The sequence below is a fragment of the Pseudophryne corroboree genome, unplaced genomic scaffold, assembly GCF_028390025.1.
Source record: "Pseudophryne corroboree isolate aPseCor3 unplaced genomic scaffold, aPseCor3.hap2 scaffold_1466, whole genome shotgun sequence".
Classification (NCBI taxonomy): domain Eukaryota; kingdom Metazoa; phylum Chordata; class Amphibia; order Anura; family Myobatrachidae; genus Pseudophryne; species Pseudophryne corroboree.
In genome coordinates, this window is record NW_026968095.1 from 6,275 (window position 1) to 128,989 (window position 122,715).

At 55.7% G+C, this 122,715-nt stretch overlaps 2 protein-coding genes across 2 annotated transcripts; both read right to left on the bottom strand.

Annotated features, from left to right (window-relative positions):
- Positions 1-44,146: 44,146 nt before the first annotated feature.
- On the bottom strand, positions 44,147-52,104 carry LOC134997776 (kremen protein 2-like; the record flags this gene model as incomplete). Its single annotated transcript, XM_063951314.1, has 8 exons — positions 52,095-52,104; positions 51,846-52,014; positions 46,932-47,023; positions 46,588-46,712; positions 45,690-45,843; positions 45,279-45,611; positions 45,014-45,160; positions 44,147-44,210 (listed from the first exon to the last, which is right to left on the bottom strand). Coding segments are annotated over exons 1-8 (1,094 nt in total), but the record flags the coding sequence as incomplete, so codon positions are not given.
- A 9,088-nt stretch (positions 52,105-61,192) lies between these two features.
- Positions 61,193-121,477, bottom strand: PELO (pelota mRNA surveillance and ribosome rescue factor). The gene is made up of 12 exons (XM_063951313.1): positions 121,388-121,477; positions 109,482-109,632; positions 109,313-109,403; positions 104,885-105,048; positions 101,570-101,630; positions 101,308-101,469; positions 101,096-101,142; positions 99,746-99,819; positions 65,543-65,614; positions 65,391-65,465; positions 61,629-61,660; positions 61,193-61,466 (listed from the first exon to the last, which is right to left on the bottom strand). The coding sequence occupies exons 1-12, from the start codon at positions 121,444-121,446 to the stop codon at positions 61,378-61,380; spliced, it is 1,077 nt and encodes a 358-aa protein (XP_063807383.1). The 5' UTR covers positions 121,447-121,477; the 3' UTR covers positions 61,193-61,377.
- Between the last annotated feature and the right edge of the window lie 1,238 nt (positions 121,478-122,715).

Consider the following 122,715-nt stretch of genomic DNA (forward strand, 5'->3'; position numbering starts at 1 on the left):
CCTGCACCGACACTATTGCTCTGCTCTCAATGCACCGACACTATCGCCCTGCTCTCCCTGCACCGACACTATCACCCTGCTCTCCCTGTACCGACTATTGCCCTGCTCTCCCTGCACCGACACTATCTCCCTGCCCCCCCTGCACCGACACTATCACCCCTGCTCTCCCTGCACCAACACTATCGCCCTGCTCTCCCTGCACCGACACTATCGCTCTGCACCCCCTGCACCGACACTATCTCCCTGCACCGACACTATCGCCCTGCTCTCCCTGTACTGACACTATCGCCCTGCTCTCCCTGTACTGACACTATCGCCCTGCTCTCCCTGTACCGACACTATCGCCCTGCACCGACACTATCACCCTGCTCTCCCTGCACCAACACTTTCGCCCCTGCTCTCCCTGCACAGACACTATCGCCCTGCTCTCCCTGTACCGACAATATCGCCCTGCTCTCCCTGCACCGACATTATCTCCCTGCTCTCCCTGCACCGACATTATCGCTCTGCTCTCCCTGCAACGACAGTATCACCCCTGCTCTCCCTGCACCGACACTATCACCCTGCTCTCCCTGCACCGACTCTATCTCCCTGCCCCCCCTGCACCGACACTATCACCCCTGCTCTCCCTGCACCGACACTATCGCTCTGCACCCCCTGCACAGACACTATCACCCCTGCTCTCCCTGTACCGACACTATCGCTCTGCTCTCCCTGCACGACACTATCACCCTGCCTCCCTACACCGACACTATCGCCCTGCTCTCCCTGCACCGACTCTATTGCCCTGCTCTCCCTGCACCGACACTATTGCCCTGCTCTCCCTGCACCGACACTATCTCCCTGCCCCCCCTGCACCGATACTATCTCCCTGCCCCCCCTGCACCGACACTATCACCCCTGCTCTCCCTGCACCGACACCATCACCCCTGCTCTCCCTGCACCGACACTATCGCTCTGCACCCCCTGCACAGACACTATCACCCCTGCTCTCCCTGCACAGACACCATCACCCCTGCTCTCCCTGCACCGACACTATCGCTCTGCACCCCCTGCACAGACACTATCACCCCTGCTCTCCCTGCACAGACACTATCACCCCTGCTCTCCCTGCACCGACACTATCGCCCTGTTCTCACTGCACCGACACTATCGCCCTGCTCTCCCTGCACCGACACTATCACCCCTGCACGACACTATCACCCCTGCTCTCCCTGTACCGACACTATCGCCCTGCTCTCCCTGCACCGACACTATCACCCCTGCACGACACAATCACCCCTGCTCTCCCTGTACCGACACTATCGTCCTGCTCTCCCTGCACCGACACTATCGTCCTGCTCTCCCTGCACAGACACTATCACCCCTGTTCTCCCTGCACCGACACTATCGTCCTGCTCTCCCTGCACCGACACTATCGCCCTGCTCTCCCTGCACCGACACTATCGCCCTGCTCTCTCTGCACAGACACTATCGCCCTGCTCTCCCTGCACCGACACTATCGCCCTGCTCTCCCTGCACCGACACTATCACCCTGCTCTCCCTGCACCGACACTATCGCCCTGCTCTACGATTTCCCCTGCTCTCCCTGCACAGACACTATCGCCCTACCCACCCTGCACCGACACTATTGCTCTGCTCTCAATGCACCGACACTATTGCTCTGCTCTCAATGCACCGACACTATCACCCTGCTCTCCCTGCACCGACACAATCGCCCTGCTCTCCCTGCACAGACACTATTGCTCTGCTCTCAATGCACCGACACTATCACCCTGCTCTGCCTGCACCGACACTATCACCCTGCTCTCCCTGCACCGACACTATCGCTCTGCTCTACTATCTCCCCTGCTCTCCCTGCACAGACACTATCGCCCTGCTCTCCCTGCACCGACACTATCTCCCTGCACCCCCTGCACCGACACTATCTCCCTGCCCCCCCTGCACCGACACTATCACCCCTGCTCTCCCTGCACAGACACTATCACCCTGCTCTCCCTGCACCGACACTATCGCTCTGCACCCCCTGCACAGACACTATCACCCCTGCTCTCCCTGCACAGACACCATTACCCCTGCTCTCCCTGCACCGACACTATCGCCCTGCTCTCCCTGCACCAACACTATCGCCCTGCCTCCCCTACACCGACACTATCGCCCTGCTCTCCCTGCACGACACTATCACACTTGCTCTCCCTGCACCGACACTATCGCCCTGCTCTCCCTGCACCGACACTATCGCCCTGCTCTCCCTGCACCGACGCTATCGCCCTGCCCCCCCTACACCGACACTATCTCCCTGACCCCCTGCACCGACACTATCTCCCTGCTCTCCCTGCACCGACACTATCGCTCTGCACCCCCTGCACAGACACTATCACCCTGCTCTCCCCGCACAGACACTATCGTCCTGCTCTCCCTGCACCGACACTATCGTCCTGCTCTCCCTGCACCGACACTATCGCCCTGCTCTCCCTGCACCGACACTATCGTCCTGCTCTCCCTGCACCGACACTATCGTCCTGCTCTCCCTGCACCGACACTATCGCCCTGCTCTCCCTGCACCGACACTATCGCCCTGCTCTCTCTGCACCGACACTATCGCCCTGCTCTCCCTGCACCGACACTATTGCTCTGCTCTCAATGCACCGACACTATTGCTCTGCTCTCAATGCACCGACACTATCACCCTGCTCTGCCTGCACCGACACTATCACCCTGCACCGACACTATCACCCTGCTCTCCCTGCACCGACACTATCGCCCTGCTCTCCCTGCACCGACACTATCGCCCTGCTCTACGATTTCCCCTGCTCTCCCTGCACAGACACTATTGCTCTGCTCTCAATGCACCGACACTATCACCCTGCTCTCCCTGCACCGACACTATCGCCCCTGCTCTACGATTTCCCCTGCTCTCCCTGCACAGACACTATTGCTCTGCTCTCAATGCACCGACACTATCACCCTGCTCTCCCTGCACCGACACTATCACCCTGCACCGACACTATCACCCTGCTCTCCCTGCACCGACACTATCGCCCTGCTCTCCCTGCACCGACACTATCGCCCTGCTCTACTATCTCCCCTGCTCTCCATGCACCGACACTATCGCCCTGCTCTCCCTGCACCGACACTATCGCCCTGCCTCCCCTACACCGACACTATCACCCCTGCTCTCCCTGCACCGACACTATCGCTCTGCACCGACACTATCACCCCTGCTCTCCCTGCACGACACTATCACCCTGCTCTCCCTGCACCGACTCTATTGCCCTTCTCTCCCTGCACCAACACTATCTCCCTGCCCCCCCTGCACCGACACCATCACCCCTGCTCTCCCTGCACCGACACTATCGCCCTGCTCTCCCTGCACCGACACTATCGCCCTGCTCTCCCTGCACGACACTATCACCCTGCTCTCCCTGTACCGACACTATCACACCTGCTCTCCCTGTACCGACACTATTACCCCTGCTCTCCCTGCACCGACACCATCACCCTGCTCTCCCTGCACCGACACTATCACCCCTGCTCTCCCTGCACCGACACTATCACCCCAGCTCTCCCTGCACCGACACTATTACCCCTGCTCTCCCTGCACCAACACTATCGCCCTGCTCTCCCTGCACCGACACTATCGCTCTGCACCCCCTGCACAGACACTATCGCCCTGCTCTCCCTGTACCAACACTATCGCCCTGCTCTCCCTGTACCGACACTATCGCCCTGCTCTCCCTGCACCGACACTATTACCCCTGCTCTCCCTGCACCAACACTATCGCCCTGCTCTCCCTGTACTGACACTATCGCCCTGCTCTCCCTGTACCGACACTATCGCGCTGCTCTCCCTGCACCGACACTATCGCGCTGCTCTCCCTGCACCGACACTATTGCTCTGCTCTCAATGCACCGACACTATCACCCTGCTCTGCCTGCACCGACACTATCGCCCTGCTCTCCCTGCACCGACACTATCGCCCTGCTCTCCCTGCACCGACACTATCGCTCTGCTCTCCCTGCACCGACACTATCGCTCTGCTCTCCCTGCACCGACAGTATCGCCCTGCTCTCCCTGCACCAACACTATCTCCCTGCCCCCCCTGCACCGACACCATCACCCCTGCTCTCCCTGCACCGACACTATCGCCCTGCTCTCACTGCACCGACACTATCGCCCTGCTCTCCCTGCACCGACACTATCGGCCTGCGCCCCCTACTCCGACACTATCACCCTGCTCTCCTTGCACCGACACCATCGCCCTGCTCTCCCTGCACCGACACTATCACCCTGCTCTCCCTGCACCAACACTATCACCCCTGCTCTCCCTGCACCAACACTATCACCCCTGCTCTCCCTGCACCGACACTATCACCCTGCTCTCCCTGCACCGACACCATCACCCTGCTCTCCCTGCACCAACACAATCACCCTGCTCTCCCTGCACGACACTATCACCCTGCTCTCCCTGCACGACACTATCGCCCTGCTCTCCCTGCACCGACACTATCACCCTGCTCTCCCTGCACCGACACTATCACCCTGCTCTCCCTGCACGACACTATCACCCTGCTCTCCCTGCACCGACACTATCATCCTGCTCTCCCTGCACCGACACTATCACCCTGCTCTCCCTGCACCGACACTATCATCCTGCTCTCCCTGCACCGACACTATCACCCTGCTCTCCCTGCACCGACACTATCACCCTGCTCTCCCTGCACCGACACTATCACCCTGCTCTCCCTGCACCGACACTATCACCCTGCTCTCCCTGCACCGACACTATCACCCTGCTCTCCCTGCACGACACTATCTCCTTGCTCTCCCTGCACAGACACTATCTCCCTGCTCTCCCTGCACCGACACTATCACCCTGCTCTCCCTGCACCGACACTATCACCCTGCTCTCCCTGCACCGACACTATCACCCTGCTCTCCCTGCACGACACTATCTCCTTGCTCTCCCTGCACAGACACTATTACCCTGCCCCCCCTGCACCGACACTATCACCCCTGCTCTCCCTGCACCGACACTATCGCCCTGCTCTCCTATCTCCCCTTCTCTCCCTGCACCGACACTATCGCCCTGCTCTACTATCTCCCCTGCACCGACACTATCGCCCTGCTCTCCCTGCACAGACACTATCGCCCTGCTCTCCCTGCACCGACGCTATCGCCCTGCCCCCCCTACACCGACACTATCGCCCTGCCCTCTTTGCACGACACTATCACCCTTGCTCTCCCTGCACAGACACTATCGCCCCTGCTCTCCCTGCACCGACACTATCGCCCTGCTCTCCCTGCACAGACACTATCGTCCTGCTCTCCATGCACCGACACTATCGTCCTGCTTTCCCTGCACCGACACTATCGCCCTGCTCTCCCTGCACCGACACTATCGCCCTGCTCTCCCTGCACGACACTATCACCCTGCTCTCCCTGCACTGACACTATCGCCTGGCTCTCCCTGCACCGACACTATCGCCCTGCTCTCCCTGCACCAACACTATCGCCCTGCTCTACGATCTCCCCTGCTCTCCCTGCACCGACACTATCGCCCTGCTCTCCCTGCACCGACACTATTGCTCTGCTCTCAATGCACCGAAACCATCGCCCTGCTCTCCCTGCACCGACACTATCGCCCTGCTCTCCCTGCACGACACTATCACCCCTGCTCTCCCTGCACCAACACTATCAGCCTGCTCTCCCTGCACGACACTATCACCCTGCTCTCCCTGCACAGACACCATCACCCCTGCTCTCCCTGCACGACACTATCGCTCTGCTCTCCCTGCAATGACACTATCACCCCTGCTCTCCCTGTACCAACACTATCGCCCTGCTCTCCCTGCACCGACTCTATTGCCCTTCTCTCCCTGCACCGACACTATCTCCCTGCCCCCCCTGCACCGACACTATCACCCCTGCTCTCCCTGCACCGAAACTATCGCCCTGCTCTCACTGCACCGACACTATCGCCCTGCTCTCACTGCACCGACACTATCGCCCTGCTCTCCCTGCACCGACACTATCACCCCTGCACGACACTATCACCCCTGCTCTTCCTGTACCGACACTATCGCTCTGCTCTCCCTGCACCGACTCTATCTCCCTGGACCGACACTATCTCCCTGCCCCCCCTGCACCGACACTATCACCCCTGCTCTCCCTGCACCGAAACCATCACCCCTGCTCTCCCTGCACCGACACTATCGCCCTGCTCTCCCTGCACCAACACTATCGCCCTGTTCTCCCTGCACCAACACTATCGCCCTGCCTCCCCTACACCGACACTATCGCCCTGCTCTCCCTGCACGACACTATCACACTTGCTCTCCCTGCACCGACACTATCGCCCTGCCCCCCTGCACGACTATCACCCCAGCTCTCCCTGCACCGACACTATCGCCCTGCTCTACTATCTCCCCTTCACCGACACTATCGCCCTGCTCTCCCTGCACGACACTATCACACTTGCTCTCCCTGCACCGACACTATCGCCCTGCTCTCCCTGCACCGACACTATCGCCCTGCCCCCCCTACACCGACACTATCGCCCTGCTCTCCCTGCACCGACTCTATTGCCCTGCTCTCCCTGCACCGACACTATTGCCCTGCTCTCCCTGCACCGACACTATCGCTCTGCTCTCCCTGCACGACACTATCGCCCTGCTCTCCCTGCACCGACACTATCGCCCTGCTCTTCCTGCACCGACACTATCGCCCTGCTCTCCCTGCACCAACACTATCGCCCTGCTCTACGATCTCCCCTGCTCTCCCTGCACCGACACTATCGCCCTGCTCTCCCTGCACCGACACTATTGCTCTGCTCTCAATGCACCGACACCATCGCCCTGCTCTCCCTGCACCGACACTATCGCCCTGCACGACACTATCACCCCTGCTCTCCCTGCACCAACACTATCAGCCTGCTCTCCCTGCACAGACACCATCACCCCTGCTCTCCCTGTACCAACACTATCGCCCTGCTCTCCCTGCACCAACACTATCAGCCTGCTCTCCCTGCACGACACTATCACACTTGCTCTCCCTGCACCGACACTATCGCCCTGCTCTCCCTGCACCGACGCTATCGCCCTGCCCCCCCTGCACCGACACTATCGCCCCTGCTCTCCCTGCACCGACACTATCGCTCTGCACCCCCTGCACAGACACTATCACCCCTGCTCTCCCTGCACCGACACTATCACCCCAGCTCTCCCTGCACCGACACTATCGCTCTGCACCCCCTGCACAGACACTATCACCCCTGCTCTCCCTGCACCAACACTATCACCCCTGCTCTCCCTGCACCAACACTATCAGCCTGCTCTCCCTGCACGACACTATCACCCTGCTCTCCCTGCACAGACACCATCACCCCTGCTCTCCCTGCACGACACTATCGCTCTGCTCTCCCTGCACAGACACTATCGCCCTGCTCTCCCTGCACCGACACTATCGCCCTGCTCTCCCTGCACCGACACTATCGCCCTGCTCTCCCTGCACCGACACTATCGCCCTGTTCTCCCTGCACCGACACTATCGCCCTGCTCTACGATTTCCCCTGCTCTCCCTGCACAGACACTATCGCCCTGCCCACCCTGCACCGACACTATTGCTCTGCTCTCAATGCACCGACACTATCACCCCTGCTCTCCCTGCACAGACACCATTACCCCTGCTCTCCCTGCACCGACACTATCGCCCTGCTCTCCCTGCACCAACACTATCGCCCTGCCTCCCCTACACCGACACTATCGCCCTGCTCTCCCTGCACGACACTATCACACTTGCTCTCCCTGCACCGACACTATCGCCCTGCTCTCCCTGCACCGACACTATCGCCCTGCTCTCCCTGCACCGACGCTATCGCCCTGCCCCCCCTACACCGACACTATCTCCCTGACCCCCTGCACCGTCACTATCTCCCTGCTCTCCCTGCACCGACACTATCGCTCTGCACCCCCTGCACAGACACTATCACCCTGCTCTCCCCGCACAGACACTATCGTCCTGCTCTCCCTGCACCGACACTATCGTCCTGCTCTCCCTGCACCGACACTATCGCCCTGCTCTCCCTGCACCGACACTATCGTCCTGCTCTCCCTGCACCGACACTATCGTCCTGCTCTCCCTGCACCGACACTATCGCCCTGCTCTCCCTGCACCGACACTATCGCCCTGCTCTCTCTGCACCGACACTATCGCCCTGCTCTCCCTGCACCGACACTATTGCTCTGCTCTCAATGCACCGACACTATTGCTCTGCTCTCAATGCACCGACACTATCACCCTGCTCTGCCTGCACCGACACTATCACCCTGCACCGACACTATCACCCTGCTCTCCCTGCACCGACACTATCGCCCTGCTCTCCCTGCACCGACACTATCGCCCTGCTCTACGATTTCCCCTGCTCTCCCTGCACAGACACTATTGCTCTGCTCTCAATGCACCGACACTATCACCCTGCTCTCCCTGCACCGACACTATCGCCCCTGCTCTACGATTTCCCCTGCTCTCCCTGCACAGACACTATTGCTCTGCTCTCAATGCACCGACACTATCACCCTGCTCTCCCTGCACCGACACTATCACCCTGCACCGACACTATCACCCTGCTCTCCCTGCACCGACACTATCGCCCTGCTCTCCCTGCACCGACACTATCGCCCTGCTCTACTATCTCCCCTGCTCTCCATGCACCGACACTATCGCCCTGCTCTCCCTGCACCGACACTATCGCCCTGCCTCCCCTACACCGACACTATCACCCCTGCTCTCCCTGCACCGACACTATCGCTCTGCACCGACACTATCACCCCTGCTCTCCCTGCACGACACTATCACCCTGCTCTCCCTGCACCGACTCTATTGCCCTTCTCTCCCTGCACCAACACTATCTCCCTGCCCCCCCTGCACCGACACCATCACCCCTGCTCTCCCTGCACCGACACTATCGCCCTGCTCTCCCTGCACCGACACTATCGCCCTGCTCTCCCTGCACGACACTATCACCCTGCTCTCCCTGTACCGACACTATCACCCCTGCTCTCCCTGCACCGACACTATTACCCCTGCTCTCCCTGCACCAACACTATCGCCCTGCTCTCCCTGCACCGACACCATCACCCTGCTCTCCCTGCACCGACACTATCACCCCTGCTCTCCCTGCACCGACACTATCACCCCAGCTCTCCCTGCACCGACACTATTACCCCTGCTCTCCCTGCACCAACACTATCGCCCTGCTCTCCCTGCACCGACACTATCGCTCTGCACCCCCTGCACAGACACTATCGCCCTGCTCTCCCTGTACCAACACTATCGCCCTGCTCTCCCTGTACCGACACTATCGCCCTGCTCTCCCTGCACCGACACTATTACCCCTGCTCTCCCTGCACCAACACTATCGCCCTGCTCTCCCTGTACTGACACTATCGCCCTGCTCTCCCTGTACCGACACTATCGCGCTGCTCTCCCTGCACCGACACTATCGCGCTGCTCTCCCTGCACCGACACTATTGCTCTGCTCTCAATGCACCGACACTATCACCCTGCTCTGCCTGCACCGACACTATCGCCCTGCTCTCCCTGCACCGACACTATCACCCTGCTCTCCCTGCACCGACACTATCGCTCTGCTCTCCCTGCACCGACACTATCGCTCTGCTCTCCCTGCACCGACAGTATCGCCCTGCTCTCCCTGCACCAACACTATCTCCCTGCCCCCCCTGCACCGACACCATCACCCCTGCTCTCCCTGCACCGACACTATCGCCCTGCTCTCACTGCACCGACACTATCGCCCTGCTCTCCCTGCACCGACACTATCGGCCTGCGCCCCCTACTCCGACACTATCACCCTGCTCTCCTTGCACCGACACCATCGCCCTGCTCTCCCTGCACCGACACTATCACCCTGCTCTCCCTGCACCAACACTATCACCCCTGCTCTCCCTGCACCAACACTATCACCCCTGCTCTCCCTGCACCGACACTATCACCCTGCTCTCCCTGCACCGACACCATCACCCTGCTCTCCCTGCACCAACACAATCACCCTGCTCTCCCTGCACCGACACGATCACCCTGCTCTCCCTGCACGACACTATCGCCCTGCTCTCCCTGCACCGACACTATCACCCTGCTCTCCCTGCACCGACACTATCACCCTGCTCTCCCTGCACGACACTATCACCCTGCTCTCCCTGCACCGACACTATCATCCTGCTCTCCCTGCACCGACACTATCACCCTGCTCTCCCTGCACCGACACTATCATCCTGCTCTCCCTGCACCGACACTATCACCCTGCTCTCCCTGCACCGACACTATCACCCTGCTCTCCCTGCACCGACACTATCACCCTGCTCTCCCTGCACCGACACTATCACCCTGCTCTCCCTGCACCGACACTATCACCCTGCTCTCCCTGCACGACACTATCTCCTTGCTCTCCCTGCACAGACACTATCTCCCTGCTCTCCCTGCACCGACACTATCACCCTGCTCTCCCTGCACCGACACTATCACCCTGCTCTCCCTGCACCGACACTATCACCCTGCTCTCCCTGCACGACACTATCTCCTTGCTCTCCCTGCACAGACACTATTACCCTGCCCCCCCTGCACCGACACTATCACCCCTGCTCTCCCTGCACCGACACTATCGCCCTGCTCTCCTATCTCCCCTTCTCTCCCTGCACCGACACTATCGCCCTGCTCTACTATCTCCCCTGCACCGACACTATCGCCCTGCTCTCCCTGCACAGACACTATCGCCCTGCTCTCCCTGCACCGACGCTATCGCCCTGCCCCCCCTACACCGACACTATCGCCCTGCCCTCTTTGCACGACACTATCACCCTTGCTCTCCCTGCACAGACACTATCGCCCCTGCTCTCCCTGCACCGACACTATCGCCCTGCTCTCCCTGCACAGACACTATCGTCCTGCTCTCCATGCACCGACACTATCGTCCTGCTTTCCCTGCACCGACACTATCGCCCTGCTCTCCCTGCACCGACACTATCGCCCTGCTCTCCCTGCACGACACTATCACCCTGCTCTCCCTGCACTGACACTATCGCCCTGCTCTCCCTGCACCGACACTATCGCCCTGCTCTCCCTGCACCAACACTATCGCCCTGCTCTACGATCTCCCCTGCTCTCCCTGCACCGACACTATCGCCCTGCTCTCCCTGCACCGACACTATTGCTCTGCTCTCAATGCACCGAAACCATCGCCCTGCTCTCCCTGCACCGACACTATCGCCCTGCTCTCCCTGCACGACACTATCACCCCTGCTCTCCCTGCACCAACACTATCAGCCTGCTCTCCCTGCACGACACTATCACCCTGCTCTCCCTGCACAGACACCATCACCCCTGCTCTCCCTGCACGACACTATCGCTCTGCTCTCCCTGTACCAACACTATCGCCCTGCTCTCCCTGCACCGACTCTATTGCCCTTCTCTCCCTGCACCGACACTATCTCCCTGCCCCCCCTGCACCGACACTATCACCCCTGCTCTCCCTGCACCGAAACTATCGCCCTGCTCTCACTGCACCGACACTATCGCCCTGCTCTCCCTGCACCGACACTATCACCCCTGCACGACACTATCACCCCTGCTCTTCCTGTACCGACACTATCGCTCTGCTCTCCCTGCACCGACTCTATCTCCCTGGACCGACACTATCTCCCTGCCCCCCCTGCACCGACACTATCACCCCTGCTCTCCCTGCACCGAAACCATCACCCCTGCTCTCCCTGCACCGACACTATCGCCCTGCTCTTCCTGCACCAACACTATCGCCCTGTTCTCCCTGCACCAACACTATCGCCCTGCCTCAGCTACACCGACACTATCGCCCTGCTCTCCCTGCACGACACTATCACACTTGCTCTCCCTGCACCGACACTATCGCCCTGCCCCCCTGCACGACTATCACCCCAGCTCTCCCTGCACCGACACTATCGCCCTGCTCTACTATCTCCCCTTCACCGACACTATCGCCCTGCTCTCCCTGCACGACACTATCACACTTGCTCTCCCTGCACCGACACTATCGCCCTGCTCTCCCTGCACCGACACTATCGCCCTGCCCCCCCTACACCGACACTATCGCCCTGCTCTCCCTGCACCGACTCTATTGCCCTGCTCTCCCTGCACCGACACTATTGCCCTGCTCTCCCTGCACCGACACTATCGCTCTGCTCTCCCTGCACGACACTATCGCCCTGCTCTCCCTGCACCGACACTATCGCCCTGCTCTCCCTGCACCGACACTATCGCCCTGCTCTCCCTGCACCAACACTATCGCCCTGCTCTACGATCTCCCCTGCTCTCCCTGCACCGACACTATCGCCCTGCTCTCCCTGCACCGACACTATTGCTCTGCTCTCAATGCACCGACACCATCGCCCTGCTCTCCCTGCACCGACACTATCGCCCTGCACGACACTATCACCCCTGCTCTCCCTGCACCAACACTATCAGCCTGCTCTCCCTGCACAGACACCATCACCCCTGCTCTCCCTGTACCAACACTATCGCCCTGCTCTCCCTGCACCAACACTATCAGCCTGCTCTCCCTGCACGACACTATCACACTTGCTCTCCCTGCACCGACACTATCGCCCTGCTCTCCCTGCACCGACGCTATCGCCCTGCCCCCCCTGCACCGACACTATCGCCCCTGCTCTCCCTGCACCGACACTATCGCTCTGCACCCCCTGCACAGACACTATCACCCCTGCTCTCCCTGCACCGACACTATCACCCCTGCTCTCCCTGCACCGACACTATCGCTCTGCACCCCCTGCACAGACACTATCACCCCTGCTCTCCCTGCACCAACACTATCACCCCTGCTCTCCCTGCACCAACACTATCAGCCTGCTCTCCCTGCACGACACTATCACCCTGCTCTCCCTGCACAGACACCATCACCCCTGCTCTCCCTGCACGACACTATCGCTCTGCTCTCCCTGCACAGACACTATCGCCCTGCTCTCCCTGCACCGACACTATCGCCCTGCTCTCCCTGCACCGACACTATCGCCCTGCTCTCCCTGCACCGACACTATCGCCCTGTTCTCCCTGCACCGACACTATCGCCCTGCTCTACGATTTCCCCTGCTCTCCCTGCACAGACACTATCGCCCTGCCCACCCTGCACCGACACTATTGCTCTGCTCTCAATGCACCGACACTATCACCCTGCTCTCCCTGCACCGACACTATCACCCTGCACCGACACTATCACCCTGCTCTCCCTGCACCGAAACTATCGCCCTGCTCTACTATCTCCCCTGCTCTCCCTGCACCGACACTATCGCCCTGCTCTCCCTGCACCGACACTATCGCTCTGCTCTACTATCTCCCCTGCTCTCCCTGCACCGACACTATCACCCTGCTCTCCCCTGCACCGACACTATCGCCCTGCCTCCCCTACACCGACACTATCGCCCTGCTCTCCCTGCACGACACTATCACACTTGCTCTCCCTGCACCGACACTATCGCCCTGCTCTCCCTGCACCGACACTATCGCCCTGCTCTCCCTGCACCGACGCTATCGCCCTGCCCCCCCTACACCGACACTATCTCCCTGCCCCCACTGCACCGACACTATCACCCCTGCTCTCCCTGCACCGACACTATCACCCCTGCTATCCCTGCACCGACACTATCGCTCTGCACCCCCTGCACAGACACTATCGCTCTGCTCTACTATCTCCCCTGCTCTCCCTGCACCGACACTATCGCCCTGCTCTCCCCTGCACCGACACTATCGCCCTGCCTCCCCTACACCGACACTATCGCCCTGCTCTCCCTGCACGACACTATCACACTTGCTCTCCCTGCACCGACACTATCGCCCTGCTCTCCCTGCACCGACACTATCGCCCTGCTCTCCCTGCACCGACGCTATCGCCCTGCCCCCCCTACACCGACACTATCTCCCTGCCCCCACTGCACCGACACTATCACCCCTGCTCTCCCTGCACCGACACTATCACCCCTGCTATCCCTGCACCGACACTATCGCTCTGCACCCCCTGCACAGACACCATCACCCCTGCTCTCCCTGCACCAACACTATCGTCCTGCTCTCCCTGCACCGACACTATCGCCCTGCTCTCCCTGCACCGACACTATCGCCCTGCTCTCCCTGCACAGACACTATCGCCCTGCTCTCCCTGCATCGACACTATCGCCCTGCTTTCCCTGCACCGACACTATCGCCCTGCTCTCCCTGCACCGACACTATCGCCCTGCTCTCCCTGCACCGACACTATCGCCCTGCTCTCCCTGCACCGACACTATCGCCCTGATCTCCCTGCACGACACTATCACCATTGCTCTCCCTGCACCGACTCTATTGCCCTGCTCTCCCTGCACCGACACTATTGCCCTGCTCTCCCTGCACCGACACTATCGCCCTGCTCTCCCTGCACCGACACTATCGCCCTGCTCTCCCTGCACCGACACTATTGCTCTGCTCTCAATGCACCGACACTATCACCCTGCTCTCCCTGCACCGACACTATCGCCCTGCTCTCCCTGCACCGACACTATTGCTCTGCTCTCAATGCACCGACACTATCACCCTGCTCTCCCTGCACCGACACTATCACCCCTGCTCTCCCTGCACGGACACCATCGCCCTGCTCTCCCTGCACGACACTATCACCCCTGCTCTCCCTGCACGACACTATCGCCCTGCTCTCCCTGCACCGACACTATCACCCTGCTCTCCCTGCACCGACACTATCACCCTGCTCTCCCTGCACGACACTATCTCCTTGCTCTCCCTGCACAGACACTATTACCCTGCCCCCCCTGCACCGACACTATCACCCCTGCTCTCCCTGCACCGACACTATCGCCCTGCTCTCCCTGCACGACACTATCACCCCTGCTCTCCCTGCACGACACTATCGCTCTGCTCTCCCAGCAACGACACTATCACCCCTGCTCTCATTGTACCAACATTATCGCCCTGCTCTCCCTGCACCGACTCTATTGCCCGTCTCTCCCTGCACCGACACTATCGCCCTGCTCTCCCTGCACCGACACTATCACCCTGCTCTCCCTGCATCGACACTATCGCTCTGCTCTACTATCTCCCCTGCTCTCCCTGCACCGACACTATCGCCCTGCTCTCCCTGCACCGACACTATCGCCCTGCTCTCCCTGCACCAACACTATCGCCCTGCCTCCCCTACACCGACACTATCGCCCTGCTCTCCCTGCACCGACACTATCACACTTGCTCTCCCTGCACCGACACTATCGCCCTGCTCTCCCTGCACCGACACTATCGCCCTGCTCTCCCTGCACCGACGCTATCGCCCTGCCCCCCCTACACCGACACTATCGCCCTGCTCTCCCTGCACCGACTCTATTGCCCTGCTCTCCCTGCACCGACACTATTGCCCTGCTCTCCCTGCACCGACACTATCTCCCTGCCCCCCCTGCACCGACACTATCTCCCTGCCCCCCATGCACCGACACTATCTCCCTGCCCCCCCTGCACCGACACTATCACCCCTGCTCTCCCTGCACCGACACTATCGCTCTGCACCCCCTGCACAGACACTATCACCCCTGCTCTCTCTGCACAGACACCATCACCCCTGCTCTCCCTGCACGACACTATCGCTCTGCTCTCCCTGCAACGACACTATCACCCCTGCTCTCCCTGTACCAACACTATCGCCCTGCTCTCCCTGCACCGACTCTATTGCCCTTCTCTCCCTGCACCGACACTATCTCCCTGCCCCCCCTGCAACGACACTATCACCCCTGCTCTCCCTGCACCGACACTATCGCCCTGCTCTCACTGCACCGACACTATCGCCCTGCTCTCCCTGCACCGACACTATCACCCCTGCACGACACTATCACCCCTGCTCTCCCTGTACCGACACTATCGCTCTGCTCTCCCTGCACGACACTATCACCCTGCCTCCCTACACCGACACTATCGCCCTGCTCTCCCTGCACCGACTCTATTGCCCCGCTCTCCCTGCACCGACACTATTGCCCTGCTCTCCCTGCACCGACACTATCTCCCTGCCCCCCCTGCACCGACACTATCTCCCTGCCCCCCCTGCACCGACACTATCACCCCTGCTCTCCCTGCACCGACACTATCGCTCTGCACCCCCTGCACAGACACTATCACCCCTGCTCTCCCTGCACAGACACTATCACCCCTGCTCTCCCTGCACCGACACTATCGCCCTGTTCTCACTGCACCGACACTATCGCCCTGCTCTCCCTGCACCGACACTATCACCCCTGCACGACACTATCACCCCTGCTCTCCCTGTACCGACACTATCGCACTGCTCTCCCTGCACCGACACTATCGCCCTGCTCTCACTGCACCGACACTATCGCCCTGCTCTCCCTGCACCGACACTATCACCCCTGCACGACACAATCACCCCTGCTCTCCCTGTACCGACACTATCGCCCTGCTCTCCCTGCACCGACACTATCGCACTGCACCCCCTGCACAGACACTATCACCCCTGCTCTCCCTGCACCGACACTATCACCCCTGCTCTCCCTGCACCGACACTATCGTCCTGCTCTCCCTGCACCGACACTATCGTCCTGCTCTCCCTGCACCGACACTATCGCCCTGCTCTCTCTGCACAGACACTATCGCCCTGCTCTCCCTGCACCGACACTATCGCCCTGCTCTCCCTGCACCGACACTATCACCCTGCTCTCCCTGCACCGACACTATCGCCCTGCTCTACGATTTCCCCTGCTCTCCCTGCACAGACACTATCGCCCTGCCCACCCTGCACCGACACTATTGCTCTGCTCTCAATGCACCGACACTATTGCTCTGCTCTCAATGCACCGACACTATCACCCTGCTCTCCCTGCACCGACACTATCGCCCTGCTCTCCCTGCACAGACACTATTGCTCTGCTCTCAATGCACCGACACTATCACCCTGCTCTGCCTGCACCGACACTATCACCCTGCACCGACACTATCACCCTGCTCTCCCTGCACCGACACTATCGCTCTGCTCTACTATCTCCCCTGCTCTCCCTGCACAGACACTATCGCCCTGCTCTCCCTGCACCGACACTATCTCCCTGCACCCCCTGCACCGACACTATCTCCCTGCCCCCCCTGCACCGACACTATCACCCCTGCTCTCCCTGCACAGACACTATCACCCTGCTCTCCCTGCACCGACACTATCGCTCTGCACCCCCTGCACAGACACTATCACCCCTGCTCTCCCTGCACAGACACCATCACCCCTGCTCTCCCTGCACCGACACTATCGCCCTGCTCTCCCTGCACCAACACTATCGCCCTGCTCTCCCTGCACCAACACTATCGCCCTGCCTCCCCTACACCGACACTATCGCCCTGCTCTCCCTGCACGACACTATCACACTTGCTCTCCCTGCACCGACACTATCGCCCTGCTCTCCCTGCACCGACACTATTGCCCTGCTCTCCCTGCACCGACACTATCTCCCTGCCCCCCCTGCACCGACACTATCTCCCTGCCCCCCCTGCACCGACACTATCACCCCTGCTCTCCCTGCACCGACACTATCGCTCTGCACCCCCTGCACAGACACTATCACCCCTGCTCTCCCTGCACAGACACTATCACCCCTGCTCTCCCTGCACCGACACTATCGCCCTGTTCTCACTGCACCGACACTATCGCCCTGCTCTCCCTGCACCGACACTATCACCCCTGCACGACACTATCACCCCTGCTCTCCCTGTACCGACACTATCGCACTGCTCTCCCTGCACCGACACTATCGCCCTGCTCTCACTGCACCGACACTATCGCCCTGCTCTCCCTGCACCGACACTATCACCCCTGCACGACACAATCACCCCTGCTCTCCCTGTACCGACACTATCGCCCTGCTCTCCCTGCACCGACACTATCGCACTGCACCCCCTGCACAGACACTATCACCCCTGCTCTCCCTGCACCGACACTATCACCCCTGCTCTCCCTGCACCGACACTATCGTCCTGCTCTCCCTGCACCGACACTATCGTCCTGCTCTCCCTGCACCGACACTATCGCCCTGCTCTCTCTGCACAGACACTATCGCCCTGCTCTCCCTGCACCGACACTATCGCCCTGCTCTCCCTGCACCGACACTATCACCCTGCTCTCCCTGCACCGACACTATCGCCCTGCTCTACGATTTCCCCTGCTCTCCCTGCACAGACACTATCGCCCTGCCCACCCTGCACCGACACTATTGCTCTGCTCTCAATGCACCGACACTATTGCTCTGCTCTCAATGCACCGACACTATCACCCTGCTCTCCCTGCACCGACACTATCGCCCTGCTCTCCCTGCACAGACACTATTGCTCTGCTCTCAATGCACCGACACTATCACCCTGCTCTGCCTGCACCGACACTATCACCCTGCACCGACACTATCACCCTGCTCTCCCTGCACCGACACTATCGCTCTGCTCTACTATCTCCCCTGCTCTCCCTGCACAGACACTATCGCCCTGCTCTCCCTGCACCGACACTATCTCCCTGCACCCCCTGCACCGACACTATCTCCCTGCCCCCCCTGCACCGACACTATCACCCCTGCTCTCCCTGCACAGACACTATCACCCTGCTCTCCCTGCACCGACACTATCGCTCTGCACCCCCTGCACAGACACTATCACCCCTGCTCTCCCTGCACAGACACCATCACCCCTGCTCTCCCTGCACCGACACTATCGCCCTGCTCTCCCTGCACCAACACTATCGCCCTGCTCTCCCTGCACCAACACTATCGCCCTGCCTCCCCTACACCGACACTATCGCCCTGCTCTCCCTGCACGACACTATCACACTTGCTCTCCCTGCACCGACACTATCGCCCTGCTCTCCCTGCACCGACACTATCGCCCTGCTCTCCCTGCACCGACGCTATCGCCCTGCCCCCCCTACACCGACACTATCTCCCTGACCCCCTGCACCGACACTATCTCCCTGCTCTCCCTGCACCGACACTATCGCTCTGCACCCCCTGCACAGACACTATCACCCTGCTCTCCCTGCACCGACACTATCGCCCTGCTCTCCCTGCACCGACACTATTGCTCTGCTCTCAATGCACCGACACTATCACCCTGCTCTCCCTGCACCGACACCATCACCCCTGCTCTCCCTGCACGGACACCATCGCCCTGCTCTCCCTGCACGACACTATCACCCCTGCTCTCCCTGCACGACACTATCGCCCTGCTCTCCCTGCACCGACACTATCACCCTGCTCTCCCTGCACCGACACTATCACCCTGCTCTCCCTGCACGACACTATCTCCTTGCTCTCCCTGCACAGACACTATCTCCCTGCTCTCCCTGCACCGACACTATCACCCTGCTCTCCCTGCACCGACACTATCACCCTGCTCTCCCTGCACCGACACTATCACCCTGCTCTCCCTGCACGACACTATCTCCTTGCTCTCCCTGCACCGACACTATCGCCCTGCTCTCCCTGCACCGACACTATCGCCCTGCTCTCCCAGCACCGACACTATCGTCCTGCTCTCCCTGCACCGACACTATCGTCCTGCTCTCCCTGCACCGACATTATCGCCCTGCTCTCTCTGCACCGACACTATTGCTCTGCTCTCAATGCACCGACACTATTGCTCTGCTCTCAATGCACCGACACTATCACCCTGCTCTGCCTGCACCGACACTATCACCCTGCTCTCCCTGCACCGACACTATCGCCCTGCTCTCCCTGCACCGACACTATCGCCCTGCTCTACGATTTCCCCTGCTCTCCCTGCACAGACACTATTGCTCTGCTCTCAATGCACCGACACTATCACCCTGCTCTCCCTGCACCGACACTATCGCCCCTGCTCTACGATTTCCCCTGCTCTCCCTGCACAGACACTATTGCTCTGCTCTCAATGCACCGACACTATCACCCTGCTCTCCCTGCACCGACACTATCACCCTGCACCGACACTATCACCCTGCTCTCCCTGCACCGACACTATCGCCCTGCTCTCCCTGCACCGACACTATCGCCCTGCTCTACTATCTCCCCTGCTCTCCCTGCACCGACACTATCGCCCTGCCTCCCCTACACCGACACTATCACCCCTGCTCTCCCTGCACCGACACTATCGCTCTGCACCGACACTATCACCCCTGCTCTCCCTGCACGACACTATCACCCTGCTCTCCCTGCACCGACTCTATTGCCCTTCTCTCCCTGCACCAACACTATCTCCCTGCCCCCCCTGCACCGACACCATCACCCCTGCTCTCCCTGCACCGACACTATCGCCCTGCTCTCACTGCACCGACACTATCGCCCTGCTCTCCCTGCACCGACACTATCGCCCTGCTCTACGATCTCCCCTGCTCCGACACTATCACCCTGCTCTACTATCTCCCCTGCTCTCCCTGCACCGACACTATCGCCCTGCTCTCCCTGCACGACACTATCACCCTGCTCTCCCTGTACCGACACTATCACCCCTGCTCTCCCTGCACCGACACATTACCCCTGCTCTCCCTGCACCAACACTATCGCCCTGCTCTCCCTGCACCGACACCATCACCCTGCTCTCCCTGCACCGACACTATCACCCCTGCTCTCCCTGCACCGACACTATCACCCCTGCTCTCCCTGCACCGACACTATTACCCCTGCTCTCCCTGCACCAACACTATCGCCCTGCTCTCCCTGCACCGACACTATCGCTCTGCACCCCCTGCACAGACACTATCGCCCTGCTCTCCCTGTACCAACACTATCGCCCTGCTCTCGCTGTACCGACACTATCGCCCTGCTCTCCCTGCACCGACACTATTACCCCTGCTCTCCCTGCACCAACACTATCGCCCTGCTCTCCCTGTACTGACACTATCGCCCTGCTCTCCCTGTACCGACACTATCGCGCTGCTCTCCCAGCACCGACACTATCGCGCTGCTCTCCCTGCACCGACACTATTGCTCTGCTCTCAATGCACCGACACTATCACCCTGCTCTGCCTGCACCGACACTATCGCCCTGCTCTCCCTGCACCGACACTATCACCCTGCTCTCCCTGCACCGACACTATCGCTCTGCTCTCCCTGCACCGACACTATCGCTCTGCTCTCCCTGCACCGACAGTATCGCCCTGCTCTCCCTGCACCAACACTATCTCCCTGCCCCCCCTGCACCGACACCATCACCCCTGCTCTCCCTGCACCGACACTATCGCCCTGCTCTCACTGCACCGTCACTATCGCCCTGCTCTCCCTGCACCGACACTATCGGCCTGCGCCCCCTACTCCGACACTATCACCCTGCTCTCCTTGCACCGACACCATCGCCCTGCTCTCCCTGCACCGACACTATCACCCTGCTCTCCCTGCACGACACTATCACCCCTGCTCTCCCTGCACCGACACTATCACCCTGCTCTCCCTGCACCGACACTATCACCCTGCTCTCCCTGCACCAACACAATCACCCTGCTCTCCCTGCACCGACACTATCATCCTGCTCTCCCCTGCACCGACACTATCACCCTGCTCTCCCTGCACCGACACTATCATCATGCTCTCCCTGCACCGACACTATCACCCTGCTCTCCCTGCACCGACACTATCACCCTGCTCTCCCTGCACCGACACTATCACCCTGCTCTCCCTGCACCGACACTATCACCCTGCTCTCCCTGCACCGACACTATCACCCTGCTCTCCCTGCACCGACACTATCACCCTGCTCTCCCTGCACCGACACTATCACCCTGCTCTCCCTGCACGACACTATCTCCTTGCTCTCCCTGCACAGACACTATCTCCCTGCACCGACACTATCACCCTGCTCTCCCTGCACGACACTATCTCCTTGCTCTCCCTGCACAGACACTATTACCCTGCCCCCCCTGCACCGACATTATCACCCCTGCTCTCCCTGCACCGACACTATCGCCCTGCTCTCCTATCTCCCCTTCTCTCCCTGCACCAACACTATCTCCCTGCCCCCCTGCACCGACACTATCACCCCAGCTCTCCCTGCACCGACACTATCGCCCTGCTCTCCCTGCACCGACACCATCACCCTGCTCTCCCTGCACCGACACTATCACCCCTGCTCTCCCTGCACCAACACTATCGCCCTGCTCTCCCTGCACCGACACTATCGCTCTGCACCCCCTGCACAGACACTATCGCCCTGCTCTCCCTGTACCAACACTATCGCCCTGCTCTCCCTGTACCGACACTATCGCCCTGCTCTCCCTGAACCGACACTATTACCCCTGCTCTCCCTGCACCAACACTATCGCCCTGCTCTCCCTGTACTGACACTATCGCCCTGCTCTCCCTGTACCGACACTATCGCGCTGCTCTCCCTGCACCGACACTATCGCGCTGCTCTCCCTGCACCGACACTATTGCTCTGCTCTCAATGCACCGACACTATCACCCTGCTCTGCCTGCACCGACACTATCGCCCTGCTCTCCCTGCACCGACACTATCACCCTGCTCTCCCTGCACCGACACTATCGCTCTGCTCTCCCTGCACCGACACTATCGCTCTGCTCTCCCTGCACCGACAGTATCGCCCTGCTCTCCCTGCACCAACACTATCTCCCTGCCCCCCCTGCACCGACACCATCACCCCTGCTCTCCCTGCACCGACACTATCGCCCTGCTCTCACTGCACCGACACTATCGCCCTGCTCTCCCTGCACCGACACTATCGGCCTGCGCCCCCTACTCCGACACTATCACCCTGCTCTCCTTGCACCGACACCATCGCCCTGCTCTCCCTGCACCGACACTATCACCCTGCTCTCCCTGCACCAACACTATCACCCCTGCTCTCCCTGCACCGACACTATCACCCTGCTCTCCCTGCACCGACACTATCACCCTGCTCTCCCTGCACCGACACAATCACCCTGCTCTCCCTGCACCGACACTATCACCCTGCTCTCCCTGCACGACACTATCGCCCTGCTCTCCCTGCACCGACACTATCACCCTGCTCTCCCTGCACCGACACTATCACCCTGCTCTCCCTGCACGACACTATCACCCTGCTCTCCCTGCACCGACACTATCATCCTGCTCTCCCTGCACCGACACTATCACCCTGCTCTCCCTGCACCGACACTATCATCCTGCTCTCCCTGCACCGACACTATCACCCTGCTCTCCCTGCACCGACACTATCACCCTGCTCTCCCTGCACCGACACTATCACCCTGCTCTCCCTGCACCGACACTATCACCCTGCTCTCCCTGCACCGACACTATCACCCTGCTCTCCCTGCACGACACTATCTCCTTGCTCTCCCTGCACAGACACTATCTCCCTGCTCTCCCTGCACCGACACTATCACCCTGCTCTCCCTGCACGACACTATCTCCTTGCTCTCCCTGCACAGACACTATTACCCTGCCCCCCCTGCACCGACATTATCACCCCTGCTCTCCCTGCACCGACACTATCGCCCTGCTCTCCTATCTCCCCTTCTCTCCCTGCACCGACACTATCTCCCTGCCCCCCTGCACCGACACTATCACCCCAGCTCTCCCTGCACCGACACTATCGCCCTGCTCTACTATCTCCCCTGCACCGACACTATCGCCCCTGCTCTCCCTGCACAGACACTATCGCCCTGCTCTCCCTGCACCGACGCTATCGCCCTGCCCCCCCTACACCGACACTATCGCCCTGCCCTCTTTGCACGACACTATCACCCTTGCTCTCCCTGCACAGACACTATCGCCCCTGCTCTCCCTGCACCGACACTATCGCCCTGCTCTCCCTGCACAGACACTATCGTCCTGCTCTCCCTGCACCGACACTATCGCCCTGCTCTCCCTGCACAGACACCATCGCCCTGCTCTCCCTGCACCGACACTATCGTCCTGCTCTCCCTGCACCGACACTATCGCCCTGCTCTCCCTGCACCGACACTATCGCCCTGCTCTCCCTGCACAGACACTATCGCCCTGCTCTCCCTGCACCAACACTATCGCCCTGCTCTACGATCTCCCCTGCTCTCCCTGCACAGACACTATCGCCCTGCTCTCCCTGCACCGACACTATTGCTCTGCTCTCAATGCACCGAAACCATCGCCCTGCTCTCCCTGCACCGACACTATCGTCCTGCTCTCCCTGCACCGACACTATCGCCCTGCTCTCCCTGCACCGACACTATCGCCCTGCTCTCCCTGCACAGACACTATCGTCCTGCTCTCCCTGCACCGACACTATCGTCCTGCTCTCCCTGCACCGACACTATCGCCCTGCTCTCCCTGCACCGACACTATCGCCCTGCTCTCCCTGCACGACACTATCACCCTGCTCTCCCTGCACCGACACTATCGCCCTGCTCTCCCTGCACCGACACTATCGCCCTGCTCTCCCTGCACCAACACTATCGCCCTGCTCTACGATCTCCCCTGCTCTCCATGCACCGACACTATCTCCCTGCCCCCCCTGCACCGACACTATCGCCCTGCTCTCCCTGCACCGACACTATTGCTCTGCTCTCAATGCACCAAAACCATCGCCCTGCTCTCCCTGCACCGACACTATCGCCCTGCTCTCCCTGCACGACACTATCACCCCTGCTCTCCCTGCACCAACACTATCAGCCTGCTCTCCCTGCACGACACTATCACCCTGCTCTCCCTGCACAGACACCATCACCCCTGCTCTCCCTGCACGACACTATCGCTCTGCTCTCCCTGCAATGACACTATCACCCCTGCTCTCCCTGTACCAACACTATCGCCCTGCTCTCCCTGCACCGACTCTATTGCCCTTCTCTCCCTGCACCGACACTATCACCCCTGCTCTCCCTGCACCGAAACTATCGCCCTGCTCTCACTGCACCGACACTATCGCCCTGCTCTCCCTGCACCGACACTATCACCCCTGCACGACACTATCACCCCTGCTCTTCCTGTACCGACACTATCGCTCTGCTCTCCCTGCACCGACACTATCACCCCTGCTCTCCCTGCACCGACACTATCTCCCTGCCCCCCCTGCACCGACACTATCACCCCTGCTCTCCCTGCACCGACACTATCGCTCTGCACCCCCTGCACAGACACTATCACCCCTGCTCTCCCTGCACAGACACCATCACCCCTGCTCTCCCTGCACCGACACTATCGCCCTGCTCTCCCTGCACCAACACTATCGCCCTGTTCACCCTGCACCAACACTATCGCCCTGCCTCCCCTACACCGACACTATCGCCCTGCTCTCCCTGCACGACACTATCACACTTGCTCTCCCTGCACCGACACTATCGCCCTGCTCTCCCTGCACCGACGCTATCGCCCTGCCCCCCCTTAACCGACACTATCGCCCTGCTCTCCCTGCACCGACTCTATTGCCCTGCTCTCCCTGCACCGACACTATCGCCCTGCTCTCCCTGCACGACACTATCACACTTGCTCTCCCTGCACCGACACTATCGCCCTGCTCTCCCTGCACCGAAACTATCGCCCTGCTCTCCCTGCACCGACGCTATCGCCCTGCCCCCCCTACACCGACACTATCGCCCTGCTCTCCCTGCACCGACTCTATTGCCCTGCTCTCCCTGCACCGACACTATTGCCCTGCTCTCCCTGCACCGACACTATCGCTCTGCTCTCCCTGCACGACACTATCGCTCTGCTCTCCCTGCACGACACTATCGCCCTGCTCTCCCTGCACCGACACTATCGCCCTGCTCTCCCTGCACCGACACTATCGCCCTGCTCTCCCTGCACCAACACTATCGCCCTGCTCTACGATCTCCCCTGCTCTCCCTGCACCGACACTATCGCCCTGCTCTCCCTGCACCGACACTATTGCTCTGCTCTCAATGCACGGACACCATCGCCCTGCTCTCCCTGCACGACACTATCACCCCTGCTCTCCCTGCACGACACTATCGCTCTGCTCTCCCAGCAACGACACTATCACCCCTGCTCTCATTGTACCAACACTATCGCCCTGCTCTCCCTGCACCGACTCTATTGCCCGTCTCTCCCTGCACCGACACTATCGCCCTGCTCTCCCTGCACCGACACTATCACCCTGCTCTCCCTGCATCGACACTATCGCTCTGCTCTACTATCTCCCCTGCTCTCCCTGCACCGACACTATCGCCCTGCTCTCCCTGCACCGACACTATCGCCCTGCTCTCCCTGCACCAACACTATCGCCCTGCCTCCCCTACACCGACACTATCGCCCTGCTCTCCCTGCACCGACACTATCACACTTGCTCTCCCTGCACCGACACTATCGCCCTGCTCTCCCTGCACCGACACTATCGCCCTGCTCTCCCTGCACCGACACTATCGCCCTGCTCTCCCTGCACCGACGCTATCGCCCTGCCCCCCCTACACCGACACTATCGCCCTGCTCTCCCTGCACCGACTCTATTGCCCTGCTCTCCCTGCACCGACACTATTGCCCTGCTCTCCCTGCACCGACACTATCTCCCTGCCCCCCCTGCACCGACACTATCTCCCTGCCCCCCATGCACCGACACTATCTCCCTGCCCCCCCTGCACCGACACTATCACCTCTGCTCTCCCTGCACCGACACTATCGCTCTGCACCCCCTGCACAGACACTATCACCCCTGCTCTCTCTGCACAGACACCATCACCCCTGCTCTCCCTGCACGACACTATCGCTCTGCTCTCCCTGCAACGACACTATCACCCCTGCTCTCCCTGTACCAACACTATCGCCCTGCTCTCCCTGCACCGACTCTATTGCCCTTCTCTCCCTGCACCGACACTATCTCCCTGCCCCCCCTGCAACGACACTATCACCCCTGCTCTCCCTGCACCGACACTATCGCCCTGCTCTCACTGCACCGACACTATCGCCCTGCTCTCCCTGCACCGACACTATCACCCCTGCACGACACTATCACCCCTGCTCTCCCTGTACCGACACTATCGCTCTGCTCTCCCTGCACGACACTATCACCCTGCCTCCCTACACCGACACTATCGCCCTGCTCTCCCTGCACCGACTCTATTGCCCCGCTCTCCCTGCACCGACACTATTGCCCTGCTCTCCCTGCACCGACACTATCTCCCTGCCCCCCCTGCACCGACACTATCTCCCTGCCCCCCCTGCACCGACACTATCACCCCTGCTCTCCCTGCACCGACACTATCGCTCTGCACCCCCTGCACAGACACTATCACCCCTGCTCTCCCTGCACAGACACTATCACCCCTGCTCTCCCTGCACCGACACTATCGCCCTGTTCTCACTGCACCGACACTATCGCCCTGCTCTCCCTGCACCGACACGATCACCCCTGCACGACACTATCACCCCTGCTCTCCCTGTACCGACACTATCGCCCTGCTCTCCCTGCACAGACACTATCGCCCTGCTCTCACTGCACCGACACTATCGCCCTGCTCTCCCTGCACCGACACTATCACCCCTGCACGACACAATCACCCCTGCTCTCCCTGTACCGACACTATCGCCCTGCTCTCCCTGCACCGACACTATCGCACTGCACCCCCTGCACAGACACTATCACCCCTGCTCTCCCTGCACCGACACTATCACCCCTGCTCTCCCTGCACCGACACTATCGTCCTGCTCTCCCTGCACCGACACTATCGTCCTGCTCTCCCTGCACCGACACTATCGCCCTGCTCTCCCTGCACAGACACTATCACCCCTGCTCTCCCTGCACCGACACTATCGTCCTGCTCTCCCTGCACCGACACTATCGCCCTGCTCTCCCTGCACCGACACTATCGCCCTGCTCTCTCTGCACAGACACTATCGCCCTGCTCTCCCTGCACCGACACTATCGCCCTGCTCTCCCTGCACCGACACTATCACCCTGCTCTCCCTGCACCGACACTATCGCCCTGCTCTACGATTTCCCCTGCTCTCCCTGCACAGACACTATCGCCCTGCCCACCCTGCACCGACACTATTGCTCTGCTCTCAATGCACCGACACTATTGCTCTGCTCTCAATGCACCGACACTATCACCCTGCTCTCCCTGCACCGACACTATCGCCCTGCTCTCCCTGCACAGACACTATTGCTCTGCTCTCAATGCACCGACACTATCACCCTGCTCTGCCTGCACCGACACTATCACCCTGCACCGACACTATCACCCTGCTCTCCCTGCACCGACACTATCGCTCTGCTCTACTATCTCCCCTGCTCTCCCTGCACAGACACTATCGCCCTGCTCTCCCTGCACCGACACTATCTCCCTGCACCCCCTGCACCGACACTATCTCCCTGCCCCCCCTGCACCGACACTATCACCCCTGCTCTCCCTGCACAGACACTATCACCCTGCTCTCCCTGCACCGACACTATCGCTTTGCACCCCCTGCACAGACACTATCACCCCTGCTCTCCCTGCACAGACACCATCACCCCTGCTCTCCCTGCACCGACACTATCGCCCTGCTCTCCCTGCACCAACACTATCGCCCTGCTCTCCCTGCACCAACACTATCGCCCTGCCTCCCCTACACCGACACTATCGCCCTGCTCTCCCTGCACGACACTATCACACTTGCTCTCCCTGCACCGACACTATCGCCCTGCTCTCCCTGCACCGACACTATCGCCCTGCTCTCCCTGCACCGACACTATCGCCCTGCTCTCCCTGCACCGACGCTATCGCCCTGCCCCCCCTACACCGACACTATCTCCCTGACCCCCTGCACCGACACCATCGCCCTGCTCTCCCTGCACCAACACTATCGCCCTGCTCTCCCTGCACCAACACTATCGCCCTGCCTCCCCTACACCGACACTATCGCCCTGCTCTCCCTGCACGACACTATCACACTTGCTCTCCCTGCACCGACACTATCGCCCTGCTCTCCCTGCACCGACACTATCGCCCTGCTCTCCCTGCACCGACACTATCGCCCTGCTCTCCCTGCACCGACGCTATCGCCCTGCCCCCCCTACACCGACACTATCTCCCTGACCCCCTGCACCGACACTATCTCCCTGCTCTGCCTGCACCGACACTATCGCCCTGCTCTCCCTGCACCGACGCTATCGCCCTGCCCCCCCTACACCGACACTATCTCCCTGACCCCCTGCACCGACACTATCTCCCTGCTCTGCCTGCACCGACACTATCGCCCTGCTCTCCCTGCACCGACACTATCACCCTGCTCTCCCTGCACCGACACTATCGCTCTGCTCTCCCTGCACCGACACTATCGCTCTGCTCTCCCTGCACCGACAGTATCGCCCTGCTCTCCCTGCACCAACACTATCTCCCTGCCCCCCCTGCACCGACACCATCACCCCTGCTCTCCCTGCACCGACACTATCACCCTGCTCTCCCTGCACGACACTATCTCCTTGCTCTCCCTGCACAGACACTATCTCCCTGCTCTCACTGCACCGACACTATCACCCTGCTCTCCCTGCACGACACTATCTCCTTGCTCTCCCTGCACAGACACTATTACCCTGCCCCCCCTGCACCGACATTATCACCCCTGCTCTCCCTGCACCGACACTATCGCCCTGCTCTCCTATCTCCCCTTCTCTCCCTGCACCGACACTATCTCCCTGCCCCCCTGCACCGACACTATCACCCCAGCTCTCCCTGCACCGACACTATCGCCCTGCTCTACCTGCACCGACACCATCACCCTGCTCTCCCTGCACCGACACTATCACCCCTGCTCTCCCTGCACCGACACTATCACCCCTGCTCTCCCTGCACCGACACTATTACCCCTGCTCTCCCTGCACCAACACTATCGCCCTGCTCTCCCTGCACCGACACTATCGCTCTGCACCCCCTGCACAGACACTATCGCCCTGCTCTCCCTGTACCGACACTATCGCCCTGCTCTCCCTGCACCGACACTATTACCCCTGCTCTCCCTGCACCAACACTATCGCCCTGCTCTCCCTGTACTGACACTATCGCCCTGCTCTCCCTGTACCGACACTATCGCGCTGCTCTCCCTGCACCGACACTATCGCGCTGCTCTCCCTGCACCGACACTATTGCTCTGCTCTCAATGCACCGACACTATCACCCTGCTCTGCCTGCACCGACACTATCGCCCTGCTCTCCCTGCACCGACACTATCACCCTGCTCTCCCTGCACCGACACTATCGCTCTGCTCTCCCTGCACCGACACTATCGCTCTGCTCTCCCTGCACCGACAGTATCGCCCTGCTCTCCCTGCACCAACACTATCTCCCTGCCCCCCCTGCACCGACACCATCACCCCTGCTCTCCCTGCACCGACACTATCGCCCTGCTCTCACTGCACCGACACTATCGCCCTGCTCTCCCTGCACCGACACTATCGGCCGGCGCCCCCTACTCCGACACTATCACCCTGCTCTCCTTGCACCGACACCATCGCCCTGCTCTCCCTGCACCGACACTATCACCCTGCTCTCCCTGCACCAACACTATCACCCCTGCTCTCCCTGCACCGACACTATCACCCTGCTCTCCCTGCACCGACACTATCACCCTGCTCTCCCTGCACCGACACAATCACCCTGCTCTCCCTGCACCGACACTATCACCCTGCTCTCCCTGCACGACACTATCGCCCTGCTCTCCCTGCACCGACACTATCACCCTGCTCTCCCTGCACCGACACTATCACCCTGCTCTCCCTGCACGACACTATCACCCTGCTCTCCCTGCACCGACACTATCACCCTGCTCTCCCTGCACCGACACTATCACCCTGCTCTCCCTGCACCGACACTATCACCCTGCTCTCCCTGCACCGACACTATCACCCTGCTCTCCCTGCACGACACTATCTCCTTGCTCTCCCTGCACAGACACTATCTCCCTGCTCTCCCTGCACCGACACTATCACCCTGCTCTCCCTGCACGACACTATCTCCTTGCTCTCCCTGCACAGACACTATTACCCTGCCCCCCCTGCACCGACATTATCACCCCTGCTCTCCCTGCACCGACACTATCGCCCTGCTCTCCTATCTCCCCTTCTCTCCCTGCACCGACACTATCTCCCTGCCCCCCTGCACCGACACTATCACCCCAGCTCTCCCTGCACCGACACTATCGCCCTGCTCTACTATCTCCCCTGCACCGACACTATCGCCCCTGCTCTCCCTGCACAGACACTATCGCCCTGCTCTCCCTGCACCGACGCTATCGCCCTGCCCCCCCTACACCGACACTATCGCCCTGCCCTCTTTGCACGACACTATCACCCTTGCTCTCCCTGCACAGACACTATCGCCCCTGCTCTCCCTGCACCGACACTATCGCCCTGCTCTCCCTGCACAGACACTATCGCCCTGCTCTCCCTGCACCGACACTATCGTCCTGCTTTCCCTGCACCGACACTATCGCCCTGCTCTCCCTGCACCGACACTATCGCCCTGCTCTCCCTGCACCGACACCATCGCCCTGCTCTCCCTGCACGACACTATCACCCTGCTCTCCCTGCACCGACACTATCGCCCTGCTCTCCCTGCACCGACACTATCGCCCTGCTCTCCCTGCACCAACACTATCGCCCTGCTCTACGATCTCCCCTGCTCTCCCTGCACCGACACTATCGCCCTGCTCTCCCTGCACCGACACTATTGCTCTGCTCTCAATGCACCGAAACCATCGCCCTGCTCTCCCTGCACCGACACTATCGCCCTGCTCTCCCTGCACGACACTATCACCCCTGCTCTCCCTGCACCAACACTATCAGCCTGCTCTCCCTGCACGACACTATCACCCTGCTCTCCCTGCACAGACACCATCACCCCTGCTCTCCCTGCACGACACTATCGCTCTGCTCTCCCTGCAATGACACTATCACCCCTGCTCTCCCTGTACCAACACTATCGCCCTGCTCTCCCTGCACCGACTCTATTGCCCTTCTCTCCCTGCACCGACACTATCTCCCTGCCCCCCCTGCACCGACACTATCACCCCTGCTCTCCCTGCACCGAAACTATCGCCCTGCTCTCACTGCACCGACACTATCGCCCTGCTCTCCCTGCACCGACACTATCACCCCTGCACGACACTATCACCCCTGCTCTTCCTGTACCGACACTATCGCTCTGCTCTCCCTGCACCGACACTATCACCCCTGCTCTCCCTGCACCGACACTATCTCCCTGCCCCCCCTGCACCGACACTATCACCCCTGCTCTCCCTGCACCGACACTATCGCTCTGCACCCCCTGCACAGACACTATCACCCCTGCTCTCCCTGCACAGACACCATCACCCCTGCTCTCCCTGCACCGACACTATCGCCCTGCTCTCCCTGCACCAACACTATCGCCCTGTTCTCCCTGCACCAACACTATCGCCCTGCCTCCCCTACACCGACACTATCGCCCTGCTCTCCCTGCACGACACTATCACACTTGCTCTCCCTGCACCGACACTATCGCCCTGCTCTCCCCTGCACCGACGCTATCGCCCTGCCCCCCCTTAACCGACACTATCGCCCTGCTCTCCCTGCACCGACTCTATTGCCCTGCTCTCCCTGCACCGACACTATCGCCCTGCTCTCCCTGCACGACACTATCACACTTGCTCTCCCTGCACCGACACTATCGCCCTGCTCTCCCTGCACCGACACTATCGCCCTGCTCTCCCTGCACCGACGCTATCGCCCTGCCCCCCCTACACCGACACTATCGCCCTGCTCTCCCTGCATCGACTCTATTGCCCTGCTCTCCCTGCACCGACACTATCGCTCTGCTCTCCCTGCACGACACTATCGCCCTGCTCTCCCTGCACCGACACTATCGCCCTGCTCTCCCTGCACCGACACTATCGCCCTGCTCTCCCTGCACCAACACTATCGCCCTGCTCTACGATCTCCCCTGCTCTCCCTGCACCGACACTATCGCCCTGCTCTCCCTGCACCGACACTATTGCTCTGCTCTCAATGCACCGACACCATCGCCCTGCTCTCCCTGCACCGACACTATCACCCCTGCTCTCCCTGCACCAACACTATCAGCCTGCTCTCCATGCACAGACACCATCACCCCTGCTCTCCCTGTACCAACACTATCGCCCTGCTCTCCCTGCACCAACACTATCGCCCTGCCTCCCCTACACCGACACTATCGCCCTGCTCTCCCTGCACGACACTATCACACTTGCTCTCCCTGCACCGACACTATCGCCCTGCTCTCCCTGCACCGACGCTATCGCCCTGCCCCCCCTGCACCGACACTATCGCCTCTGCTCTCCCTGCACCGACACTATCGCTCTGCACCCCCTGCACAGACACTATCACCCCTGCTCTCCCTGCACCGACACTATCACCCCTGCTCTCCCTGCACCGACACTATCGCTCTGCACCCCCTGCATAGACACTATCACCCCTGCTCTCCCTGCACCAACACTATCACCCCTGCTCTCCCTGCACCAACACTATCAGCCCTGCTCTCCCTGCACGACACTATCACCCTGCTCTCCCTGCACAGACACCATCACCCCTGCTCTCCCTGCACGACACTATCGCTCTGCTCTCCCTGCACAGACACTATCGCCCTGCTCTCCCTGCACCGACACTATCGCCCTGCTCTCCCTGCACCGACACTATCGCCCTGCCCACCCTGCACCGACACTATTGCTCTGCTCTCAATGCACCGACACTATCACCCTGCTCTCCCTGCACCGACACTATCACCCTGCACCGACACTATCACCCTGCTCTCCCTGCACCGACACTATCGCCCTGCTCTCCCTGCACCGAAACTATCGCCCTGCTCTACTATCTCCCCAGCTCTCCCTGCACCGACACTATCGCCCTGCTCTCCCTGCACCGACACTATCGCTCTGCTCTACTATCTCCCCTGCTCTCCCTGCACCGACACTATCGCCCTGCTCTCCCCTGCACCGACACTATCGCCCCTGCCTCCCCTACACCGACACTATCGCCCTGCTCTCCCTGCACGACACTATCACACTTGCTCTCCCTGCACCGACACTATCGCCCTGCTCTCCCTGCACCGACACTATCGCCCTGCTCTCCCTGCACCGACGCTATCGCCCTGCCCCCCCTACACCGACACTATCTCCCTGCCCCCACTGCACCGACACTATCACCCCTGCTCTCCCTGCACCGACACTATCACCCCTGCTATCCCTGCACCGACACTATCGCTCTGCACCCCCTGCACAGACACCATCACCCCTGCTCTCCCTGCACCAACACTATCGTCCTGCTCTCCCTGCACCGACACTATCGCCCTGCTCTCCCTGCACAGACACTATCGCCCTGCTCTCCCTGCATCGACACTATCGCCCTGCTCTCCCTGCACCGACACTATCGCCCTGCTCTCCCTGCACCGACACTATCGCCCTGCTCTCCCTGCACCGACACTATCGCCCTGCTCTCCCTGCACCGACACTATCGCCCTGCTCTCCCTGCACCGACACTATCGCCCTGCACCAACACTATCGCCCTGCTCTCCCTGCACCGACACTATCACCCTGCTCTCCCTGCACCGACACTATCGCCCTGCTCTCCCTGCACCGACACTATCGCCCTGCTCTACTATCTCCCCTTCTCTCCCTGCACCGACACTATCTCCCTGCCCCCCTGCACGACTATCACCCCAGCTCTCCCTGCACCGACACTATCGCCCTGCTCTACTATCTCCCCTGCACCGACACTATCGCCCTGCTCTCCCTGCACCGACACTATCGCCCTGCCCTCTTTGCACGACACTATCACCCTTGCTCTCCCTGCACTGACTCTATTGCCCTGCTCTCCCTGAACCGACACTATCGCCCCTGCTCTCCCTGCACCGACAACATCGCCCTGCTCTCCCTGCACAGACACTATCGTCCTGCTCTCCCTGCACCGACACTATCGCCCTGCTCTCCCTGCACCGACACTATCGCCCTGCTCTCCCTGCACCAACATTATCGCCCTGCTCTCCCTGCACCGACGCTATCGCCCTGCTCTCCCTGCACCGACGCTATCGCCCTGCCCCCCCTACACCGACACTATCGCCCTGCTCTCCCTGCACGACACTATCACCATTGCTCTCCCTGCACCGACTCTATTGCCCTGCTCTCCCTGCACCGACACTATTGCCCTGCTCTCCCTGCACCGACACTATCGCCCTGCTCTCCCTGCACCGACACTATCGCTCTGCTCTCAATGCACCGACACTATCACCCTGCTCTCCCTGCACCGACACTATCACCCCTGCTCTCCCTGCACGGACACCATCGCCCTGCTCTCCCTGCACGACACTATCACCCCTGCTCTCCCTGCACGACACTATCGCTCTGCTCTCCCAGCAACGACACTATCACCCCTGCTCTCATTGTACCAACACTATCGCCCTGCTCTCCCTGCACCGACTCTATTGCCCGTCTCTCCCTGCACCGACACTATCGCCCTGCTCTCCCTGCACCGACACTATCACCCTGCTCTCCCTGCATCGACACTATCGCTCTGCTCTACTATCTCCCCTGCTCTCCCTGCACCGACACTATCGCCCTGCTCTCCCTGCACCGACACTATCGCCCTGCTCTCCCTGCACCAACACTATCGCCCTGCCTCCCCTACACCGACACTATCACCCTGCTCTCCCTGCACCGACACTATCACACTTGCTCTCCCTGCACCGACACTATCGCCCTGCTCTCCCTGCACCGACACTATCGCCCTGCTCTCCCTGCACCGACGCTATCGCCCTGCCCCCCCTACACCGACACTATCGCCCTGCTCTCCCTGCACCGATACTATTGCCCTGCTCTCCCTGCACCGACACTATCTCCCTGCCCCCCCTGCACCGACACTATCTCCCTGCCCCCCATGCACCGACACTATCTCCCTGCCCCCCCTGCACCGACACTATCACCCCTGCTCTCCCTGCACCGACACTATCGCTCTGCACCCCCTGCACAGACACTATCACCCCTGCTCTCCCTGCACCGACACTATCACCCCTGCTCTCCCTGCACCGACACTATCGCCCCTGCTCTCCCTGCACCGACACTATCGCCCCTGCTCTCCCTGCACCGACACTATCGTCCTGCTCTCCCTGCACCGACACTATCGTCCTGCTCTCCCTGCACCGACACTATCGTCCTGCTCTCCCTGCACCGACACTATCGCCCTGCTCTCCCTGCACCGACACTATCGCCCTGCTCTCCCTGCACCGACACTATCGCCCTGCTCTACGATTTCCCCTGCTCTCCCTGCACAGACACTATCGCCCTGCCCACCCTGCACCGACACTATTGCTCTGCTCTCAATGCACCGACACTATTGCTCTGCTCTCAATGCACCGACACTATCACCCTGCACCGACACTATCACCCTGCTCTCCCTGCACCGACACTATCGCGCTGCTCTACCTGCACCGACACTATCGCCCTGCTCTACTATCTCCCCTGCTCTCCCTGCACCGACACTATCGCCCTGCTCTCCCTGCACCGACACTATCGCTCTGCTCTACTATCTCCCCTGCTCTCCCTGCACCGACACTATCGCCCTGCTCTCCCTGCACGACACTATCACCATTGCTCTCCCTGCACCGACTCTATTGCCCTGCTCTCCCTGCACCGACACTATTGCCCTGCTCTCCCTGCACCGACACTATCGCTCTGCACCCCCTGCACAGACACTATCACCCCTGCTCTCCCTGCACCGACACTATCGCCCTGCTCTCCCTGCACCGACACTATCGTCCTGCTCTCCCTGCACCGACACTATCGTCCTGCTCTCCCTGCACCGACACTATCGTCCTGCTCTCCCTGCACCGACACTATCGTCCTGCTCTCCCTGCACCGACACTATCGCCCTGCTCTCCCTGCACCGACACTATCGTCCTGCTTTCCCTGCACCGACACTATCGTCCTGCTCTCCCTGCACCGACACTATCGTCCTGCTCTCCCTGCACCGACACTATCGCCCTGCTCTCCCTGCACCGACACTATCGCCCTGCTCTCCCTGCACCGACACTATCACCCTGCTCTCCCTGCACCGACACTATCACCCCTGCTCTCCCTGCACGACACTATCGCTCTGCTCTCCCTGTACCAACACTATCGCCCTGCTCTCCCTGCACCGACTCTATTGCCCTTCTCTCCCTGCACCGACACTATCTCCCTGCCCCCCCTGCACCGACACTATCATCCCTGCTCTCCCTGCACCGAAACTATCGCCCTGCTCTCACTGCACCGACACTATCGCCCTGCTCTCCCTGCACCGACACTATCACCCCTGCACGACACTATCACCCCTGCTCTTCCTGTACCGACACTATCGATCTGCTCTCCCTGCACCAACACTATCACCCCTGCTCTCCCTGCACCGACACTATCGCTCTGCACCCCCTGCACAGACACTATCACCCCTGCTCTCCCTGCACAGACACCATCACCCCTGCTCTCCCTGCACCGACACTATCGCCCTGCTCTCCCTGCACCAACACTATCGCCCTGCTCTCCCTGCACCGACACTATCGCCCTGCTCTCCCTGCACCAACACTATTGCCCTGCCTCCCCTACACCGACACTATCGCCCTGCTCTCCCTGCACGACACTATCACACTTGCTCTCCCTGCACCGACACTATCGCCCTGCTCTCCCTGCACCGACGCTATCGCCCTGCCCCCCCTACACCGACACTATCGCCCTGCTCTCCCTGCACCGACTCTATTGCCCTGCTCTCCCTGCACCGACACTATCGCCCTGCTCTCCCTGCACGACACTATCACACTTGCTCTCCCTGCACCGACACTATCGCCCTGCTCTCCCTGCACCGACACTATCGCCCTGCTCTCCCTGCACCGACACTATCGCCCTGCTCTCCCTGCACCGACGCTATCGCCCTGCCCCCCCTACACCGACACTATCGCCCTGCCCCCCCTACACCGACACTATCGCCCTGCTCTCCCTGCACTGACTCTATTGCCCTGCTCTCCCTGCACCGACACTATTGCCCTGCTCTCCCTGCACCGACACTATCGCTCTGCTCTCCCTGCACGACACTATCGCCCTGCTCTCCCTGCACCGACACTATCGCCCTGCTCTCCCTGCACCGACACTATCGCCCTGCTCTCCCTGCACCAACACTATCGCCCTGCTCTACGATCTCCCCTGCTCTCCCTGCACCGACACTATCGCCCTGCTCTCCCTGCACCGACACTATTGCTCTGCTGTCAATGCACCGACACCATCGCCCTGCTCTCCCTGCACCGACACTATCACCCCTGCTCTCCCTGCACCAACACTATCAGCCTGCTCTCCCTGCACGACACTATCACCCTGCTCTCCCTGCACAGACACCATCACCCCTGCTCTCCCTGCACGACACTATCGCTCTACTCTCCCTGCACGACACTATCGCCCTGCTCTCCCTGCACCGACACTATTGCTCTGCTGTCAATGCACCGACACCATCGCCCTGCTCTCCCTGCACCGACACTATCACCCCTGCTCTCCCTGCACCAACACTATCAGCCTGCTCTCCCTGCACGACACTATCACCCTGCTCTCCCTGCACAGACACCATCACCCCTGCTCTCCCTGCACGACACTATCGCTCTACTCTCCCTGCACGACACTATCGCTCTGCTCTCCCTGCAACGACACTATCACCCCTGCTCTCCCAGTACCAACACTATCGCCCTGCTCTCCCTGCACCAACACTATCGCCCTGCCTCCCCTACACCGACACTATCGCCCTGCTCTCCCTGCACGACACTATCACACTTGCTCTCCCTGCACCGACACTATCGCCCTGCTCTCCCTGCACCGACGCTATCGCCCTGCCCCCCCTGCACCGACACTATCGCCCCTGCTCTCCCTGCACCGACACTATCGCTCTGCACCCCCTGCACAGACACTATCACCCCTGCTCTCCCTGCACCGACACTATCACCCCTGCTCTCCCTGCACCGACACTATCGCTCTGCACCCCCTGCACCGACACTATCACCCCTGCTCTCCCTGCACCAACACTATCACCCCTGCTCTCCCTGCACGACACTATCACCCTGCTCTCCCTGCACAGACACCATCACCCCTGCTCTCCCTGCACGACACTATCGCTCTGCTCTCCCTGCACAGACACTATCGCCCTGCTCTCCCTGCACCGACACTATCGCCCTGCTCTCCCTGCACCGACACTATCGCCCTGCTCTCCCTGCACCGACACTATCGCCCTGCTCTACGATTTCCCCTGCTCTCCCTGCACAGACACTATCGCCCTGCCCACCCTGCACCGACACTATTGCTCTGCTCTCAATGCACCGACACTATCACCCTGCACCGACACTATCACCCTGCTCTCCCAGCACCGACACTATCGCCCTGCTCTCCCTGCACCGAAACTATCGCTCTGCTCTACTATCTCCCCTGCTCTCCCTGCACCGACACTATCGCCCTGCTCTCCCTGCACCGACACTATCGCTCTGCTCTACTATCTCCCCTGCTCTCCCTGCACCGACACTATCGCCCTGCTCTCCCTGCACCGACACTATCGCCCTGCCTCCCCTACACCGACACTATCGCCCTGCTCTCCCTGCACGACACTATCACACTTGCTCTCCCTGCACCGACACTATCGCCCTGCTCTCCCTGCACCGACACTATCGCCCTGCTCTCCCTGCACCGACGCTATCGCCCTGCCCCCCCTACACCGACGCTATCTCCCTGCCCCCCCTGCACCGACACTATCACCCCTGCTCTCCCTGCACCGACACTATCACCCCTGCTCTCCCTGCACCGACACTATCGCTCTGCACCCCCTGCACAGACACCATCACCCCTGCTCTCCCTGCACCGACACTATCGCCCCTGCTCTCCCTGCACCGACACTATCGTCCTGCTCTCTCCCTGCACCGACACTATCGTCCTGCTCTCCCTGCACCGACACTATCGCCCCTGCTCTCCCTGCACCGACACTATCGTCCTGCTCTCCCTGCACCGACACTATCGTCCTGCTCTCCCTGCACCGACACTATCGCCCTGCTCTCCCTGCACCGACACTATCGCCCTGCTCTCCCTGCACAGACACTATCGCCCTGCTCTCCCTGCACCGACACTATCGCCCTGCTCTCCCTGCACCGACACTATCGCCCTGCTCTCCCTGCACCGACACTATCGCCCTGCTCTCCCTGCACCGACACTATCGCCCTGCTCTCCCTGCACCGACACTATCGCCCTGCTCTCCCTGCACCGACACTATCGCCCTGCACCAACACTATCGCCCTGCTCTCCCTGCACCGACACTATCACCCTGCTCTCCCTGCACCGACACTATCGCCCTGCTCTCCCTGCACTGACACTATCGCCCTGCTCTCCCTGCACCGACACTATCGCCCTGCTCTCCCTGCACCGACACTATCGCCCTGCTCTCCCTGCACCGACACTATCGCCCTGCACCAACACTATCGCCCTGCTCTCCCTGCACCGACACTATCACCCTGCTCTCCCTGCACCGACACTATCACCCTGCTCTCCCTGCACCGACACTATCGCCCTGCTCTCCCTGCACCGACACTATCGCCCTGCTCTACTATCACCCCTTCTCTCCCTGCACCGACACTATCGCCCTGCTCTACTATCTCCCCTGCACCGACACTATCGCCCTGCTCTGCCTGCACCGACACTATCGCCCTGCCCTCTTTGCACGACACTATCACCCTTGCTCTCCCTGCACTGACTCTATTGCCCTGCTCTCCCTGAACCGACACTATCACCCTGCTCTCCCTGCACCGACACTATCACCCTGCACCGACACTATCGTCCTGCTTTCCCTGTACCGACACTATCGCCCTGCTCTCCCTGCACCGACTCTATCGCCCTGCTCTCCCTGCACCGACACTATCGCCCTGCTCTCCCTGCACCGACACTATCGCCCTGCTCTCCCTGCACCGACACTATCGCCCTGCTCTCCCTGCACCGACACTATCGCCCTGCTCTCCCTGCACCAACACTATCGCCCTGCTCTCCCTGCACCGACGCTATCGCCCTGCCCCCCCTACACCGACACTATCGCCCTGCTCTCCCTGCACGACACTATCACCATTGCTCTCCCTGCACCGACTCTATTGCCCTGCTCTCCCTGCACCGACACTATCGCCCTGCTCTCCCTGCACCGACACTATTGCTCTGCTCTCAATGCACCGACACTATCACCCTGCTCTCCCTGCACCGACACTATCGCCCTGCTCTCCCTGCACCGACACTATTGCTCTGCTCTCAATGCACCGACACTATCACCCTGCTCTCCCTGCACCGACACTATCACCCCTGCTCTCCCTGCACGGACACCATCGCCCTGCTCTCCCTGCACGACACTATCACCCCTGCTCTCCCTGTACCAACACTATCGCCCTGCTCTCCCTGCACCGACTCTATTGCCCGTCTATCCCTGCACCGACACTATCACCCCTGCTCTCCCTGCACCGACACTATCGCCCTGCTCTCCCTGCACCGACACTATCACCCTGCTCTCCCTGCATCGACACTATCGCTCTGCTCTACTATCTCCCCTGCTCTCCCTGCACCGACACTATCGCCCTGCTCTCCCTGCACCGACACTATCGCCCTGCTCTCCCTGCACCGACACTATCGGCCTGCGCTCCCTGTACCGACTATTGCCCTGCTCTCCCTGCACCGACACTATCTCCCTGCCCCCCCTGCACCGACACTATTACCCCTGCTCTCCCTGCACCGACACTATCGCCCTGCTCTCCCTGCACCGACACTATCGCTCTGCACCCCCTGCACCGACACTATCGCCCTGCTCTCCCTGCACCGACACTATCGCCCTGCTCTCCCTGCACCGACACTATCACCCTGCTCTCCCTGCACCGACACTATCGCCCTGCTCTCCCTGCACCGACACTATCGCCCTGCTCTCCCTGCACGACACTATCGCCCTGCTCTCCCTGCACCGACACTATCGCCCTGCACCGACACTATCGCCCTGCTCTCCCTGCACCGACACTATCGCCCTGCTCTCCCTGCACCGACACTATCACCCTGCTCTCCCTGCACCGACACTATCGCCCTGCTCTACGATTTCCCCTGCTCTCCCTGCACAGACACTATCGCCCTGCCCACCCTGCACCGACACTATTGCTCTGCTCTCAATGCACCGACACTATTGCTCTGCTCTCAATGCACCGACACTATCACCCTGCTCTCCCTGCACCGACACTATCGCCCTGCTCTCCCTGCACCGACACTATTGCTCTGCTCTCAATGCACCGACACTATCGCCCTGCTCTCCCTGCACCGACACTATCACCCTGCTCTCCCTGCACCGACACTATCGCCCTGCTCTCCCTGCACCGACACTATCGCCCTGCTCTACTATCTCCCCTGCTCTCCCTGCACCGACACTATCGCCCTGCTCTCCCTGCTCGACACTATCACCCTTGCTCTCCTTGCACCAACTCTATTGCCCTGCTCTCCCTGCACCGACACTATCGCCTTGCTCTCCCTGCACCAACACTATCGCCTCTGCTCTCCCTGCACCGACACTATCGTCCTGCTCTCCCTGCACCGACACTATCGTCCTGCTCTCCCTGCACCGACACTATCGTCCTGCTCTCCCTGCACGACACTATCGCCCTGCTCTCCCTGCACCGACACTATCACCCTGCTCTCCCTGCACCGACACTATCGCCCTGCTCTCCCTGCACCGACACTATCGCCCTGCACCGACACTATCGCCCTGCTCTCCCTGCACCGATACTATCGCCCTGCTCTCCCTGCACCGACACTATCACCCTGCTCTCCCTGCACCGACACTATCGCCCTGCTCTACGATTTCCCCTGCTCTCCCTGCACCGACACTATCGCCCTGCCCACCCTGCACCGCACTATTGCTCTGCTCTCAATGCACCGACACTATTGCTCTGCTCTGAATGCACCGACACTATCGCCCTGCTCTCCCTGCACCGACACTATCGCCCTGCTCTCCCTGCACCGACACTATCACCCTGCTCTCCCTGCACCGACACTATCACCCCTGCTCTTCCTGCACCGACACTATCGCCCTGCTCTCCCTGCACCGACACTATCGCCCTGCTCTCCCTGCACCGACACTATCACCCCTGCACCGACACTATCGCTCTGCACCCCCTGCACAGACACTATCATCCCTGCACCGACACTATCACCCCTGCTCTCCCTGCACTGACACTATCGCTCTGCACCCCCTGCACAGACACCATCACCCCTGCTCTCCCTGCACCGACACTATCACCCCTACTCTCCCTGCACCGATACTATTGCTATGCTATCCTTGCAACCCACTACTTCATCCATAACAACTACACAAGACAAAAAGAGTGATTGTGCAGGTGCACTAAAAACCTTAAACAAATAATAATTTAAAAAAAAGTAATAACTTGTTATGTATTAAAAGTAGAGAGAGAGAGAGAGAGAGAGAGAGAGAGAGAGAGAGAGAGAGAGTTTATCAGCCAAAGATGAAATATATTAAAATATGATATTTTACTCAGATATTGCATGTACATATTAAAAGCAAAAACTGTCTTTCTGGAAGTCAGTGTCTCTGCAGATCCTCCCAAAAGCGTTTCACCATGCGACTGTCAGTGGGCACATGACTAAACGCGTTTCATCATGCGACTGTCAGTGGGCACATGACTAAACGCGTTTCACCATGCGACTCTCAGTGGGCACATGACTAAACGCGTTTCACCATGACCTCATGAGACTCAGTGGGCACATGACTAAACGCGTTTCACCATGCAACAGACCTATTCTTAGGTCTATGAGACCAGATATGAGATGCAGTGAGCCCTGTATATCTATCTATGACTATTCCACAGGCCTTGGTTAGGCTTTATGTATGTGATGTCACTTCCTGTGGCTGATGAGGTCACTTCCTGCATCCAATGACGCTGGAATGTCAATGCAGGTTGATCCATGTATTTATATAGGGTCCATATTTGCTCTCTGTGTACAGAGGAGGGGATTATCACCATGCTGTCATATGCTTTATGAGGTAATAACTCTAATTTCTCTCCAGGGTACAGCCCGACTACCCACATCACTATCATATGGTAACGTTACCCGTCTCACCTCCATATCATGTATCCAGTCCCCAGCATCAGGAGAAACAGTCCAGCCGCTAGGACAAGCCAGGCTGTGGGAGAAGAAACACACGGTGAGAGGGAGGAGGAGAGAAACAGATTAAGGGGGAGAGAGACAAGGAAGGGGAAGAGAGGGAGAGAAAGGGGTAGAGAGAGGGGGAGAGAAAGGGGTAGAGAGAGAGGGGGAGGGGGTAAGAAGGAAGGCAGAGGAAGAGAGAGAGAGGGGATGAAGGGAAAGAGACAGAAAGAAATAGCGGAGAGGAAGAACGGAAAGAGAGACAGAGAGGAGAGGAAGAAGGGAGAGAGAGACAGAGGAAGAGATGAAGAACGGAAAGACAGAAAGAGAATAGAGGAAGAAGGGAGAGAGACACAGGAAGAAAGTAGACAGGGAAGAAACACAGAAATAGAGAGAAGAGGGGAGAGAAATGTGATTAAAATATAGGAACATTGGTTCAGCATTATTGTACGCTGGTCTTGTACGTTACATTTTGGAGCATACAAAGGTCATATCTGAATATCTGCTATCTGGTGGGCTCTCTGAAATGAGCAGAGTGGAGGAAGGGCCACTGACACATGGGGTGGGTACACTACTGAGGGTAGGGGGGCAGCGACCTCCTATGTTTCTATAGTGCACACGGCATCAGGGGGGATGGAGGTAGGTTTACACCTCCCCTGCACTCCAAGGCACCTAGGGAGGCTAAGGAACTTTGTACCCAATCCCCCTCTTTCAGAACCCTTAATAGCGGCTACTTCTGTGCATGCCCAGTTTCAGAAAAAGCCTCCACCTGCTCTACAGAGGGCCAGGGACAGAAGACGGGCAGAGACGTAGACAGCACACATGTATACTGGCACTCACCAGTCTTGGAAACAGGGTCCCCCGTCTTGGTCGGTGTTGGATGCTCTATTGTATGGTCCAAGGCATTCAGAGTCACGTGGCTGGTAGTGGGGGCTCGTCCAGAGTACGGCACTGCAGAGCCCACGGAGGGTGGCAGCTTTCCCAGACCTGCGGTGGAGAGGTAAAGAGAGGGTATCATTCCTTCGCCCTTCATCATACCACCGCTCTCACACTCCATGCCAGCAATCGCTATCCTGCAGTAGACGTACGCCATCCTCTACGTTACCTTTGTATATGATGGCATAGCCTTGGCCACTATGCACCCGGTCAGACTGGAACGTAACCTGGAGGTGTCCTGTTGGGAAGGTAGTAATGGCGGGAGGATCCTCGCCTCCATGGATCTGAAAAAGGCGGCTCCCACTCTGTCCATCTCTTACCACCAGAACGTCATTTGGGTCCAGGACGTTGAAGGTGCGGAACTGCATGTGTATGGCGGTGCTGCCTGGGATTCGGACGTCCCAGGAACATGAGATCCCTGCAGTGTATTCATCAGGGAAGTCAGGAGAATACAGGACCCCGGAGGTGGAGGAGAGGTTACTGTGGCATTCCCCCACCCAAGCTGGAGGAAGAACACATACTGAATACATATACACATTACCGATGCAGGTCTCCCCCTCGCGTGCCTCTCCGTACTCACCACTGTACACACTCAGTCTCCCGTCTCCACCACACAGCTCGCTGGTTCTCCCAAAACACACCTGGTCACACTGGGAACTGCTGACCGTCTGTAGCTTGGCCACATCGGAGGGAGTGCCGCAGAAACAGGCGTAGCCGGCCTCTACACCCGCGTACTGAAAGGGAGGACAGAGAGGACACAACTCATTGGATCTGTGTGCCCGCTCCTGCACAACAAGGCCTTCCTCCAGTCTCCAAACCTTCAAGCATTCCCTGCAAGCTCTCCATAATGCAGGAACAAGCCTCGGATACCCTGAAAGCAGCGGTCTCTGTGACCGGGTCATACAGCCGGTATCCGGACTCCAGGTCGACAACAAAAAGGTCGACACACCTTAGGTCGACCCCAATTGGTCGACACACCTTAGGTCGACGTGGACAAAAGGTCGACAGGAACAAGGTCGCCATGGAAAAGGTCGACATGAGTTTTTCACAATTTTTTTCTTTTTTGGAACCTTTTCATACTTAACGATCCACGTGGACTACGATTGGAACGGTAATCTGTGCCGAGCGAAGCGGAGCGAAGGCACCATGCCCGAAGCATGTCGAGCGAAGCGAGCCATGCGAGGGGACGCGGTGCACTAATTGGGGTTCCCGGTCACTCTACGAAGAAAACGACACCAAAAAAACATAAAAAACTCATGTCGACCTTTTTCCATGTTGACCTTGTTACTGTCGACCTTTTTCCACGTCGACCTCAGGTGTGTCGACCAATTGGTGTCGACCTAAGGTGTGTCGACCTTTTTGTTGTCGACCTGGAGTCCCAGACCCATACAGCCTCAGCGGCACTTATTCTCATGTATCAGACTCCATAGTTAGGATAAGGACTGGGCGGATGTAGGGAGAGGTGTAGCGGACGTTACCTGGTAGCCATCTCTGCGGCAGAACCGGATGCAGGTTTGGATGGTCAGCTTTGCCGATGTTCCACTGGTCCCACTGAGGGCTGGAGGAGAGCCAAAGTCCGCAAAGCAACCAACATATCCCGGCACTGGAAAAGATAATACGAGGACATCCTCAGTTTCTTCCCATGTCTCCATGTGTCTCACATTACGTATTGTTGGGGTCTCACATGTGGCATACGTTGCCCTCCAACCTACAGTATGCTGGTAGGTTGGCAAAGGTGGTGAAATATGGTGCAGGATGGGCCTGTGATCACAGTGAGGTCTGCGGGTGGCCCTACGGTATAGGGGAGGAATGCAGCGCTTACTGTGGCATGTCGGGATGTCGCAGTACTTCCAGTAGATTCCTTCCTCCGTCTCGGACACGTAGCACCACGGCTGGACATCAGAGTCAGGGTTCCTGCAGGAAGACAGGCCGGACAGGTCATATACCCACAGAACAGCAGTGACTGATGGCGGCCTGTGAAGAGCACGGCGAGGGCGGCCTGTGAAGAGCACGGAGGGGGCGGCCTGTGAAGAGCACGGAGGGGGCGGCCTGTGAAGAGCACGGAGGGGGCGGCCTGTGTAGAGCACGGAGGAGGCGGCCTGTGTAGAGCACGGCGGGGGAGGCCTGTGAAGAGCACGGCGGGGGCAGATAGAAGAGCACGGCGGGGGCGGATAGAAGAGCACTGCGGGGGCGGATAGAAGAGCACTGCGGGGGTGGCCTCTTAATGTGCAGCGCTGAGGCTCAGTAACAAGGGGTAACAGTACTGGTATATACAATAAATGACAGAAAATCATTGTGAGGTGGGAAAGGGAAGAGGATGTGAAGAGCACGGAGGGGGCGGCCTGTGAAGAGCACGGAGGGGGCGGCCTGTGAAGAGCACGGCGGGGGCGGCCTGTGAAGAGCACGGCGGGGGAGGCCTGTGAAGAGCACGGCGGGGGCAGATAGAAGAGCACGGCGGGGGCAGATAGAAGAGCACGGCGGGGGCGGATAGAAGAGCACGGCGGGGGCGGATAGAAGAGCACGGCGGGGGCGGATAGAAGAGCACGGCGGGGGCGGATAGAAGAGCACGGCGGGGGCGGATAGAAGAGCACGGCGGGGGCGGATAGAAGAGCACGGCGGGGGCGGATAGAAGAGCACGGCGGGGGCGGATAGAAGAGCACGGCGGGGGCGGATAGAAGAGCACAGCGGGGGCACTGCCGGGGCGGATAGAAGAGCACGGCGGGGGCGGATAGAAGAGCACGGCGGGGGCGGATAGAAGAGCACGGCGGGGGCGGATAGAAGAGCACAGCGGGGGCACTGCCGGGGCGGATAGAAGAGCACGGCGGGGGCGGCCTGTGATTAGCACGGCGGGGGGCGGATAGAAGAGCACTGCGGGGGCGGATAGAAGAGCACTGCGGGGGCGGATAGAAGAGCACTGCGGGGGCGGATAGAAGAGCACTGCGGGGGCGGATAGAAGAGCACTGCGGGGGCGGATAGAAGAGCACTGCGGGGGTGGCCTCTTAATGTGCAGCGCTGAGGCTCAGTAACAAGGGGTAACAGTACTGGTATATACAATAAATGACAGAAAATCATTGTGAGGTGGGAAAGGGAAGAGGATGACACAAACCTCATCAGTCACCCCCCAGCACGCCACCTACCTGCAACACCTCAGTCAGCCCCCAGCACGCCACCTACCTGCAACACCTCAGTCAGCCCCCAGCACGCCACCTACCTGCAACACCTCAGTCACCCCCCAGCACGCCACCTACCTGCAACACCTCAGTCACCCCCCAGCACGCCACCTACCCGCAACACCTCAGTCACCCCCCAGCACGCCACCTACCTGCAACACCTCAGTCACCCCACAGCACGCCACCTACCTGCAACACCTCAGTCACCCCCCAGCACACCACCTACCTGCAACACCTCAGTCACCCCCCAGCACACCACCTACCCGCAACACCTCAGTCACCCCCCAGCACGCCACCTACCCACAACACCTCAATCACCCCACAACACGCCACCTACCTGGAACACCTCAGTCACCCCCCAGCACGCCACCTACCCACAACACCTCAATCACCCCACAACACGCCACCTACCCGCAACACCTCAGTCACCCCCCAGCACGCCACCTACCTGCAACACCTCAATCACCCCACAACACGCCACCTACCTGGAACACCTCAGTCACCCCCCAGCACGCCACCTACCCACAACACCTCAATCACCCCACAACACGCCACCTACCTGCAACACCTCAGTCACCCCCCAGCACGCCACCTACCTGCAACACCTGTCACCTCCCAGCACGCCACCTACCTGCAACACCTCAATCACCCCACAACACGCCACCTACCTGCAACACCTCAGTCACCCCCCAGCACGCCACCTACCTGCAACACCTCAGTCAGCCCCCAGCACGCCACCTACCTGCAAGACGTCAGTCACACCCCAGCACGCCACCTACCTGCAACACGTCAGTCACACCTCAGCACGCCACCTACCTGCAACACCTCAGTCACCCCCCCCAGCATGCCACCTACCTGCAACACCTCAGTCACAACCCAGCACACTACTTACCTACAACACATCAGTCACACCCCAACATGCTACCTACCTGCAACACATCAGTTACACAGCAGCATGCCACCTACCTGCAACATGTCAGTTACACCGCAACATACCACCTACCTGTGAGACGTTACACCCCAGCACGCCACCTACCTGTGACACGTCAAACACATGCCTGCCCCAGCACACTACCTATATGCAACACGTCAGACACAAGCACACCACTTACCTGCAAAAGTGTATTTGAAAGTGCTAAATAAAATTTCCTGTTACCATATAGAGTTAATCTCTGGTTACTGATCCCCCGGGGTGTGCTGGGGAAACCCCCCATTAGTTCCTTGTCTAGATACCCCTCCCTGTCAGCACCTGGGGGCTTTACCAGATTCCATTCTACATTGCAGTACAGAGAAGCACAGATGGGACCGGCTTTGGAGAGCATGCTGGTTTCTGTGGTGCCTCCAGGTACGCTGGCTCCCAATGTAGATATATATTTGTACGTGCCATTATCACGTGGCTTTACATTGGGCGATTATATGACCCGGAGTGGGTGCCGGTATCAGTGTTAGGGGTGAGATTGGGGCGCAGTGTCCCCTAGGTGGGTGTGGCCGGGCTACTGGCACACCGACATTTTATTTATCACTTTCAGATCATTTTTCCACTAATACTTCTCACTTTAGTACATAGCACCTCTTCACCTGTGTGTCACCCTTCATTACGTAGCTACTTTCTTATTAACACCGCTCACTGGTGCGCTGCCCTGGGGTGCCTCTCACTGGCGTGCCGCCTTGGGGTGCATCTCACTGGTGTGCCACCCTGGGGTGCCTCTCACTGGTGTGCCGCCTTGGGGTGCCTCTCACTGGCCCGCCGCCCTGGGGTGCCTCTCACTGGCCCGCCGCCCTGGGGTGCCTCCCAGCACGCTACCTACCTGCAACACATCAGTCACCCCCAAGCACACCACCTACCTGCAACACGTCAGTCACACCCCAGCACAACACCTACCTGCAACACGTCAGTCACACCCCCTACCTGCAACACCTCAGTCACAACCCAGCATGCCACTTACCTACAACACGCCAGTCACACCCCAGCACGCCACCTACCTGCAATGCGTCAGTCACACCCCAGCATGCCACCTACCTACAACACGCCAGTCACACCCCAGCACACCACCTACCTGCAACACGCCAGTCACACCCCACCTACCTGCAACACGCCAGTCACACCCCAGCACGCCACCTACCTGCAACACGCCAGTCACACCCCAGCACGCCACCTACCTGCAACACGCCAGTCACACCCCAGCACGCCACCTACCTGCATCACGCCAGTCACACCCCAGCACGCCACCTACCTGCATCACGCCAGTCACACCCCAGCACGCCACCTACCTGCAACACGCCAGTCACACCCCAGCACGCCACCTACCTACAACACGCCAGTCACACCCCAGCACGCCACCTACCTGCAACATGCCAGTCACACCCCAGCACGCCACCCACCTGCAACACGCCAGTCACACCCCAGCACGCCACCTACCTGCAACACGCCAGTCACACCCCAGCACGCCACATACCTGCAACACGCCAGTCACACCCCAGCACGCCACCTACCTGCAACACGCCAGTCACACCCCAGCACGCCACCTACCTGCAACACGCCAGTCACACCCCAGCACGCCACCTACCTGCAACACGCCAGTCATACCCCAGCACGCCACCTACCTACAACACGCCAGTCACACCCCAGCACGCCACCTACCTGCAACACGCCAGTCACACCCCAGCACGCCACTTACCGGCAACATGTTAGTCATGCCCCAGTACGCTACCTACCCGCAACACGTCAGTCACACTCCAGTACGCCACCTACCCGCAACGCATCAGTCACACTCCAGCACGCCACCTACCTGCAATGCGTCACTAATACCCCAGCACTCCACTTACCTGCAACACACCAGTCATGCCCCAGTACGCCACCTACCCGCAACACGTCAGTCACACTCCAGCACGCCACCTACCTGCAATGCGTCACTCACACCCCAGCACTCCACTTACCTGCAACACACCAGTCATGCCCCAGTACGCCACCTACCCGCAACACGTCAGTCACACCCCAGCACACCACTTACTTGTAACACGTCACTCATACCCCAGCATGCCACCTACCTACAACACGTCAGTCAAACCCCAGCATGACACCTACCTGCAACACGCCAGTCACACCCCAGCATGCCACTTACCTGCAACACGCCAGTCACACCCCAGAACATCACTTACCTGCAACATGTCAGTCACACCACAGCACACCACTTACTTGTAACACGTCACTCATACCCCAGTACGCCACTTACCTGCAACACACCAGTCATGTCCCAGTACGCCACCTACCCGCAACACGTCAGTCACACCCCAGCAGGCCACCTACCCGCAACACGTCAGTCACACCACAGCACACCACTTACTTGTAACACGTCAGTCACACCCCAGAACGCCACTTACCTGCAACACGCCAGTCACACCCCAGAACGCCACTTACCTGCAACACGCCAGTCACACCCCAGAACGCCACTTACCTGCAACACACCAGTCATGTCCCAGTACGCCACCTACCCGCATCACATCAGTCATACCCCAGCAGGCCACCTACCCGCAACACGTCAGTCACACCGCAGCACGCCACCTACCTGCAGTAATTGTGGTCTCCCAGCCCCAGCTCTCCGGATGGGTCAGACAGCGTGTTGTATCGGTGTTGGGTGGTCTGGTTCCAATAGAGACAGGGAATTCTTTCTGGCCCCGCATAGTTCTCTGACCCCCGATAATCTCTTCCATTCACAGTGAAGCATTCAGAAAGTTCTGAGGTTAAAAGTCAGGACAGACTAATAGATTGCCAGCTCTTTGTGACAGCCCCCTGATCAAAACATCTTGTTATACACGCCTCTCCATTACTCCAGACCCCCTGTATGAATCCCACTTCAGAGATCCCCTGAGAGACATGACCCCATTACTAACCTGGGATAGGGGCGTCCGGCATTACATACCCCACCAGAGTCAGGAGCAGAAGAATCATCTTCACAGTGTCTCTCCGGAGAGACCCCCAGCCAGAGGAGAGCGGAAAGAGACCCCCAGCCAGAGGAGAGCGGAAAGAGACCCCCAGCCAGAGGAGAGCGGAAAGAGACCCCCAGCCAGAGGAGAGCGGGAAGAGACCCCCAGCCAGAGGAGAGCGGGAAGAGACCCCCAGCCAGAGGAGAGCGGAAAGAGACCCCCAGCCAGAGGAGAGCGGGGAGAGACCCCCAGCCAGAGGAGAGCAGAAAGAGACACCCAGCCAGAGGAGAGCGGAGACCCCCAGCCAGAAGACAGCGGAGACCCCCAGCCAGAAGACAGCGGAGACCCTCAGCTAGAAGAGAGCAGAGACCCCCAGCCAGAAAAGGGCGAAGTCCCTCAGCCAGAGGAGAGCGGAGAGAGACCTCCAGCCAAAAGAAAGCGGAGAGAGACCTCCAGCCAGAAGAGAGCGGAGAGAGACCCCAGCCAGAAGAGAGCGGAGAGAGACCTCCAGCCAAAAGAAAGCGGAGAGAGACCCCAGCCAGAAGAGAGCGGAGAGAGACCCCAGCCAGAAGAGAGCGGAGAGAGACCCCAGCCAGAAGAGAGCGGAGAGAGACCCCCAGCCAGAAGACAGCGGAGAGAGACCCCCAGCCAGAAGACAGCGGAGAGAGACCCCAGCCAGAAGAGAGCGGAGAGAGACCTCCAGCCAGAAGACAGCGGAGACTACCAGCCGGAAGTAGGGAGAGAACCCCTGACAGAAGAGAGTGAAGAGAGACCCCCAGCCAGAAGAGACTGCTGCGTTTCTTTGTGTCTGTGAGCCAGTTATATGTTACAGAGCACCTGCAGGCTACTCGTGTCTGTACCTGTCCTCTCTACCTGCAGGAAGTGGCGTCTCATCCCTACCTGCAGGCAGGGGATTCTCAGCTTCAAAAGAGCTGTCTCTCCCGTCCCTGCTAGTGGGGAGCTGTCCCTTCAGTCTCTCTGCTAGTGGGGAGCTGTCTCTCCCGTCTCTCTGCTAGTGGGGAGCTGTCCCTTCAGTCTCTCTGCTAGTGGGGAGCTGTCCCTTCAGTCTCTTTGCTAGTGGGGAGCTGTCCCTCCAGTCTCTCTGCTAGTGGGGAGCTGTCCCTCCAGTCTCTCTGCTAGTGGGGAGCTGTCCCTCCAGTCTCTCTGCTAGTGGGGAGCTGTCTCTCCCGTCCCTGCTAGTGGGGAGCTGTCCCTTCAGTCTCCCTGCTAGTGGGGAGCTGTCTCTCCCGTCCCTGCTAGTGGGGAGCTGTCCCTTCAGTCTCCCTGCTAGTGGGGAGCTGTCTCTCCCATCCCTGCTAGTGGGGAGCTGTCCCTTCAGTCTCTCTGCTAGTGGGGAGCTGTCTCTCCTGGTGGGGAGCTGTCCCTCCAGTCTCTCTGCTAGTGGGGAGCTGTCCCTCCAGTCTCCCTGCTAGTGGGGAGCTGTCTCTCCCGTCTCTGCTAGTGGGGAGCTGTCCCTTCAGTCTCCCTGCTAGTGGGGAGCTGTCTCTCCCATCCCTGCTAGTGGGGAGCTGTCCCTTCAGTCTCCCTGCTAGTGGGGAGCTGTCTCTCCTGTCCCTGCTAGTGGGGAGCTGTCCCTTCAGTCTCTCTGCTAGTGGGGAGCTGTCTCTCCTGGTGGGGAGCTGTCCCTCCAGTCTCTCTGCTAGTGGGGAGCTGTCCCTCCAGTCTCTCTGCTAGTCGGGAGCTGTCTCTCTACTTGTGAGTGGTAGTGTCTGTAGTCACACTGATGGTGGGAAGCCGTCTCTCTGTTCTTCATCAACTTTATCCTTTCTTCACTGGAGTGGTCTCTAAACTCCCTACTTCTATTTTCTGCTTATAGGAAATGGTCTCTTTATTCTATTTTATCCGTCTACTTGTGAGATGGCGTGCTGTCTCTTCTTTCTGAAGGCCTCTGTATCACTGCTTCCTCTATTAGTGGAGAGCAGTCTCTGTACTGTGTATTTTATGGAGCTGCTCTGTATTCTGCATTTGCTGCGCTCTCACTCTGGCCGCTGCGCTCTCTCTCTGGCTGATGGGCTCTCTCCCTGGCCTCTCCCTGGCTGCTGGGCTCTCCCTCTGGCTCCTCCCTCTGGCTGCTGTGCTCTCCCGCTAGCCTCTCTGGCTGGTTGCTGTGCTCTCCCTCTGGCCGCTGGCCTCTAGCCACTGGGTGCTCATGCTGGCCTCTAGCCACTGGGTGCTCATGCTGGCCTCTAGCCACTGGGTGCTCATGCTGGCCTCTCCCTCTGGCCGCTGGCCTCTAGCCACTCATGCTGGCCTCTCCCTCTGGCCGCTGGCCTCTCCCTCTGGCCACTGGCCTCTAGCCACTGGGCGCTCATGCTGGCCTCTTCCTCTGGCCGCTGGCCTCTCCCTCTGGCCGCTGGCCTCTAGCCACTGGGCGCTCATGCTGGCCTCTCCCTCTAGCCACTGGGCGCTCATGCTGGCCTCTCCCTCTGGCCGCTGGGCTCTGGGCAATTTCCCCATTCAGAGGGGGGAATTCAAATGTTTGAAAAGTCAGTTGGGTGTCTGATATCTAATAGACAGGAAACAACAGACACCCAACTGACTTCTCAAACATTTGAATTCCCCCAGTGACTGTATTGGTGTAGACCTTAGGATTAGATTGTACAGTATAGTGAATGGGAGCTGAAGGATTACATTGCACAAATATGATTGGATGTTCTTATTATGATACAATCACATTGTAGCAATTCTTCCATCTCTACAACCAGAACAATAAACGTTTGTATTGGCGGAGAGGGGCGAGGCATAACGTATGGGACTGGAAGGCTGCCTTGTTACTGCAGGTCGGTCTGCAGGGGGGGGGGGGGGGAATCGCTAGGGGTAACCTACACCAGGGCGGAGATGGGGCAGTACAGCGGTGGATTCTCTGTGGGCAAATAGTCGCATTGCCTGGCAGATGTGACTCCTCCTATCATCTTACTCACAGATGGCGCCGATCCGTACCGTCGTTATGGCGAGGTTCATGCTTAATAAAATAAGAATTTACTTACCGATAATTCTATTTCTCATAGTCCGTAGTGGATGCTGGGGACTCCGTAAGGACCATGGGGAATAGCGGCTCCGCAGGAGACTGGGCACATCTAAAGAAAGCTTTAGGACTAACTGGTGTGCACTGGCTCCTCCCCCTATGACCCTCCTCCAAGCCTCAGTTAGGATACTGTGCCCGGACGAGCGTACACAATAAGGAAGGATTTTGAATCCCGGGTAAGACTCATACCAGCCACACCAATCACACCGTACAACCTGTGATCTGAACCCAGTTAACAGCATGATAACAGAGGAGCCTCTGAAAGATGGCTCACAACAATAATAACCCGATTTTTGTAACAATAACTATGTACAAGTACTGCAGACAATCCGCACTTGGGATGGGCGCCCAGCATCCACTACGGACTATGAGAAATAGAATTATCGGTAAGTAAATTCTTATTTTCTCTAACGTCCTAAGTGGATGCTGGGGACTCCGTAAGTACCATGGGGATTATACCAAAGCTCCCAAACGGGCGGGAGAGTGCGGATGACTCTGCAGCACCAAATGAGAGAACTCCAGGTCCTCCTCAGCCAGGGTATCAATTTTGTAGAATTTTACAAACGTATTTGCTCCTGACCAAGTAGCTGCTCGGCAAAGTTGTAAAGCCGAGACCCCTCGGGCAGCCGCCCAAGATGAGCCCACCTTCCTTGTGGAGTGGGCATTCACAGATTTTTGGTTGTGGCAGGCCTGCCACAGAATGTGCAAGCTGAATTGTACTACAAATCCAACGAGCAATAGTCTGCTTAGAAGCAGGAGCACCCAGCTTGTTGGGTGCATACAGGATAAACAGCGAGTCAGATTTTCTGACTCCAGCCGTCCTGGAAACATATATTTTCAGGGCCCTGACTACGTCCAGCAACTTGGAGTCCTCCAAGTCCCTAGTAGCCGCAGGTACCACAATAGGTTGGTTCAGGTGAGACGCTGAAACCACCTTGGGGAGAAACTGAGGACGAGTCCTCAATTCCGCCCTGTCCGAATGGAAAATCAGATAAGGGCTTTTTCAGGATAAAGCCGTCAATTCTGACACGCGCCTGGCCCAGGCCAGGGCCAACAGCATGACCACTTTCCATGTGAGATATTTTAACTCCACAGATTTAAGTGGTTCAAAACAATGTGACTTTTGGAACCCAAAACTACATTGAGATCCCAAAGTGCCACTGGAGGCACAAAAGGAGGCTGTATATGCAGTACCCCTTTTACAAACGTCTGAACTTCAGGGACTGAAGCTAGTTCTTTTTGGAAGAAAATTGACAGGGCCGCAAATTTGAACCTTAATGGACCCCAATTTCAGGCCCATAGACACTCCTGTTTGCAGGAAATGTAGGAATCGACCCAGTTGAATTTCCTCCGTCGGGCCTTACTGGCCTCGCACCACGCAACATATTTTCGCCATTTGCGGTGATAATGTTTTTGCGGTTACATCCTTCCTGGCTTTGATCAGGATAGGGATGACTTCATCCGGAAAGCCTTTTTTCCTTCAGGATCCGGCGTTCAACCGCCATGCCGTCAAACGCAGCCGCGGTAAGTCTTGGAACAGACAGGGTCCTTGCTGGAGCAGGTCCCTTCTTAGAGGTAGAGGCCACGGATCCTCCGTGAGCATCTCTTGAAGTTCCGGTTACCAAGTCCTTCTTGGCCAATCCGGAGCCACGAATATAGTGCTTTCTCCTCTCCATCTTATCAATCTCAGTACCTTGGGTATGAGAGGCAGAGGAGGGAACACATACACTGACTGGTACACCCACGGTGTTACCAGAGCGTCTACAACTATTGCCTGAGGGTCTCTTGACCTGGCGCAATACCTGTCGAGTTTTTTAATCATGTGGACGACTTCTGGGTGAAGTCCCCACTCTCCCGGGTGGAGGTCGTGCTGAGGAAGTCTGCTTCCCAGTTGTCCACTCCCGGAATGAATACTGTTGACAGTGCTATCACATGATTTTCCGCCCAGCGAAGAATCCCTGCAGCTTCTGCCATTGCCCTCCTGCTTCTTGTGCCACCCTGTCTGTTTACGTGGGTGACTGCCATGATGTTGTCCGACTGGATCAACACCGGCTGACCTTGAAGCAGAGGTCTTGCTAAGCTTAGAGCATTGTAAATGGCCCTTAGCTTCAGGATATTTATGTGAAGTGATGTATCCAGGCTTGACCCTAAGCCCTGGATATTCCTTCCCTGTGTGACTGCTCCCCAGCCTCGCAGGCTGGCATCCGTGGTCACCAGGACCCAGTCCTGAATGCCGAATCTGCGGCCCTCTAGAAGATGAGCACTCTCCAACCACCACATGATGGATACCCTTGTCCTTGGTGACAGGGTTATCCGCTGATGCATCTGAAAATGCGACCCGGACCATTTGTCCAGTAGGTTCCACTGGAAAGTTCTTGCGTGGAATCTAACGAATGGGATTGCTTCGTAGGAAGCCACCATTTTTACCCAGAACCCTTGTGCATTGATGCACTGAGACTTGGTTCGGTTTTAGGAGGTTCCTGACTAGCTCGGATAACTCCCTGGTTTTCTCTTCCGGGAGAAACACCTTTTTTCTGGACTGTGTCCAGGAACATCCCTAGGAAAAAGAAGACAAGTCGTCGGAACCAGCTGCGATTTTGGAATATTGAGAATCCAATCGTGCTGCCGCAACACTACCTGAGATAGTGCTACACCGACTTCCAACTGTTCCCTGGATCTTACCCTTATCAGGGAATCGTCCAAGTAAGGGATAACTAAAATTCCCTCCTTCGAAGGGATATCATTTCGGCCATTACCTTGGTAAAGACCCGGGGTGCCGTGGACCATCCCTACGGCAGCGTCTGAACTGATAGTGACAGTTCTGTACCATAACCTGAGGTACCCTTGGTGAGAAGGGTAAACTTTGACATGAAGGTAAGCATCCTTGATGTCCCAAGACCTCATGTAGTCCCCTTCTTCCAGGTTCGCAATCACTGCTCTGAGTGACTCAATCTTGAATTTGAACCTCTGTATGTAAGTGTTCAAAGATTTTAGATTTTAGATTTAGAATCGGTTTCACCAGGCCGTCTGGCTTCGGTACCACAATAGTGTGGAATAATACCCCGTTCCCTGTTGCAGGAGGGGTACCTTGATTATCACCTGCTGGGTGAATGGCTTCCAAAACTGCCTCCCTGTCAGAGGGAGACGTCGGTAAAGCCGACTTTTGGAAACGGCGAGGGGAAGACGTCTCGAATTTCAATATGTACCCTTGAGATATTACCTGAAGGATCCAGTGGTCTACTTGCGAGTGAGCCCACTGCGCACTGAAATTCATTGAGAACGGGCCCCCACCGTGCCTGAATTTGTAAGGCCCTAGCGTCATACTGAGGGCTTTTGCAGAGGCGGGAAAGGCTTTCTGTTCCTGGGAACTGGGTAATCTCTTCAGCCTTTTTCCACTCCCTCTGTCACGAGCAGAAAAGAGGAACCTTTTGTCCGCTTGCCAACAAAGGACTGCGCCTGATAATACGGCGTCTTATTTTGAGAGGCGACCTGGGGTACAAACGTGGATTTCCCAGTTGTTGCCGTGGCCACCAGGTCTAACAGACCGACCCCAAATGTCCCCTTTTAAAGGCAATACTTCCAAATGCCGTTTGGAATCCGCATCACCTGACCATTTTACTGGTAGAATTGGACAACGCACTTATACTTGATGCCAGTCGGCAAATATTCCGCTGTGCATCACGCATATATAGAAATGCATCTTTTAAATGCTCTATAGGCAATAATATACTATCCTTATCTAGGATATCAATATTTCCAGTCAGGGAATCCGACCATGCCAACCCAGCACTGCACCTCCAGGCTGAGGCGATTGCTGGTCGCAGTATAACACCAGTATGTGTGTGAATACATTTTTGGATAACCTCCTGCTTTCTATCAGCAGGATCCTTAAGGGCGGCCATCTCATGAGAGGGTAGAGCCCTTGTTCTTACAAGCGTGTGAGCGCCTTATCCCCCCTAGGGGGTGTTTCCCAACGCACCCTAACCTCTGGCGGGAAAGGGTATACAGCCAATACTTTTTAAGAAATTATCAATTGTTATCGGGGGGAAACCCACGCATCATCACACACCTCATTTTATTTCTCAGATTCAGGAAAACTACAGGTAGTTTTTCCCTCACCGAACATAATACCCCTTTTTGGTGGTACTCGTATTATCAGAAATGTATAAAACATTTTCCATTGTCTCAATCATGTAACGTGTGGCCCTACTGGAAATCACGGTTGTCTCTTCACCGTCGACACAGGAGTCAGTATCCGTGTCGGCGTCTGTATCTGCCATCTGAGGTAACGGGCGCTTTGAGACGTCTGGACAGGCACAAGCTGAGTAGCCGGCTGTCTCATGTCAACCACTGTTTTTTTATACAGAGCTGACACTGTCACGTAATTTTCAACAGTACATCCACTCAGGTGTCGACCCCCTAGGGGGTGACATCACTGTTACAGACACTCTGCTCCGTCTCCACATCATTTTTCTCCTCATACATGTCGACACAAACGTACCGACACACAGCACACACACAGGGAATGCTCTGATAGAGGACAGGACCCCACTAGCCCTTTGGGGAGACAGAGGGAGAGTATGCCAGCACACACCAGAGCGCTATATATATATACAGGGATAACCTTATATAAGTGTTTTTCCCCTTATAGCTGCTGTATGTTTTAATACTGCGCCTAATTAGTGCCCCCCTCTCTTTTTTTAACCCTTTCTGTAGTGCAGGGAAGAGCCAGGGAGCTTCCCTCCAACTGAGCTGTGAGGGAAAATGGCGCCAGTGTGCTGAGGAGATAGGCTCCGCCCCCTTTTCGGCGGCCTTATCACCCGTTTTTTTGTATATTCTGGCAGGGGTTAAATGCATCCATATAGCCCAGGAGCTATATGTGATGCATTTTTTGCCATCCAAGGTGTTTTTATTGCGTCTCAGGGCGCGCCCCCCCCCCCCCCCCCAGCGCCCTGCACCCTCAGTGACCGGAGTGTGAAGTGTGCTGAGAGCAATGGCGCACAGCTGCGGTGCTGTGCGCTACCTTATTGAAGACAGGACGTCTTCTGCCGCCGATTTTCCGGACCTCTTCTGTCTTCTGGCTCTGTAAGGGGGCCGGCGGCGCGGCTCCGGGACCCATCCAGGCTGAACCTGTGATCGTCCCTCTGGAGCTAATGTCCAGTAGCCTAAGAAGCCCAATCCACTCTGCACGCAGGTGAGTTCGCTTCTTCTCCCCTTAGTCCCTCGATGCAGTGAGCCTGTTGCCAGCAGGACTCACTGAAAATAATAAACCTAAACTAAAACTTTCACTAAGAAGCTCAGGAGAGCCCCTAGTGTGCACCCTTCTCGTTCGGGCACAGAGATCTAACTGAGGCTTGGAGGAGGGTCATAGGGGGAGGAGCCAGTGCACACCAGATAATCCTAAAGCTTTCTTTAGATGTGCCCAGTCTCCTGCGGAGCCGCTATTCCCCATGGTCCTTACGGAGTCCCCAGCATCCACTTAGGACGTTAGAGAAAGTAATATACAGTTATACCCACGTTGCTCGCTTCTCACTGCCTAAGGTGACTGGTCCTAAATCCCCTCTCGCTCATGCGAATGGGGTACTGGCGGACAAAGCAAGCTGACATCCGTAAGTTTGGGCGCAGGAATGGCGCACAGAAGGGAGGCATAGCCCTGTTTTCCATAAACGTCAGCGCTCTTCTCCAACAGACCCACGCAGAACCAGTCACTCCATGTGCAGGAGGCTTATAAAGCAACAAGAACCCGTAATCTGTCCACCAGGAGGTCCTATCACACCATACACCGGCGGATCATCCGGTAACCGGACACTGAACGCCCCACACGACTGCATGGAGGTGTGTGGGGGGTGCAACCAAAACTCTACATGTAATGTAACCGGACAGGAGGAGGATATAACCCCAACACGGACGCCTCCTGCAAGAGACTCACACCTGAGAAGAAACTTCTTGTCCAACATCCAAGGTGTTTATTAATGATGACAGCAGATGGCAGCGTGGAGGACATTCCCCAGAGTCTCCCATAATAACAACACAGAGTCCTAGGTCACCATGGCGACCACTCGGTAGCACGCCAGACCGCCATGAGACTTCGGCTTAATAAATAATCAGTCTCTGAGCATTCCCTGGCGCTAGTCCTCCTCCGAGGTGGACTCATCCTCCGATAGATCGGCCACCGGAAAGCGTAAGATGGCTGCCACGCCGGTTAGTTGAATCAATTCTGTAACATAAAAGCCAGTCAGGAAGGTGACAGCAGCACCCCCCCCCCCCCCCCCTCCCCATGGCCGTGTACCCGGTGCCTTCCCCGTGTTATTCCCATGGTACCCCAGAAATACAACTCATCAGGCAATACATGAACCCAATAACAGCAACAGCTACTTACGCTCTCCTGACACATGCAGGCTGGAGAAAATCCTGCGGGGAAAAGAGGAGCAAAACGTCATATACATATAGAACGAGAATGATCTGCCCTCGTCACCCCCCTAATTACCACTGCTCACTAATTACCCCACCCAACGTATCTGCCCCAAGTCACAGAGTGCTGCTCCCAACTACCTCCCCCACCCTAATTACCACCGCTCACCCCACCCAACGTATCTGCCCTACCAGTCACCGAGTGCTGCTCCCCACCACCTCCCCCACCCTAATTACCACCGTTCACTAATCACCCCACCCAACGTATCTGCCCTACCAGTCACCGAGTGCTGCTCCCCACCACCTCCCCCACCCTAATTACCCCCGTTCACTAATTACCCCATCCAACGTATCTGCCCCAAGTCACCGAGTGCTGCTCCCCACCACCTCCCCCACCCTAATTACCACCGTTCACTAATCACCCCACCCAACGTATCTGCCCTACCAGTCACCGAGTGCTGCTCCCCACCACCTCCCCCACCCTAATTACCACTGCTCTCTAATTACCCCACCCAACGTATCTGTCCCAAGTCACAGAGTGCTGCTCCCCACCACCTCCCCCACCCTAATTACCACTGCTCTCTAATTACCCCACCCAACGTATCTGTCCCAAGTCACAGAGTGCTGCTCCCAACCACCTCCCCCACCCTAATTACCACCGTTCATCAATCACCCCATCCAACGTATCTGCCCTACGAGTCACCGAGTGCTGCTCCCCACCACCTCCCCCACCCTAATTACCACTGCTCTCTAATTACCCCATCCAACGTATCTGCCCTACCAGTCACCAAGCGCCACTCACTACCACCTCCCCCACCCTAATTACCACCGTTCACTAATCACCCCATACAACGTATCTGCCCTACCAGTCACCGAGTGCTGCTCCCCACCACCCCCCCCACCCTAATTACCACCGTTCACTAATTACCCCATCCAACATATCTGCCCTACCAGTCACCAAGCGCCACTCACTATCACCTCCCCCACCCTAATTACCACCGTTCACTAATCACCCCATACAACGTATCTGCCCTACCAGTCACCGAGTGCTGCTCCCCACCACCCCCCCCACCCTAATTACCACCGTTCACTAATTACCCCATCCAACGTATCTGCCCCAAGTCACAGAGTGCTGCTCCCAACCACCTCCCCCACCCTAATTACCACCGTTCACTAATCCCCGCACCCAATGTATCTGCCCTACCAGTCACCGAGTGCTGCTCCCCACACTAATTACCACCGTTCACACCACCCAACATATCTGCCGTACTAGTCACCGAACGCCGCTCACTACCACCTTCTCACCCTAATTACCACCGTTCACTAATCCCCCACCCAACATATCTGCCGTACTAGTCACCGAGTGCTACCACCTCTGCCAATCTATCAATCACCACCAAGTATTCACAGGTTTTGCATGTGACGCACATACACCAGGCAGGGAGGGCTCATAGCTAGTATACACCAACGATACACAACTATTAATCTCCTCTCCTGACCTTTCCCCCACTGTCCTCTCTCGGGTATCCAGCTGCCTCTTCGTCATCTCCTCCTGGATGTTGCTTCAAGCTCAACATCTTTCCCCCATCCAGAGTATCCACTCCCGCCCAATATCTCGATCACTGTTGACCATGTTCCCCAACTCCATCTTCACCATTTCCCAACTCCGCTGCCTGGGCGTCACTCTTGACTCCACCCTTCTCCTTCACCCCCCACATCCAATCTCTGGCTCAATCCTGTCGGCTCTAGCTACGCATCAGACCGTTCCTCTGCCAGAGTGCGACTAAACTTATTGTCCACTCACTGGTCATCTCACGGCTCGACTACTGCAATGTTCTCCTCACTGGCCCCCCACTCTCCCATCTCGCTCCACTCCGATCTGTTCTCAACTCCGCAGCTAGACTTATTTCCTCTCCCACGGCTCTACAACGGCCACTCCCCTTCCCGTACAGAATCTTCAAACTCCTCACCCTCACATACAAGGCCCTCTCTAACTTCACTGCTCCCTACATCCCCAACCTCATTTCCCTACATACTCGCTCCAGTCCTCTCCAACGTCACTACTCCCTACATATCCAACCTATCTCCCTACATACTCCCTCCAGCCCTCTCCATCTCCACTGCTCCCTACATCTCCAACCTCCTCTCCCTACATACTCCCTCCAGCCCTCTCCGGTCGGCCAATGACCGTCGCCTCTCGTCTACCCTAGTCACTACATCCCATGCGCAAATTCAAGATTTTACCTGTGCTGCCCCAATTCACTGGAACAAGCTCCCCCACTATATTAGACTCTCCCCAACCCTGCAAAGCTTCAAACTGGCACTGAGAACCCACCTGTCCATCACAGCCTACCCTTCCGCATAACCCAGTCTCGAGGCCGCTCTCCCATCCTGATGCCTCGGCCATCTCTGCCTCGCTAACTTCCTGACACCAGGCCACCTTCCGCCAGCTCGCACCTCATGTCACCTGTCTGTCTCCCCCCACCCCTAGATTGTAAGCTCCTTAGAGCAGGGCCCTCCTCCCTTCTGTTCTCACAGCCCTCTTCTTTCACACTTCAACTATAACCCTCACATACTTAGCAACCGTCTTTTTCCGCATCACCTCTCGCTCGTTACCGTTCAGCTCTTCCAATGGCCGCCTCCCCCTAGTAGTGCGCTGATTACTCCTTTCCTTCCTGACACCTCAGTTGTATTGTGTACTGAGAACTGTGCTGCTGATTGTTACCTGTGCTCTGTTTAAGTTTTCTGTGATGTTAATTTCTGTATACCCTGTATTGTTCTAATGTCTGCCGTATGTACGGCGCTGCAAAACACTTGTGGCGCCTTATAAATAAAATGTAGTAAGCAGTAAAAGGATGATATCACCTGCATTATGCTATTTCAGCTAACACGCTGCATGTGTGCTAAAGTGGCCTCCACTGGAGCTCTCTACACAGTTCAGTGCGGAAACTGCTCACAGGCGCTTCTGGACTTCTAGTGGCAGGTACACCATCTTCCTATGCAGACTGCACCGGCTGGAACCCCACCGTGATCTGTCACATGCTGAATGGCAGCTTATCTGATAGCTAGTAGCGGAAAGCCCCTGCACCTAATCCCCCCTTCCTGGCACATCATCTACCCTCGTACAGGCAGATTGCCCTTATATCTGCGGGGGTTTCACCTGAATGGAGGTTTGGGTACCATCAGTAGCTGGTGGAAAGCTGTAAGTTACCGGCCTGATTGTATGCGCCATGGCGGCTACTACAGAGTTTCGCTGAATCATCAGTTGAGCCTATTGAGCATCAGGTATCAGGTATAATTCCCGCTTTAGGAAATATTTGATACGCTGAGTGTATTGATGATTTATCCGTGTACATGACTCCCGGGGGTGGATGTTATAGGAGTTTATGTAGAATAGAACGGTTCTCGTCGTGTTTCGCTGGCAGCAGCGAGCTCTGCAGGTCATACTCTTCTTTCTGATCTCGGGAGATTTGCGCACCCCTACCTCGCTGGCTACGGGGGTTATCTGCTATTTATATAGGCTGGTCAATTAAAACATATTTGTCTCTTTAGCTTTCTAAAGCTGTTCATCTTCTCAGAACATGGCAGAATTCTCCTCCCGGATCCTTTTATTCTGCAAGACGTTCAGCCTAACGCCATTCCGCGTCCTTGCCCGCCATTCAGCTTACATGGCTCCTTCCTCCTACGTGCGCACTGCACCATCCAATCACCGCAGCCATCTCCTTCTCACCTGACTGTCCCTCCGTTCTCTTTCACATTGTCCACAAGTCTCACGTAACGGCTTCGCATGGCCACGTCTTGATGCCTAAATCAGAAGATACAGGTTATCCGAGAAGGAAGCCACCAGCGGAAGGACAGAAAGCATCACCTTGCGGTACTCACCTGAAGAGCTCATCAGTGACTAATAGAGTGTCAATAGCCAGCGCCTCATTGGCTCGCTCTACGTGCTTCAACCTGTTAGAGTGCAACAGAGGAGAGAGAACAGGTTACTATGTACCAGAGCAGTCACATCAGAGTGCAGCGTGAGGAGCAGAGAGGAGCGGTCTCTGTAGCGTGTGAGGAGGATGGTGGCAGTAGTGATAACGTAGTGTGAGGAGGACGGGGGGGGATTGGTCTCTGTAGGGTATGAGGAGGATTGTGGCAGTAGTGATAATGCAGTGTGAGGAGCAGAGAGGAGTGGTCTCTGTAGCGTGTGAGGAGGATGGTGGCAGTAGTGATATCGTAGTGTGAGGAGGACAGGAGGATTGGTCTCTGTATAATGTGAGGAGGATGGTGGTAGTAGTGATAACGTAGTGCGAGGAGGAGGATGACAGGAGCGGTCTCTGTATAATGTCAGGAGGATGGTGGCAGTAGTGATAACGTAGTGTGAGAAGGACGGGGGGGATTGGTCTCTGTAGGGTATGAGGAGGATGGTGGCAGTAGTGATAACGTAGTGTGAGGAGGATGGGAGGAGCGATCTCTGTATAATGTGAGGAGGATGGTGGTAGTAGTGATAACGTAGTGTGAGGAGGATGGGAGGAGCGGTCTCTGTATAATGTGAGGAGGATGGTGGCAGTAGTGATAACGTAGTGTGAGGAGGACGGGGGGGTTGGTCTCTGTAGGGTATGAGGAGGATGGTGGCAGTAGTGATAACGTAGTGTGAGGAGGATGGTGGCAGTAGTGATAACGTAGTGTGAGGAGGACGGAGGGGATTGGTCTCTGTAGGGTATGAGGAGGATGGTGGCAGTAGTGATAACGTAGTGCGAGGAGGAGGATGACAGGAGCGGTCTCTGTATAATGTCAGGAGGATGGTGGCAGTAGTGATAACGTAGTGTGAGAAGGACGGGGGGGATTGGTCTCTGTAGGGTATGAGGAGGATGGTGGCAGTAGTGATAACGTAGTGTGAGGAGGATGGGAGGAGCGATCTCTGTATAATGTGAGGAGGATGGTGGTAGTAGTGATAACGTAGTGTGAGGAGGATGGGAGGAGCGGTCTCTGTATAATGTGAGGAGGATGGTGGCAGTAGTGATAACGTAGTGTGAGGAGGACGGGGGGGTTGGTCTCTGTAGGGTATGAGGAGGATGGTGGCAGTAGTGATAACGTAGTGTGAGGAGGATGGTGGCAGTAGTGATAACGTAGTGTGAGGAGGACGGAGGGGATTGGTCTCTGTAGGGTATGAGGAGGATGGTGGCAGTAGTGATAACGTAGTGTGAGGAGGATGGTGGCAGTAGTGATAACGTAGTGCGAGGGGGATAAGAGGAGTGGTCTCTGTATAATGTGAGGAGGATGGTGGCAGTAGTGATAACGTAGTGTGAGGAGGACGGGGGGGATTGGTTTCTGTAGGGTATGAGGAGGATGGTGGCAGTAGTGATAAGGTAGTGCTAGGGGGATGAGAGGAGCGGTCTCTGTATAATGTGAGGAGGATGGTGGCAGTAGTGATAACGTAGTGTGAGGAGGATGAGAGGAGCGGTCTCTGTAGAGTGTGAGGAGGATGGTGGCAGTAGTGATAACGTAGTGTGAGGGGGATGAGAGGAGCGGTCTCTGTAGAGTGTGAGGAGGATGGTGGTAGTAGTGATAACGTAGTGTGAGGAGGATGAGAGGAGTGGTTTCTGTATAATGTGAGGAGGATGGTGGCAGTAGTGATAACGTAGTGTGAGGAGGACGGGGGGGTTGGTCTCTGTAGGGCAGTGATCGCAAAAACGCGCCATGGCGCGTATTTTACCCAGAAACAGCCGCCCGGGACTCACATTTAGAAGATGAGCGGGTCCCACAGGACGCGCTCATCTGAATATGTGTTTGCATGTGTTAAGCCTGTCAGCGGAATGCAGGAGGTGACTGGCTGTTTCCTCGGCCAATCACCTCCTGTAGTCTCCATCCAATCACAGCCTGCAGCATCTCCCGCTTTGAATCCTGCTCCCCGCCAGCACATGAATCTGTGCTGCAGGGCTGACAGACTGGCCCCGCTCATCCGGCTCCACTGCCGCTCTGCCGCCAGCACCCTCCTCTGCGACTGGGAGTACAGCTCCGGATCTGCCCGCCGCCACCCCCCCTACCCGGGACCCGCTCAACGCCCCACCGAGACCCGACAACTACCTTCCAGCAGGAGCCGGCCGGGCTGCGCAGCTCCCGCTGTAGGTAAGCAGTAGACAGTGCTGCATCGCCCCGCTTCACCTGGAGTAGCTGGTGCAGATGCGGGATGTCCGGGGGCTGCAAGCTCCGTGTGTGCAATGTGAGGCCGCTCAGAGTGTCAGGGCCTCACTGACACCATTTTTCTGACAGCACAGTGCAGTGAGTGCACTGGCACAAGTAGCCAGCCGGCGCCGCAGCATGAAGGAGCTATCTTGAAATCGCAAGCAGAGGCTGGCAAGAAGGAGCTCCTCCGATCGCTTCCCCTGACGGGCTGGCCACTGCTAAATATACCAGTATATCAGTACAACTGTGCAGTGACACTGACTTTCCCATTGCACCTGGGGCTCCACTACTTTACACAGTTGGAACTGATTATCGGTATATTTCGCAGTGGCCAGCCCGTCAGGGGAAGCGATTGGACGAGCTCCTTCTTGCCAGAGAACAGCCTCTGCTTGCGATTTCACATAGAGCTCCTCCAGGTTGCGGCTACTACAGGCGCAGGCTGGCTACTTGTGCCAGTGCACTCACTGCACTGTGCTGTCAGAAAAAATGGTGAGTGTCAGTGAGTTGCTGCTGGGGGCGGAACCACTTGTGTCAAACGGCCCCTTCGTGCAACTGGAGGTGATAAGTGAGTGGTTACTGCAATGTGCCTCAGTGCTCTACCAGGCGCATTGTGTATAATAACGTGCTCTACCAGGCGCATTGTGTATAATAACAAGTTCTACCTGGCGCATTGTGTATAATAACAAGTTCTACCTGGCGCAATGTGTATAATAACGTGTTCTACCTGGCGCAATGTGTATGATAACGTGCTCTACCTGGCGCAATGTGTACGATAACGTATTCTACCTGGCGCAATGTGTATGATAACGTGTTCTACCTGGCGCAATGTGTATGATAACGTGTTCTACCTGGCGCAATGTGTATGATAACGTGTTCTACCTGGCGCAATGTGTATGATAACGTGCTCTACCTGGCGCAATGTGTATAATAACGTGCTCTACCAGGCGCAATGTGTATGATAACGTGCTCTACCTAGTGCAATGTGTATAATAACGTGCTCTACCAGGCGCATTGTGTATAATAACGTGTTCTACCTAGTGCAATGTATATTATAACGTGCTCTACCAGGCGCATTGTGTATAATAACGTGCTCTACCTGGCGCAATGTGTATAATAACGTGTTCTACCTGGTGCAAAGTGTATGACGTGCTGTACCTGGTGCAAAGTGTATGACGTGCTGTACCTGGTGCAAAGTGTATGACGTGCTGTACCTGGTGCAAAGTGTATGACGTGCTGTACCTGGTGCAAAGTGTAGGACGTGCTGTACCTGGTGCAAAGTGTATGACGTGCTGTACCTGGTGCAAAGTGTATGACGTGCTGTACCTGGAGCAAAGTGTATGACGTGCTGTACCTGGAGCAAAGTGTATGACGTGCTGTACCTGGAGCAAAGTGTATGACGTGCTGTACCTGGTGCAAAGTGTATGACGTGATCTACCTGGATCAGTGTGCATAGGAGGTTCTACCTGGTGCAATGTGTATAAGCGCCACTACTGTGTGGTGTAATGTGAATTGACACTATTATGTGGCCACGCCCCTTCCCTATGAAGCCACGCCCCTAAAATTTTGCAGCGCGTGGTCTAAGTGGTCTAACACCAATTCACTTTCTGCCTAAGGGCACCAAAATGTCTAGTTACAGCTCTGGTGCAGGGTGTCCTGCATGCTACACAGCCCAGCAGCATTGTCACCCCATCCCCCCCATCTTGCAACACTTTTGTAGTGTCCAAACAAGATTAAAATTAATAAGAACCTTCATTCCGATGGGACCCAGAAAAAGACCGGTAGGACCCCAATTTTTAAAAGTGAAGGGTCCCTGGGACCCACTTTTTTTTTGGCTCAGCGCGATCACTGGTAGGGTATGAGGAGGATGGTGGCAGTAGTGATAACGTAGTGTGAGGAGGACGGGGGGGTTGGTCTTTGTAGGGTATGAGGAGGATGGTGGCAGTAGTGATAACGTAGTGTGAGGAGGATGGTGGCAGTAGTGATAACGTAGTGTGAGGAGGATGGGGGGGATTGGTCTCTGTAGGGTATGAGGAGGATGGTGGCAGTAGTGATAAGGTAGTGCTAGGGAGATAAGAGGAGTGGTCTCTGTATAATGTGAGGAGGATGGTGGCAGTAGTGATAACGTAGTGTGAGGAGGACGGGGGGGATTGGTCTCTGTAGGGTATGAGGAGGATGGTGGCAGTAGTGATAACGTAGTGTGAGGAGGATGGTGGCAGTAGTGATAACGTAGTGCGAGGGGGATAAGAGGAGTGGTCTCTGTATAATGTGAGGAGGATGGTGGCAGTAGTGATAACGTAGTGTGAGGAGGATGGTGGCAGTAGTGATAACGTAGTGTGAGGAGGACAGGGGATTGGTCTCTGTATAATGTGAGGAGGATGGTGGCAGTAGTGATAACGTAGTGTGAGGAGGATGAGAGGAGCGGTCTCTGTAGAGTGTGAGGAGGATGGTGGCAGTAGTGATAACGTAGTGTGAGGGGGATGAGAGGAGCGGTCTCTGTAGAGTGTGAGGAGGATGGTGGTAGTAGTGATAAAGTAGTGTGAGGAGGATGGGAGGAGCGGTTTCTGTATAATGTGAGGAGGATGGTGGCAGTAGTGATAACGTAGTGTGAGGGAGATGAGAGGAGCGGTCTCTGTAGAGTGTGAGGAGGATGGTGGTAGTAGTGATAACGTAGTGTGAGGGGGATGAGAGGAGCGGTCTCTGTAGAGTGTGAGGAGGATGGTGGCAGTAGTGATAACGTAGTGTGAGGAGGATGAGAGGAGCGGTCTCTGTAGAGTGTGAGGAGGATGGTGGCAGTAGTGATAATGTAGTGTGAGGGGGATGAGAGGAGCAGTCTCTGTAGAGTGTGAGGAGGATGGTGGTAGTAGTGATAAAGTAGTGTGAGGAGGATGGGAGGAGCGGTTTCTGTATAATGTGAGGAGGATGGTGGCAGTAGTGATAACGTAGTGTGAGGGGGATGAGAGGAGCGGTCTCTGTAGAGTGTGAGGAGGATGGTGGTAGTAGTGATAACGTAGTGTGAGGTGGATGAGAGGAGTAGTCTCTGTATAGTGTGAGGAGGATGGTGGCAGTAGTGATAACGTAGTGTGAGGAGGACGGGGGGGATTGGTCTCTGTATAATGTGAGGAGGATGGTGGTAGTAGTGATAAGGTAGTGTGAGGAGGATGTGAGGATTGGTCTCTGTATAATGTGAGGAGGAGGATGGGAGGAGCGGTTTCTGTATAATGTGAGGAGGGTGGTGGCAGTAGTCATAACGTAGTGTGAGGAGGATGATAGGAGTGGTCTCTGTAGAGTGTGAGGAGGATGGTGGCAGTAGTGATAACGCAGTGAGAGAAGAATGAGAGGAGCGGTCTCTGTATAATGTGAGGAGGATGATGGCAGTAGTGATATCGTAGTGTGAGGAGGACAGGGGATTGGTCTCTGTATAATGTGAGGAGGATGGTGGCAGTAGCGATAACGTAGTGTGAGGAGGATGGGGGGGGATTGGTCTCTGTAGGGTATGAGGAGAATGGTGGCAGTAGCGATAACGTAGTGTGAGGAGGATGGTAGGAGCAGTCTCTGTATAATGTGAGGAGGATGGTGGCAGTAGTGTTAACGTAGTGCAAAGAGGATGGGAGAAGCAGTCTCTGTAGAGTGTGAGTAGGATGGTGGCAGTAGTGATAAAGTAGTGCGAGGAGGAGGAGTTGTCTCTAAATAATGTGAGGATAGTGGCAGTAGTGATAACGTAGTGCGAGGTGGATGAGAGGAGTAGTCTCTGTATAGTGTGAGGAGGATGGTGGCAGTAGTGATAACGTAGTGCGAGGAGGACAGGAGGATTGGTCTTTGTAGTGTGTGAGGAGGATGGTGGCAGTAGTGATAACGTAGTGCGAGGAGGATGGGAGAAGCAGTCTCTGTAGAGTGTGAGGAGGATGGGAGAAGCAGTCTCTGTAGAGTGTGAGGAGGATGGTAGTAGTCATAACAGTGTAAAAAGGATGAGAAGAGCGGTCTCTGTATAATGTGAGGATGGTGGCAGTAGTGATAACGTAGTGTGAGGAGGACAGGAGGATTGATCTCTGTAGAGTGTGAGGAGGATGGTGGCCGTAGTGATAACGTAGTGCGGAGGACGGGAGAAGCAGTCTCTGTATAATGTGAGGAGGATGGTGGCAGTAGTGATAACGTAGAGCGAGCAGGACAGGAGGATTGGTCTGTGTAGAGTGTGAGGAGGATGATGGCAGTAGTAGTGATAACGTAGTGCGAGCAGGACAGGAGGATTGGTCTGTGTAGAGTGTGAGGAGGATGGTGGCAGTAGTGATAACGTAGTGCAAGGAGGACAGGAGGATTGGTCTCTATAGAGTGTGAGGAGGATGGTGGCAGTAGTGGTGATAACGTTATGTGAATTCCCCAGTACTGAGAGAGGTGTCAGAAACAGACGTTAGGCACTAGGACTGCAGGGCAGGGAGGTTACCCGCTGCTCGTGCGCTCAGCACCCAGGTCTAGTGCCAAGGATGAGGGTGTGGTTGATGAGGAGAGGTGATAAGGATCTCCAGGAGAGAATACAGCTGATAACCCTAAGGGGACCATAATATCTGTCACGACCCGACCTGCTCAGGAGATGGAGAGGTGGGAGGCTCAGGGTGAAGATGAGACAATCAGTATACGGCTCCTAGCAGCAGCTATTATCTACTGAAACACTGTCCTAGATGAGGTCTCGCTGCCCAAACTGTCAGTTATTTCATTATACTGTCACCGCCAATCAGGAGGGGAGTGCTGTACTGGGACAGGGGCATGCAGTGAGGTAGGAGGTATCTGGTACAGGGAGCGGAGAGAGAGAGAGAGGGGGGGGGGGAAGAGGACAGAGACGAGTAGTGAAGGAGAGGTGGTGTACAGGGAGAGAGAGGACAAAGACAAAAAGCGGTAGAAGAAGAGGTGCACAGGGAGAGAACAGAGAAGGGGACCAGAGGAAGAGGTGGTGTATAGGGAGAGAGAGGACAGAGACGGGGACCAGAGGAAGAGGAGGTGCACAGGGAGAGAGAGGACAGAGACGGGGACCAGAGGAAGAGGAGGTGCACAGGGAGAGAGAGGACAGAGACGGGGAGCAGAAGAAGAGGAGGTGCACAGGGAGAGAGAGGACAGAGACGGGGAGCAGAAGAAGAGGAGGTGCACAGGGAGAGAGAGGACAGAGACGGGGACCAGAGGAAGAGGAGGTGCACAGGGAGAGAGAGGACAGAGACGGGGAGCAGAAGAAGAGGAGGTGTACAGGGAGAGAGAGGACAGAGACAGGGAGCAGAAGAAGAGGAGGTGTACAGGGAGAGAGAGGACAGAGACAGGGAGCAGAAGAAGAGGTGTACAGGGAGAGAGAGGACAGAGACGGGGAGCAGAAGAAGAGGAGGTGTACAGGGAGAGAGAGGACAGAGACGGGGAGCAGAAGAAGAGTAGGTGCACAGGGAGAGAGAGGACAGAGACAGGGAGCAGAAGAAGAGGAGGTGTACAGGGAGAGAGAGGACAGAGACAGGGAGCAGAAGAAGAGGAGGTGCACAGGGAGAGAGAGGACAGAGACAGGGAGCAGAAGAAGAGGAGGTGCACAGGGAGAGAGAGGACAGAGACAGGGAGCAGAAGAAGAGGAGGTGTACAGGGAGAGAGAGGACAGAGACAGGGAGCAGAAAAAGAGGAGGTGTACAGGGAGAGAGAGGACAGAGACGGGGACCAGAGGAAGAGTAGGTGCACAGGGAGAGAGAGGACAGAGACAGGGAGCAGAAGAAGAGGAGGTGCACAGGGAGAGAGAGGACAGAGACGGGGAGCAGAAGAAGAGGAGGTGCACAGGGAGAGAGAGGACAGAGACGGGGAGCAGAAGAAGAGGAGGTGTACAGGGAGAGAGAGGACAGAGACGGGGAGCAGAAGAAGAGGAGGTGTACAGGGAGAGAGAGGGCAGAGACGGGGAGCAGAAGAAGAGGAGGTGTACAGGGAGAGAGAGAGAGGACAGAGACAGGGAGCAGAAGAAGAGGAGGTGCACAGGGAGAGAGAGGACAGAGACAGGGAGCAGAAGAAGAGGAGGTGTACAGGGAGAGAGAGGACAGAGACAGGGAGCAGAAAAAATAAGAATTTACTTACCGATAATTCTATTTCTCGGAGTCCGTAGTGGATGCTGGGGTTCCTGAAAGGACCATGGGGAATAGCGGCTCCGCAGGAGACAGGGCACAAAAAGTAAAGCTTTTCCAGATCAGGTGGTGTGCACTGGCTCCTCCCCCCATGACCCTCCTCCAGACTCCAGTTAGGTACTGTGCCCGGACGAGCGTACACAATAAGGGAGGATTTTGAATCCCGGGTAAGACTCATACCAGCCACACCAATCACACCGTACAACTTGTGATCTAAACCCAGTTAACAGTATGATAACAGAGGAGCCTCTGAAAGATGGCTCCCTAAACAATAACCCGAATTAGTTAACAATAACTATGTACAAGTATTGCAGATAATCCGCACTTGGGATGGGCGCCCAGCATCCACTACGGACTCCGAGAAATAGAATTATCGGTAAGTAAATTCTTATTTTCTCTATCGTCCTAGTGGATGCTGGGGTTCCTGAAAGGACCATGGGGATTATACCAAAGCTCCCAAACGGGCGGGAGAGTGCGGATGACTCTGCAGCACCGAATGAGAGAACTCCAGGTCCTCCTTTGCCAGGGTATCAAATTTGTAGAATTTTACAAACGTGTTCTCCCCTGACCACGTAGCTGCTCGGCAGAGTTGTAATGTCGAGACCCCTCGGGCAGCCGCCCAAGATGAGCCCACCTTCCTTGTGGAATGGGCCTTAACAGATTTAGGCTGTGGCAGGCCTGCCACAGAATGTGCAAGTTGAATTGTGTTACAAATCCAACGAGCAATCGACTGCTTAGAAGCAGGCGCACCCAACTTGTTGGGTGCATACAGTATAAACAGCGAGTCAGATTTTCTGACTCCAGCCGTCCTTGAAATGTATATTTTTAAAGCTCTGACAACGTCCAACAACTTGGAGTCCTCCAAGTCGCTTGTAGCCGCAGGCACTACAATAGGCTGGTTCAGGTGAAACGCTGATACCACCTTAGGGAGAAAATGCGGACGCGTCCGCAGCTCTGCCCTATCCGAATGGAAAATTAAATAAGGGCTTTTATAAGATAAAGCCGCCAGTTCAGATACTCTCCTGGCGGACGCCAGGGCCAGTAACATAGTCACTTTCCATGTGAGATATTTCAAATCCACATCTTTTAGTGGTTCAAACCAATGGGATTTGAGGAAATCTAAAACTACATTTAGATCCCACGGTGCCACCGGAGGCACCACAGGAGGTTGTATATGCAGTACTCCCTTGACAAAAGTCTGGACCTCAGGAACTGAGGCCAATTCTTTTTGGAAGAATATTGACAGGGCCGAAATTTGAACCTTAATAGATCCCAATTTGAGACCCATAGACAATCCTGATTGCAGGAAATGTAGGAAACGACCCAGTTGAAATTCCTCCGTCGGAGCACTCCGATCCTCGCACCACGCAACATATTTCCGCCAAATGCGGTGATAATGCTTCGCGGTGACTTCCTTTCTTGCCTTAATCAAGGTAGGAATGACTTCTTCTGGAATGCCTTTTCCTTTTAGGATCTGGCGTTCAACCGCCATGCCGTCAAACGCAGCCGCGGTAAGTCTTGGAATAGACACGGTCCCTGCTGAAGCAGGTCCTGTCTTAGAGGTAGAGGCCACGGATCGTCCGTGACCATCTCTTGAAGTTCCGGGTACCAAGACCTTCTTGGCCAATCCGGAGCCACTAGTATCGTTCTTACTCCGCTTTGCCTTATGATTCTCAATACCTTTGGTATGAGAGGCAGAGGAGGAAACACATACACCGACTGGTACACCCAAGGTGTTACCAGCGCGTCCACAGCTATTGCCTGCGGATCTCTTGACCTGGCGCAATACCTGTCCAGTTTTTTGTTGAGGCGAGACGCCATCATGTCCACCATTGGTCTTTCCCAACGGTTTATTAGCATGTGGAAAACTTCTGGATGAAGTCCCCACTCTCCCGGGTGAAGATCGTGTCTGCTGAGGAAGTCTGCTTCCCAGTTGTCCACTCCCGGGATGAACACTGCTGACAGTGCTATCACGTGATTCTCCGCCCAGCGAAGGATCCTGGCAGCTTCTGCCATTGCACTCCTGCTTCTTGTGCCGCCCTGTCTGTTTACATGGGCGACTGCCGTGATGTTGTCCGACTGGATCAACACCGGTCTTCCTTGAAGCAGAGGTTCCGCCTGGCTTAGAGCATTGTAGATTGCTCTTAGTTCCAGAATGTTTATGTGAAGAGACTTTTCCAGGCTCGACCACACTCCCTGGAAGTTTCTTCCTTGTGTGACTGCTCCCCAGCCTCTCAGGCTGGCGTCCGTGGTCACCAGGATCCAATGCTGTATGCCGAATCTGCGGCCCTCCAATAGATGAGCCCTCTGCAACCACCACAGAAGAGATACCCTTGTCCTTGGAGACAGGGTTATCCGCAGGTGCATCTGAAGATGCGTGCATTGATGTACAGACACCTTTCCTGATTTTAGGAGATTCCTGACCAGGTCGGATAACTCCTTGGCTTTTTCCTCGGGAAGAAAACCCTTTTTCTGAACCGTGTCCAGAATCATCCCTAGGAACAGCAGACGAGTTGTCGGCATTAATTTGGATTTTGGAATATTCAGAATCCATCCGTGCTGCTTTAGCACCTCTTGAGATATTGCTAATCCCATCTCTAGCTGTTCTCTGGACCTTGCCCTTATTAGGAGATCGTCCAAGTATGGGATAATTAATACGCCTTTTCTTCGAAGAAGAATCATCATCTCGGCCATTACCTTTGTAAAGACCCGAGGTGCCGTGGACAAACCAAACGGCAGCGTCTGAAACTGATAGTGACAGTTTTGTACAACGAACCTGAGGTACCCCTGGTGTGAGGGGTAAATTGGAACGTGGAGATACGCATCCTTGATGTCCAAGGATACCATAAAGTCCCCTTCTTCCAGGTTCGCTATCACTGCTCTGAGTGACTCCATCTTGAACTTGAACTTCTTTATGTACAGGTTCAAGGACTTCAGATTTAGAATAGGCCTTACCGAGCCATCCGGCTTCGGTACCACAAATAGAGTGGAATAAAACCCCTTCCCTTGTTGTAGAAGAGGTACCTTGACTATCACCTGCTGAGAGTACAGCTTGTGAATGGCTTCCAAAACCGTCTCCCTTTCGGAGGGGGACGTTGGTAAAGCAGACTTCAGGAAACGGCGAGGTGGATCTGTCTCTAATTCCAACCTGTACCCCTGAGATATTATCTGCAGGATCCAGGGATCTACCTGCGAGTGAGCCCACTGCGCGCTGTAATTTTTGAGACGACCACCCACCGTCCCCGAGTCCGCTTGAGAAGCCCCAGCGTCATGCTGAGGCTTTTGTAGAAGCGGGGGAGGGCTTCTGTTCCTGGGAAGGAGCTGCCTGTTGCTGTCTCTTCCCCCTTCCTCTGCCTCGTGGCAGATATGAATATCCCTTTGCTCTCTTGTTTTTAAAGGAACGAAAGGACTGCGGTTGAAAAGTCGGTGTCTTTTTCTGTTGGGGAGTAACTTGAGGTAAGAAGGTGGATTTCCCGGCTGTAGCCGTGGCCACCAAATCTGATAGACCGACTCCAAATAACTCCTCCCCTTTATACGGCAAAACTTCCATATGCCGTTTTGAATCCGCATCGCCTGACCACTGTCGTGTCCATAAACTTCTTCTGGCCGAAATGGACATAGCACTTACCCGTGATGCCAGTGTGCAGATATCCCTCTGTGCATCACGCATATAAAGAAATGCATCCTTTATTTGTTCTAACGACAGTAAAACATTGTCCCTGTCCAGGGTATCAATATTTTCAATCAGGGACTCTGACCAAACTACCCCAGCACTGCACATCCAGGCAGTCGCTATAGCTGGTCGTAGTATAACACCTGCATGTGTGTATATACTTTTTTGGATATTTTCCATCCTCCTATCTGATGGATCTTTAAGTGCGGCCGTCTCAGGAGAAGGTAACGCCACTTGTTTTGATAAGCGTGTTAGCGCCTTGTCCACCCTAGGGGGTGTTTCCCAGCGCGCCCTAACCTCTGGCGGGAAAGGGTATAATGCCAATAATTTCTTTGAAATTATCAGCTTTTTATCAGGGGCAACCCACGCTTCATCACACACCTCATTTAATTCTTCTGATTCAGGAAAAACTATAGGTAGTTTTTTCACACCCCACATAATACCCTGTTTAGTGGTACCTGTAGTATCAGCTAAATGTAACGCCTCCTTCATTGCCAAAATCATATAACGTGTGGCCCTACTGGAAAATACGGTTGATTCGTCACCGTCACCACTGGAATCAGTGCCTGTGTCTGGGTCTGTGTCGACCGACTGAGGCAAAGGGCGTTTTACAGCCCCTGACGGTGTTTGAGGCGCCTGGACAGGCACTAATTGATTGTCCGGCCGCCTCATGTCGTCAAACGACTGCTTAAGCGAGTTGACGCTATCCCGTAATTCCATAAATAAAGGCATCCATTCTGGTGTCGACCCCCTAGGAGGTGACATCCCCATATTTGGCAATTGCTCCGCCTCCACACCAATATCGTCCTCATACATGTCGACACACACGTACCGACACACAGCAGACACACAGGGAATGCTCTAAACGAAGACAGGACCCACTAGCCCTTTGGGGAGACAGAGGGAGAGTCTGCCAGCACACACCAAAAAGCGCTATATATGACAGGGATAGCCTTATAATAAGTGCTCCCTTATAGCTGCTTTATATATATCAAGATATTGCCATTAAATTTGCCCCCCCTCTCTGTTTTACCCTGTTTCTGTAGTGCAGTGCAGGGGAGAGACCTGGGAGCCGTCCTGACCAGCGGAACTGTGAGAGGAAATGGCGCCGTGTGCTGAGGAGATAGGCCCCGCCCCTTTTTCGGCGGGCTCGTCTCCCGCTATTTTGTGAATACAGGCAGGGGTTAAATATCTCCATATAGCCTCTGGGGGCTATATGTGAGGTATTTTTAGCCTTTTATTAGGTTTTCATTTGCCTCCCAGGGCGCCCCCCCCCAGCGCCCTGCACCCTCAGTGACTGCGTGTGAAGTGTGCTGAGAGGAAAATGGCGCACAGCTGCAGTGCTGTGCGCTACCTTTAGAAGACTGCAGGAGTCTTCAGCCGCCGATTCTGGACCTCTTCTTACTTCAGCATCTGCAAGGGGGCCGGCGGCGCGGCTCCGGTGACCATCCAGGCTGTACCTGTGATCGTCCCTCTGGAGCTGATGTCCAGTAGCCAAGAAGCCAATCCATCCTGCACGCAGGTGAGTTCACTTCTTCTCCCCTCAGTCCCTCGTTGCAGTGATCCTGTTGCCAGCAGGAATCACTGTAAAATAAAAAACCTAAGCTAAACTTTCTCTAAGCAGCTCTTTATGAGAGCCACCTAGAATTGCACCCTTCTCGGCCGGGCACAAAAATCTAACTGGAGTCTGGAGGAGGGTCATGGGGGGAGGAGCCAGTGCACACCACCTGATCTGGAAAAGCTTTACTTTTTGTGCCCTGTCTCCTGCGGAGCCGCTATTCCCCATGGTCCTTTCAGGAACCCCAGCATCCACTAGGACGATAGAGAAAGAGGAGGTGTACAGGGAGAGAGAGGACAGAGACGGGGACCAGAGGAAGAGTAGGTGCACAGGGAGAGAGAGGACAGAGACAGGGAGCAGAAGAAGAGGAGGTGCACAGGGAGAGAGAGGACAGAGACAGGGAGCAGAAGAAGAGGAGGTGTACAGGGAGAGAGAGGACAGAGACGGGGAGCAGAAGAAGAGGAGGTGCACAGGGAGAAAGAGGACAGAGACGGGGAGCAGAAGAAGAGGAGGTGCACAGGGAGAGAGAGGACAGAGACGGGGAGCAGAAGAAGAGGAGGTGCACAGGGAGAAAGAGGACAGAGACGGGGACCAGAGGAAGAGGAGGTGTACAGGGGGAGAGAGAGGACAGAGACAGGGAGCAGAAGAAGAGGAGATGTACAGGGGGAGAGAGAGGACAGAGACGGGGAGCAGAAGAAGAGGAGGTGTACAGGGAGAGAGAACAGAGACAGGGAGCAGAAGAAGAGGAGGTGTACAGGGAGAGAGAGGACAGAGACAGGGAGCAAAAGAAGAGGAGGTGCACAGGGAGAGAGAGGACAGACAGGAAGCAGAAGAAGAGGAGGTGTACAGGGAGAGAGAGGACAGAGACAGGGAGCAGAAGAAGAGGAGGTGCACAGGGAGAGAGAGGACAGACAGGGAGCAGAAGAAGAGGAGGTGTACAGGGAGAGAGAGGACAGAGACGGGGACCAGAGGAAGAGGACGTGTACAGGGAGAGAGGATAGAGACAGGGAGCAGAAGAAGAGGAGGTGTACAGGGAGAGAGGACAGAGACAGGGAGCAGAGGAAGAGAAGGTGTTCAGGGAGAGAGAGGACAGAGACAGGGAGCAGAAGAAGAGGAGGTGCACAGGCAGAAAGAGGACAGAGACAGGGACCAGAGGAAGAGGAGGTGTACAGGGAGAGAGAGGACAGAGACGGGGAGCAGAAGAAGAGGAGGTGTACAGGGAGAGAGAGGACAGAGACGGGGAGCAGAAGAGGAGGTGTACAGGGAGAGTGAGGACAGAGACGGGGAGCAGAAGAAGAGGAGGTGTACAGGGAGAGTGAGGACAGAGACAGGGAGCAGAAGAAGAGGAGGTGTACAGGGAGAGAGAGGACAGAGACAGGGAGCAGAAGAAGAGGAGGTGTACTGGGAGAGAGGACAGAGACAGGGAGCAGAAGAAGAGGAGGTGCACAGGGAGAGAGAGGACAGAGACGGGGAGCAGAAGAAGAGGAGGTGTACAGGGAGAGAGAGGACAGAGACGGGGAGCAGAAGAAGAGGAGGTGTACAGGGAGAGAGAGGACAGAGACGGGGAGCAGAAGAAGAGGTGGTGTACAGGGAGAGAGAGGACAGAGACAGGGAGCAGAAGAAGAGGAGGTGTACAGGGAGAGAAAGGACAGAGACAGGGAGCAGAAGAAGAGGAGGTGTACAGGGAGAGAGAGGACAGAGACAGGGAGCAGAAGAAGAGGAGGTGTACAGGGAGAGAGAGGACAGAGACGGGGAGAAGAAGAAGAGGAGGTGTACAGGGAGAGAGAGAGAGGACAGACAGGGAGCAGAAGAAGAGGAGGTGTACAGGGAGAGAGAGGACAGAGACAGGGAGCAGAAGAAGAGGAGGTGCACAGGGAGAGAGAGGACAGACAGGGAGCAGAAGAAGAGGAGGTGTACAGGGAGAGAGAGGACAGAGACGGGGACCAGAGGAAGAGGAGGTGTACAGGGAGAGAGGACAGAGACAGGGAGCAGAAGAAGAGGAGGTGTACAGGGAGAGAGGACAGAGACAGGGAGCAGAAGAAGAGGAGGTGTACAGGCAGAAAGAGGACAGAGACGGGGAGCAGAAGAAGAGGAGGTGTACAGGGAGAGAGAGGACAGAGACAGGGAGCAGAAGAAGAGGAGGTGCACAGGGAGAGAGAGGACAGACAGGGAGCAGAAGAAGAGGAGGTGTACAGGGAGAGAGAGGACAGAGACAGGGAGCAGAAGAAGAGGAGGTGTACAGGGAGAGAGAGGACAGAGACGGGGAGCAGAGGAAGAGAAGGTGTTCAGGGAGAGAGAGGACAGAGACAGGGAGCAGAAGAAGAGGAGGTGCACAGGCAGAAAGAGGACAGAGACAGGGACCAGAGGAAGAGGAGGTGTACAGGGAGAGAGAGGACAGAGACGGGGAGCAGAAGAAGAGGAGGTGTACAGGGAGAGAGAGGACAGAGACGGGGAGCAGAAGAAGAGGAGGTGCACAGGGAGAGAGATGGGACAGAGACGGGGAGCAGAAGAAGAGGAGGTGCACAGGGAGAGAGAGGGGAAAGAGACGGGGAGCAGAAGAAGAGGAGGTGTACAGGGAGAGAGAGAGGACAGACGGGGAGCAGAAGAAGAGGAGGTGTACAGGGAGAGAGAGGACAGAGACGGGGAGCAGAAGAAGAGGAGGTGTACAGGGAGAGAGAGGACAGAGACAGGGAGCAGAAGAAGAGGAGGTGCACAGGGAGAGAGAGGACAGAGACAGGGAGCAGAAGAAGAGGAGGTGTACAGGGAGAGAGAGGACAGAGACAGGGAGCAGAAAAAGAGGAGGTGCACAGGGAGAGAGAGGACAGAGACGGGGACCAGAGGAAGAGTAGGTGCACAGGGAGAGAGAGGACAGAGACAGGGAGCAGAAGAAGAGGAGGTGTACAGGGAGAGAGAGGACAGAGACAGGGAGCAGAAGAAGAGGAGGTGCACAGGCAGAAAGAGGACAGACACATGGAGCAGAAGAAGAGGAAGTGCACAGGGAGAGAGAGGACAGAGACAGGGAGCAGAAGAAGAGGAGGTGTACAGGGAGAGAGAGGACAGAGACAGGGAGCAGAAGAAGAGGAGGTGTACAGGGAGAGAGAGGACAGAGACAGGGAGCAGAAGAAGAGGAGGTGCACAGGGAGAGAGAGGGGAAAGAGACGGGGAGCAGAAGAAGAGGAGGTGTACAGGGAGAGAGAGAGGACAGACGGGGAGCAGAAGAAGAGGAGGTGTACAGGGAGAGAGAGGACAGAGACGGGGAGCAGAAGAGGAGGTGCACAGGGGGAGAGAGAGGACAGAGACAGGGAGCAGAAGAAGAGGAGGTGCACAGGGGGAGAGAGAGGACAGGGAGCAGAAGAAGAGGAGGTGCACAGGGAGAGAGAGGACAGAGACGGGGAGCAGAAGAAGAGGAGGTGTACAGGGAGAGAGGACAGAGACAGGGAGCAGAAGAAGAGGAGGTGTACAGGGAGAGAGAGCACAGAGACAGGGAGCAGAAGAAGAGGAGGTGCACAGGGAGAGAGAGGACAGAGACAGGGAGCAGAAGAAGAGGAGGTGCACAGGGAGAGAGAGGACAGAGACAGGGAGCAGAAGAAGAGGAGGTGTACAGGGAGAGAGAGGACAGAGACAGGGAGCAGAAGAAGAGGAGGTGTACAGGGAGAGAGAGGACAGAGACAGGGAGCAGAAGAAGAGGAGGTGTACAGGGAGAGAGAGGACAGAGACAGGGAGCAGAAGAAGAGGAAGTGCACAGGGAGAGAGAGAGGACAGAGACAGGGAGCAGAAGAAGAGGAGGTGTACAGGGAGAGAGAGGACAGAGACAGGGAGCAGAAGAAGAGGAGGTGTACAGGGAGAGAGAGGACAGAGACAGGGAGCAGAAGAAGAGGAGGTGTACAGGGAGAGAGAGGACAGAGACAGGGAGCAGAAGAAGAGGAGGTGCACAGGGGGAGAAAGAGGACAGAGACGGGGAGCAGAAGAAGAGGAGGTGTACAGGGAGAGAGAGGACAGAGACAGGGAGCAGAAGAAGAGGAGGTGCACAGGGAGAGAGAGGACAGAGACAGGGAGCAGAAGAAGAGGAGGTGCACAGGGGGAGAGAGAGGACAGAGACAGGGAGCAGAAGAAGAGGAGGTGCACAGGGGGAGAGAGAGGACAGAGACAGGGAGCAGAAGAAGAGGAGGTGTACAGGGAGAGAGGACAGAGACGGGGAGTAGAAGAAGAGGAGGTGTACAGGGAGAGAGGACAGAGACGGGGAGCAGAGGAAGAGGAGGTGTACAGGGAGAGAGGACAGAGACAGGGAGCAGAAGAAGAGGAGGTGTACAGGGAGAGAGAGGACAGAGACAGGGAGCAGAAGAAGAGGAGGTGCACAGGGAGAGAGAGGACAGAGACAGGGAGCAGAAGAAGAGGAGGTGCACAGGGAGAGAGAGGACAGAGACAGGGAGCAGAAGAAGAGGTGTACAGGGAGAGAGAGGACAGAGACAGGGAGCAGAAGAAGAGGAGGTGTACAGGGAGAGAACAGAGACGGGGACCAGAAGAAGAGGAGGTGCACAGGGAGAGAGAGGACAGACGGGGACCAGAGGAAGAGGAGGTGTACAGGGAGAGAGAGGACAGAGACGGGGAGCAGAAGAAGAGGAGGTGTACAGGGGGAGAGAGAGGACAGAGACGGGGAGCAGAAGAAGAGGAGGTGCACAGGGGGAGAGAGAGGACAGAGACAGGGAGCAGAAGAAGAGGAGGTGTACAGGGAGAGAGGACAGAGACGGGGAGCAGAAGAAGAGGACGTGTATAGGCAGAAAGAGGACAGAGACAGGGAGCAGAGGAAGAGGACGTGTACAGGGAGAGAGGACAGAGACAGGGAGCAGAAGAAGAGGAGGTGCACAGGGAGAGAGGGGACAGAGACAGGGAGCAGAAGAAGAGGAGGTGCACAGGGAGAGAGAGGACAGAGACAGGGAGCAGAAGAAGAGGAGGTGCACAGGGGGAGAGAGAGGACAGAGAGCAGAAGAAGAGGAGGTGTACAGGGAGAGAGGACAGAGACGGGGAGCAGAAGAAGAGGAGGTGTACAGGCAGAAAGAGGACAGAGACAGGGAGCAGAGGAAGAGGACGTGTACAGGGAGAGAGGACAGAGACAGGGAGCAGAAGAAGAGGAGGTGTACAGGGAGAGAGAGGACAGAGACAGGGAGCAGAAGAAGAGGAGGTGCACAGGGAGAGAGAGGACAGAGACGGGGACCAGAGGAAGAGGAGGTGCACAGGGAGAGGACAGAGACGGGGAGCAGAAGAAGAGGAGGTGCACAGGGAGAGGACAGAGACGGGGAGCAGAAGAAGAGGAGGTGCACAGGGAGAGAGAGGACAGAGACGGGGACCAGAGGTAGAGGAGGTGTACAGGGAGAGAGAGGACAGAGACGGGGAGCAGAAGAAGAGGAGGTGCACAGGGAGAGAGAGGACAGAGACGGGGAGCAGAAGAAGAGGAGTTGCACAGGGAGAGAGAGGACAGAGACGGGGAGCAGAAGAAGAGGAGTTGCACAGGGAGAGAGAGGACAGAGACGGGGAGCAGAAGAAGAGGAGGTGCACAGGGAGAGAGGGGGCAGAGACGGGGAGCAGAAGAAGAGGAGGTGCACAGGGAGAGAGAGGGGGCAGAGACGGGGAGCAGAAGAAGAGGAGGTGTAAAGGGAGAGAGAGGGGACAGAGACGGGGAGCAGAAGAAGAGGAGGTGTACAGGGAGAGAGAGGACAGAGACGGGGAGCAGAAGAGGAGGTGTACAGGGAGAGAGAGGACAGAGACAGGGAGCAGAAGAAGAGGAGATGTACAGGGGGAGAGAGAGGACAGAGACAGGGAGCAGAAGAAGAGGAGGTGTACAGGGGGAGAGAGAGGACAGAGACAGGGAGCAGAAGAAGAGGAGGTGTACAGGGGGAGAGAGAGGACAGAGACAGGGAGCAGAAGAAGAGGAGGTGTACAGGGGGAGAGAGAGGACAGAGACAGGGAGCAGAAGAAGAGGAGATGTACAGGGGGAGAGAGAGGACAGAGACAGGGAGCAGAAGAAGAGGAGGTGTACAGGGAGAGAGGACAGAGACAGGGAGCAGAAGAGGAGGAGGTGTACAGGGAGAGAGAGAGGACAGAGACAGGGAGCAGAAGAAGAGGAGGTGTACAGGGAGAGAGAGGACAGAGACAGGGAGCAGAAGAAGAGGAGGTGTACAGGGAGAGAGAGGACAGAGACGGGGACCAGAGGAAGAGGACGTGTACAGGGAGAGAGGACAGAGACGGGGACCAGAGGAAGAGGAGGTGCACAGGGAGAGAGAGGACAGAGACAGGGAGCAGAAGAAGAGGAGGTGTACAGGGAGAGAGAGGACAGAGACAGGGAGCAGAAGAAGAGGAGGTGTACAGGGAGAGAGGACAGAGACAGGGAGCAGAAGAAGAGGAGGTGCACAGGGAGAGAGAGGACAGAGACAGGGAGCAGAAGAAGAGGAGGTGCACAGGGAGAGAGAGGACAGAGACGGGGACCAGAGGAAGAGGACGTGTACAGGGAGAGAGGACAGAGACGGGGACCAGAGGAAGAGGAGGTGCACAGGGAGAGAGAGGACAGAGACAGGGAGCAGAAGAAGAGGACGTGTACAGGGAGAGAGAGGACAGAGACAGGGAGCAGAAGAAGAGGAGGTGTACAGGGAGAGAGGACAGAGACGGGGACCAGAGGAAGAGGAGGTGTACAGGGAGAGAGAGGACCGAGACGGGGAGCAGAAGAAGAGGAGGTGTACAGGGAGAGAGAGGACAGACAGGGAGCAGAAGAAGAGGAGGTGTACAGGGAGAGAGAGGACAGAGACAGGGAGCAGAAGAAGAGGAGGTGCACAGGGAGAGAGAGGACAGAGACAGGGAGCAGAAGAAGAGGAGGTGTACAGGGAGAGAGAGGACAGAGACGGGGAGCAGAAGAAGAGGAGGTGCACAGGCAGAAAGGACAGAGGCAGGGAGCAGAAGAAGAGGAGGTGTACAGGGAGAGAGAGGACAGAGACAGGGAGCAGAAGAGGAGGTGTACAGGGAGAGAGAGGACAGAGACGGGGAGCAGAGGAAGAGGACGTGTACAGGGAGAGAGGACAGAGACAGGGAGCATAAGAAGAGGAGGTGTACAGGGAGAGAGGACAGAGACAGGGAGCAGAAGAAGAGGAGGTGTACAGGGAGAGAGAGGACAGAGACAGGGAGCAGAAGAGGAGGTGTACAGGGAGAGAGAGGACAGAGACGGGGAGCAGAGGAAGAGGAGGTGTACAGGGAGAGAGAGGACAGAGACGGGGAGCAGAGGAAGAGGACGTGTACAGGGAGAGAGGACAGAGACAGGGAGCAGAAGAAGAGGAAGTGCACAGGGAGAGAGAGAGGACAGAGACAGGGAGCAGAAGAAGAGGAGGTGTACAGGGAGAGAGAGGACAGAGACAGGGAGCAGAAGAAGAGGAGGTGTACAGGGAGAGAGAGGACAGAGACAGGGAGCAGAAGAAGAGGAGGTGTACAGGGAGAGAGAGGACAGAGACAGGGAGCAGAAGAAGAGGAGGTGTACAGGGAGAGAGAGGACAGAGACAGGGAGCAGAAGAAGAGGAGGTGTACAGGGAGAGAGAAGACAGAGACAGGGAGCAGAAGAGGAGGAGATGCACAGGCAGAAAGAGGACAGAGACAGGGAGCAGAGGAAGAGGAGGTGTACAGGGAGAGCGGACAGAGACAGGGAGCAGAAGAAGAGGAGGTGTACAGGGAGAGAGAGGACAGAGACAGGGAGCAGAGGAAGAGGAGGTGTACAGGGAGAGAGAGGACAGAGACAGGGAGCAGAAGAAGAGGAGGTGTACAGGGAGAGAGAGGACAGAGACAGGGAGCAGAAGAAGAGGAGGTGCACAGGGAGAGAGAGGACAGAGACAGGGAGCAGAAGAAGAGGAGGTGCACAGGCAGAAAGAGAGGACAGAAACATAGGGCCTAATTCAGACCTGATCGCTAGGCTGCGTTTTCATACAGCAGGCGATCAGGTCTAAACTGCGCATGCACCGCAATGCGCAGGCGCGTCGTACGGGTACAGAGCGGATCGCCGCTCAGCGATGGGTTTGTGCAAAGAATCCATTCGCACGGGCGTTTGCAAGAAGATTGACAGGAAGAGGGCGTTTGTGGGTGTCAACTGACTTTTCTGGGAGTGGTTGGAAAAATAGGATTTTAATTACCTACCGGTAAATCCTTTTCTTGTAACTAATAAGGGATAATGGGGAATTAGTATGATGGGGTATAAACGGGGTCCAAAGGAGCCAGTGCACTTTAAATTTCTTCAACTGTGTGTGATGGCTCCTCCCCTCTATGCCCCTCCTATAGGTAAAACAGTGCCCGAAGGAGAAAGGACATATGAGAGAAAGAACATGGGGGCAGATGTATTAACCTGGAGAAGGCATAAGGAAGTGATAAACCAGTGATATGTGTAAGGTGATAAAGGCACCAGCCAATCAGATCCTAACTGGTAATTTACATATTGGAGCTGATTGGCTGGTGCCTTTATCATCTTGCACATATCTCTGGTTTATCACTTCCTTATGCCTTCTCCAGGTTAATACATCTGCCCCATGATAACAAAGTGGTGAGAATCACACACCAGCACACCACTAACATACAACAACCAGCAATGGCTGGTAACCAAACAACAGCAACAGCTGAACAGGTAACTTTAGAACTAGTACCTGCAGAAGAGTCACCGCACTGAGGCAGGCACCCAATATCCCTTATGGACTACGAGAAAAGGATTTACCGGTAGGTATTAAAATCCTATTTTCTCTAGCATCCATAAGGGATACTGGGGTCTTAGTACCATGGAGACGTCCCAAAGCTTCCAGAAGGGGCGGGAACGTGCGGAGACGTCTGCAGCATCGCCTGCCCAAACTGGGTATCCTCTTTGGCCAGTGTATCAAACTTGTAGAACTTTACAAAAGTTTTCTTCCCCTGACCAGGTAGCAGCTCGGCATAATTGCAAAGCAGAGACTCCACGGTCACAGCCTCCCAGGAAGAGCCCACCGATCTTGTAGAGTGGGCCTCCAGAGACTGTGGAACAGGTAAAGCTGCCGACACAGGCCTGTTGGATAGTAAGCCTAATCCAATGAGCAATGGACTGCTTAGAAGCAGGGCAACCCTTTTTCAACGCATCATAGAGCACGAACAAGGAATCCGTCTTTCTAATCCGAGCCGTCCTCTTGACGTAGATTTTCAAGGCTCGTACAGCATCCAATGCCTCTGGAGGAGCAGAAGCGTCAGAACTGGACGGAACCAAAATAGGTTGATTTAAGTGGAACGCAGAGACGAACTTCGGCAGGAACTGTTGCCTAGTCCTGAGCTCCGCTCTGTCCTCGTAAAAGACCAAGTAGGGACTTTTACACGATAAGGCCCCCAATTCTGAGATACGCCTAGCAGAAGCCAGGGCCAGTAACATCACCGTCTTGAACGGGAGGTACTTGTCTTCTACCGTCATCAGAGGTTCAAACCAGGAGGACTGTAGAAATTCCACCACTACATTCAAATCCCAGGGTGCCGTGGGCAGCACAAAAGGAGGTTGTATGTGGAGCATCCCTTGCAAGATGGTCTGAACTTCTAGCAACACTGCCAATTTCTTCTGAAAGAAAATTGAGAGAGCTGAAATCTGGACCTTAAGAGAACCCAGACGTAAGCCCTTATCCACACCAGCCTGCAGGAAACTTAAAAAACGTCCCAAGTGGAATTCTGCTGGCGGATACGCACCAAGAGACATATCTTATCCAGGCTTCCTGGCCTGAACCATGGTAGTAATCACCTTTTTGGAAATGCCTTTGTGAGCTAGGATGTTCCGCTCAACCTCCATGCCATCAAACGAAGTCGCCGTAAGTCTGGGTAGACAAACGGCCCTTGTTGAAGATCTCTTCTCATCGGCAGAGGCTAAGGGTCTTCGATGGATATGTCCAGAAGATCCGCGTACCACGCTCTCCGAGCCAATCCGGGGCAATCAGAATTGCTTGGACTCTTTGATTCCTGATTCGCTTTAGCACCTTTGGGATCAATGGAATCGGAGGAAACAGGTAGACCAGCTGGTAAGGCCAAAGCGACGTCAGTGCATCTACTGCCCTCGCCCGAGGGTCCCTGGTTAGTGAGCAATACCAGCGAAGCTTCTTGTTGAGTCGAGAAGCCCTCATGTCTATTTGGGGGCAGCCCCACCGGTCAATGATCTGCTGAAACACCTGATGGTGGAGCCCCCACTCTCCCGGGTAGAGATCGTGGCGACTCAGGAAGTCCGCTTCCCAGTTGTCCACTCCCGGAATGAAGACTGCGGACATTGATCTTGCAGTTCTTTCTGCCCAGGAGTATTTTTGACACTCTTGCATGCAGGGCCTGCTTTTTGTCCCTCCTTGTCGATTTATGTACACCACTGCCGTGGCGTTGTCCGACTGAACTTGGATCGCGTGATCCCTGAGTAGAGGAGAGGCCTGAAGCAGGGCATTGTAGATCGCCCGAAGTTCCAGAATGTTGATCGGAAGTAGGGCTTTGTGGGCTGACCACCTGCCCTGGAACTGAGCCCCCTGGGTGACAGCTCCCCATCCTCTCAGACTCACATCTGTCGTGAGGAGGATCCAATCCTGAATCCCGAAACTTCGACCTTCCAGTAGGTTTGAGTACTGCAGCCACCACAGGAGGGAAATCCTGGCCTGAGGTGACAACCGTATTATCCGGTGCATCGCCAGATGTGATCTGGACCACTTGCTCAGGAAATCCAATTGAAATGTTCTGGCATGGAACCTTCCATACTGGATCGCCTCGTATGAGGCTACCATTTTCCCAAACAATCTTATGCAAAGATGGATGGATATTCGAGTAGGCCGTAAAACCATTCGTACCATCTCGTGGAGTGTTCTCGCTTTGTCGTCTGGGAGGAACCCTTTCTGGGCCACAGTATCCAGCAACATTCCCTGGAACAGGAGCAGCTGAGCTGGCTCCAGGTGGGACTTCTGTAAATTGATGATCCACCCATGGTGTGACAGAAGTTGGATAGTGTGGTCTATATGGAGTAATAAAAGCTCCCTGGATCTTGCCTTTATAAAGAGATCGTCCCGATAAGGAAAAATATTGACCCCAGGGACTCGGAGTTGGAACATCATCTCTGCCATCACCTTTGTGAACACCCTCGGAGCTGCGGACAGGCCGAAGGGTAGCCCCTGGAACTGGTAGTGATCGTTAAGCAGGGCAAACCGCAGGTAAGTCTGGTGAGGTGGCCAAATCGGGATATGGAGATAGGCGTCCTTTATATCCAGCGAGACCATGAACTCCCGTTCTTCCAGGCCCACAATCACTGCTCGGAAGGATTCCATCTTGAACTTGAAAACCTTTAGGTAAGGGTTCAAGGATTTTAGATTCAAAATGGGCCTTACCGAACCGTACCACGAACAGGTTGGAGTAGTAACCCTTTCCTTGTTGTTGTAGCGGCACTGGAACAATGACTTGGGTCCGGACCAGCTTTAGGATGGCCTGTTGCAGCATAACTCGTGTATCCTCCAAAGCTGGTAAGTCTGATTTGAAAAATCGTTAGGGAGGAACGCCATCGAACTCCAACTTGTAGCCCTGTGAAATTAGGTCTTTTACTCCGGTATCCTGGCAGGAGACTTCCCAGATGTGGCTGAAGTGACGCAGCCGAGCTCCCACCCCGAGATCCCCTCGGGGTGTGTGGGCACCGTCATGCTGAGGCCTTAGTGGAAGCTAAAATAGGATTTTAATACCTACCGGTAAATCCTTTTCTCCTAGTCCGTAGAGGATGCTGGGGACTCCAAAAGGACCATGGGGTATAGACGGGATCTGCAGGAGACATGGGCACACTAAAAGACTTTGACTGGGTGTGAACTGGCTCCTCCCTCTATGCCCCTCCTCCAGACCTCAGTTATAGGAACTGTGCCCAGGGGAGACGGACATTTAGAGGAAAAGGATTTTTGTTAAACTAAGGGCGATATACATACCAACTCACACCACAAACACACCGTACAACTGGATCAGCAGGAATACCAGATAACAGTATGAACTAACAACAGCAACAAGCTGAATATAAACTTATACACAACCTTCGTGTAACCGAAAACAACAAGTATCAATACAACTGCAAGTAACAGTCCGCACTGGGAAGGGCGCCCAGCATCCTCTACGGACTAGGAGAAAAGGATTTACCGGTAGGTATTAAAATCCTATTTTTTCTTACGTCCTAGAGGATGCTGGAGACTCCAAAAGGACCATGGGGTATATACCAAAGCTCCAAACGGGCGGGAGAGTGCGGACGACTCTGCAGCACCGATTGAGCAAACATGAGGTCCTCATCAGCCAGGGTATCAAACTTATAGAACTTAGCAAAAGTGTTTGAACCCGACCACGTAGCTGCTCGGCAAAGTTGAAGATGCCGCCCAAGATGAGCCCACCTTCCTGGTAGAATGGGCCTTTACTGACTTCGGCAACGGCAACCCAGCTGAAGAATGAGCGTGCTGAATCGTATTACAAATCCAGCGTGCAATAGTTTGCTTGGAAGCAGGATTTCCAATCTTGTTGGAAGCATACAGAACAAACAGAGCCTCCGTTTTCCTAACAAGAGCCGTCCTGGCGACATAAATTTTCAAAGCTCTTATGACATCAAGAGATTTTGGGACCGCCACAGCATCCGTAGCCACAGGTACCACAATAGGTTGATTTATGTGAAACGAAGAAACCACCTTCGGTAGAAATTGTTGACGAGTCCTCAGTTCCGCTCTATCCACATGAAAAATCAAATATGGGCTCTTGTGAGACAAAGCCGCCAATTCTGACACTCGTCTGGCAGACGCCAAGGCCAAAAGCATGACCACTTTCCAAGTGAGAAACTTTAACTCAACCTTTCGCAAAGGTTCAAACCAGTGAGACATAAGAAACTGTAACACCACGTCAAGATCCCACGGTGCCACGGGTGGCACAAATGGAGGATGGATATGCAGCACTCCCTTCACGAAAGTCTGAACCTCAGGAAGGGCGGCCAATTCTCTTTGAAAGAAAATAGATAAAGCCGAAATCTGCACTTTGATGGAACCCAATTTCAGGCCTGCATCCACGCCTGCCTGCAAAAAATGAAGGAAACGACCCAAGTGAAATTCCTCCGCAGGAGCTGTTTTAGTTTCACACCACGACACATATTTTCTCCACATACGGTGATAATGTTTTGCCGTGACCTCCTTCCTAGCCTTAAGGAGAGTGGGGATGACTTCCCCGGGAATACCTTTACGAGCTAGGATTTGGCGTTCAACCTCCACGCCGTCAAACGCAGCCGCGGTAAGTCTGGAAACACGCATTGCCCCTGCAGTAACAGGTCCTCTCTTAGAGGAAGCGGCCAAGGATCTTCTATGAGCAATTCCCAAAGATCCAGATACCAGGCCCTCCGTGGCCAATCTGGAACGACGAGTATTGCCTAAACCCTTGTTCGTCTTATGATCCTCAGCACTCTTGGAATGAGAGGAAGCGGGGGGAACACATACACCGACTGAAACACCCACAGAGTTACCAGGGCGTCCACTGCACTGGCTTGGGGGTCCCTTGACCCGGAACAATACCTCGGAAGCTTCTTGTTGAGGCAAGACGCCATCATGTCTATTTGAGGAATTCCCCAATGCCTTGTCACTTCTGCAAACACCTCTGGATGAAGGGCCCACTCTCCTGGATGGAGATCGTGTCTGCTGAGAAAGTCTGCTTCCCAGTTGTCCACACCCGGAAGGAAAACTGCTGACAGAGCGCTCACGTGCTGTTCCGCCCAGCGGAGAACTCTTGTGGCCTCCGCCATTGCCGCCCTGCTCTTTGTTCCGCCCTGGCGGTTTACGTACGCAACCGCTGTTATATTGTCCGACTGGATCAGGACACGTAGACCTTGAAGAAGGTTCTTCGCTTGCAGAAGGCCGTTGTAAATGGCTCTTAACTCCAGAACATTTATGTGGAGACAAGATTCCTGGCTTGACCATTTTCCCTGGAAACTTCCTCCTTGTGTGACTGCACCCCAGCCTCAGAGACTTGCATCTGTGGTCAGCAGGACCCAATCCTGGATTCCGAATCTGCGTCCCTCTAGAAGGTGAGAACTTTGCAGCCACCACAGGAGAGAAATTCTGGTCCTGGAAGATAGATTTATTTTCCGATGCATGTGCAGGTGAGACTCAGACCATTTGTTCAGCAGATCTCACTGAAACACCCGGGCATGAAACCTGCCAAACGGAATGGCTTCGTAAGCCGCAACCATCTTCCCTAGCACTCGAGTGCATTGATGAATCGACACTCTTGCTGGTTTCAGAATCTTCTCGACCATGGTCTGGATTTCCAGAGCTTTTTCCGCCGGAAGAAACATTCTCCGTAGTTCCGTGTCTAGGATCATGCCCAAGAAGGGAAGCCGAGTTGTCGGAATCAACTGAGACTTTGGCAAATTGAGAATCCAACCATGATGTGGCAGAACTGTCAGGGACAGTTCCACACTTCTTAGCAACTGCTCTTTTGATCTCGCCTTTATCAGGAGATCGTCCAAGTACGGGATAATTGTGACACCCTGCTTGCGTAGGAGTACCATCATTTCCGCCATCACCTTGGTGAAGACCCTCGGGGCCGTGGAAAGCCCAAACGGCAACATCTGAAATTGGTAATGACAATCCTGCACCGCAAATATTAGGAAGGCCTGATGAGGAGGATATATCAGGACGTGTAAGTAGGCATCCTTTATGTCGACTGACGCCATAAAATCCACCCCTTCTAAGCTGGAGATCACAGCTCGAAGAGATTCAATCTTGAACTTGAAAGTTTTCAAGTATGGATTGAGGGATTTTAGGTTCAGAATCGGTCTGACCGAGCCGTTCGGCTTCGGCACGACAAAGAGGCTCGAATAGAACCCTTCCTCCCATTGGGACGGGGGAACCGGGACAATGACCCTCTGTTGACACAGCTTTTGTATCGCAGCGTTTACTACTTCTCTTTCTGGAAGAGAAACTGGCAAGGCCGATTTGAAAAAGCAGCAGGGGGGCATCTCCTGAAACTCCAGTTTGTACCCTTGGGATACTATGTCTAAGACCCAAGGATCCAGGGCCGATTAAAACCAGACCTGACTGAAGATTCGGAGACGGCCCTCCACCGGCACGGACTCCCGCAGGGGAGCCCCAGCGTCATGCGGTGGACTTGGTAGAGGCGGGGGAGGACTTTTGGTCCTGGGCGCCAGACACAGCAGGCGCCCTATTTCCCCTTCCTCTACCCTTTGAAGCGAGGAAGGACGAGCCCTTTCCTTTTTTGTATTTATTAAGTCGAGAGGACTGCATCTGATAATGGGGCGCCTTTTTCTGTTGTGTGCGAACATAAGGAAGGAAAGATGACTTACCCGCAGTAGCGGTAGACACCAGGTCAGCAAGGCCGTCACCAAACAAGACGCTACCTTTAAAAGGGAGAGCTTCCATAGCTTTCTTGGAGTCGGCATCAGCATTCCATTGATGAATCCACAGCGCCCTCCTGGCCGAGACCGCCATGGCATTGGCCCTTGATCCCAAGAGGCCAATATCCCTCGCTGCATCCTTAAGGTAATCTACAGCGTCCTTGATATAACCAAGAGTCAAAAGAATGTTATCCTTATCAAGGGTATCCATATCAGAAGCTAAATTATCAGCCCACTTAGCAATAGCACTACTCACCCACGCCGACGCCACCGCAGGCCTGAGTAGTACACCAGTAGTAACGAAAACGGCCTTCAATGTCGTCTCCTGCTTGCGATCCGCCGGATCCTTGAGGGCAGCCGTGTCAGGAGACGGAAGCGCCACTTTCTTGGACAGTCGGGACAGAGCCTTGTCCACGTTGGGTGACGACTCCCATTTCTCCCTGTCGTCAGAGGGGAAAGGATATGCCATAAAAATTTTCTTGGGAACTTGCCACCTTTTGTCAGGCGACTCCCAAGCCTTCTCACAAAGAGCGTTCAGTTCATGAGAGGGGGGAGACTTCACCTCAGGCTTTTTCCCTTTAAATAAACAAACCCTTGTGTCTGGAACTGGAGGTTCCTCAGAAATATGTAAAACATCTTAAATAGCCACAATCATGTACTGAATACTCTTAACCACTTTCGGATGTAAACTGGCCTCATTGAAGTCGACACTGGAACCAGAGTCTGTGTCGGTATCTGTATCTGCCATCTGGGTAAATGAACGTTTTTGTGACCCTGAGGGAGTCTGTACCTGAGACAAAGCGTCCTCCATGGATTTCCTCCATGTTTTTGTCTGAGAATCAGATTTATCAAGCCTCTTAGACAATAATGCCATGTTTGCATTCAATGTACTCAACATATTTACCCAATCAGCAGTCGGCTGTGCCGACAGAGTCATTCCCAAATCTTTCTCCGCGCCCCCAGTAACTTCCTCCGGGGAGGAACACTCAGCCTCAGACATGTCGACACGCAGCACCGACACACCCACACTCACACCGGCCAAAAGGGGACAGACCCACAGGGAAGCCTGTAGAGAGAACACAGAGAGAGTATGCCAGCTCACACCCCAGAGCCCACATACTACTAAATAAATAGTATATGATGGCTGCGCTGTAGTTATATATACATATATAGCACCAAATTGCTTGTGCCCGCCCCCCCCTCTCCCCCCGTTTTGCTCCCCAGTACTTGTAAGGAGAGTGGAGGTCCGGGCCAGCGTCTCTGCAGCGGCTGTGAAGAGATAAAATGGCGCTGGTAAGCTGTGCGGCTAAGCCCCGCCCCTTCCCAGCGCGCTGTAGTCCCGCTTAAATTAGATATTTTTTTTTTATACTGGCGGGGGTATCGTACACGGCACCGAATATGCCTCTTTTGCCAGTGAAAAGACCCTCAGTAACTTGCTGCCCAGGGCGCTTCCCCCCAGCGCCCTGCACCGTGTGAGTGCCGTTGGTGTGTGTGTGTGGGAGCTTGGAGCGCAGCACGACCGCTGTGCTGTACCTCCGTTACTGAAGTCTTCTGCCGTCACTGAAGTCTTCCGTTTTTCTAATACTCACCCGGCTTCTTACTTCTGGCTCTGTGAGGGGGGGTGACGGCGCGGCTCGTGGAACAAGCAGCTAGGCGTACCAAGTGATCGAACCCTCTGGAGCTAATGGTGTCCAGTAGCCTAAGAAGCAGAGCCTTTGAACTAAGAAGAAGTAGGTCTGACTTCTCTCCCCTTACTCCCACGATGCAGGGAGCCTGTAGCCAGCAGGTCTCCCTGAAAATAAAAAACCTAACAAAGTCTTTTAGAGAAACTCAGGAGAGCTCCCCTGTGTGTGACCAGTCTCTCTGGGCACAGAATCTAACTGAGGTCTGGAGGAGGGGCAGAGGGAGGAGCCAGTTCACACCCAGTCAAAGTCTTTTAGTGTGCCCATGTCTCCTGCGGATCCCGTCTATACCCCATGGTCCTTTTGGAGTCCCCAGCATCCTCTAGGACGTAAGAGAAACTGGTGCCCTGTTCCTGAGAACCTGCGGTTGCTGGTTTTCTTGTCTTACCTCTGGTGCCTCTAGCTGCATTGGAGGCACCTCTGGCCCTAGATCTAAATCTGTTAAACCGAAAGGACAGGGTAGGCGGCCTGGGGTAGGAACGACTAGCCGGCGGGGCCCCAGAGAAGAGAAACGTGGATTTCCCCGCAGTAACTTTAGAAATCCACGTATCCAAAGAGCCAATCCCCCTGAAAAAGGAAGAAAGACTGTACACTGCTCTCGGACTCTGCATCCGCTATCCACTGACGTAACCACAAAGTTCTGCGTGCCGCCACTGCCATAGCAGTGGTCCTAGCATTAATATTGCCTATCTCCTTGAGAGAGTCACACAGGATGCGTGCAGTGTCTTGAATGTGTTTTAGGAGTCACCGTAGTGACCAGGGGCATATCCCCCGCAAGGCCCTCTTGAATCTGAGTCGCCCATGTATAAATGGCATGCGTCATCCAGCAACACGCTATGACCGGTCTTTGTGATACACCAGCCGCTATGTAAATAAACTTCAGTGTAGTCTCTATCTCCCTATCCCCAGGCTCCTTTATGGTAAAGGAGCCCGGAGCTGGCAGTACCACCTTTTTAGATAAGCGAGAGACTGATACGTCAACAGCCGGGGTTCTTCACAGATTTTCCTGCCTTCAGGAGCAAATGGGAAAGTGTGCAAAAATCGTTTTGTCACTTGGTAGTTCTTATCTGGATTTTTCCAGGCTAACTTAAACAGGTCATCCAGCTCTGCAAATTCAGGGAAAGTGACACTGGGTTTGTTCTGTGTTAAGAAAAATGACTCCTGTGCTGCAGCGTCCTCTAGAGGGAGTTTTAACACGTCCCGAATAGCTAGAATGAAGTGCTCAATACCCAGAACAGAAGAGGAATCCCCAATAACAGGATCCAATTCCTCCCCTCCTCCTGTATCTCCTTAGCTGAATCAGAGAGTAAAGCACGTAACCCACGGTTTAGTGGCCATGATCTAGAGGGGGGTGGGGGGTTGTTGAACATTTGCCCTTGCAGCTAGGTCTGCAACAGCCTGCTGCAGATGTTAAGTCTTTTGAGTATTAGTGGTAAGCTGAGATGACATGTTTGACATCATTGATTTTATAGCACCTAGCGAGGAAGGCTCTTGACCCTCCCCCCCAGCCCCCTCACTGAGTTGTGAGGACTGGCTGCATTGTTCACATGATATGGAACCATATGTAGAGGGAGAGAATCTGGTGCGACATACACTACATAATTGGTGTTTTACCATGTTTACAGTAATCAACACTTATATACACATACACACAGACAAGTAATACAATAGCAAGCCTGCCCTTACTGTATGTGAGAGGGAGACAGAGAGAAGGGAACAGCACACCCAAGCTAATCAGCCCCAGTGAGACTGCAAGCTGTTATATCACGGTGCAACACTGGAGTTTTTGTCCTTTTCAGGACACAGACTGTGTACAATAGCAACTCTACCCCTTGGCTACACCCCTGTACCAGTTTTACTGCGTAGCCTGAGTGTCTGGAGGAACTGTGTGGGCCTGCTGCTGCAGCTGTAAGCAGAGGAAGGAGCCAAAACGCCGCTGGTCCCGCTCTGAAGGAAGCTCCGCCCCCTGTAATGGCACCGGCGCTATATAGTTATTTATACTGGCAATGTCTCCCACAGAGTGTAAAACTAAGTAAAGATACCTGTTTTCACTACCGCTGGCCAGTGTACGCAGGGGGCTATAGCAGATCCCCACAGGGAGGGTTCCGTATGCCGCCCCTGCGTTTACGCCTCACCAAGAACCGGGGGACCCCCTTAGCCTGGCCCCCGGATTGGACTCACCATTCTTCCCACCTTTAGGCATCTGTTAGGGGTGTGCGGCGTGCTGCAATTGCGACAGCTAAGGCACAGTGCCCCGCTGTACAACAACCTCTCAGGACGGTGGTCCTGCAGCGGGGGTAGCGGCTCTGATGCCTGAAGAGACCGGTAACTGCCCCTTCCCCGCTAACGCCCACGGTGCAGGTATACTGTTGCCCAAACAGCATACCGAAAATAACAAAGTTTTAAAATAAACTGAAGAAATCTCTCTGGAGCTGCAGATTGTGCATCCTCTCCTGAGGGCACATTTTCTAAACTGCCTGTGGGAGGGGCATAGAGGGGAGGAGCCAGCACACCCAGCTGAAGAAATCTAAAGTGCACTGGCTCCTTTGGACCCCGCCTATACCCCATCGTACTAAGACCCCAGTATCCCTTATGGATGCTGGAGAAATTTTGCACGGCTACGATCAGGTTTGAATTAGGCCCAAAGAGCTGTAGAAGAAGATGTGCACAGAGAGAGAGGACAGAGAAGGGGACCAGAGGAAGAGGAGGTGTACAGGGAGAGAGAGGACAGAGACGGGGAGTGGTAGAAGAGGAGGTGCACAGGGGGAGAGAGGACAGAGACGGGGAGTGGTAGAAGAGGAGGTGTACAGGGAGAGAGAGGACAGAGACGGGGAGTGGTAGAAGAGGAGGTGCACAGGGGGAGAGAGGACAGAGACGGGGAGTGGTAGAAGAGGAGGTGCACAGGGGGAGAGAGGACAGAGACGGGGAGTGGTAGAAGAGGAGGTGCACAGGGAGAGAGAGGACAGAGACAGGGAGCAGAAGAAGAGGAGGTGTACAGGGAGAGAGAGAGGACAGAGTCGGGGAGCAGAAGAGGAGGTGGTGTACAAGTAGAAAGAGAACAGAGACGGGGAGCGGTAGAAGAGGAGGTGCACATGGAGAGAGAGAGAGAGAGAGAGAGAGAGAGAAGACGGGACAAAGACGGGGAGCAGAAGAGGAGGAGATGTACATGGAGAGAGAGAGAGAGAGAGAGAGAGAGAGAGAACAGAGACGGGGAGCAGAAGAAGAGGAGGTGCAGAGGGAGAGAGAAAGAGGACAGAGACAGGGAGCAGAAGAGGAGGAGGTGATGTACAGGGAGAGAGGACAGACGGGGAGCGGTAGAAGAGGAGGTGTAGAGAGAGAGGGAGAGGGAGAAAGAGAGAGAGGGGGGACAGACAGGGAGTAGAAGAGGAGGAGGTGTACAGGGAGAGGACTGCTGTACTGGGACAGGGCGCATACAGCGAGGTAGGAGGCATTGGGGATCAGAGAATAAGGGCACTAACCCATAGGACGCTCGGTCTGGTTCATGTTGCAGCATTTTGTAAAAGTCTCCCAGCGCTTTTATTTCAGCAGCAGCCTAGAAAGAGGACATAGATTAGAGTCAGTGGTGGCACAGAGACGCCACGCAGGAGAATGGCACAGAGACGCCACGCAGGAGGACGGCACAGAGACGCCACGCAGGAGGACGGCACAGAGACGCCACGCAGGAGGACGGCACAGAGACGCCACGCAGGAGGACGGCACAGAGACGCCACGCAGGAGGACGGCACAGAGACGCCACGCAGGAGGACGGCACAGAGACGCCACGCAGGAGGACGGCACAGAGACGCCACGCAGGAGGACGGCACAGAGACGCCACGCAGGAGGACGGCACAGAGACGCCACGCAGGAGGACGGCACAGAGACGCCACGCAGGAGGACGGCACAGAGACGCCACGCAGGAGGACGGCACAGAGACGCCACGCAGGAGGACGGCACAGAGACGCCACGCAGGAGGACGGCACAGAGACGCCACGCAGGAGGACGGCACAGAGACGCCACGCAGGAGGACGGCACAGACACGCCACGCAGGAGGACGGCACAGAGACGCCACGCAGAAGGATGGCAATGAGGACACCACGCAGGAGGATGGCACAGAGACACCACGCAGGAGGATGGCACACAGACACCACGCAGGAGGATGGCACAGAGACACCACGCAGGAGGATGGCACAGAGACACCACGCAGGAGGATGGCACAGAGACACCACGCAGGAGGATGGCACAGAGACACCACGCAGGAGGACGGCACAGAGACAGCACGCAGGAGGATGGCACAGAGACAGCACGCAGGAGGATGGCACAGAGACAGCACGCAGGAGGATGGCACAGAGACAGCACGCAGGAGGATGGCACAGAGACAGCACGCAGGAGGATGGCACAGAGACAGCACGCAGGAGGATGGCACAGAGACAGCACGCAGGAGGACGGCACAGAGACGCCACGCAGGAGGACGGCACAGAGACGCCACGCAGGAGGACGGCACAGAGACGCCACGCAGAAGGACGGCAATGAGGACACCACGCAGGAGGATGGCACAGAGACACCACGCAGGAGGATGGCACAGAGACACCACGCAGGAGGATGGCACAGAGACACCACGCAGGAGGATGGCACACAGACACCACGCAGGAGGATGGCACAGAGACACCACGCAGGAGGATGGCACAGAGACACCACGCAGGAGGATGGCACAGAGACACCACGCAGGAGGACGGCACAGAGACAGCACGCAGGAGGATGGCACAGAGACACCACGCAGGAGGATGGCACAGAGACACCACGCAGGAGGATGGCATTGAGGACACACTGACCTTCGTATCTGCCAGGCGGGCGGTGACGGCCGGATCACACAGAACTTCTGTAAGAGACAGAAATAATGACATACCATCCACACGCCTCTTGCCTCCTGTATAATGACACCGCTGGGGCATATGGAAACAGAACTACAGGTGAGCAGCAAATGTGTACTACATACTAACACCCCAGTAACCCCCATAGGGGGGAGATCGGAGGTCCACCGTACCTGTCAGCGAGTATTTGTGCCCGGACGAACTGTGGACTTGGATGAATTTGCCTCGGTTTTCCAGGAGAGTCTTTAAGTCTTGTTTTACAGCTTGGAGGAAAAGAAACTCACAAAACTGCTCCCGCACGAATCCTGGGGAGGCCACTAACACCACTTTCACCACTGGGCCCCCGGCCGGGAGAGAAGATACACAGGGGGTAAATAGCTAGACTGGACAAGAGACAGACACTAATACAGGAGGAGATTTGCTGGGAACAGGCACCTTCAAAGTTGATGTGACGGATGATTCCCTGCATGACCTGCTCATAGAACTTCACCAGGGCCTACAAGAGATAGAGAGGTAATCAGCGTGGGGCAGGCGGCGGCAGAGGTCAGCGTGGGGCAGGCGGCGGCAGGGGTCAGCGTAGGGCAGGCGGCGGCAGGGGTCAGCGTAGGGCAGGCGGCGGCAGGGGTCAGCGTAGGGCAGACGGCAGCAGGGGTCAGCGTGGGGAGAGAATCTGGCAAAGGAAAGAGACAAAAGGGGGCAGTATGGTGCAATGCTATCTGTCCATGCAGAGAGGACCCCATATAGAATATTACAGCATTATATATAAGTGGAGGCTCAGGAAATGATTACTGGAAGAGGAAGGAGGACAGAAGGGGTATGAGAGAAGGAAATGCGTGGGATGCTCGCTGTGTTGTCACCCAGCGAGTGTGAATAACAGAGGGGGGCTGATACTCAGGGATGATGAAGGACAGAAGGGGCGCTGATACTCAGGGAGGGTGCGGGACAGAGGGGCGCTGATACTCAGGGAGGGTGAGGGACAGAGGGGCGCTGATACTCAGGGAGGGTGAAGGACAGAGGGGGCGCCGATACTCAGGGAGGGTGAAGGACAGAGGGGCGCTGATACTCAGGGAGGGTGAAGGACAGAGGGGGCGCCGATACTCAGGGAGGGTGAAGGACAGAGGAGGCGCCGATACTCAGGGAGGGTGAAGGACAGAGGAGGCGCCGATACTCAGGGAGGGTGAAGGACAGAGGAGGCGCCGATACTCAGGGAGGGTGAAGGACAGAGGGGCGCTGATACTCAGGGAGGGTGAAGGACAGAGGAGGCGCCGATACTCAGGGAGGGTGAGGGACAGAGGGGCGCTGATACTCAGGGAGGGTGAAGGATAGAGGGGGCGCCGATACTCAGGGAGGGTGAAGGATAGAGGGGGCGCCGATACTCAGGGAGGGTGACGGACAGAGGGGCGCTGATACTCAGGGAGGGTGAAGGACAGAGGGGCGCTGATACTCAGGGAGGGTGACGGACAGAGGGGCGCTGATACTCAGGGAGGGTGAAGGACAGAGGGGGCGCCGATACTCAGGGAGGGTGAAGGACAGAGGGGGCGCCGATACTCAGGGAGGGTGAAGGACAGAGGGGGCGCCGATACTCAGGGAGGGTGAAGGACAGAGGAGGCGCCGATACTCAGGGAGGGTGAAGGACAGAGGAGGCGCCGATACTCAGGGAGGGTGAAGGACAGAGGAGGCGCCGATACTCAGGGAGGGTGAAGGACAGAGTAGCACTGATACTCAGGGAGGGTGAAGGACAGAGTAGCACTGATACTCAGGGAGGGTGAAGGACAGAGGGATGCTGATACTCAGGGAGGGTGAAGGACAGAGTAGCACTGATGCTCAGGGAGGGTGAAGGACAGAGGGGCGCTGATACTCAGGGAGGGTGAAGGACAGAGGGGCGCTGATACTCAGGGAGGGTGAAGGACAGAGGGGGCGCCGATACTCAGGGAGGGTGAAGGACAGAGGGGGCGCCGATACTCAGGGAGGGTGAAGGACAGAGGGGGCGCCGATACTCAGGGAGGGTGAAGGACAGAGGAGGCGCCGATACTCAGGGAGGGTGAAGGACAGAGGAGGCGCCGATACTCAGGGAGGGTGAAGGACAGAGTAGCACTGATACTCAGGGAGGGTGAAGGACAGAGTAGCACTGATACTCAGGGAGGGTGAAGGACAGAGGGATGCTGATACTCAGGGAGGGTGAAGGACAGAGTAGCACTGATGCTCAGGGAGGGTGAAGGACAGAGGGGCGCTGATACTCAGGGAGGGTGAAGGACAGAGGGGCGCTGATACTCAGGGAGGGTGAAGGACAGAGGGGCGCTGATACTCAGGGAGGGTGAAGGACAGAGGGGCGCTGATACTCAGGGAGGGTGCAGGACAGAGTAGCACTGATACTCAGGGAGGGTGAAGGACACAGAGGGGATGCTGATACTCAGGGAGGGTGAAGGACAGAGGGATGCTGATACTCAGGGAGGGTGAAGGACAGAGGGGGCGCTGATACTCAGGGAGGGTGCAGGACAGAGTAGCACTGATACTCAGGGAGGGTGAAGGACAGAGGGATGCTGATACTCAGGGAGGGTGAAGGAAAGAGGGGGCGCCGATACTCAGGGAGGGTGACGGACAGAGGGGCGCTGATACTCAGGGAGGGTGAAGGACAGAGGGGCGCTGATACTCAGGGAGGGTGACGGACAGAGGGGCGCTGATACTCAGGGAGGGTGAAGGACAGAGGGGGCGCCGATACTCAGGGAGGGTGAAGGACAGAGGGGGCGCCGATACTCAGGGAGGGTGAAGGACAGAGGGGGCGCCGATACTCAGGGAGGGTGAAGGACAGAGGAGGCGCCGATACTCAGGGAGGGTGAAGGACAGAGGAGGCGCCGATACTCAGGGAGGGTGAAGGACAGAGTAGCACTGATACTCAGGGAGGGTGAAGGACAGAGTAGCACTGATACTCAGGGAGGGTGAAGGACAGAGGGATGCTGATACTCAGGGAGGGTGAAGGACAGAGTAGCACTGATGCTCAGGGAGGGTGAAGGACAGAGGGGCGCTGATACTCAGGGAGGGTGAAGGACAGAGGGGCGCTGATACTCAGGGAGGGTGAAGGACAGAGGGGGCGCCGATACTCAGGGAGGGTGAAGGACAGAGGGGGCGCCGATACTCAGGGAGGGTGAAGGACAGAGGGGGCGCCGATACTCAGGGAGGGTGAAGGACAGAGGAGGCGCCGATACTCAGGGAGGGTGAAGGACAGAGGAGGCGCCGATACTCAGGGAGGGTGAAGGACAGAGTAGCACTGATACTCAGGGAGGGTGAAGGACAGAGTAGCACTGATACTCAGGGAGGGTGAAGGACAGAGGGATGCTGATACTCAGGGAGGGTGAAGGACAGAGTAGCACTGATGCTCAGGGAGGGTGAAGGACAGAGGGGCGCTGATACTCAGGGAGGGTGAAGGACAGAGGGGCGCTGATACTCAGGGAGGGTGAAGGACAGAGGGGCGCTGATACTCAGGGAGGGTGAAGGACAGAGGGGCGCTGATACTCAGGGAGGGTGCAGGACAGAGTAGCACTGATACTCAGGGAGGGTGAAGGACACAGAGGGGATGCTGATACTCAGGGAGGGTGAAGGACAGAGGGATGCTGATACTCAGGGAGGGTGAAGGACAGAGGGGGCGCTGATACTCAGGGAGGGTGAAGGACAGAGGGGGCGCTGATACTCAGGGAGGGTGAAGGACAGAGGGATGCTGATACTCAGGGAGGGTGAAGGACAGAGGGGGCTCACCTTCTCGTGCTGTGAGCAGCTGCCCTGTCTCTTGCGTGGAATGTTCGTCTCAATCTTAGCTCGGTGAAGGGTCATACTAGGTGTGACAAGACAGATGTGCGCAAGTCCTTCCTGCATGATCACTGCCGCCACATCAGCGCTGAACGCAGGATCACAGGCTTGCTCTGTGGTGGAGAGAATACAGGGTTTCCATTAGTTATTGATGTATGATAGTCATCTGACGGGACTGACCTCACCGCTGGATCACAGAGGTCCTGTTACTGCAGATGGCGAATGAGTGCTGAGAGGCTGACAGTATCTGTTGAGCATGGAAACGCTCCTAGGGGCCAATTCTAGGCTGCACGCTGCTGCGTCTGTTTTAACGTCTTTTGTCGCGTCTATGACATCATGCTAGTAAATGCCCTTTACGTGCTGTACAGACCTGCTTCTGACTGTGTAATGTGGGTGTTGGTTGGGGGGGCCGTTTCCTGTAATGTGGGTGTTGGTTGGGGGAGCCTTTTCCTGTAATGTGGGTGTTGGTTGGGGCAGCCGTTTCCTGTAATGTGGGTGTTGGTTGGAGCGGCCGTTTCCTGTAATGTGGGTGTTGGTTGGAGCGGCCGTTTCCTGTAATGTGGGTGTTGATTGGGACGCCCGTTTCCTGTAATGTGGGTGTTGGATGGGGGGGGGGGGGGGTTTCCTGTAATGTGCGTGTTGGATGGGAGGGGGGCCATTTCCTGTAATGTGGGTGTTGGTTGGGGTGGGGGCGTTTCCTGTAATGTGGGTGATGGTTGGGGGGGCCGTTTCCTGTAATGTGGGTGTTGATTGGGGCGCCCGTTTCCTGTAATGTGGGTGTTGGATGGAGCATCCGTTTCCTGTAATGTGGGTGTTGGATGGAGCGGCCGTTTCCTGTAATGTGGGTGTTGGATGGAGCGGCCGTTTCCTGTAATGTGGGTGTTGGATGGAACGGCCGTTTCCTGTAATGTGGGTGTTGGATGGAACGGCCGTTTCCTGTAATGTGGGTGTTGGTTGGGGCGGCCGTTTCCTGTAATGTGGGTGTTGGATGGGGGGGCGTTTCCTGTAATGTGGGTGTTGGTTGGGGTGGGGGTGTTTCCTGTAATGTGTGTGTTGGGGCGGCCGTTTCCTGTAATGTGTGTGTTGGATGGGAGGGGGGGCCCGTTTCCTGTAATGTTGGTGTTGGTTGGGGTGGGGCCGTTTCCTGTAATGTGGGTGTTGGATGGGACGGCCGTTTCCTGTAATGTGTGTGTTGCATAGAGCAGACGTTTCCTGTAATGTGAGTGTTGGTTGGGGCGGCCGTTTCCTATAATGTGGGTGTTGGTTGGGGGGGCAGTTTCCTGTAATGTGGGTGTTGGTTGGGGGGGCCGTTTGGTGTAATGTGGGTGTTGGTTGGGGCGGCCGTTTCCTGTAATGTGGGTGTTGGTTGGGGCGGCCGTTTCCTGTAATGTGGGTGTTGGTTGGGGCGCCCGTTTCCTGTAATGTGGGTGTTGATTGGGGCGCCCGTTTCCTGTAATGTGGGTGTTGGATGGGGCGGCCGTTTCCTGTAATGTGGGGGTTGGATGGAGCATCCGTTTCCTGTAATGTGGGTGTTGATTGGGGCGCCCGTTTCCTGTAATGTGGGTGTTGGTTGGGGCGCCCGTTTCCTGTAATGTGGGTGTTGATTGGGGCGCCCGTTTCCTGTAATGTGGGTGTTGGTTGGGGCGGCCGTTTCCTATAATGTGGGTGTTGGTTGGGGGGGCAGTTTCCTGTAATGTGGGTGTTGGTTGGGGGGGGTTTCCTGTAATGTGTGTGTTGGATGGGAGGGGGGCCATTTCCTGTAATGTGGGTGTTGGTTGGGGTGGGGGCGTTTCCTGTAATGTGGGTGATGGTTGGGGGGGCCGTTTCCTGTAATGTGGGTGTTGATTGGGGCGCCCGTTTCCTGTAATGTGGGTGTTGGATGGAGCATCCGTTTCCTGTAATGTGGGTGTTGGATGGAGCGGCCGTTTCCTGTAATGTGGGTGTTGGATGGAGCGGCCGTTTCCTGTAATGTGGGTGTTGGATGGAACGGCCGTTTCCTGTAATGTGGGTGTTGGTTGGGGCGGCCGTTTCCTGTAATGTGGGTGTTGGATGGGGGGGCGTTTCCTGTAATGTGGGTGTTGGTTGGGGTGGGGGTGTTTCCTGTAATGTGTGTGTTGGGGCGGCCGTTTCCTGTAATGTGTGTGTTGGGGCGGCCGTTTCCTGTAATGTGTGTGTTGGATGGGAGGGGGGGCCCGTTTCCTGTAATGTTGGTGTTGGTTGGGGTGGGGCAGTTTCCTGTAATGTAGGTGTTGGATGGGACGGCCGTTTCCTGTAATGTGTGTGTTGCATAGAGCAGACGTTTCCTGTAATGGGGGTGTTGGTTGGGGCGGCCGTTTCCTATAATGTGGGTGTTGGTTGGGGGGGCAGTTTCCTGTAATGTGGGTGTTGGTTGGGGGGGCCGTTTGGTGTAATGTGGGTGTTGGTTGGGGCGGCCGTTTCCTGTAATGTGGGTGTTGGTTGGGGCGCCCGTTTCCTGTAATGTGGGTGTTGATTGGGGCGCCCGTTTCCTGTAATGTGGGTGTTGGATGGGGCGGCCGTTTCCTGTAAAGTGGGGGTTGGATGAGGCGGCCGTTTCCTGTAATGTGGGTGTTAGATGGGGGGGGCGTTTCCTGTAATGTGGGTGTTGGATGGGGGAGGGCAGTTTCCTGTAATGTGGGTGTTGGATGGGGGGGGCCGTTTCCTGTAATGTGGGTGTTGGTTGGGGGGGGGGGTAGTTTCCTGTAATGTGGTTGTTGGTTGGGGGGGGGGGGCAGTTTCCTGTAATGTGGTTGTTGGTTGGGGGGGGGGGGCAGTTTCCTGTAATGTGGGTGTTGGTTGGGGGGGCAGTTTCCTGTAATGTGGGTGTTGGTTGGAGGGGCCGTTTCCTGTAACGCGTGTGTTGCATGGAGCAGACGTTTCCTGTAATGTGGGTGTTGGTTGTGGGGGGCCCGTTTCCTGTAATGTGGGTGTTGGATGGGGGGGCCGTTTCCTGTAATGTGGGTGTTGGTTGGGGGGGTCCGTTTTCTGTAATGTGGGTGTTGGTTGGGGGAGGGGGCGTTTCCTGTAATGTGGGTGTTGGTTGGGGGGCGTTTCCTGTAATGTGGGTGTAGGTTAGGGGGGCTGTTTCCTGTAATGTGGGTGTTGGTTGAGGGGGCAGTTTCCCGTAATGTGGGTGTTGCAGGGAGTAGACGTTTCCTGTGACGTGGGTGTTGGATAAGGGGGCCGTTTCCTGTAATGTGGGTGTTGGGGTCAGTTTCCTGTCATGTGTGTGTTGGTTGGGTGGGACCGTTTCCAGTAATGTGGATGTTGGTTGGGGGGGGGCAGTTTCCTGTAATGTAGGTGTTGGTTGGGTCGGCCGTTTCCTGTAATGTGGGTGTTGGTTGGGGGGGCAGTTTCCTGTAACGCGTGTGTGGCATGGAGCAGACGTTTCCTGTAATGTGGGTGTTGGTTGGGGGGGGGGGGGGGGAGTTTCCTGTAATGTGGGTGTTGGATGGGGGGGCAGTTTCCTGTAATGTGGGTGTTGGTTGAGGGGGCCGTTTCCCGTAATGTGGGTGTTGGTTGAGGGGGTCGTTTCCCGTAATGTGGGTGTTGGTTGAGGGGGTCGTTTCCCGTAAAGTGGGAGTTGGATGAGGGGGTCGTTTCCCGTAATGTGGGAGTTGGATGAGGGGGTCGTTTCCCGTAATGTGGGAGTTGGATGAGGGGGTCGTTTCCCGTAATGTGGGAGTTGGATGAGAAGGTCGTTTCCCGTAATGTGGGAGTTGGATGAGGGGGCCGTTTCCCGTAATGTGGGTGTTGCATGGAGTAGACGTTTCCTGTAATGTGGGTGTTGGTTGGGGGGGGGGGGGGGGGGGGGGGGAGTTTCCTGTAATGTGGGTGTTGGATGGGGGGGCAGTTTCCTGTAATGTGGGTGTTGGTTGAGGGGGCCGTTTCCCGTAATGTGGGCGTTGGTTGAGGGGGTCGTTTCCCGTAAAGTGGGAGTTGGATGAGGGGGTCGTTTCCCGTAAAGTGGGAGTTGGATGAGGGGGTCGTTTCCCGTAATGTGGGAGTTGGATGAGGGGGTCGTTTCCCGTAATGTGGGAGTTGGATGAGGGGGTCGTTTCCCGTAATGTGGGAGTTGGATGAGGGGGTCGTTTCCCGTAATGTGGGAGTTGGATGAGGGGGTCGTTTCCCGTAATGTGGGAGTTGGATGAGAAGGTCGTTTCCCGTAATGTGGGAGTTGGATGAGGGGGTCGTTTCCCGTAATGTGGGAGTTGGATGAGGTGGCAGATTCCCGTAATGTGGGTGTTGCATGGAGTAGACGTTTCCTGTAACGTGGGTGTTGGTTGGGGCGGCTGTTTCCGGTTCGGGTGTTGGTCTGGGTGGAGGGGGTGAGTTATTGGGGTGTAGGGACTTTCTCACCTATGCGTTCCAGCACCACACTGTCCCACTGTTTCTTGGCCAGCGTGAACTTGCGGTTGGGTTCCAGCTCTATAGTGTGATAAGCCCCCATCTGTGGACAGAGCGATACAGAGTGAGAACAGGAAGTAGTAGAGCGGCAGACCACTGGTCTAGGATGGGGCCCAGTTACCTTGACGTACTGGTTTTCCTGGATATTGATGCCTTTGACGCGCAGCTGGCAGGCTTGGGAGTCGAAGTCGATAGTCTCTACGCAGATGGTGAGTGTGGTCCGGATACGGTTACTGCCCACGCTGCCTGTGGCCGACTCCGTCTGCACCTTCCTGGAGGAGAAGAGCGGGATATAATATAATTATCCACTGAGCGCAACCATCTGTGTAATACACAGATGTGATTCCAGTACAGTCAGAGTGAAGCAGGCCAGGTGGTCAGGATTCTCCCAGCGAGGAAGCAGAACTGAGTTATGTGTTGCTGAGAAGAAGCCAGGCCGAAGAGCCTGAATGTGAGAGGGCCGGAGCCAGGATAACCACGTATATTGCAGATTAGCTGCCCACGGTGAGTCAGTGTCCTGCATGACGGCATTTCTTATTTCCTGCTCACTTGTGTTGTACCATTCATGCCGACAGTAAAGCACCATTCCATTTATTACCTGGAAAGCTGAGCTGGATCCTGTTTGATCACCTAGACACCGAGCTAATTACCCTAAGTCCTCACTATATGTATAGAATAGGAAGAATCCAGATCCGTGTAAATGTAACTGGATTCTGCAACTCCGCTGCGGAGAACCAGCTGCACCAACAGTTACCATAAAGAGATTCTGCAGAGCAGCGACATCCCTCCGTGGAGCGCTCTCTGGTAGAACACTGGGGGTGATTCCGATCTGTTCGCGCGCAGCGGTTCTTCGATGCGGTGCAAACGAGTTGAAACTGCGGCTGCGCGGCGCCCGCATTGTGCACGCGCGTCGTTGCCCAGTGACGGCAGTCGCCCGGCAACGACGCCAGGACCGAAGAAACGATCGCAGGACCGATCACAAGAAGATTGATAGCGGGATAGAAGATCACCGTCTAGATGATCACACGAGCAGCAAAAAGTTGCTACGTGCTATCAACTCTGAATGACTACCATTGTCCCATAGGATTATTCTAAAACATACCTTTTAAGAATAAAAGTTAACAGTAAATCAAGGCACATATCACCAGTGCAGTGTCATATCACCAGTGCAGTGTGCGCAATAAACATCGTATTGTGGTAAATATATGTAATATATTACACTCCAATGAGCACAGGCGGCGTTCTCGTTTCATTTAATTGCTTCAACTTGTAATCAGCGGCGGTCTCCCCGCTCATTACCGGCGAGATGAATCCATATACTGCATGCAACACCAACGTGTCTCGCTGCACTTATTCCTCACGTTGTGGCTCTTATAACACAGAAGATAAATTACGGGGCTCACTAGTGATCAAGCCCAGGTGGTGAAACGCGTTCTACAGCTCACACCCCAGCTCCCCGCTCATTACCAGTGAGATGAATCCATATATGTAACACCAACGTGTCTCACTGCACTTATTCCTCACGTTGTGGCTCTTATTACACAGAAGATAAATTACGGGGCTCGCTAGTGATCAAGCCAGGTGGTGAAACGCATTCTACAGCTCACACCCCAGCTCCCCGCTCATTACCAGTGAGATGAATCCATATATGTAACACCAACGTGTCTCGCTGCACTTATTCCTCACGTTGTGGCTCTTATTACACAGAAGATAAAATACTGGGCTCACTGGTGATCAATCCCACGTGGTGAAACGCGTTCTACAGCTCACGCACTGGCTCCTTGCTGCAGGGGGAAGCTGTGTCCAGACGGCATACGATCTCCCACTTTCACAGTGTCAGATAACCTACCTTCGCTGCCCACTCCTCAACGGCGAATTTGATCCCTGCGATGCATATGGTAATCAGGGCTGCCTAACGCCGCAGCGGGAAGTGGGACTTTCCTCCTGTGTCTGCGGTCCTGCTCTCACCTCCGTCCGCTCGGAGATGACGGAGGCAGCAGAAGGGGAAGCTTACTTCCAGCGCGGTCTCTTTTCTATTCAGATGTACCTTTTATAAGTACAAGGTGATAACACACTGGCCAATCAGCTCCAATATGTAAATTGACAGTTGAGATGATTGGCTGGTGCATTATCACCAGCCACTCAGCACTTTTCACTGCTTTATCACTACTCCAGACTTAATACATCTGCCCCATTGTAACAGAATTACGCGGTTAGAACGCCGTTGATGGGGTGCGGTTCGGGCAACGGAGGCGTGTCCGGACCATTGTGGGGGCGGGCCGATGCGTGCGTCACACGCAGCGACCCAGGACGCGGTGGGTAGCAGCCCGCCAGCCTGCAGGAGCTGCGCTAGCAGAGAGCTGCTCACCAGCTGCAAAAGCATTGCACCGTGCGATGCTTTTGTACGTGTGTGGGGGGGGCCCGCCCTGACAGGCGGGGTGGACTAGCCCTGTGCTTGGCGTCCCTCCGCATGTCTGTGACACTGATCGTAGATGTGATAAATTTTGCATATCTAAGATCAGATGTGAATCACCCCTGAGACTGATGTGTGCATAATGTTATTCTGATGTGTAAGGTTTCTGGCGCTGTACCAGAATGAGCTATTGATTCATGTTTTCCATCTGATGTCATATCACGCTAACATCTGCTAATTATTACTCTGATCAGCATGCTGATAATCGCCCACTGAGAAGACTGGTATCCGGATGTGGTATCCGGATGTGGTGTACTATATATATATATATATATATATATATATATATATATATATATATATATATACACACACACACACACACATACACACACACACAAACACGAGGAACCACTGCACTCACCATTCCCAGGGGTTGGGGTGCGGTGGGCTGTGACCACCGAACTCAAATATACCAAACAGAAAACCCAGCACTCTCCTAAGCAGCTTTATTCACCTTAATGCTTTAATGTTACATCTAAATAAACAATGGGGTTTTGGTTTATGAATTGTACAATGCATGTAAGCTTGCGGCCCACTCCACGGGACCCCATTTCACCGCAAGTCCTACTCTATCACAAACTTTCACATAGATTTTATGGGTTTTATGGGTATTATAGGGTTTTATATACATCTCCTCAGCACTGCAGCCATGATGTATGCTAATTTATCTTCTGTGTAATAAGAGCCACAACGTGAGGAATAAGTGCAGCAAGACACGTTGGGGGTTACATACAGTATATGGATTCATCTCACTGGTAATGAGCGGGGAGACGCCGCTGATTACAAGTTGAAGCAATTAATAGAAGAACACCGCCTGTGCTCATTGGAGCGTAATACATTACATTTATTTACCACAATATGATGTTTATCATGCACACTGCACTGGTGATATCTGCCCTGAGTTACTGTTATAAAGATAGAAAATAAAAGTCATGTTTTACATAAACCTATGAGACAATGTTCTACCAGAGAGAGCTCCACAGAGGGATTATTCTGCTTCAGATTATCTCGTGGGTCCTTTATTGTAACAGAGTATCCGATACTCAATCCCGTGGAGCATCTCCAGCCATCGTACATAACCGTGACATCTACAGGAGCAATCTCTGATATGCTGGTGATTTTCTGGTCATTTGTCAGGGAATATGAATGATACCTCACAAACTTTTCTTTTACTCATGGTTAGTGGTTGGGTGAAGCCATTTATTGTCAAACAACTGTGTTTACTCTTTTTAAATCATAATGACAACAGAAACTACCCAAATGACCCTGATCAAAAGTTTACATACCCTGGACATTTTGGCCTGATAACATGCACACAAGTTGACACAAACGGGTTTGAATGGCTACTAAAGGTAAACCATCCTCACCTGCGATCTGTTTGCTTGTAATCAATGTGTGTGTATAAAAGGTCAGTGAGTTTCTGGACTCCTGAAAGACCCTTGCATCTTTCATCCAGTGCTGCACTGACATGTCTGGATTCTGAGTCATGGGGAAAGCAAAAGAATTGTCAACGGATCTGCGGGAAAAGGTAATTGAACTGTATAAAACAGGAAAGGGATATAAAAAGATATCCAAGCAATTGAGAATGCCAATCAGCAGTGTTCAAACTCTAATTAAGTACTGGAAAATGAGGGATTCTGTGGAAACCAAATCACGGTCAGGCAGACTAACAAAAATTTCAGCCACAACTGCCAGGAAAATTGTTCGGGATGCAAAGAAAAATCCACAAATAACTTCAGCTGAAATACAGGACTCTCTAAAAAAAAAAAAAAAAAAAAGTGGTGTGGTTGTTTCAAGATGCACAATAAGGAGGCATTTGAAGAAAAATGGGCTGCATGGTCGAGTCGCCAGAAGAAAGCCATTACTACGCAAATGCCAGAAAGCATCCCGCTTACAATACTCCAAACAGCACAGAGACAAGCCTCAAAACTTCTGGAACAAAGTCATTTGGAGTGATGAGACTAAAATTGAACTTTTTGGCCACAACCATAAACGTTACATTTGGAGAGTCAACAAGGCCTATGATGAAAGGTACACCATCCCTACTGTGAAACACGGAGGTGGATCGCTGATGTTTTGGGGATGTGTGAGCTACAAAGGAACTGGAAACTTGGTCAAAATGATGGCAAGATGAATGCAGCATGTTTTCAGAAAATACTGGAGGAAAATTTGCACTCATCAGCCCGGAAGCTGCGCATGGGACGTACTTGGACGTTCCAACATGACAATGATCCAAAACACAAGGCCAAGTCGACCTGTCATTGGCTACAGCAGAATGAAGTGAAGGTTCTGGAGTGGCCATCTCAGTCTCCTGACCTCAATATCATTGAGCCACTCTGGGGAGATCTCAAACGTGCAGTTCATGCAAGACAGCCCAAGAATTTACAGGAACTGGAGGCTTTTTGTCAAGAAGAATGGGAGCTTTACCATCTGAGAAAATAAAGCGCCTCATCCACAACTACTACAAAAGACTTCAAGCTGTCATTGATGTTAAAGGGGGCAATACACGGTATTAAGAACTGGGATATGTAAACTTTTGATCAGGGTCATTTGGGTAGTTTCTGTTGTCATTATGATTTAAAATAAGATTTTACTTACCGGTAAATCTATTTCTCGTAGTCCGTAGTGGATGCTGGGGACTCCGTAAGGACCATGGGGAATAGACGGGTTCCGCAGGAGACTGGGCACTTTAAGAAAGAATTTGGATTCTGGTGTGTTCTGGCTCCTCCCTCTATGTCCCTCCTCCAGACCTCAGTTAGAGAAACTGTGCCCGGAAGAGCTGACAGTACAAGGAAAGGATTTTGGAATCCAGGGCAAGACTCATACCAGTCACACCAATCACACCGTATAACTTGTGATAAACTTACCCAGTTAACAGTATGAACAACAACGGAGCATCAGATCAACCCTGATGCAACCATAACATAACCCTTATTTAATCAATAACTATATACAAGCATTGCAGAAGAAGTCCGCACTTGGGACGGGCGCCCAGCATCCACTACGGACTACGAGAAATAGATTTACCGGTAAGTAAAATCTTATTTTCTCTAACGTCCTAGTGGATGCTGGGGACTCCGTAAGGACCATGGGGATTATACCAAAGCTCCCAAACGGGCGGGAGAGTGCGGATGACTCTGCAGCACCGAATGAGCAAACACAAGGTCCTCCTCAGCCAGGGTATCAAACTTGTAGAACTTTGCAAAGGTGTTTGAACCTGACCAAGTAGCTGCTCGGCAAAGCTGTAATGCCGAGACCCCTCGGGCAGCCGCCCAAGAAGAGCCCACCTTCCTTGTGGAGTGGGCTTTTACTGATTTTGGCAGCGGCAATCCAGCCGCAGAATGAGCCTGCTGAATCGTGTTACAGATCCAGCGAGCAATAGTTTGCTTTGAAGCAGGAGCACCCAGCTTGTTGGAAGCATACAGGATAAACAAAGATTCTGTTTTCCTGACTCTAGCCGTTCTGGCTACATAAACCTTCAAAGCCCTGGCTACATCTAGTAACTCGGAATCCTCCAAGTCACGAGTAGCCACAGGCACCACAATAGGTTGGTTCATATGAAAAGATGACACCACTTTTGGCAGAAATTGTGGACGGGTCCGCAATTCTGCCCTGTCCATATGGAAAACCAGATAGGGGCTTTTATGTGACAAAGCCGCTAATTCTGACACACGCCTAGCTGAAGCCAAGGCTAACAGCATGACCACCTTCCACGTGAGATATTTTAACTCCACGGTTTTAAGTGGCTCAAACCAGTGTGACTTCAGGAAACTCAACACCACGTTAAGATCCCAAGGTGGCACTGGAGGCACAAAAGGGGGCTGAATATGCAGCACTCCTTTAACAAACGTCTGAACCTCAGGCAGTGAAGCCAGTTCTTTTTGAAAGAAAATAGACAGGGCCGAAATCTGGACCTTAATGGAACCCAATTTTAGGCCCAAAGTCACTCCCGCCTGTAGGAAGTGAAGGAAACGGCCCAGCTGGAATTCCTCCGTAGGGGCCTTCCTGGCCTCACACCAAGCAACATAATTGCGCCATATATACGGTGATAATGTTTAGCCGTCACATCCTTCCTAGCCTTTATCAGCGTAGGAATAACCTCATCCGGAATGCCTTTTTCTGCTAGGATCCGGCGTTCAACCGCCATGCCGTCAAACGCAGCCGCGGTAAGTCTTGGAACAGACAGGGCCATGGGTCCTCTGTGAGCATTTCTTGCAGATCCGGATACCAAGTCCTTCTTGGCCAATCCGGAACAATAAGTATTGTTCTCACTCCTCTTTTTCTTATGATTCTCAGCACCTTGGGTATGAGAGGGAGAGGAGGAAATACATAAACCGACTGGAACACCCACGGTGTCACTAGTGCGTCTACAGCTATCGCCTGAGGGTCTCTTGACCTGGCGCAATACCTCTGTAGCTTTTTGTTGAGGCGAGATACCATCATGTCCACCTGTGGCAGTTCCCACCGACTTGCAATCTGCGTGAAGACTTCTTGATGAAGTCCCCACTCTCCCGGGTGGAGGTCGTGCCTGCTGAGGAAGTCTGCTTCCCAGTTGTACACACCCGGAATGAACACTGCTAACAGTGCGCTTACGTGATTCTCCGCCCAGCGAAGAATTCTGGTGGCTTCTACCATCGCCACCCTGCTCCTTGTGCCGCCTTGGCGGTTTACATGAGCCACTGCGGTGATGTTGTCTGACTGAATCAGAACCGATTGGTCGCGAAGCAGGGTCTCCGCTTGACGTAGGGCGTTGCATATGGCCCTTAGTTCCAGGATATTGATGTGAAGGCAAGTCTCCTGACTTGACCACAGACCTTGGAAATTTCTTCCCTGTGTGACTGCCCCCCCACCCTCGGAGGCTTGCATCCGTGGTCACCAGGACCCAGTCCTGAATGCCGAATCTGCGGCCCTCAAGAAGGTGAGCACTCTGCAGCCACCACAGGAGAGACACCCTGGCCCTGGGGGATAGGGTGATCAGCCGATGCATCTGAAGATGTGATCCGGACCACTTGTCCAACAGATCCCATTGAAAGGTCCTCGCATGGAACCTGCCGAAGGGAATGGCCTCGTATGATGCCACCATCTTTCCCAGGACTCGCGCGCAGTGATGCACCGACACCTGTTTTGGTTTTAATAGGTCTCTGACCAGTGTCATGAGCTCCTGAGCAGGCTCCATCGGGAGATAAACCCTCTTCTGGTCTGTGTCCAGAATCATGCCCAGGAAGGGCAGACGAGTCGTAGGAATCAACTGCGACTTTGGAATATTTAGAATCCAGCCGTGCTGTTGTAACACTTCCCGAGAGCGTGCTACGCTGATCAGCAACTGCTCTCTGGACCTCGCCTTTATGAGGAGATCGTCCAAGTATGGGATAATTGTGACCCCTTGCTTTCGCAGGAGCACAATCATTTCCGCCATTACCTTGGTAAATATTCTCGGTGCCGTGGAGAGACCAAACGGCAACGTCTGGAATTGGTAATGACAATCCTGTACCACAAATCTGAGGTACGCCTGATGAGGTGGATAAATGGTGACATGAAGGTATGCATCCTTTATGTCCAGAGACACCATAAAATCCCCCCCTTCCAGGCTTGCGATGACCGCTCTGAGCGATTCCATCTTGAACTTGAACCTTTTCAGGTATATGTTCAGTGATTTTAAATTCAATATGGGTCTGACCGAACCGTCCGGTTTCGGTACCACAAACATGGTCGAATAATAACCCTTTCCTTGTTGAAGGAGGGGAACCTTGACCACCACCTGTTGAAGATACAATTTGTGAATTGCAGCTAACACTATTTCCCTCTCTAAGGGGGAAGCTGGCAGGGCCGATTTGAGGTATCGGTGAGGGGGCATCTCCTCGAATTCCAGCTTGTATCCCTGAGACACAATCTCTATTGCCCAGGGATCCACCTGGGAGTGAACCCACTTGTGGCTGAAATTTCGGAGACGCGCCCCCACCGGGCCTAGCTCCGCCTGTGGAGCCCCAGCGTCATGCGGTGGATTTTGTGGAAGCCGGGGAGGACTTCTGTTCCTGGGAACTAGCTGTGTTGTGCAGCTTCTTTCCTCTGCCCCTGCCTCTGGCAAGAAAGGACGCACCTCGGACTTTCTTGCCTTTTTGTGAACGAAAGGACTGCATTTGGTAATACGGTGCTTTCTTAGGTTGTGAGGGAACATATGGCAAAAAATTTGACTTTCCAGCAGTAGCTGTGGAGACCAGGTCCGAGGGACCCTCCCCAAACAATTCCTCACCCTTGTAAGGTAAAACCTCCATGTGCCTTTTTGAGTCGGCATCGCCTGTCCATTGCCGAGTCCACAGGACCAGTCTGGCAGAAATCGACATTGCATTTATTCTAGAGCCCAGTAGGCTAATGTCTCTTTGAGCATCTCTCATATATAGGAAAGCGTCTTTTATATGCCCCAGGGTCATCAATATAGTATCCTTGTCCAAGGTATCAAGTTCCTCAGATAAGGTATCCGTCCATGCTGCTACAGCACTACACACCCAGGCCGACGCAATTGCCGGCCTTAGTAAGGTACCTGAATGTGTATAAATGGACTTCAGGGTACCCTCTTGCTTCCTATCCGCAGCATCTTTTAGGGTGGCCGTATCCTGTGACGGCAGGGCTACCCTCTTGGATAAGAGGTTAGAGCTTTGTCCACCCTAGGGGAGGATTCCCAGCGTAACCTGTCCGTTGGCGGGAAAGGATACGCCATAAGCATCCGTTTGGAAATCTGCAGTTTTTTTATCTGGAGATTCCCAAGCCTTTTCACACAACTCATTTAGCTCATGTGAAGGGGGAAAGGTCACCACCTGCCTTTTTTCCCCATACATATAAACCCTCTTGTCAGGGACTGGGATTTCCCCTGTGATGTGCAACACCTCCTTCATTGCTATAATCATATAACGGATGGCTTTAGCCAATTTAGGCTGTAACTTTGCATCATCGTAATCGACACTGGAGTCAGAATCCGTGTCGGTATCTGTGTCAACAATTTGGGATAGTGGGCGCTTCTGAGACCCTGACGGCCTCTGCCACATAGGATCAGGCACGGGTTGAGACCCTGACTGTCCCAAGGCTTCAGCTTTATCCAACCTTTTATGCAAGGAGTTTACATTATCATTTAACACCTTCCACATATCCATCCAATCAGGTGTCGGCGCCGTCGGCGGCGACCCCACATTCATCTGCACCTGCTCTGCTTCCACATAGCCTTCCTCGTCAAACATGTCGACACAATCGTACCGACACACCACACACACAGGGGATGCTCTATTTGAGGACAGAACCCCCACAAGGCCTTTTGGAGAGACAGAGAGAGAGTATGCCAGCACACACCCCAGCGCTATATAACCCAGGAATTACACAGTAACTTAATGTTAACCCAGTAGCTGCTGTATATTATGTTTTTGCGCCTAATTTATGTGCCCCCCCTCTCTTTTTACCCTCTTTCTACCGTGATTCTGCAGGGGAGAGACTGGGGAGCTTCCTCTCAGCGGAGCTGTGGAGAAAAAATGGCGCTGGTGAGTGCTGAGGAAGAAGCCCCGCCCCCTCAGCGGCGGGCTTCTGTCCCGCGTTTCTGTACACTATTATGGCGGGGGCTCATACATATATACAGTGCCCTACTGTATATATGTGTACTTTTGCCAAGAGGTCCTAATTGCTGCCCAGGGCCCCCCCCCCCTGCGCCCTGCACCCTTACAGTGACCGGAGTATGTGGGTGTAGTGTGGGAGCAATGGCGCACAGCTGCAGTGCTGTGCGCTACCTCAGTGAAGACAGGAGTCTTCTGCCGCCGATTTCGAAGTCTTCTTGCTTCTGTCACCGGCTTCTGTCTTCCGGCTCTGCGAGGGGGACGGCGGCGCGGCTCCGGGATCGGACGACCAAGGATGCGATCCTGTGTACGATCCCATTGGCGCTAATGGTGTCCAGTAGCCTAAGAAGCAGGACCTAGCTTCAGAGAGTAGGGCTGCTTCTCTCCCCTCAGTCCCACAATGCAGGGAGTCTGTTGCCAGCAGAGCTCCCTGAAAATAAAAAACAAAATACTTTCTTATTAGCAAGCTCAGGAGAGCTCACTAAGTAGCACCCAGCTCGTCCGGGCACAGATTCAAAACTGAGGTCTGGAGGAGGGACATAGAGGGAGGAGCCAGTGCACACCAGTATCCAAATTCTTTCTTAAAGTGCCCTGTCTCCTGCGGAGCCCGTCTATTCCCCATGGTCCTTACGGAGTCCCCAGCATCCACTAGGACGTTAGAGAAAAAGAGAAAACACAGTTGTTTGACAATAAATGGCTTCACCCAACCACTAACCATGAGTGAAAGAAAAGTGTGTGAGTTATCATTCATATTCTCTGACAAATGGCCAGAAAATCACAAATTCTGCTAGGGTATGTAAACTTATGAGCACAACTGTGTGTGTGTGTATTATAAATATATATATATATATATATATATATATATATATATATGGGAGGGAGAAGAACAAGCGCCTTATGGTGTAGTAAGTTCTTTCAGGGGCGTTACGACACACAGGAAATAATGGTTGCGTACCAGAGAATAACTTTGTTACAGGCCTATCACAATCCACTTAGGCTGTTTCTCACCATCTGCAATTCAGGAAAAAAAGACATGGCCACACAGTGCACTATTAATGATTACCAATATTGGCCCATCACACATAAGGGTATGCGTACCAGATCTATATAGGTATCAAGCACAACACATGGGTCTTTACCAAATATTCAAGATCACGTATGCCAGGATCTTTGTGGTATAGGTCATATTACCATTTAAAAGTATTTATTTAGTATAAAGTAAAAAGTGTAAACAAAATAAAAATGTGAAAATACAATTCAATTTGGAAATAAAGCTTGGCAATCAGGTAACAGTCTTGTTCAGGTCTTTCTCAACGCGTTTCGCCCGTCCAGGCTTCTTCGGGAACAAGACTATTCCAAATTGAATTGTATTTTCACATTTTTATTTTGTTTACAAGTGGATTGTGATAGGCCTTTAACAAAGTTATTCTCTGGTACGCAACCATTATTTCCTGTGTGTCGTAACGCCCCTGAAAGAACTTACTACACCATAAGGCGCTTGTTCTTCTCCCTCCCTCTTTTACAGAATTATTGCCATATACCTTATGGTACTCTGAAGAACTGAGCAGCCACCCTGAAGAGTGGAAGGTGTTTCTAAAGGACTAATTAGCCCCCCCACCCCTCCCCCGTGTGGATGTTACCAGGGCATTATTAGCAAGTTTTGCTTACCAGTCTTCTGTGGGATCCCCATTTACATCACTTCCAACCCTGGACATAACGCCTATCCCCCGGTACACAGGGCCTATCCCCCGGTACACAGGGCCTATCCCCCGGTACACAGGGCCTATCCCCCGGTACACAGGGCCTATCCCCCGGTACATAACGCCTAGCCCGGTACACAGGGCTACACAACCTCTATCCTATATAATATTATACGACACGCTGTTTGCGCTGGTTGTGGGGTTCGGATGAGTATTTGCTGAAGTGTAGGGAATAGGCCCCATCGCTGCGGACACTGACCTGATAGTTGAAGCCTGCAGACTATCGCCCACTTGAAGCAGGTTATACGTGTGCCACATGTCCTCTGCCTCCTCCGGGACCAGCGTCACCTGTCTGATATAGGAGAGTATCGTCACATAGACAGTCACCACCTCATACACTGCACACCTGTACCCCCAGTTACCCCAATACACCCCCTCCTCCGGGACCAGCGTCACCTGTCTGATATAGGAGAGTATCGTCACATAGACAGTCACCACCTCATACAGTGCTCACCTGTACCCCCAGTTACCCCAATACACCCCCTCCTCCGGGACCAGCGTCACCTGTCTGATATAGGAGAGTATCGTCACATAGACAGTCACCACCTCATACAGTGCACACCTGTACCCCCAGTTACCCCAATACACCCCTCCTCCGGCACCAGCGGCACCTGTCTGATATAGGAGAGTATCGTCACATAGACAGTCACCAGCTCATACACTGCACACCTGTACCCCCAGTTACCCCAATACACCCCCTCCTCCGGGACCAGCGTCACCTGTCTGATATAGGAGAGTATCGTCACATAGACAGTCACCACCTCATACACTGCACACCTGTACCCCCAGTTACCCCAATACACCCCCTCCTCCGGGACCAGCGTCACCTGTCTGATATAGGAGAGTATCGTCACATAGACAGTCACCACCTCATACAGTGCTCACCTGTACCCCCAGTTACCCCAATACACCCCCTCCTCCGGGACCAGCGTCACCTGTCTGATATAGGAGAGTATCGTCACATAGACAGTCACCACCTCATACAGTGCTCACCTGTACCCCCAGTTACCCCAATACACCCCCTCCTCCGGGACCAGCGTCACCTGTCTGATATAGGAGAGTATCATCACATAGACAGTCACCACCTCATACACTGCACACCTGTACCCCCAGTTACCCCAATACACCCCCCTCCTCAGGCACCAGCGTCACCTGTCTGATATAGGAGAGTATCATCACATAGACAGTCACCACCTCATACAGTGCACACCTGTACCCCCAGTTACCCCAATACACCCCCTCCTCCGGGACCAGCGTCACCTGTCTGATATAGGAGAGTATCGTCACATAGACAGTCACCTCCTCATACACTGCACACCTGTACCCCCAGTTACCCCAATACACCCCCCTCCTCCGGGACCAGCGTCACCTGTCTGATATAGGAGAGTATCGTCACATAGACAGTCACCACCTCATACAGTGCACACCTGTACCCCCAGTTACCCCAATACACCCCCCTCCTCCGGGACCAGCGTCACCTGTCTGATATAGGAGAGTATCGTCACATAGACAGTCACCAGCCTCATA

Coding starts and splice junctions, on each gene's coding strand:
- PELO (XM_063951313.1), bottom strand. CDS start 121,446: ATGTGGCACACGTATAACCTGCTTCAAGTGGGCGATAGTCTGCAGGCT. Junction 109,633..121,387: donor CTGCAGGCTTCAACTATCAG/GTCAGTGTCCGC, acceptor CTTCTCCTCCAG/GAAGGTGCAGACGGAGTCGG. Junction 61,467..61,628: donor CCTGCATGTGTCAGGAGAGC/GTAAGTAGCTGT, acceptor TTTATGTTACAG/AATTGATTCAACTAACCGGC.